This window comes from Lontra canadensis, unplaced genomic scaffold (assembly GCF_010015895.1).
Source record: "Lontra canadensis isolate GAN:19392208 unplaced genomic scaffold, GSC_riverotter_1.0 scaffold39, whole genome shotgun sequence".
NCBI lineage: Eukaryota > Metazoa > Chordata > Mammalia > Carnivora > Mustelidae > Lontra > Lontra canadensis.
The window spans coordinates 14914504-15043054 of NW_022631033.1; the positions used below are offsets into that span (position 1 = coordinate 14914504).

Consider the following 128551-nt stretch of genomic DNA (forward strand, 5'->3'; position numbering starts at 1 on the left):
ACTAACCTTCCTCTGTGGTCCCAGGTGCAGCTGACTTTGAGGGGTACAAAATTACACCGACTCTCCTCACACATCGTGCTTTGAAAAGATTACTGATACTGATCATTTGTACACTAGAAAATTTCCTCAGTTGAACGTCATCCAGAGCATGCTGGTTGACAAGTAGTGATGCAGTTCAATGGAAGCTGATGTGACTGATGAATTTATCGGGATGGCAAAGGCACGAGGACAGTTCAGAGAAAAGCAGCAGTTGACCAGGCTTTTTCCTTGAAGGTGGTTTGGTTACTTTTGGTAGGATATTCTGGTGAAAGATAAACTGAGGCATATTACATTTTTAAGAGTTTATTTGAATAGAAATGGATTTGAATCAGGCAGCAGAAAACCACAAGTGGTTAGGAGGCCCTTGGGGCCTCCGGGCAAGACTTGCATAGAAAAGACAGAGAAGCAAAGCACAGAAATTGCTTGATTGGGTCTAGCTTGAATAGTTGCCTTATTTGGAAAAGTTGGCTCTTTGTGATTGGTTGGACTTAGATTTGGATTTCTTAGCCTAGAGGCATCGTTGGCTTAGGTTTGGGTCTACTTTCTGGGCTGCCCCAGCATCAGGGTCACCTCGGTCCAAATACTTACCTTTCAATTACAACTGAAAAATACCCTCTTGTTTGAGCCTCCTGCCTGGCCAGAGCTGAGCTGGAGAGAGCCAAAGGCATCGAGGTGATCAATTAGGACAAGCCAAAGTGAGAGTAACCATGGAGACTTTAAATGCTTATTGGGTTGGAGGAGCAAGAGGCAAACTGGGGAAGCACTAGCTCTCCCAGTGTTTTATTTTTCACCATGGAACAGGGCCAGCACAAACAGGAAGCCCAGACAAAGGCTCCTGCCAGTTTGTGGAGGGGGTGGAGAGAGCTGGGGAAGAGTAGGAGTGAAAATACTCAATACTGAGTCAGAGTGACTCAGAGCTCAGGGTCCCCCTGCCCCCAAGTCTAGAAGGTGCTCTCTGCAGAGGTGCCTGAAAAATGCCTCAACCATGACCCCCCCCCCCCGCCCCATAAGGAGGCCTCCAAATGACGGTGATAGGGCTAGGAATGCAGGTATTTCTATGCAACACCAGCCAGGAGGGCCCAAGGATCCCTCCAGAGACTCCATGCATTGCACACAGACACAGTGCATTGGCTTTGCATGAAGTGGGCTATGAGGAGGTCAGCTTCCCCCGGCGAGGTCCACTAGGTAAAGCCTCTGTAATTGGTGAACGTGGGGCCTGAGAGATCACACAAAGGGTTGTGACCTGGAGTCACACTCCTCACTCCTCAGCTTGACTTTCTTATCCACAACCCAAGTCCTAACTGGATGTCAGTGGGAAGAGATTTGTGACCCCCACAAGGAGATTTCAAATGTGCCTATTTGAGTAGGCCTTTCTGAGCACCCATCTGTATTCTAAACCCTTATTTGTTCATTTGCTGTTTTTCCATATACTTCCTGAGAATAGACATATGATAAATGTTGCCTGTATTATCTTGACCTTGATGGCTATTTTCCTTTAAAATGGCAACATGAAGTCAGTAATATACTCCTTTTCTGTACATCTGAATACTGGTTTGTTAGCAATGAGGACAAATGGCTGGTTTCTTTTCTTCTTTTCTTACGTGTTTCGATGTTGTGATGTTCATTCTCCTCCATACCCACTCACCATGTAAAACCCAGTGAGGAAATCAACATTCTTTCTAGAACTAGTGTACCATATGTACCTCACATGAGTGGTAAAAGCAGTCCCTCAAAAGCTGACCTATTCTGACTTAGCTTGGCCTTGGTTCTCTGCAGTCTGGGGGAAGGAGGCTATACCAAGATCAGTCAGTTGACCTGCCCTAGGATCAGCCGGAAGCAACCCCAGTTTTTAAACTATTGAGTCATCCAGGTTTGCTTTGCTTTCTTTTTTTGACAGATAAATAGGTAGAGATTGGGAGGCTAATCAAAGGCTACTTAGGATAGGTGGAGGTTAGAATTCACATGCTCTGGAATTTTCTTTGACTCAGCTTACTCTTGTTGACTTGAAAGGAAGGGAAATAGCCTCTTATCAGGTGTTCCCTGTTTTTTTCAACAACCACTAACTCCACAAGGGCATGAAATGTGTCTTTTATCTTTATAGTCCTAGTACCTAGCACGGTGCCTGGCAAAGAAATTATAAATACTCAATAAATATTTGTTGAATAAAAATGTTAAATTCCCTAGGGACTGTCTGCAAATTCAGGACTGAACCTGCTAATGTGGCTGCCATTGGCAGGCAGGCAGGCAGGATCTCTCTCAAGGTAGCACAGCATCATGGTTGAGTGGGTAGACCCTACAACTAGACTCCTGGGTTCAAATCCTGGCTATGCTACTTACTTCTTTGTGCCTTTGGTCAAGTTACTTTAGTTTCCTGCTCTGTAAATTGGGGCTGTCTTGTAAGGTTGATAAGAGCACTACCTGAGTTAATATTTAAAACCACTTAGAAGAGTGAGGGCATAAAGTTGAAAGCTATATGTGTTGATAAGTAAATAAAGTAGTTTTCCCAGTTCTATTGACATTTTCAATGACAGCAAATTGATGGATATCTAAATAACCTATCATGGTTCTACTGTGCTTTAATTTATCAGACAACTTCTCTGTCATTATCTTTTTTGTTATTTTGTTTTGTTTTGTTTTGTTTTGTTTTGTTTTGTTTTTATAGAGAAAGAGAGAGCATGTATACACATGCTTGGAAGTTGGGGGTTGGGGGGAGAGGGAGAGAGAGAATCCCAAGCAGGCTCCATGCCCAGCACAGAGCTCAATGTGGGGCTACATTCCATGACCCTGAGATCATGACCCGAGTAGAAATCAAGAGTCACACTTAGCCAGCTGAGCCACCAAGGCACTCCTCTGTCATTATCTTTTAACAAATTCTCCTATCACTCCTATTGGTAGGGAGATATTATGGCCCCCATGTTAGAGAAGGAGAAACTATAGTTCAGACTGGGGAAGAAGTAGCTTGTTAGCTCAATAGAACCAGTGCTTAAATACATGAAACCCAACAGAGAAGGTGTGGATGTGGGTGGTGGAGTGGGGATGGGGAATTCTGAACTGAAATGAACTGTGACTATGTTCTGTGAAAAATATTTCTTAGTCATAGTTCTGATATAAGTTTCATATGCTGAAAAAAGTATTGGTTGCCCACCAACCATAATACCTCCAGAGATAGTGCACATGTCAACTTAACATTTCCTGGAATTTGCTTGACACAATTTGAAATTATGCCACTCTCCAACTAAGGTAGCTCTTTCAGTGCACTGACTTGAATGGACGTGTATATCAATCAGTTCTTCAGCACAATGTAGATGGCCTTAAGGCTCTCACAGATGAATTTTCACAATAAGCTTCCATCAGCGACTTGAGTTTTAAGGAGAAATTTGTAAAGAGACTCTCTAACAAATAATTTAGAAGTTTTAGTGGTTAACTTTAAGGATATGAATGTATTATAGTGGCCCTGAGTCTAGCTTTTTTTCTTAGGCTCTCATTGGATAAACCAAACCACTGTTTTGGTTCAACCGTCTCAGCCTTCCAATTCTGCTCTATGCTTGAGGGTGTATGAGGAGATGCAGGATGGGAGAGGGAGAGAGCAGGGATAAGTCAGATCCTAATTGTGTATGATTATATACTAATATTAGAAATTCAAATGAACTTTAAGTGATATTTGACTGGTTCAAACATCAGAAAGAGATATTTAGAAAGTTCATATTCAGTTTCTCACATTAAAGATTTCTGAAAAAATGTTTTCAGAAGGCTAAGTCGATCAAGAGGGATAAAGAACTGAAAGTAAAATAGAAGGATGGAATATTAATTAATTAAAGTCATTAAATTTTGTATCAGCCTGGGTTGGGTCAAGGAAGTATTGAATCAGACCACAGCTGATATGCACAAGCCAGGCAAATCTGATTTCTTTTTTTTCCTCACTCCAAAGTCTCAAGTTCATAGCAGGAGACAGGGAGCTATGGGGGGAGGGGGGGAAAGAGATGGGGAAGGCAGGGTGAGAATGCACAGGTGCAGAAGAAGCTTTCAGTCCATATACTGCCTCTACCCATCTCCCCAGTGGTAGTCCAACTCATTCTTACAGATTTTTAAATAGTAGAAACTCTCAACAGGCACCACTTACAAATTTTATTTTTCAACCCTTCCATCTGAATTTGCACTGGCAACAATGGCTCTGGAGGCAAAATGTTCAAAAGAGAGACATGGCAGCATTGGCTAAATTGGCTAACTGTAGCCTAAATAGGGAGCTACAATTTCTTGACTATATGACATTCTGATTAAATATTAGAAACAAACAACAACAAAAAATGTGCGCACGTACACACACACACACACACACACTCAGGTTTTGAGCAGAATCAGGTTTTTTTAAACATTAAAAATGGGAAAAGGTCTTGGAAAACTTGAAGGCCTGGAAAGAAATACTATAAATGAACAATAGGATCTGGAAATACTATAAGAAACTTATTTCTTTAGAAGATTGTTAGAGACTATTAGATATGGATAGGTTATAGAATATTAAGTTTTGTTTCCTCCCTGGCTTGCCACCATCTTCTGAGCCTCCAAACCCAGATCACCTCTCCCCTCTCCTACCATGGCTTCTTCTGCCGGCTATTCATCTTCACTAGGCTGCTTCTGCTCTGGCCAGTTATTTTTAGCTAGTGAGAATGATCACCGCCTACACTGCCCACAGGTACTGTGATGAGTTCTTAGAAAACTTGAGAGTAAGAGAGAAAGAGAGATGGGGAGAATGGTGCACCCAGAGAGTACAAAAGCTTTGCACCCCTTCCCCATACCTTGTCCTATGCCTGTCTTCTGTTTCTGAGTTATATCCTCTTATAATAAATTGGTAATCTAGTAAATAAAATGCTTGTCTGGGTTCTGTGAGGCACCCTAGCTAATTAATGGTACCCATTAGAAGGGGGTCCCACCAAAGGCACCCATAAGGGAATCATTGGAACCTCTGATTCATAGACTGTCATCAGAAGCACAGGTGACAATCTGAACTCACAATTGGCATGGGGAGACAGTGGCAGTCTTTCAGGACTGAGCCCTTTACCCTGTGCCGTATGACAATCTCTCCAGGTAGACAGTGTCAGAATCAAGCTGCATTGGAAGACACCTTGAGAGTGTCCAAGAATTGCTTGATGGTGTGGGGGAGAAAGTCCAAACCTGAGTTGAAAGAAGAAATAGCAGAACAGGTATTGGCCAAGATTTTCCTCTCATTCAATTCATGGGTAAGACCAAGGATCATTAAATAGGCCCCCAACAGTGTTTCTCCAACAAAGATCCAGGGATCACCCAAAGTGCCTGTTGAACAGAGATTCCTGGACCCTATTGTCCTTGATCTCAGGAAGCAGGATCTCCAAGCATGGAACCCTGGTATTTTCTTTTTCACATGGTGATTGTGAGGCATGCCAAATTTGAAAGGTTATGAGCTCTCTCTAGGCATGGCCAAAGCACCACTTACTTTTACATACGATGTGAGTACTGCAAGAGTCTTTAGAAACCCTTGACTTTACGCCTGTGGACACTAGGAAACAAGTTGTAATTTGGCCACAATCACTCTACTATTAGTGGCCTACTAAGACTGGGACCCAGATATCTTCCTTCCTAATAGCCATATATGATTGCATTTGATTTACATCTGTGATCTATTATTTCCTCATCATCTAAGAAATGGACTGATTGAGATCCTCCCACAGCAACATTCACTTTTTTCTCTTGCTCAGGATCAACTGATAAGTTAGATAAATTGGAAAAGAAATGAAGACTTAAATTGGAATCTTTTATTTTAACCTATGGAAAGTTCTGGCAAATCTCTAACAATGATGACATAGTAACGGTGTACGTGGAGAATCTTTGGTCACAAGATTTCTGTTAAAAGACAATTCTGGGCCATTTCTAGTCACTGCCACGTCTCACTGCTCAAGTGTCTTCAAGGAAGGACACTTTTAAGAGTACAGATTTATTTCAGGTAGCAAGTAGAACTTTATTGGACTAGAGTAAGAGTAGCCCCTCTCAAATGCTACATCAAAGATTCAGATCTGATACCAGCTTCAACATGTATAGGTTTCTCCCCCACACCATCAAGCAATTCTTGGACACTCTCAAGGTGTCTTCCAATGCAGCTTGATTCTGACACTGTCTACCTGGAGAGAGTGTCATACGGCACAGGGTAAGGGCTCAGTCCTGAAAGACTGCCACTGTCTCCCCATGCCAATTGTGAGTTCCGATTGTCACCTGTGCTTCTGATGACAGTCTATGAATCAGAGGTTCCAATGATTCCCTTATGGGTGCCTTTGGTGGGACCCCCTTCTAATGGGTTCCATTAATTAGCTAGGGTGCCTCACAGAACCCAGACAAGCATTTTATTTACTAGATTACCAATTTATTATAAGAGGATATAACTCAGAAACAGAAGACAGGCATAGGACAAGGTATGGGGAAGGGGTGCAAAGCTTTTGTTTGTACTCTCTGGGTGCACCATTCTCCCCACGTCTCCATGTGTCCACCAACCTGGAAACTGTCTGAACCCATTTCTTGTGAGTTTTTATGGAGGCTTTATTACATAGGCATAATTGATTAAATCATTGGCCACTGGTGACTGAACTCAACCTGCAGCTCCCTTCCCCTCCTCAGGGGTCAGGCCAAGGACAGGGAGGATGAAAATTCCAAGCTTCTCATCACATGGCTCCTCTGGCAACCAGCCCCCATCCTTAGGTTACCTGGCTTTCCAAAAGTTATCTCATTGTCATTATAAAAGTCACCTTTATCTCTCTTATCACTTAGAAAATCCCAAGGTTTTTAGGAGCTCTGTGTCAGAACAGGGATGAAGACCAAACACCTATTTCTTACTATAAATCACAGTATCACATGGACCATTTCAATGTGCAGGAAGTTTGATCCTGGCCAACTGAGAAAAGTGAAGATAGTAGAACATGTGCATATGTGTGTGTATAATGAGCATACCACCTTTTCTTGGGAAAGTATTGGTCCTTTAATCTGAGATTGTGTCCTTCTTTATTTGGAGGTGGAGGGGGAAAATGAGAAGGTGGGGGGAGTTAAAACATCTTTCTTTTTTAAAACGAATAATGGTGATAATAGGTTGTGTTCTAGAGAACATTCTTACTTGGCAAGAACAAAAGTTGGATATCTTTAATTCCATAAAATCAAAGGTTGTAAACACAACTAGATTATTTGACATTACCTTATTACCATATTCTCTCATATTGACTCTCATTTCAGCAAATCAGTGCTCACGTGCATGGGGACACACCTGACATTCTCACCTCTTAGTTCCATGACCTCATTTCCAAAATTCTGGGCTATGCAACTTCATCCTTCTACTCAGTCATATCTTTTTCAGGATCAGATTTGCCCCACCTTCCACTCACTCTCTGACCATAATGTCTCATCATTTCATCCAAGTTTATCAGGACCATCAGGCTCTGGACCACTGTTCTTACTCCCTGCATTTGTCACCCTTCTGTTTTCACTCCCCTCTCCAGCCAGCTTAGATTCCATGGCTCATCCAATCAGTAAATCATTTTTCAGCGTCCTGAAGTCCTCTATATTCTTTTTTTTTTTCATATAAATGTGGGAAAAGGCCCAAAGTTGGATAAAGCCAACAAACACCAATACCCAAACAGCTGAGTGTAACCAAGTAAAATCATACCACAGGGCAGGCTGGTGCGGCTGTGGCCTGATTCATAATCACTGGTACCAAGGGGACCCTCGGCACTGCCCAGCGACCTTACCGAGCTTCTCTGGTCAACTCACTCTCCCGCTCTTGACAATGATTGTTGTAAACTTTCCTTGATGCCTTGATCACCTCCCTAACTTCGAGGAGACCTTGTCTTCTACTTCATAGAACATACAGAGGCTATTATAAAGGAACTTCCTGCCACAAAAACTATACACCTAGCTTCATTAGCACCCAGCCTCATAATTTCCCTGTTTAAAAAAAAAAAAAGTCTTTCCTCTTCCCCACAATTATGCTTCAATTTAACCTCACTCGCTTACTGCTCTGGCTACTCCTTCTCTCTCTCCCTGTCCTTCAAAGCCAATTTCTCAAGTTTCTTATACTTGTTATTTGTTTCTTTGCTTTCCACTAATGAATCAGTCCACTCAAAGCTGGATTCCATCTCTGTATTTGCAGAGTCCCCTTTGTCAGGATCACCTATATAACCTGCCATCACAAAGAAAATGCATATTTAAAATCTTCCTTTTCTCTGAATTCTCAGTGGCTTGTCACATTTCCTCTGGAAAGTTTCTTCCCACAGCTTTCTCAGCCCATACGGTTTTCCCGTCTTTGACTTGAGTGGTCCTTTTTCTCCTTTCCTGGGTGTTCAAATGTTAGAGCTTCCTCTTCCCACATGCATTCTCCCCCAGTGCCATCTCTAGGCAAAGCAACTACAAGGCCACTGTTGACCTCCTCTACCCCCCCCCCCCTCATCCTTCCCCCACCCCCACCTCCCCCCCCCCTTGTTGACTCTCCTCCAGCCACAGTGACCCTCTTAATGCTCTCCTTCAACCTTCCAGGCAGAAATGGGTTTTTGGAAATTCTTCGGTAAAATCAGTGAATTAGCACTCAACACTCAGGACCCAAGCATGGGTCCCTCGAAGGGAGAGCTGTTGGGTCCCCAGGCTTATATTTAAGTCACATAAAACCAAAGCATAAGGAACAGATTAGACAAGGACTCTTCCAGCCCAGACATGCTCCTTAATAGCTTTTGTACCAAATTTAAATTTGGCAAAAACGTTTTCTTGAAAGGGAGATGCTTGCCTTTCCTGAAGATGCCTAAACACCTCAGTTCTTCAGGTCTTTTCATTATTATTTTTTTTTAAAGATTTTATTTATTTATTTGACAGACAGAGATCACAAGTAGGCAGAGAGGCAGGCAGAGAGAGGAGGAAGCAGGCTTCCCGCTGAGCAGAGAGCCTGATGTGGGGCTCCATCCCAGGACCCTGAGATCATGACCTGAGCCAAAGGCAGAGGCTTTAACCCACTGAGCCACCCAGGCGCCCCATCTTTTCATTATTTTTTTTTAAATTTTTAATTCCAGGATCACTAACATAGAGTGTTGCATTAGTTTCAGGCATACAGTATAGTGATTCAGCAAGTGTATACATTACTCAGTGCTCACCATGATGTACTCTAATCCCCTTCACCCATTTCCCTCACACCCCACCCACCTCCCCGCTGTTAACCTCCAGTCTGTTGTGCAGATAAGAGTCTGTTTTTTGGTTTGTCTTCCCCCCCACTTCTGTTCCTTTGTTTTGTTTCTTAAATTTCACATTTAAGTAAAGTCATATGGTACTTGTTAGGTCTTTCATTATCAGGGTAGTAAAAGGTAGAGATTCTGGGCATGAAATTCTCTTGTGAATATTTCTTGGCCTGCTTACCATGTGATAATTAATTATAATCATATTGTAAAGGATAAGGATGGAACAAGTAGAAAAATCAACCAAGAAACTAATACTTCAGTTTGTTCCTTCAACAACAAAATCCTGAGAATTATCTTGGGCTCAAGTTCTAATATTAGTATGTTATGATGATGTCTCAATTAATACCTCGTGGTTGAGACAAAGAAGTTAGTGAGCTAAACAAAATCATATAATGTGGCTTTTGGAAATGTATGGTACCTTCTCCACCCCTGCCCTCTGTACTCATCATGTACAATCCATGTTCTCATCATTGAAAAAGTTTTGTGCCCCTCTCACCTCCCCTTGATTAAATTTCATTTTTGAAGGCTTGAAAGGTACAATAAAAAGGAGTCATTTATATCAGTGGGTTTTAATATGGAGCTGGGAGGCCATTAAGGTGGGCCTTATGCACACTCCTCCCGGGGTGGAAACATGGACTTTTACACTGGGCCAAACAGCCGATATTCCAAGGACTTTCCATGAACACCTGCAGTCTGGTATAGGAATGAACTTTTGCTCAGTGATTGCCTTTGCAAGCAATTATGGTTAGCCAAGATTGGTTTTCTGTTGCCAACATCAACCAAATTCTTTGCAAACATAGACAAGCATTCCCTTTTCTCTTTAATAAACCCCAACTTCTGTTCCCTAGTGGGTCAAAATTTGGGTTGCTACCTGAACGTGTACTCCCAAATTGCAATTCTGAGACCCAAAATAAATGTGTTTGTTTGATTCAGTTTCGCTTCTTCTCTCAGTTGACACAGGTAATACACTGACATGGTTCCAGAAAGTCGAAGTCTTATAGGAAAGTGAACACATGTGAAATCTCACTTCCATCCCCAACCCCATCCACCATTTACATTTTTATTAGTTTCTTCTTCTTCTTCTTTTAAATCCCCCTGGTGTTTCTTTATGCAAATGCATTTTTTTTTGGAAAGATTTTATTTATTTATTTGACAGACAGAGATCACAAGTAGGCAGAGAGGCAGGCGGGGGAGGGGTGGGAAGCAGGCTCCCTGCTGAGCTCAATCCCAGGACCCTGAGATCATGACCTGAGCCGAAGGCAAAGGTTTAACCCACTGAGCCACCCAGGCGCCCCAGCAAATGCATTCTTATCTCCGTCCTCCCTTTTTACACAAAATAGAGCATATTACCTATGTGTTCTGTTTCACCCATTTCTACTTAATCATACATAGGGGAGATCTTCACCTATTGGTTAAGCAGACTCCTCCCCACTTTTTACAGCAAATAATGTTCCATTATATGGACGTATCACAGTGTATTTAACCTGCCTTCTTTATAGATGGGTTGCTGCCTTTTTTTTTTTTTTTAACCATGAAAACAATGTTGTGATGAGTAATTGTACCTAAAATTTTGTGCATGGACAGATGTATGGGTAGCTTGAATTTCAAAAAAAGTAGATTGAAATGAAGAACATAAAATTTGGTAAGTATTGCCAGATTCTCCTCCACAGGAAATTACACCATTTTGCAAACCAACCAATGGGAGGAGGTATTTCCTTGTTGTGTTGCCCACAGAATGGTATCTAACTTCAGGACTTCTGTCGATCTGACAGAGGACAGATGATACCTTACTTTAGTTTGCTTTTTCTCTTATTATGATGGAAATTAAGCTCTTTACCTGAGTGTTAGGGACATTTGGTCTTTCCTTTTCTGTGAACTGTGTCCATGCCTTTGGTCCATTTTTCTACTGAATCGCTGGCTTTTTCCTTTTTAATATCTCAGACTTCTTTAGATAGTAGTGAGATTAGAATGGACTCATTTTCTCAACCCATTATAGAACTATAGCTTTAAAGAGTCTTTAAAAAGTTATTCATGCCACCCTCTATTCCCTGAAAACAGGAATCCCCTCTTCCCAGTTCGGATCATTTAATTTCGTTTTCTGACTTAAAAACTATTCCATGTTCATTCTAGAAACACTGGAAGGAATTTAAAACTGCATGTTTGCACTTTGTTATACTCCTTTTCTAAGTACGTTATTTAAGGGAACACTTTCCCAGAGGTGGCCACCAGGGACATTCATGGTTTGACATACACATCTCCCAAGTTCTTTTTCCCCTTCTCTTAGCCCCACTGAAAATGCGTGTGGTGGAAAATGTTGTCTTCAGCAATATCCTTTATGCTGTTACCATTCCGCAAAGCAAGGAAACAAGCAAAAACATGGTCATATTTAGGGACTGTGGTCTCTGCAGACCTGCGGTCCTTCCTGGCATCCTGGTCATCTTAGTAACAGGGCCCCAGTGACAGGGCCTGGGAAGAAGAGAGCTCTGCTTATCCTATTCAGTAATTTACCACCACCTCAAAATGTCTGATGACAAAATCCTGCTGCACCCTTTCTAAATCAAGCTCCAGATCTTGGTTAAAACTGTTTTTAAACTAGAGTTAGCGGCACCATATCAGAAATGAGAACAACAAAAACTTGAACATGTTGGTGATTTAAGTTAAAATTTATATTTTGAAATAAAAATGCATAACAAAAATTTACAAAATAGTCACACAGGAACACATCTCAAGATACCAGGACATGCCTTATTTACTTAGAAAAAAGTTCCACAGGTAAAACAAAGAGTAGTCATTTATAAATGTCAGTTTCTTTCTTTGAGCAAGAGATAGCTTACCTTAAATGTCACAACTGCAAAACCCCTGAGGCCCCGGGATGCAGCAAGGACTCAGGGCCTGCCTGAGGGAGGCCGCCTGCGGGGCTGGCCTCCATGGTGGGGGCTGCTTCCCCAGGCACCAGAGGAGAGGGGAGACTGGTGATTTCTAAGGTCCTGCGTGCCAAGGGCCTTTCATTCAATGAACGGGACATCATTATAATTACCATTTTTTTGTACCTTTGACTGTAAACTTCAACAGAAAATAACACGCTTAAAAACTGTACCATAAAATGTGCTATGGTTTCTGCTATGACTCTTAGCACCTTTGGAAAATTTCCATCTCAGAAACCTCTGAGTTGGTTGGCTCTCTTGGGAGATTCCTGCCTTGGGTCGGGGGGTATCTTCCACGCACACTAGTCCATACGGAAAAACTAGCTAGCAGGCCTTTTCCCAAAGCCGGTCCAGGGCTCTGCCCTCATCACACAGGCTATGCCCACAGTGTCTCTGCTCAGGCTCAGACCATCTTCTAATGACGGAGTGCCCAGTTGATCGATTTATTGTTTTTCGTGGCATTTCACTGGTTACTATGTAAGTTGTATTTTAGTGCATTCCTGTAGAGTTTCTTCAATTCACGCTGCTAGCAGCGTGATTGACAGTGTGAGGTTTTTACATAACATCTCTTCACATATTTTGCTGGCATGTGAAGCTCAGCGGATTTGGTTCAGGCACAAAGGACAGGATTTGGGTGTTGGCAGATAGCTGCATCTCTGCACCTTCTAGTTCTAACTCTGCCTACCCCCCCTTGATGTTGCATTTTAGCTAAATTCCTCGCGAGAGTCAACGAGATTTGCTCACAATTCCTCTGGCAAAATATTTAGTTTCCTTTTCAATACTAAACATGACTTTTTGCAACAAAGACATGCTTGGGCCCAACATCACAAAACCATGCTCTCAGAAAAATGACCAAAAAATACAGTTGACTTGTCTCCAAATCCTGATTCTAAAATCAAGGTAGGTCTTTAGGACTTTGACCCTGCCCACAGAGCCCCACATTCTAGGATACATTATTCCCCATTAGCATGTCTGTGGTTTGACAAAAATCGGAGTACATACTCTCATATAGGAGCACGTTAAGATCATTGAAATTCATAATTACACTGTTTAACCTCTTCCATGATTACTTAAAAATTCATAACAGCATCACTGAAACTTGTTAATTTTCAGGGCAGTTGATTTAGAAACATTTCCTCTCACAACAATTGTACTACTATCCATTTTTATTTATTCCTAATTAAATTCAATTTTGACTACCTGATTCTGAGTGTGAGGTAGCCTCATAGTTTTATTGCTATGAAAGTAGCAGGTTCCAAAGTACCATGTGAAGTATTCGATTAGATTAAAATGAGAGGAAAATACAGGATCAGTTAAACCATTTCCTCACTTGGCATATGAACTAAAACAAACAAACAAACAAACAAACAAAAAAACCCAAAAAATAAAAAAACCAAAAACACCATCCATCTTTAGTGATAAAGATACAGTTCTTTTGTGAGCATAGACACAATACATGGAATCTGTTTCTTTCCATGAAAAGCAGAGTCAAGAGAAAAGGACTCAAATTCTGTGGCTACCTTTCGGTTAACTCGGGTAAGAATGTGCATAAACTCAAGCTTGTGAGCATACAGTTTCAGCATCGTGCAGAGTGACTGGATGAACCAGGATCCGTCCTTTGAGTTTCGCCAGGAATAGTAACCTACGAGGCAGAGTAACAACCCAAGTACCATGAGTATCTGATTTTATAGATTACATAATCACAAAGGTAAAAATAAGCACAAAGATCCACACACATTACCAGCCATAAAAAGGAAATAAACACCTCCTCTTGTTTCAGGGGAGATGATGTTGGCGGTGGGGTTGGCGTTGTGCATACACCTCTCCTTCTGGTAAGGAAAAAAGAGTGTGAACTACCTTCCCCGCTGAATCATGGTGAGTTCTCTTGTCTGGGTTTCCCTTCTCATAGAGAGGAAGAGGGAAACATGCAAAAGATGCAGGGACAAACGTGTAAGAGACACCATTTTAAGAAGCCTGATGTTGCCATCAGATTACTGATTCACCCCAGACATCAACTGCTTATGTATGCACACATTTACATGTCCTAAATTTGTCTACAAGGCATCCAGATGAAGTATAATAAAGACATTACAGAATATTCAAAAACTCCAAAAAAAGAGAACACAATGTATCCATCGTACTTTTTCTCAGATTAACTCTCGGATCTATTGCTTCTAATTTGGAAGTACTTTACCTGGAACTGTCTTGAGGTTAAAAAGAAATCATATTGAGCGTATTTAAAAATGTAACATTCTTTAAATATACATTTGTCCTCTATTTCCAAACTTTGTGCCACCCCGAGTTAGCTATATAATAAATAAATTGCACAATCAATACTTATTTATAGGAGGACAGGTAAAACACAACTGCAATAACATGGAATAACCTATTTCTTTTCCCCCATTCCATTCTACCCTCTCACACACTATTCAGGTTTATTTTTATTATTTCCCATCTTCCAAGGAATTCCTGGAAAATGTGACAATATAGCACATACTATACCGTATCATAAGATTACAATTCATCCCCTATATTACAATACACAATATTGTATATTATAATATCTGGCATTAAGTTCATGGAGGACACTGTGGATGTATGCTTTCTTATTTTTTTAATTTTAATTTTTTATTTTTTAAGATTATTTATTTATTTGGTAGACAGAGATCACAAGTAGGCAGAGAGGCAGGCGGGGACGGGGGCGGGGAGCGGCGGCGGGAAGCAAACTCCCCGCTGAGCAAAGAGCCCGAGGTGGGGCTCAATCCCGGGACCCTGGGATCATGACCTGAGCCAAAGGCAGAGAGGCTTCAACCCACTGAGCCACCCAAGCGCCCCTCTTATATTTTTTTTAATATGTTCAGTTAGACAGTATACAGTATGTCATTAGTTTTTGATGTAGTGTTCAACAATTCATTAGTTGTATGTAACACCAGTGCTCATCACAATACGTGTCCTCCGTCATGCCCATCACCCGGTTACCCCATCCTCCCACCTTCGTATAAATGCACACCTTTCAGCCAAACTTTGCTTAAAGATGACTTTCTGACACTCCTCTGTTACCTTAAAATACAGACCCGTTAGCTGTTTATGAATGTGAAAACCTTGGAAACCTTTGGAACACTTGCTCTGTGTTTAGACTCTCCAGGTAACATCTGTTATTGGTAGCTGTCTTACCAGGGGCCGTGGAATAGGCATACAGGAAGTCCGCTTCAACCGGTATTTTCTGACAGGCCATGTCGTCCTCAGCTCCACTGTCCGTCTCAATACCGCAGTCCAGGTCTGTGCCTCGGCAGGCCTAGCAGTTAGAAAATAAGCACTTAAGGGCGCCTGCATGGCTCAGTTGGTTAAGCTTTTGACTCTTGATCTCAGGTCTTGTCCTCAAGGTCGTGAGTTCAAGCCCCATGTTGGGCTCCATGTGTGGAGACTACTTAAAAAAAAATTATTAAAAACCATTATGTGTGTATACACATAATTGTTATTTCTAAGAAATGTAAAGGCTGTGTAAACATGGATTTTAAATGAGGAATCATTTTGATTCAAGTCTAAAAGGAATATTTATTCTCTATCTTGTAAGTGGTAGTTTAAATGAATAAAAAAGTTAAAGTAGTTCAGTAGCTTCAGGGGAAAAAAATAAATCCATTGGCTAATCCACAAATGAGCAAATTAATCCCTGATTAATCCTCAATAACTAAGTTGTTTAGGTATAAATTACCTGAATAATGAAAAGTTTGGGTTTTCCAGTCAGACTTCGACAGTAATCCCCTCTGAAGAAACCTGTTAGTTTTTTCAGGTCAACAGGTCCATTGGTTCCAAAAATTATTCCTTCATCCCCGTGGCTTAGAAGTACACAAACAAAACTGCTCCTTTTGCTATGATCTTCTTTAGAGACTGGAAAAATGTTTACAAGTAAGGAAAATAAACATAAAAAACAACACAACTTCATTCACCCATCAATCTCCTATTTAAACTGTACAGGAGAAAGATGAAGAAACTTGAGGACAGAACTGAGAGATCATCAAAACCCACCTTGGGGCAGTCGACATACCTCAAACCATGTTAGGGAGGTAGCATGAATAACTTTTACTTTATGTATATAAAATGTGGGATTATATAGATATGGTGCCCCAGTTCTCATGCCTTATTATTATAATTACAGCTATACCATAATATAAAACTGGACAATAAAGGGAGGTCATCATTCTTTTTAATTATTTCTTACCACTGTCCATTAATTCCAAAATTTCTTCGCATGTGAGATCATTTTTATTCCTGACTTCATATTTCAAGTTCGTGAATGTTTCCCGGAGGTTTGCTGCATCTACATCTGTACCAGACCGAGGTGCCATTCCTTGAAAACAGAAAGGATTACTTATAACTGCATTAAAAAAAAATAATTCCTCTGAAATAAACTATTCAGCAAGTCACACAATCCACAATAAAATCTTTTCAACTGCTAAGAAAATTCAATGACTTTGATCTAACACAAAGTCTCTTTAGTTTCTTAGCATATAAGACACTTTATAACATAAGCTGTATCAGTGCTATGGTCAGAAGGATATCTTTCACAGCTGCTTAGATAGTGAAAAACACAACTGAAATGCTTAACGAGAGAAGTTCGGTTAAATAAATTATGATTCACTTACATAATGAACTACTGTGTTGCCATTAACATTTCTGTAGACATGACACAACTCAGTCGGTTGAACATCCGACTCTCGATTTTGGCTCATGTCATGATCTCAGGGATGTGGGATCAAGCGCTGCAGTGGGTTCCAAGCTCAGCCCAGGGTCTACCGGAGATTCTCTCTCTCCTTCTGCCCCTCCCCCGATCTCTCCCTCCCTCTCTCTCTCTCTCTCTCTCTGTGTCTCTCAAATAAATAAATCTTTTTAAAAAAAATTTCCGTAGATAAAATTTTGCCATGGGAAATGGTCATTGTATTAAAAAAACCTGTAAAACAACAGGATCCTACTTTTGTGTAAGAAAAAATGCTATATATAACAATACACACATCTCACACATTCAGAGGAACTGTATTTTTTTAGGTTCCCAACAATTTTAAGATCCATTACTACTTTAATATGCTTTCAGAAAAAAAAAAAAAAAACCCACAAACCACTACCACATTAATCTTATTCACCAGGCATCCTGCTATGAGTAATTTCCTTCAACTCTTCCAAACACCAGTGTGACAGTGACTGTGACCAGCTTCACTTGTACAGATGTGGGACAGGGAGCACAGAGAAGTTCAGGAACTTGTTGAAAGTAATGAGGCTAGCGTCAGTCCTGTACCCAGGGGTTCTGGGCTTCAGTTTCTCCTTTACAGTACTCTCCACATTAATGGACAGACTGACTATACAATGTGTTCAGATCTAAAAATGCCAAAGTGTTAGAGAAGACACACCTTAGAACTGAGTAAATTATAACATGTATTAATACAAAAAAATACTCAATGCCTGTGCCCACAAAATATTGTTGATAGAGCATCTCTGAGTAGTGTGACTATGAGTGACTTTAATGCTTTTTCTTTTATTAATCTGTAGTTTCTGAAATTTGTATTATGGCCATAGGTAATTTTTGTAAAATTAAAATAAAGCCCATCAAAGTTTTGACTTTGGAGAGGATGAGGACACCATGCAGCTATGTGACAAAGAGGCTGAATTCTGGTCCTGGGTTGTGAGCCATTTATTTATTTATTTATTTATTTATTTATTTTAAAAGATTTTATTTATTTATTAGACAGAGATCACAAGTAAGCAGAGAGGCAGGCAGAGAGAGAGGAAGGGAAGCAGGCTCCCCGCTGAGCAGAGCACCTGACGTGGGGCTTGATTCCAGAACCCTGGGATCACGACCCAAGTTGAAGGCAGAGGCTTTAACCCACTGTGCCACCCAGGCGCCCCATGAGCCATTTAACAGTAGAACAGAAAACACAAGACCATAAGGAGAGCACTGTGAGGACCTGACCTTTACATTTCAAAGCAGAAGAAGAGCTCATTCGATTGCTAAAGTTAGACTCCTGGGTTAAGTAATTTGTGGTTATGGCTGTTAAAGAATAGGTTCCACAATGTAAAATTCTACAGGAAGTGGGCATCATAACTAGCAACGTGATAAAGAGTATCTGATGGTTGAAGGTGGCATCTCAACTTACAGCCAAAAGCAATATGAAGACTTTCATTCAGATTCAGACACCTATTTTTCCCGCTACTCCTTCCTCATAACTATTCTAACACCAAGTTCTGCTTATCGTTCCAGGGCAACCTGGATTCTTCTGGCCATTTTCACCACCGGCCCAATAGATGGCCTCCTAAATTGGATCTGGGCCTTCTAATTTCTTTAGTTAAAAATTAAGTCTAATGTGATCGATATGCCGATTCAAAGAATTATCACAGCATCAATATAAATATAAAAAATAAGAAATGGAGAAACAGCCCAAATGTCCATTCATAGGATAAATTATGCAAATTAAGCAAATGAAATACTATATAATAATTAAAAGATCTGATAATTATATAGCAATGTGAAAAATGCTTACATTACATTAAGTGGAACAAGCAGAATGCAACACTGCTTACGTATTATGAATGAAATTAAGCTTTGAAAGAAACTCTCAGGAAAAAAGAATCAACACATCAAGATTTTAATGAACTTTCTGGGATTGTAAGGGATTTGATGGTTTATATTCTCTAAATATATATATATATATTCTGAACCATATCAGTAGATTCAAGTCACACCCAGTACAGACACTGAGAAGAGAGATTTAGTGATCAGGCCATGGGGAACCTAAGAAAGCAGTTTCTGCAGAGGTAGAAAACAGAAAAGAGATTCAAGAGGGATGGAGAGAAGTGAAGATGGCAAGCTTACAGCCCATATTTTCAAAAATTTAGAAGAGATAGGCCAAGTCCTAGCTCTGCTACTAAACGATCTGTGTGAACTCTGTATCAGAATTTTAACCTTTCAGCATCTAATTGTGGTTACTTTTCTGAATTGTTGCAAAAATTAAACGAGATAATACCTATGAGGTGCCTCACACAGTTCTGGGAAAGAAAAATATACTGCTTCTTATTTGTTGCAATCTGTTAGAATGAAAGAGGGAGCAGGAGGATAAAGAAGCAAGAGTTCTACAGAATTTGGGGCAGGAGAGCCAACACACAGATGGGAAGCTAGCTGTTGGAAGAGGGAAAAATTCTGATAATGGGTGGAAGATCAAGAGTTAGTGATGGACTATGTGTAGGGTCCTGCTCTATCTTTACTTTGTGGCTATTCTGTGTTATCGTTTACTAACTAATAACATCAGTTCTATTTTTTATATTATACCAAACGTAAATGGTACAATATTTTTTTTTAAAGATTTTATCCATTTATTCGACAGACAGAGATCACAAGTAGGCAGAGAGGCAGGCAGAGACAGAGGAAGGGAAGCAGGCTCCCTGCCGAGCAGAGAGCCCGATGTGGGGCTCGATCCGAGGATCCTGAGATCATGACCTGAGCCGAAGGCAGAGGCTTTAACCCACTGAGCCACCCAGGCGCCGCAAATGGTACAATATTTGAAGAGGACTAAAAATTACGTTAGGGTACATACCAGTACTTCTATGAAAGTTCTTATTATTAATTATTATACATAAACCCATTTCAGGATAATCCATTTTATAACTGTTGTCCAAGGACATTCCAGAGTCCACTGATTTGCTTCCATGTAAGATCTTTCTGTTTGGAAATAAAAAAACAGTTAACAAAGGTAGAAATGACTGATGCTGCTGTTCACAGTAATACAAATTTTATAATACATAAGAACAGTTCACATTTGTTTAATGAATGTCAGGCTTTGTGCTATAGGCCTTTCCTGATTTAAATTTCATGAGAAACCATTTCACAGATGTGGAAATGTGTACCCCGAGGCTCAGTGCTGAGGGTGACACAGACACTGTCAGAGCCAAGGGAGAGCACACCTGTCGGACTTCAGAGTTCAGGCTTTTACTCTCTACATTTTAAGTTTTCCTCTAAATTTTTATAAAATTTTACCAAATATATTTTATAGTTTAAAATTCTTAAATTTCTTATAGCTTGTGAGATATTTATCTCTCAAGGTAAGAATAAGATCTTAAAAATACCCTGAAAATGAGAGGAAACTGAAAAAATGCAAATACATCTCAAAGCATGGTATTTTCACCATTCCTAAATTGCTCCTTAAACACTATGAGCTGAACAGTTAACAGTTAATACACAGATCACTGTTGTAAAGAATTGGAAATAGTTGTCTGCAGGTCACTTATCCAAAAACCTGTTATCTAGACCAGGATCAAAAACCTTTTTTTTTTTTTTTTCAAAAAAGCCAAACATTAAGTATTTGAGATTTGTAGGTCGTACAGTCTCCATTGAAGCAGCTACTCCATTCTACTGGTGAAAGTAGACCAGGATGACATGTAAAGGAATGTGTGTGGCTATGTCCCAATAAAACTTGACCAAAATAGACAGCAGTCCTGACCCCTGATCTAGTCCAAGGATTAGGACACATCAGGTCTAGGGACACCAAACATCAACACCTCAAGTCCACGTCCTCATGCATTTAACCCGAGAGTATTTCAGATTATATACAATTCTACAAACATTGTTGGAAAAAGATTAAAATAGTAAATTAAAGCAGCCGAGGTCAGAAACAACTATATTTAGCTAACAGTGAAGATCCCCACATTGTACGGGTGAGAAAATTTATGCTCAGAAAGCCAAGTGACTTGTTGAAAATCATATAAATTGTGGATCCCAGAACTGTAATTCCCCACCACCCCTGCTGCCTCCTTAGGAGGGAGGGTTCCTCTACCAGCAACAGGATAGCTTCCTGGGGAGGGGGACACGCCTGACACAGAGCAGACTTAAAAGCCGAGGGACACGAGCATAACTTATCGTTGAATTGAAGCAGACCTAAATCTGTTTTGGGCTCCTGTGCAATTTGCTATTAAATTATATTCTGTATGATATGAAAAGGTAGGAAAATGTGTAAGTCACTTAAAAAGGTTTAAAAAATAAATAAAAGACCCCAACCCTTCTAAAATGAGATTGTATCTCAAAAGTTTAGTTTCTGGGGTGCCTGGGTGGCTCAGTGGGTTAAGCCCTCTGCCTTCGGCTCAGGTCATGATCTCAGGGTCCTGGGATTGAGCCCCGCATTGGGCTCTCTGCTCGGCGGGGAGCCTGCTTCCCCCTCTCTCTCTCTGCCTGCCTCTCTGCCTACTTGTGATCTCTGTCTGTCAAATAAATAAAATCTTAAAAAAAAAAAATTAAAAAAAAAAAGTTTAGTTTCCAATAAACCTCTTCAGCTAAGCAGACACTGCTAAATCATTATTGGTAACCTGGTGATCGTTCTGTAATACTTTTGTTTAATATGAAGATCACTAAATAATTACTGTGATTTTTGTCCAAAATAATAATACTGGGTCTCAGAAGAAACTTTCGGAATTCAAAGTTCCACAAGGGATCCCAAGTGGATAATGACATGAATTACATTAATGGTGTTTACATTTGATCTTTTTCCTTCCTCCATCATTTGGTTTTGGGAAGCATTAATAAGCAAACTACTGGAAAGAGGAAGACAGAAAAACAGACGGTGCAAGATGACCTAAAAGCAGGCAGTTCTTCCCCAGACTCAGAACTGGCATTTCATTTTAGTCTTAAAACTCATAAATAGAGATGTCTGGGTGGCTCAGTTGGTTAAATGTCTGCCTTTGGCTCAGGTCATGATCTTGGGGTCCTGGGATCGAGCCCCGTGTCAGGCTCCTTGCTCAGCAGGGAGCCTGCTCCTCCCTCTGCCTGCTGCTCCCCCTGCTTGGGCTCTCTCTGGCAAATAAATAAACAAAATCTTTAAAGAAAAAGAACAACTCATAAATAAACAGAAAGCCAAAAATCTCCTCCAAACACAAAAGCTGTCATCCTACAGACAGATTTTGGGAGGCACAGAATTGCGAGTTCTGCCTCTCCTAAGGCATCCTTCTGCAGGTTGGGGATTCTGACTATGGGGCAGACTCTGTACCTCATCATGCCCTGTGCCCTCCCCACAGTATCATGAAAGTTTGGTTTGAAAGATGAGATTCAGGGAGGATAAGTTAACATGTGCAAAAGCCATGCAGCTGTCAAGGGAGGATGTCAGCTGGTTCTCTCTAGTTTGAAAGCCCTTTCTGCTTCCCCATTCCTTCAAGTCTGCTGTATTACCTACACATCTTTCCTTCATTTAAAGGATAGAAATAGAATATTTTTCTATTAGAAATATATTATAGAATAGAATATATTAGAATAGCTATATATAGAACATATAATATATATAGAATATGTAATATAATAGAATATATAACATAATAGAATATATAGGAATATATTATAGAATAGAATATATCCAATAGAAATACTCACGTTTCTGAATTTTTAATGGATTTTGCATCCACGGAGTGTTCACTGTTCTCCATGGATACTTCTAACTGGAATATAAAGAAGACTGGAGTTAATCTGTCATTAGAAGACCACTGCATTATATTAATTATTCCAATGATTATTTCTCCAAATTAATGCTATATATGGACATTTTACCACTGGCATTACCACTCCTGGCCCAGCTTCTCCTCTCTTGTTAAAGGTTTTTGGGGGTCAAACCTGAGAGCTATAATCCTTTCTAAAAGTATGTGCAATGTAGTCCATTTCTTTCTCTCTCCTTCTCTCTTTTTTAACTGAGCTATGAACTTCATTTAGTGTACAGGTAAGAAGCACACAGCTTGATAAATATTTACATTTACCCACTCCCACCAGATCAAGATACAGATTACAATTTGTTTCTCTCACAACAGATCAGGTCATTCATTGCTAAGAACTTAGTATTCCAAGGCAGCACAGTCCAGACGAAACCCAGAAACTTCCCATCACAATGGTATAGCTCACACGCTACTATGCTACAAAGCTTTAGATTCTCAAAAGACACAGCACCAGGAAGTCCAAACTTCCATGTAATCTTTATTTTGAAACTGGGCTTGAGAATTCCACCTACTCATCTAGGGCGGTAGAATGGCCAGGGAAACCTGGAAGAGAGAACTAAAGTTTCTGCTTTCAATCTTCCATCAGACAATGCCAGTGGACCTGACACGGTGAGCGAGTCCTTATTATCAGAGCAGTTGGCACTTAACGGAGGACTTATTAGACAGCAGGCACTGTGCTAGGCATCTCATCTTTCCTCTTCCCAACATTCCTGAGAGCCAGGAAACCCCATTTCTAGTGATAAATGACTCTGTGCACAGTCACAGAGCTAAGTGACTCAGGCCCTCTCCTTCCCACTCTGCTCTGCTGCCTCTGAAGAAGCCAGTTCCTTACTACTTGTCTTCTGGAGTTCTCCCATGTCTTCTCTGGCCTTCCAGAAGTAAATGTACTTCCCATGGCAATCTGCCTCCCTAAATGAAGAAAAGAGAAAAACAGACCCCCAAATTCTTGACTTTCTCCAGCCTCTAGAAGCCCTGGCAAGCACAAAAATACAAATCAAAATACAACTTTAACCTGACTCATATACTAAGATCAGAAATCGTAAAAGAATATAAAAGCCCGTCAATAGGTCTCAGCCAATCACAAAAGCCTTTACAGAAAGTCCTAGCATTCCTCACCACTTTTAAATTAAAAAAAAATTGTGATACATAAATCTACCATCTTAACTATTTTAAGTATATAACTCAGTAACATTAAGTATAGTTACATTAGTGTATAGCTATCACCACCATCCTTCTCTAGAACTTACTTTTTCATCATCCCAAACTGAAAATCCCTACCAAACCCACCCTTTTCCAAGCCCAAAGCTAAGGAGACCTCTTCTGTTCTCCAAAGCTAAGTTCATTCCTGTCTTCTCCCTAAATACCGTGTGAACCTATGGTGAGAAAAGATGGAGACAAGAATATGGAAGAAAGGAAGTGTGACCATTTCAATTCAACCACAGAGAAGAGCAGTGTTTTACTTCCTCTCAAAGCCAGTCTTTGTTTTGCTTTTCTAACAAAGACTCTTTGCTTTTCTACCATCTTGTTTCCTATAGGCTTTCTAGAAAACCAAGGGAGGATGGTGAATACAACCTTAGTGAGCACATGCTTTGTAAGAGGTATCACTGTAGGCACCAAGACAGAGTGGAAGACAAGACAAAGTTCTTACCTTCAAACTTTCATCGTAGAAAGGAAGAATAATTACAGATTGATAGTAAGATTTCTGACACTAATTGGGACAATGAAGAAAAGAAAATGGGGTAAAGTAATGGAGAGACTGAAAGTATAAGCTACTTTAGCTAAGCTGGTTGGGGAAGCCATCTCTTGGGTAGTGCTTATATCGAGATCTAAATGACACAGAAGTTATCTTTGCTGGGAAGGACCAAGAAGTACAAAGTCCCTGAAAAAGTTTGGGGTATTCATGGTACAGAACGAATACCATTTTGACCAGTGCATGGTAAAAGAAGGGAAGCCATAAAAAGAGATGAAGTAGGGAAGGTGAGATCACATAGGGCCCTCAGGAGCCGAGAGCAGCTTTGGTTTTATTCTGGTTGCAAGGAAAAACCATTGGTGTGTTTTAAGCAAAGGTGGGACAGCATGCTTTAAAAAGATCACTCTGGCTGCTGAGTGGAGAATCAACTGTAGAAGATTGGTGTAGAGGCACACAAGCCAATGGAAAGCCTTACAGAATAGTTCTAGAAAGAGATGATGGTGGCTTAGATTCGATCTGATCACTGGATATATGTAGTTAAGAGTCTGGAACTCAGGGAGAGATCAGCACTGGAGATACACAGGGCACTCTGCTATTTACAAGGCCAGCCTGAGACTAAGAAAGATGACTGAAATGAGGAGGGGAGTTGAGTGGGGAGGAGTCAGATGAATGCTGTATACCAAAGCATGCAGAAGTCTTTCAAGGAATGTTCCATGCTTTAAATTTTGCTAAGAGGTCAAGTCAGTTGAGGACAGACCGTTGGCTTTGGCAAGAAGGTCATGGGTATAGTGGGGATTATGAGGAAAAAATTGTCTAACACCTGGAAATGGGCAAAAGTAGTTATTGTATAGCATTTCAGTGTGGTGCTGGGCATGGTCTAGAAGAATCTTGAGGATTAGCTGACTTTATAGCGTGTCTTTTTTTTTTTTAAGTTCTTATTTAAATTCTAGTTAGTTAACATAGAAAGTAATATTGGTACCAGCAGTAGAATGTGGCGATCAATCACTTACATACATACAACACCCTGTGCTCATCACAAGTGCCCTCATTAATACCCATATGCATTTAGCCATTCCCTAACCACCTCCCCACCAGCAACCTTTCTGTTCTCTATAGTTAAGACTCTCTTATGGTTTGCCTCCCTCTCTTTTTCCACCCTTCCTCCATGTCTTGTTTCTTAAATTTCACGTTTGAGTGGAATCATATGATATTTGTCTTTCTGACTTATTTTGCTTAGCATAATACACTGTAACTCATCCATGTCATTGCAAAAGGCAAGATTTCATTCTATTCCATTGTGAGTATATATGTGTGTTTGTGTATGTACACACATAGCATATCTTCTTTGTCCATTCATCAGTCGATGGACATTTGTGCTCTTTCCATAATTTGGTTATTGTTGATAATGCAGGTGCCCCTTCTAATCAGTATGTTTGTATCCTTTGGGTAAATATCTAGTAGTACAATTGCTGGGTCATAGGGTAGTTCTATTTTTAACTTTCTGAGGAACCTCCATACTGTTTTCCAGAGTGGCTGCACCAGTTTGCATTCCTACCAACAATGTTAAGATGGTTCCCCTTTCTCTGAATCCTTGCCAACACCTGTTGTTTCCTGTGTTGTAATTTTAGTCATTCTGCAGGTGTGAGGTAGTACTTCATCTTGGTTTTGATTTGTATTTCTCTGATGGCTGTGGTTCAGCATCTTTTCATGTATCTGTTAGCCATCTGAATGTCTTCTTTGGAAAAACGTCTATTCATGTCTTCTGTCCATTTCTTAAGTGGATATTTGTTTTTTTGGCTGTTGAGTTTGATAAGCTCCTTACAGATTTTAGATACTAACTCTTTATCTGACCTTGTAATGACTAGGTTATTTTACAACTCTGTAGGAAATTAAGTCACAGAAAATGGATAGCCATGCTAATGGTTCTTGTCTATAGCAACAAAAATGAATTTTGTCTTTCAATGATACTGATTTTTGACCTATAGAAAAATGACCCTTCCAAATTATGTTTCACTGCCATGTAGGATATTAACCAGTTCTGCCTCTATTAGCAAATTCATCTCAGTATACCTAACCATCTGTTAGCTCTTCGAATTCTCCTTTGAACTGGTCTTAGTCTCTTACTGGTTCTATTATTAATTAAATAAAGTACCTGAAACATATTTATTCTACATTTACACAACAGCCAAGTGTCACAATTTTCAAACATTATAGTTTAAAAGGATCAATGTTGTGGCAGTGGGTTGGGGAGAAAATGGGAGAACAAAAATGAGTAAAGAGAACACAAGTGAGCAAGCAGTTTTGCAGGGAAGGGGAAAAGAGAAATGGCATAGGAGCTGGAGGGGGAGGAGGGGTAGAGATTTCTTGTTTTGTTTGGTTTTGAAGATGGGCCATGGAAGGCTTGCTTTCATGCTAATGAGAATGATCTATGGAAAGTGAGAAATTAATAAGGCAAGAGGAGAGAAAGTTCCTGAAGAGATGGATTTGCAAATCTCTCACATATCGGGAGGACTTAGTCTCAGCTAAGGACAAGTAAGGGTTCATCCCCCTAAGGAGAAGGAGGGCAAACTATTGGGGCACATGTGGCAGGAGGGTGAATGTGAGGCAAGGAGGATGAGGTACTTCTTATAAGATTGCTTCTATTTTCTCTATATTATATTTCTCTATATTATCTCTATATTTAGAAGATGAACTATGAGAAAAGAATCCCAAAATGTCCAAGGTGTACTTTCGTGTATATTTACCCATGTATTATAATCAAGTAATACCAAAAACCAATCACATACAATGCTAGCAGGGGTGTGGGAGATCGGCATTCTCATACACTACTACAAGGGGCATACATTGGTATTATCTCTTGAGAACATCTTGCTATGTCCTCCTATCCCTCAATAAAAACTTAGAAGTTTTGATCTGGTAAAATTACACTTCTAAGAACATAGCCTAGAAAAAATAACCCCAGGGAGTGGGAAGAGGAGGAAAAGAGAAGGAGGGGAGAGGAGAACATTGAGAATTGAGAATAGTTATGTTGTGGTATATCCATACATTAGTTAAAACAGCTACAAAACTTTTTTAAAGAACTAAATTATGCAGGAAATGCTTATAAGGCTAAGTAAAAATAGGTTATAAGGTTTTATAAAATAATATAATCTCAATTTTCTATACAAGAAAAAGACCCAAAGTAATTATCCAGCATCTTTAGGCATTAACCTATCATCCAACTGTGGCTATCTCTGGGTGATGGGATTACTGGCTACTTATTTACTCCTTGATATTTTCCTGTATTTTCTACGACATCTATTTTTTTTTTTAACCTAGAAAATAGTTTTTCTAACAAAGTTTACCTTATAAAATAATATCTATAGGCAGGGAGAGATTGTATCAACCAGGATTGTGTGGTCAATTTCAACCTTCAGCCCTGTTTCAAGAATGACAAAAACAGGGGACTGCTACTACTATGAAAGTAGCAATCTTTTCTTGGCTGCTCTGTACCATGTTCTAGTCTCCCTCTTTTTCTTTCTTTTTCTGTTTCACACATACCACAAACATAGATTAAGTACAAGAAACCTCAAACATTCTTAAACCATAAATATAGAGCCAAATTGCCCCATGCATGCCAATTCTAACTGGGCAGACTATAATGCAAAACAATTATCCATCCGTGATTGAAAAAAACAAAGTTGTGGTTAAGTTGATGAAATGAGAGAACAGTTACAGAGTGGCTAACAATTTCAAACCAGAGGCAAATACATAGTAAGTGATTTATTGTTATTATATTACAATCCTTAAGAAAATAGTATTATCTATGTTTCAAGACTTTATGGCCAGCCTGTAGTAAATCTGGAATGAAAACAGAATGGAGCGGCGCCTGGGTGGCTCAGTGGGTTAAGCCTCTGCCTTTGGCTCAGGTCATGATCTCAGAGTCCTGGGATCAAGCCCCACGTCGGGCTCTCTGCTCAGCGGGGAGCCTGCTTCCCCCCTCTCTCTGCCTGCCTCTCTATTCTGATCTCTCTGTCAAATAAATAAAAATAAAATCTTAAAAAAAAAAAAAGAAAAAAAGAAAAGAAAAGAGAACGGGAAAGAAGCCTTAATAAAAATCGAAATTTCTAAAGCTGAACCTGGAGCTCCCGCCATGTCCTATCTGGCCCCAGTTTGCTTCAAATTGGCCCTGTAGATGGGTTTTCCAAATGTAGGGTACACAGTATGTGTTCAGGACCCCCTAAATGCTGATGGGTTCCCACATATGATTGAGGCCTTTAAGATCTCATGTCAAACACTCCTGCAAACAGTGCCACAATTCTTAGATGGAAATACTAACTTCTACCAACCTTTTATCTCTTGCCAACAATAAAGCTATGGGATGAAACTATGTTACCCTTCTAGAAAGTTTAAATTTAAATAGTGATCTGCCTTCCAGAGTTTTAAAATATTTGGCTTCTTGGCTCATATCAATATTAAGATTTCACCTAAATAGTAGATGATTTTTAAGTACTCACTTCCTTTTCATACATTTATTGAACTTTAACCAAGTCACTTTTAATAGTTAAAGTTTCCTATAGATCAAGCTTAATACAAGTAATTGTAATTTAATGATATTTGATATTAGGCATGAGATGGACGATTTTGTTTCAGTAAGGCAGTTGGTGGCTGGAAGGAAAAAATATGAATTCTTTAGAATGGGATTTAAAACTGTCTTATACTATTTGATAAGGATTTCTCAGGAACACACACTATGATGACTTTCATTGCTTTCTTTATCACTACCTGAACCATATATATTGCAACAGGATCAGCTGACCTTCGTATATTATCACAAATTTACATGGTGGTAAATAAAATCCCCATTGCATCAGACATGTGCACATTTACTCTCTTCTTGTCACCATCTGCTTTTTCCACATGGCAACACCACACCCACACTCGGGAGAAAGAGCTTTGGTTCTTGCAGAACTTGTCACACTTAGCATTATGTCACCTCCATTAGCTAATGCCAGGCTGAATACAAATTATACTGGGGATGGTGATCTCATCTTAGAAGGATAAAAAAATGATCCCTCAAGGGAAATATTTAACACTCTCAGTGATCACAGGACTTTAAGTTCTTAGAACACTTTCATTTGACAAAACATAAGTGGGAAAACATACCAAAAGAGTTAAAAAAATATATCTTGGCACAGCAATGAAATTATCACTGATTCTCCTGTACTGATGTATGTAATTCTTTCCATCAACTCAGGATGCTGCTGATAATAAAATACATTTCTAAACATATATTAGATCCTGGAGAAATTGCAATAGACCAACTGGCATTAGATGGCAATTAGAACTTGGGTCTTAGACTCACTTTTCTAGTTCCTAGACCCCTTTAATGCTTGCCACTGAAGCTGCTACAAACAGTCAGATCTTCAAAAACAAAAACAAAAAAAAAGGTTGTTGGTATAAATGTATGGTCACTTTAAAATAGGTATTTAAACATTTCATGCTGTTTTCCTAAACAAGTGAAAAGTCATAATGTTTTCCTATTTATATGCTAGTTAGCCGACTAAAGAGACCATTGTATATTGCAATAATGCAGTAAAGCAGGATAAATGATCTACAGTGAAGGCAGCAGATTGAAAATAAATTTCTAAAACTGAAATTTCGGTATCAAGTTATAAAGTGTTAAAAATTTAAAAGCCCACAAAACTCTATTATTATAAACGAATAGCTTGAAAGTGTGCCCATGATAGAGATTTCAAAATAAGACATTAAATTAGTAGTAACAGTTTGCCAGATTCTACTCTGCTAACTTGTCACACAGCAGTAGCCTATTCCTAGGGCCTGTCCTAAAAGGAAGCTGAGGCAAAGGATAACGCCTGGTTTCAAAGGGGTTTGAAATCTCCAAACGTGACATCAGAATGAATACTGCTCACTTATGAATCATCTATCATGGATCATGGGTCTATCTAAAAAAAAAAAAAAATTATGAGTAAAGATTTACCAAAACACATAGCCAAAGAAACGGCCAAAGAATCACAATGCCATATGTGATTTGAGGGTTGTGTACAAGTGTCATGTAACAAACAGTTCCTCTTGATGCTGGCTCGTCTGGGCTAGCCTCTGAGCCAAAAGGTACTTTTACTTATTTAGGTACACATTTATTATTTACTCAGGTCTTTCTGGCTAGTCCTCAAACCAGGATCTGTCTGCCTTGAGAGGGCAGACTCCCACTCCTCCACATGACTAGGGTAATACTCTCCAGAGTTTCAAGGAAGGAAACTAAAATCCATAACCTAAAAGCTCTCATTAAGATGAGACAGAGAACAAAAAGAACATGACAGAAACTGACAGCAGAGATACTGAAATAGTATAACTATTAATTGTTCTAATTAATGAACAAAATAGGAATGACAGTTATGGTGTTTTTGATACCACTGGGTAATCTCTTTCAAAAAGTCAAATATCTGGTTTCATGTTATTAAGATATTTTCTATATGCCTATAAAGTCAAAGTGAAGCCTTTCCATTATGACTTCTGGGAAGGCTATACTTTTGCCAAGAGTTTGAGAAACATCAGGATTGTATTTATGACCTATTAGAAAGGATCTATTAGAGGGGCACCTGGGTGGCTCAGTGGGTTAAAGCCTCTGCCTTCGGCTCGGGTCATGATCCCAGGGTCCTGGGATTGGGCCCTGCATCCGGCTCTCTGCTCAGCAGGGAGCCTGCTTCCTCCTCTTCCTCTGCCTGCCTCTTTGCCTCCTTGTGATCTCTGTCAAATAAATAAAATCTTTTTTTTTTTTAAAGGACCTATTAGAGAGGACAAAGTCTCAAAAGCAGTCAACATACCCAGATTTAGTAACTTAAACAGAAAGAACAGACCTCTCACAATAGTTTGGATAAGAACAGATTTCAGCTGTAATGTACTAGAGGTTTTATTGAAAATTCCCATCTGGTCTTTGAATTTCTCTGGGGAATTTTAAGAATCACCAAATTGGACATTGCCATTAGACCTGGTAGTCAATCTCTTAATATTTACTTTGTAATTAAGGTGAAAACACACTGAGCAGCAAGTAAAATAAAACAGAGTAAACTAAACTAAGTTCAGTTGTGCCGTACAAACAGATCAAACCATTCTTTCCTTTTCTCTGGAAGGGCACCAGGACCAGGAAGACAGGCTGGAATTGTTTCCCCACTGTTTAAAGTCATATATTGTATAAAATAAATATGGAATGAAGGATCTTGGATGCCTTTTATAAAAATTACAATCTACAAAGTCTCCTCCCTTCTGCTCAGAACAACTCCTCTATAGAAGCACATTCTGGTTTACAACCACTGGATTAAAGAAACTCTGCCTGCCAGGGCAGGTTTGAAACTGGGAAAAGTCAGAGTCGGTAGTCAGTAGTATTTATTCATTTGTCACTGGCACTGTCATAATTTACTGAACTGTGTACAGAGCGCTGCAGTAAAACTGTGTATGGAGTTGTGGTTAGAGCCAAGGAGCCTGTCCCTGTGTGGGACTCACACCTGGACTCCCTTATTCAGCTCCACAGGGCAATTGCCAGACAGTGCTCAGTAGGGATCAGAGAAGTTTATCTTACTCTACACTAATTCAGAAGCTCTATAAGCAATTTGCAGGCAAGAACAAAATGGGCAGAGAAGTAACATTATCTAGTTACAAAGCATAGTCAACAGACATCTCATTTTATCCCAATAACCCTGTGAGGTGTGTATATATGATTTATGCCTAACTTATGAATGAGCTAGTAAGTGGCAACCTTGGGACTTGGCCTGGAGTGGTCTGACAACAAAGTACCTACCTGTTCCCCTCCACTACATTTGTTACATGTGTACAAAACATTATTTAACAGTCTAAGAATTCCCACCTCTTTGTTGGGGCCCAAACACCAGTGCTTCCCCTATTTGAGGCAGAGTTTAAAGATCTAATAATAGGCACCAAAATTGTTTTAAAGCCATACATGAAAATAAAGTCTGCCTTTTAGCTCTGGAGGGGGATGAAGCAGTAGATTGTGTGAAATTGCATTTGAAAGCAGAACAGTAAAGAAATACTGTAACTGCCTATATCAGATAACATGTCAGTTTCTTAAACGGGCAGGAAGCAAGGCCCTTTTTAAAGAGCAAAAGCAAATCTGATTTAATTAGGTACAATGGTTCTTTTCTTTTTACTGTGAACAGGTTTTATTGCCACACTCCAGTAATTGTTCATTAAAACATATTTTAACTTTTAAAGCCTTTTTTTGCAAAAGAGCAAAGCAAAACCAAAGCTCAAACATTAGGTAGTGATAAGGAAGACTTAAGCTTTACAGTCATTCTTGGAGATCATGTAACTCCACCACAAAGTGGCTGAGCACCACCTTCCTTAGCATGTGTTACTATCTTGCAAATTCACATTGTCACAGCGACTCCATATTTCACTTCTACCATTTCTTTCTAATTCTCATCTTTAAATTATAGTTTGCTAAGTAAACCCCAAATAGGTTTATTTTTTCTAGATAGGGCATAATTATTAAAAAGCATAATATTGTAGTGTGGGTATTACTTGTGCCAGACCCTATATATATGGAGAAAAACAATAAGGAACAACAAAATAACAAGATAAATATAGTTCCTCATGGAATTTGCTTACAAACTATTAGGGAAGATTGTAGACAAGCAACTGCAAAGGATATGCCATTTGCTTTTTATGAAATGTAGGATGCAAAAGGAACTCATAATAGAAGACTTAACCTTGAAGTACTTAAGGAGAACAGAAACCTAAGTGGGAGTTCCTCAAGTGAAAGTGATGCAGTGAAGGGAAAGAGGGAATGCAGAGTGTTCCAGGCAGAGAATAGGTCTGAAGATCAGCCTGGCTGTTCAGTAAATGAAATGGTGATATAAAGAAAGATAAAACAAGGGAGGGGACCAAGGCGCCAACCTATGCTTGGCTTTGTTAGCCTTGTTAAAGGGATGGAGTTTGTCCTATGCCCAACGGAGCAGCCTTCTAGAATTCTATTTTATAAAGATCATTCAGCTTGCGCTGTGAAGAATGGAATGGAGGGCAGGGGGAAGGGTCTGGAAGTATGGAGGCCAATAAGGAGGCCGCTGTAGCTAGGTAAGAGCCTAGGGTGGTTCTCAAAAATGGAGAGGAGTGGACAGAGCTCACCAATATTTAGGAGGTCCTGGTGGCTTGATGGCTAATTGGGGAAGGAACAGGGAGGGAGAGGTAGCTGAGAACGCTCATTTTTGGCTTGGATGCCACTTACTGAGTACAGGGACAGGGGCAACTACTGCATGGCTTTAGAACAGACCCACTGAAATCAAGAGGGAGGAGGGTTGGGAAAGGCACCCTTTTCAACATGGCCTGAGGGGACTTTAAAGCAGCTCCCAGGAGACTTTGGCAACAGATACATAATCACAGGGAAGAGCTGCAAGGAATTATGGAAGCCTGCGGGTCTGACAAGGAAATGGAATTCAGTGCTTGGAATTTACTTCTCTGGAAAACTGAGTCACACAATCAGCCCGAAAAAATCTAGGCCCGAGACAGAGAAAGCAGCAGAGACCCAGCCCTCTTCCAGTAATAGGAGGATCAGTCCGCGACTCTGAGCAGCACCAGGCTCGCCTCCCGCCCTCTCGAGGCTCCGTTTTTTTGGCGCGGGTCATCCGCTCCTCTTTTCCCGACCCAACTTCAGCCCAAGGTCCCAGCCACCCTCACTTCTCAAGCATCCCGCTGCCTTCGGCTCCCGCTCCAATCTCCTACCACCCGGCCCCGGCGCCCCCCACCCTCACCCCGGGGCCCCGGGGCCAGACTCTTCTGCAACCCAGCCTCGACGCTCCTGGCCCTGCCTCTCAATCCTCCAGTTTTCCGGGCTTCGTATCACCAGCCAGATCTCCGTTTCTCGGCCTCCACATCCCCTGGTCTCGCCCACCCCCTCGGGTGTCTCGCTAAGCAGGCTTCAGTGCACGTTCTCGCACCCGTCGTGGTGCCATAACAAAGGATCCGCTGCACGGACCGTGCCCACGTCCTCCTCCCGGGAGCAGCTGCAGGCCCGGGAAGGTCGCCGGGGCGGGCGCAGAGCTTGGGAGGATGGAGGGAGCGGGCCCAGGGCTCCCTCGGCGGGAAGGGCCGCGGCGGGAAGGGCCAATGGCAGCACTCACCGCACAGCCTCCAAACAACAGCCACGTACGGATTCCTCTCGCACTCGTTAGGCTTCCTAAACAGCGGCCTCTGCCCGCAGCCCAAAAAGGTGTACTCCTGGGAGGCCCCGCCCCTAGGGCCCGCCCCCTAGGCCCCGCCCCGGGCCCGCTCCCTTCTTCTTGCTCGGGAGACCTGTTCCTCCAGCCCAGGCGCTCTCCCACTCCCACCCACCCATGCCTCTCCCTCATAGGCCCGGCGCACTCTCCTCCCCGCCCCCTGCCTGCCATATGCCTCTACCTCATAGGCCCCGGCGCACTCCTCTTCCGCCCCCGTCGCCCCTATGCCGCTCCTTCATAGGCCTGAGCGTCCCTTCCTGTCGGCACGCCCCCCCGCCCCCGCGCTGTGGCCTTGGCCTCGCCCTCGCGCGTGGTTTGAAGACTGGTCCCGCCTGCTACCCCTGAGGACCCGCGGGTTTCCGCTCGTGGCGCGGGGTTCTGAAAGTAGGAGGGACACCTGAGCCCTTCGCGAGACCCGAGGAGCAGAGAGGAGGGAGTCAGAGGCGGGCCTCACGCCCACTCAGACCTCCCGGAGGTAGGGGAGCAGGCCGCGACCCGCGCTGGTAATCTGTACTTCCCCTGTGGTGCCGAGGCCTTTCCTTCGCTCATCCCCCAGTTCCCTGCCCCTTAATCCTCCTTCCCTGCGCTCAGTATTTCCCCGCCTGTTCTGGTTCACGAACTGTGTTCGGACCCTGATGCAAACAAGGAGTCGTTTTCGCAGAGTGTTATCAACACAATCTAGCACCAAATTCTGCATCAGACTTCAAGAGGACATCCTCCGAAGTCGGGGACCCCACGTTAGCAGCTAGCCTGCCCCCAGCATTTCTGCCTATTCGGGTGTACGTCAGGGGCGCAGTCTGTCCATAAATAGACGTCGTCAGATATGTGTGTGTGTGTATATATGTGTATATAGATGCCTTCTATAAGTACGACAGCCCTTTGTGAAGTGCTTAGTACATTTTTCTCAGCACATTTTCTTATTTTATCCTTCCAACAGCCCCTGGAGGTACGAATCCCAATCCCACACGGGTTTAAGAGAGTTAACTCATTTGCTCTTAACGAAAGCAGAATTACCTGAGTTAGATTTGCATCTCGAGAACACCTGGGCCTTTCTTTCTCCCTCCCAAATTGAGAGAGGACCCGTGTTTGGCAGGCCCTTTTTCTGCTGCAGTAAAACTGGAGACCACGACCCTCTCCAAACCCTACCAGTGGTTTAGCGCGCCGTTCTTCATGGGGAGTGTGGTCCCACAAGTCCTGTCACCCCGCTGGGATGCCCACACGCCTTCCTGTGCTAAGCTCTCTTACCAAAATGATACTTCAGTTAAGGCAGCAGCAGCGGTTTTCTGTTTTCCTGTAGATGATACTAGTCTAGTTGAGACTTCTTTATAGTAAAAGGGTTGGCTAGAGGCCATGTCTTCTGACTGAATTCAGTTAATTTCTTTTCACAGAATTGTCGCAGAGGTGGCAGACTTTGATCTGGGCCTCGAAGAGGAAGAATTTGGGAAAGGCCGGAGAGGCCTTCCAGGTAAGAGAAATAGGTGGTAGTACTGGGTCAGGGACAGGATGTGAACTTGGCTGAACAATAAGAAATAAAATGATTAAGTGGTTTTGATTCTGGGGAGACTGTAAAGTGGCTTAGAATCTGGTCCAGATTCTTTTTTTTTTTTTAAATATTTTATTTATTTATTTGACACAGAGAGAGAGAGAGATCACAAGCAGGCAGAGAGTGAGGCGGAAGCAGGCTCCCTGCGGAGCAGAGAGCCCGATGTGGGGCTCGATCCCAGGACCCCGAGACCATGACCTGAGCCGAAGGCAGCGGCTTAACCCACTGAGCCACCCAGGCGCCCCAGAATCTGGTCCAGATTCTTGAGGGGGTTTGGACTTCTTGGGGGTAAACTGAAGTGTGAATTGAGTGATTTTCTGAATCATTAATTAGTGTCGCTATGGAAAGTTACAAGTCGGGTTTTAAGGGTGACTAGTGTGGCAGAGAGGCTGTTTGGATGGGGATCCTGTGGAGATGGTAGAAAGGGGGAACTGGAAAAGAACAGTATATCATTGTATGTTTTCTTATCCCTTACAGGAGATTTTTTTTTTTTTTAAAGATTTTATTTATCTATTTGACAGAGAGAGATCACAACTTACAGGAGATTTTTGGGAAATTATGAGTCACTTCTGTTCAAGCACTGAGAGGCAAAGTGACCAAAGTGGAAAAGGTGAATGTACTAATTTGGAATGTACTCTTAAGTAGCAATATTATTATAAGTGAGGTTTTTTTTTTTTTTTTTTTTTTTAAGATTTTATTTATTTATTTGCCAGAGAGAGAGAGAGAGAGAGCACAAGCAGACAGAATGGCAGGCAGAGGCAGAGGGAGAAGCAGGCTCCCTGATGAGCAAGGAGCCCGATGTGGGACTCGATCCCAGGACTCTGGGATCATGACCTGAGCCGAAGGCAGCTGCTTAACCAACTGAGCCACCCAGGCGTCCCTATAAGTGAGTTTTAATCACATACTTTATTATGAATATTCTCGCAGTGGGAGAAATAGTATAAATGTATTCCAAGAGGCCATAAGGGATTATGTTAAGAAAATATTGCCAGGGGCACCGGGGTGGCTCAGTCGGTAGAGTGTTTGCCATCGGCTCAGTTGTGATCCTGGGGTCCTGGGTGGCTCAGTCGGTAGAGTGTTTGCCATCGGCTCAGTTGTGATCCTGGGGTCCTGGGATCAAGCCCCACATCTGGCTCTCCGCTCAGCTTGGAGTCTGCCTTTCCCTCTTCCTCCGTGATCTCTCTCACTTTCACTTTCTCTCAAATAATATCTTAAAAAAAAAAACAAAAAAAAACTATTGTCAAATACCAGAACACGACTAAATATTGAAACTGGAACATATCTGCCAGAAAGCACAAAATACTGATAAATCTGTTCTCAGGACAGAGGGAACAGGGGTTGACTTGTGATAGACAAAAGAGGAAGGAAGCTTTCCCTAGAGGCCAGGAATCATGAGACATGTGCCTTCTGTTGCAGCTGTTCCTGGGGTTCAGGCCATCAGGTGTCTGAGCTGGGCTTATCTAGGCATAAACCTCGGGAAACCAGGGCTACTGAGGTTGGCTGTCTGTGTCATCGCTCTACCTCCTCCTCTCTGCCTCTTCTCCCACTACAGTTCCTGTAAAAGGACTAAGGCGGCCTTTTTTCTAGGCTGACCACCTTTAGTTGTAAAATCAGTATTGACCATGATTGAATGCAGTGTTAAGAAATAACACCGTGGGCAGGTGGGGAAGGGGGGCACCTGGCTGGCTGAGTGGGTAGAGCATGTGATTCTTGACCCTTTGGTGTGAGTTCAAGCCCCACATTGGGCATGGAGTTTAATTTAGGAAAGGAAGGAAGGAAGAAAGAGAAAAGAAAAAGAAAAAGAAAAGGAAGGAAGGAAAGAAATTAACTAACATTGTGGTACATTGTGAAGAAACAAATGATAGAGTTCTTAAACCTACTATTTAAAAAAAAAAACAAATATTTTTCTTTCTTTCTTTCTTTCTTTCTTTCTTTCTTTCTTTTTTTTAAACAACAAATACTTTTCTTTGGAACTTGGAAATTTACCAAAAGTAGTTAACAGCCCCTGTGTGCAAAGGGGTTTTTGATGTACAGTTATATAAAAGAAGGACGACAGTCCTTCCACACCAGGAATTAAAAGCATTTCCAAAATGGTGACATATTTCTTATCCCAAGGGATAGGGATGAGGAATATGATAGTCCAAAACCAGAATGCCAGATGCCTTTCTCGTCTCCATTTCCTTTTCCTTTTCCTTTCGTCATTCAGCACTCCTGCTTCAGTAGTCCAGCCCCCAGCTGTCTTCTGACCCCCAACCCAGCTGTTAACATTTTTGAACTGTTCAGACAACATGAGAGCATAACATATATTGAGTTCTTCTTTTTCCTTTGTTGACATTGTGGTTTCTTTGGTCCAGGAAGCATCAGACTGGTTTTCCATTGTGTCTCCACGACTTCCATGCATGGCTTCCTTCCCCTGGTTGTATCAGTATTTTTACCAAATCAAAAGTTTTCTGGATGTCCATGTCACTAAGTGTGAACATCCACATGGTTATTCTGTCAGTTACTGATAAGATACTAGAGCTATAAATCCTATCTAATTGCATTGTGTTAATTTTTTTTTTTTTAAGATTTTATTTATTTGACACAGAGAGAGACAGCAAGAGAGGGAACACAAGCAGGGGGAGTGGGAGAGGGAGAAGCAGGCTTCCTGCTGAGCAGGGAGCCCAATGCGGGGCTCCATCCCAGGGCTCTGGGGTCATGATCTGAGCCGAGGGCAGTTGGTAAACCACCCAAGTGCCCCCGTATTTATTTCTTCATTAAGTAATCATTGCGCTTTATTAAAAGTTAATACATTTCAGAGAAGAAAGTCAGTTTCTCACCTAGGTTGTCAGAATGTGGAGGATTTTTATCGGTATGCGAAGCAGATTAAAATAAACCAAATATTCAGGATCTAGCAGTCTGGAGTCCTATGTCATTTGGCATTGGAAAAAGCCGTTTCATTAAAAATTATTCCAGCTCTTCCATCCAGTGAAATTATATTCTGTTCCTAGGCATGTCTGGTATGAAGTTTATATTATACCGTTAGAATTATGTTTGTTTCTTGGTTTATAATTTATAATTTTCATGTGGATCACGTGTAATTGAGAAAGTAATCTTTCTTAGGTCTGACATGTTTGAAGTCCAATGTGAAATCTAACAGTGTCATGATACTGTATCCTCTCAATCTTTTAGGATGAACCTCTTTTTCCTTTCCGGGCATATATCATTTGCTATTGAGTTTGTGTTGCAAAATTTTCTGCAAGAATTCAAGAGAATATTTATTGATTCGGTAAGCACAAGTACTGAAAAGGCATTGCCAGAGGTAAATAGGAATTTTTCCCTCGAATGCCTTAGTATATGTTGTAATTTCACCTTAAAAAATGAATATATGTGTTTTCTACATAGATAAATTATTTTATTAGTGAAGACGATATTAATGAAAAGGGAGATTACCTCAGTTATCGATTTCTTTTTTTTTAAAAGATTTTATTTATTTATTTGACAGAGAGAGATCACAAGTAGGCAGAGAGGCAGGCAGAGAGAGAGGGGGAAGCAGGCTCCCCGCTCAGCAAAGAGCCCGATGCGGGGCTCAATCCCAGGACCCTGAGATCATGACCCGAGCCGAAGGCAGAGGCTTAACCCAGGTGCCTCACAGTTACCGACTTCTGTATGAAAAGCCAGACCAAAGCTTCTTGGCTTAAAGATAGTTCATTTTTTCTTACAGTTCTGTGGGTTGACTGGGGAGGTCTCTGGCAGATCTCACCTGAACTCACTCAGGCTTGCTTAGGCGTTGAATTCAGATGCCTGGATGGTCCAGAATATCTGAACTCCATGTATCTGGTAGTTGGTGTTGGCTGTTAGCTGAGGTAACTTGGTGCTTGTCCACATGTCCTTTTATCTTCTGTGAGACTGGAGTTCTAGCATGACAGTCTGAGGACAGTCTTGGTCTCAGGGCAAATCCAGTGCACAAGCACTTACTACACCTCGGTTTGCTACACATTTGTTGATGTGACATTGACCAAAGCAAGTCATGTGGCCAAGTAGAGAGTACGTGAGTGGACTTAGATAGCATCTCTTCGAGGGAGGAATGGCAGGTTTTGTGGCCATTACTTACCTACGATGCAAGCTCTTCTCCCCTTCTAAAAGCCTATCCTTTTTTGGTAAGTAAAGCGTAATCCCAAATCATAAAAGTATTTTCTGGCCCCCTTACCTTGGCATGGCTAACATGGAAACATTGTGTGCAAATAAAAAACACACGTCATTAATAAACAGGGATTAAAAGACTGCTACTTGGATACAGTCATTAAATTAACAGACATAGGTTAAAAATGTGTGTATTCCTATCTCTAAACATGCTTATGATTAACATGGACATTCGAAACCAAGACTAACCAATATTGTAGTTCCATTTATACACTGAATTGTTCTCCCAACTAACCACTGTGTTGGGAGAAAAGAAGAACAATGGATAGAAACAGAAGAAAAGGGAACTGCACAGTAGTGTCTAGAAATGAACTCTGTACTAAGAAATAGCACAAAAGTGATGGCCAACGTAGTAGCTCCACTTGGGCAAGATAGATAGTGCTTGATGCAATAAACTGGTTATAATAAAAACCATAATGATACAAAAGCCGCTTATGTTTACATGAGGCTTTGTAATTTACAAAACGTTTTCTTACATCCTATCACATTTATCCTCATGATAATTACATAAAGTGTTCAGGATGACATTGATCCCCATTTTGTAGTTAAGGCTTAGGGTGCTTCTAAAATCATAGCACTATTAGATCGAAGAGCCAAGATCTAAAGCTATCTGGTAACTAGCCCCATTCCTATTTCACATTAAAACTTAATGCAAAACTATATATATACATAGTACATTTATATACATAGTATATATATTATATTATGTATTATATATTCTATATAATACAGAATATATGTAATATAAATTATGTATTATATATAACTATATAACTATGTGTATGTATATATATATATCTATCTATATATAGAATATATGTAATATAAATTAGGTATTATATATATAATTGTGTGTGTATGTATATATATATATATGTATATATATATATGGCAGATAAGGAAATAACTGTAAGGAAATGGTTTTTGATGTTTTACCAAAAAAATATATTCTAAAGAAAGAAATTAAGTCTTTGTTTTAGTGCTAATTGACAGAACTCTTACATGGGTTAGGATTTAGTTTCCCTGTAACTTCTAAACCAATGGAGAGAAAATGGGAAGCAAAACTGAAGCAAATTGAAGAACAAGCATCTCGTTATAAGAGGAAACCGTTGCCCTCGGTATACAGACCAAGATTGTCCAAGCCAGAAGAACCACCTTCCATTTGGAAACTATTCCATCGGCAAACTCAGGCTTTTAATTTTGTTAAAAGCTGTAAAGAGGTAATTTTCTTATCTCCTACCTTTTTTTTTTTTTTGAAGCTACTCTAACTTAGGATTTTAAAAAGAGATGTCTGTTTGTCTTCAGTCCACATGAGTATCAAAAGAATTTAGCTGTGATCTAAATATCACATTATGGGTTTTTTTTTTTTTTTTTAAGATTTATTTATTTGTCAGAGAGAGAGAGCACAAGCAGGGGGAACAGTAGGCAGAGGCAGAAGCAGGCTCCCCATTGAACAAGGAGCCTGATGTGGGACTTGATCCCAGGACCATGGGATCATGACCTGAGCTGAAGGCAGACACTTAACAACTGAGCCACCCACGTATCTGAAATATCACACTATTTACAGAAATTATGCTTATGAATTTTTGACCATCTACTTAGTATTAATAATGAAAAAGAATGGGCTATGTAGTGACAATTAAAGATTTGAAATGATGTTTTAAAGTTTTAATTGAAATGTAGTTGACATAGTATATTAGTTTCAGGTGAACAACATAGTGATTCAACAATTACACACATTACAAAATGCTTACCATGATAAGTCTAGTCTCCATCTATCACCAAAGTTACTATAATATTACTATATTCCCTATGCCGTACTTTTCATCCCCATGCCTTATGTATTTTATAACTGGAAGATTGTACTCTCATCTCCTTCACTTAGTTCTCCTGTCTCTCCACACCCCTTTGTTCAGGCAACCACCCGTTCGTTCTCTGTATTTTATGAGTCTATTTTAGATTTGTTTTGTTTTTAGATTCCACATAAAAATGAAGTCTTTTGATCTTTGGTTTTCTGTAGCTTATTTCACTTAGCATAATATCCTTTAGGTCCATCCGTGTTGTTGTGAATGGCAAGACAATGAAGTCTTCTTTTTTATGGCTGAGTAACATTCTTTGGTGTATATATACTGCATCTTCTTTATCTTCATTTATCAATGGACACAGCTATCTTTCATACCTTGGCTATTGTAAAGAAACAAAGGACATAGATTCTTTTGCATTAGTGTTTTCATTTTCTTCAGGTAAATACTGAATTACTAGAATTAATGGGTTGTATGGTGTTTCTATTCTTTTTAATTTTTTTTTTTAAGATTTTATTTATTTGTTTGACAGACAGAGATCACAAGTAGGCAGAGAGGCAGGCAGAGAGAGAAGAGGAAGCAGGCTCCCTGCTGAGCAGAGAGCCCAATGCGGGTCTCGATCCTAGGACTCTGGGATCATGACCTGAGCCGAAAGCAGAGGCTTTAAACCACTGAGCCACCCAGGCGTCCAGGTGTTTCTATTTTTAATTTTTTCTGAGGAACCTCTATTCTGGTTGCCATCATGGTTACACCAACTTACATTCCCACCAGTGGTGCATAAGTGTTTCCTTTTCTCCAAATCCTTACCAACAGTGTTATTTCTTGTCTTTTTTTTTTTTTTTTTAAGATTTATTTATTTATTTATTTTAGAGAGAGCGGGGTGGAGGAGGAATAGGGAGAGAGGGAGAGAGAGAATCCTCAAACCGACTCCCCACTGAACACTGAGTCTGATGCAGGGCTCCATCCCAGGACCCCAAGATCATGACCTGAGCTGACAAGAGTCAGACGCTTAACCAACTGAGTTACCCAGGTGCCCCCATGTCTTATCTTTTTGACACTAGCCATTCTGACTGGTGTGATACTAGCCATCAAAATCATTTGATTTGATTTGATTTGCATTTCCCTGCTGATTAGTAATGTTGAGCATTTCCTCATGTGTCTGTTGGTCTGTTGGCCATCTGTATGTTTTACTCCTTCCTTACCAATTTGGGTGGCTTTTTTTCTTCCTTCTTTTACTTGTCTGATTGCTGTGGTTAGGATTTCTACTACTGTATTGAGTAAAAGTGGGAAGAATGGGCATCTTTTCATTTTTGGGTGTGATGTTGGCTGTGGGTTTGTCATTCATGGTCTTTACTATGTTGAGGCGTGTTTCCTCTGTATTCCCTTTGTTGACAGTTTCATGGTAATGTTAAATTGGGTCAAATGCTTTTTCTGCGTCTATTGAGATGATTGTTTGATCTTTATCCTTCATTTTATTAAAGTGCTGTAGATGCTGATTTGTGGATAGAAAACCATTCTTGCGCCCCTGGAATAAACCCCATTTGATCATGGTGAATGATCCCTTTCATGTATTGTGTTAGGTTTGCCTATATTTTGTTGAAGATTTTTTGCATCTGTGCTCATCAGGGAATAACTGTAGTGTCTTTGTCCGTTTGGGTTAGAGGGTAATGCTGGTGGCCTTGTAAAACAAATTCAGAAGCATTCCTAGGGGGAAAAAATCCTTCTTCTTGTGTATTTTGGAATAGCTTGAGCACTCTGTATTAAATGTTTGGTAGAATTCATCTGTCTAGCCCTCTGGTCCTGGACTTTTGTTTTTTGGGAAGTTTTTGATTATGGATTCACTTTCATTACTAGTAATCTATCTGTACAGACATTCTATTTCTTCCTGAGTCAGTCTTTATCCATTTCTTCTAGTTTGTCTAATTTGTTGGCATATATTTTCTTGTAGTAGTCTCTTATAAATCTTTGTATTTTTGTGGATGTCAGTTGTAAATTCTCTTTTATTTCTGGTTTTTTTTTTTTAAAGGTTTTATTTATTTATTTGACAGACAGAGATCACAAGTAGGCAGAGAGGCAGGCAGAGAGAGAGGAAGAAGCAGGCTCCCTACTAGAGAGCCTGATGCGGGGCTTGATCCCAGGACTCTGGGATCATGACCTGAGCCGAAGGCAGAGGCTTAACCCACTGAGCCACTCAGGTGCCCCTCTGATTTTATTTTTGTGTCTTCTATTTTATTCTTTTTTTTTCCCCAAGATTTTATTTATTTATTTGACAGACAAAGATCACAAGTAGACAGAGAGGCAGGCAGAGAGAGAGGGGGAAGCAGGCTCCCTGCCAAGCAGAGAGCCCAATGTGGGGCTCAATCCCAGGATTTTTACCTGGGACCATTACCTGAGCAGAAGGCAGAGGCTTAACCCACTGAGCCACCCAGACGCTCCTTTCTTTTTTATTCTTGATGAGTCTGGCTATATTAATTTTGTTTATCTTTTCAAAGAAGCAGCTTCTAATTCCATTGATCTTTTCAATTACCTTTTTAGTCTTTATTTCATTTATTTCCACTCTGATCTTTATTATTTTCTTTCTTCTAATTTTGGACTTTGTTTGTTCTTATTTTGCTTGTTCCTTTACATATAAGTTTAAATTGCTTTTTTGAGATTTTTCTTGTTTCTTGAAGTAGGACTATATTGCTATAAACTTCCCTCTTAGAACTGCTTTTGCTGTGTCCCAGCCATTGCGTTTCCATTTTCTCTTGTGTCCAGGTATTTTTTTACTTCCTCTTTGATTTCCCCATTGACACCATTGACCCCTCTGACCCATTGTGTAGTAACATGTTTATTCTCCATGTGTTTGTTATTTCCAGTTTTTTTCTTGTAATTGATTTCTTATTTCATATTGTTGGAACAGATGCTTGATAGGATTTTAGTCCTTTTAAATTTATTGAGACTTGTTTGGTAGCTTAACATGTGATCTATCTTGGACAATTTTCCATGTGCCCTTGAAAAAGAATATTTTCTTCTGTTTGGGGATGAGATGTTCTGTATAATCTATTAAATGCATATGGTCTAATGTGTCTTTCAAAGCCAATACACTTTATTGATTTTCTGTCTGGAGGATCTATCCATTGATGTAAGTGGGGTGTTAAATTACCCTACTATTATTGTATTACTGTCACTTTCTCCCTCTTTGTCTATTAATACTTGCTTTATATATTTAGGTGCTCCTATGTTGGCTGCATAGACATTTACAATTGTTTTATCCTCTTGTTAGATTGATCCCTTCATCACTATATCATGCTATTTCTTTCCTTTTTTTTTTTTAATATTTATTTATTTAGTAGAGAGCATGCAAAGTGGGAGAGGGGCAGAGGGAGAGAATCTCAAGCAGACTTCCTGCTGAGTACAGAGTCCAACAAGGGGCTTGATCCCAGGACCCTGAGATCATGACCTGAGCTGAAATCAAGTGTTTGATGCTCAACCGGTTGAGCCACCCAGGAGCTCTTATGTCATGCCTTTCTTTGTCTCTTTTTACAGATTTTAAATATATTTTGTCTGATACAAGTACTGCTACTCCACCTTTTTTTTTCATTTGTATTTGCATGGAATATCTTTTTCTATCCCTTATTTTTCAGTTTATATGTCTCAGTCCGAAGTCTTTTGTGGGCAGCATATAGATGGGGTTGGTTTTTTTATCAATTCAGTCACACTTTGTCATTTGATTGGATCATTTAGTCCATTTACATTTAAAGTGATTATTGATATATATGTACCTATTGACATTTTGTTCATTGTTTTCTGGTCGTTTTTGTAGTCCTCGTTTTTTTCCTTCTTGCTGTCTTTCCTTGTGATTGATGACTTTCTTTTATTTATTTATTTATTTATTTATTTATTTATTATTAACATATAATGTACTATTAGCCCCAGGGGTACAGGTCTGTGAGTTGCCACGTTTACACACTTCATAGCACATACCTTCCCCAATGTCCATAACCCCACCACCCTCTCCCTACCCCTCTCCCCGCAGCAACCCTCAGTTTGTTTTGTGAGATTAAGAGTCTTAACGGTTTGTCTCCCTCCTGATCCCATCTTGTTTCATTTATTCTTTCCCTACCCCCCCCAAGCCCCCCCATATCAACTTCCTCATATCAGGGAGAGATTGATGACTTTCTTCAGTGTTACGCCTGGGTTCCTCTCTATTTTTTGTGTATCTGTTACAGGTTTTTGGTGTATAATTCCCACGAGGTTCATTTATAACATCTTATGTATATGGCAGTCTATAAAGTTGGTGGTTGCTGATGTTCCAACACATTATAAAAGTGCTACATTTTTACTTCCTACCTCCGTGTTTAAGTGTATGATGCTATATTTTACATCTATTTATTTTACATATCTCTTAACTAATTTATGTCAATACTTAACTACTTTTGTCCTTTAACCTTCATGCTGGCTTTATAGTGATTGATCTACTTTTACTGTATGTTTTCTTTGATAAGAGAAATTTTTTCCTGTCATAATTTTCTTCTAGTTATGTTCTTTTCTTTTCCACATAAAGAAGTCCTTTTAACAGTTGTTGGAAAGCCAGTTTAGTGGTGATGAACTTTTTAAAATTTTGTCTGGAAACTCTATCTCTCCTTCATTTCTGAATGGTAATCTTATTGGGTAGAGTATTCTTGGACATAGGTTTATTTCTTTCTGTACTTGAAATAAATCATGTCATCCTCTTCTGACCTGCCTAGTTTTTGCTGAAAAAAAAAAAAAAATGCACCTATAACCTGTGGGTGTTCCCTTATATGTAACTGGTTGCATTTCTCTTACTGATTTGAATAGTCTATCTTTAAATTTTGACATTTAGTTATCATGTGTCTGGGTGTGCACTTCCTTGGATTCATCTTGTTTGGGCTCTCTTTGCTTCTTAGAGCTGTTATTCTTTTTTCCTTCCCCAGGTTAGGGAAGTTTTAGGCTATCATTGCTTCAAATAAGTTTTCTCTCTCTTTTTCTCTTTTCTCCTTCTGGGGCTTCTATAATGTGAATGTTTGTGCCCTTGATGTTGTCCCAGAGGTTCCTTAAACTATGGTTATTTTATTCATTTCCTTTTCTGTTCAGTGTTCAGCTTGGGTGCTTTCCACAATCTGCATCCTCTAATCTGCTCTGATTTATACTAGTGTATTTGTCCTGGTGATTTTCTTAACCAGATGTAATAGGGAATGGGGACTTGTTCTCAGTTCTCCTGTTGTAGGCACCCGTGCAGGAGCCCGATGTGGGGCTTGATCCTTTTTCTCTTCATGGAGGACTTCTGTGCCTGTGCTAACTGTTCTGCTTGTGGTTCTCCATACCAAGGTTTGGTTCCTATTTTTGCTTTAGCTCCTCTTACCCTTCTTGATGTGGCCTTGTTTTTATGTCTTTTGTCTTTAGCTGTGGAGGATCTGTTCTGCTGGTCTTTGACTGCTTTCAGAGCAAGTTGCCTTACTTGTGGCAGTTACTTCAGTGTGTCCATGGGAGGTGAACTCAGCATCCTCCTATTCAGCCTTTTTGTCCTACTCCCACATAATGATATTTAAAAGAAGCTATGCTGAGGGGTCTGGGTGGCTCAGTCGGTTACGCATCTGCCTTTAGCTCAGGTCATGATCCCAGGGTCTTGGAATCCAGCCCAGGGTGGGCTCCCTGCTCAGCGGGGAGTCTGCTTCTCCCTCTACCTCTGCCTGCTGTTCCCCTTGCTTGTACTCTCTCTCTCTGTCAAATAAATTTAAAAACAAAACAAAAGAATGAATAAAAGAAGTTATGCTTAGAGGAAAAATGACCATATCCATGGACTGAAAAATAATAGAATGACTAGATTTTAGTGAACTAAAACAATACCCACAAAAATGTGAGGAAATGAATGAGTGGAGTATGAAAATTTGAAGGATGAAATGAGGAAGAAAAATGGAACTGAAGCAATAGGAAAATAAAATGTCTCAAATAGTATAGTGTAGAGTTCATAAACCCTGGGTCTTAAATCATACCACCAAAGCAAACATGTATTTAACTTTCTGTGCCCTCCTTTTGTGCTTTGGAATAATAGAGTGGATTTATAATAGTAATTTCCTACTTATTAGGTAACTGGGATTAAGGAGTGGTTGCTGGCTGCTACCCTTGCAAATGGTCTGATGCTCAGAAATAAACAGATGTGTATTGTACATCATTTATTTGGCACTGTGGGAAATATAAAGCATGAAAAGGTGCATATGTGAAGTCAAGCATAAATATATTGTGATTCTGATCACTGATACTATATAAAAACTCAGTGTGCTTAAAATTTTTTAGGATGAAGACCCTTTGTTCCCTTGTAAAGGGAAGCTAACTCAGATCTCATCAGAAGAGTTTAGGAAATAGGGACACCTGGGTGGTTCTATCGGTTAAGTGTCTGCCTTCAGCTCAGGTCATGATCCCAGGGTCCTGGGATTGGTTCCCAAGGTCCTGGAATTGAACCCCATGGCAGGCTTCCTGTTCAGCAGGGAGTCTGCTTCTCCCCCTGCCCCTTCCCCTGCTCCTATGCACAAATGCGCTCTTTCTCTCTCTCTTTCCCTCTCTCAGATAAATAAATAAAATCTTAAAAAAAAGTTTAAGAAATAAAATAACAGCCTTTGTGTTCATTTTGTGTAAACCCAATTCAGGTATCGGAAATTAAAATCCTGACAAGTTCATTTGATCTTGAATTAGAATAGGAGTATGATTGCTAAAGTTAACAATTACCAACTATAAAATTTATCTCAGGAAGATTGTTTTAATGTCAGTAATGTAGTCCCTCATTGAAATCTCACTTCTGAAAATGGAAGTTTTATTTCCTCGATAGGCTTAACAGCTACCATTAACTAAGTGGAAAGAAAAGAACTTGTGTATCCCTCTAATAGAAGAAACTCTTTGGGGCAACAAATGCAAATGGTTATATCAAGTGCCACAGCCATTAACCTTAAAAAAAGTGTCTTCTAGAAAAGACTATTTATAGTCTTACACTTGTAAGACTATAGTCTTACACAAATGTTTTAAAAATTTAAAACATTTTAAAAATTTAAAAAATTTTTTGCCCACAGGTTTTTATATGTACTAGAGAATTTATTTAGTCTAAGTCATATTTTTTTAAAAGATTTTATTTATTTATTTGAGAGAGAGAGAGAATGAGAGAGAGGGAACATGAGAGGGGAGAGGTCAGAGGGAGAAGCAGACTTCCCACTGAGGAGGGAGTGCGATGGCGGGACTCGATCCCAAGACTCCAAGACCATGACCTGAGCTGAAGGCAGTTGCTTAACCAACTGAGCCACCCAGGTAACCCTCGCCTTAGTAATTTATAGTAACATTTAGGTTGTTTTAAAAAATAAGTTTTAAATGGGTGGCACAGTCAACTGAGCCTCAGACTCTTGGTTTTGACTCAGGTCATGGTCTTGGTGAGATCAAGCCCCATTGCAGGCACCTCAGTTAGCACAGAGTCTGCTTGAGATTCTCTTTCTCTGTGCCCATTCCCCTAATGCATGTGTGCTTTGTCTCTCTCTTTAAAATGAATAAATAAATGAATAAATAAGTTTTTTTTTAAGATTTTATTTATTTATTTGACAGAGATCACAAGTAGGCAGAGAGGCAGGCAGAGAGAGAGGGAGAAGCAGGCTCCCTGCTGAGCAGAGAGCCCCATGCGGGGCTTGACCCCAAGACTCTGAGATCTTGACCTGAGCCGAAGGCAGAGCCACCCAGGTGCCCCAATAAATAAGTCTTTAAAAGAAATAAGTTTAATTTCATAAACTAGAAAGTGAAGCTATAATAGGAAGTCAAGCTAGAGTGATTGAAAAGTGATTTTTCTCCTTTTTTTTCTCTTTTTGGTCTGGATATTTGAATGGTTTCTGCCTTGAACATGTATTACTTGAGTGAATAAATATAATTAGATTTTGATTGACATAGTCACAATAATTCTTTTTCTTTTTTTAGGAATAAAGATGCTCAAATTCCAATTTTCCAAAATTTGATAAAATTCTTCATGAGCATTGACTAGCTACAGTTGTTTTTGGATTTCTGCTTTTATTAATTTTTCTACTGTTATTTTTGCTCTTATAAAGGATGTTCACGTATTTGCTTTGGAATACAAAGTGGGCGATGGGCAACGTATTTACCTGGTGACAACCTATGCTCAACTTTGGTTTTATTACAAATCCCGGTAAGTCCGTCAAGGACAACACATTAAAGTTACATTTCCTTCATCTAGTAATGTTGGTGAAATTAATGCAGGCTGAATTAACTGTTGTGGATCTCCATCCCACATTTGGTTACTCCTTTATCCGTAAAATTGAATTCTGGAGCTTCCGTGTCATAGCAGCACTAAATGATCTTACGAGGTGCTGGGAGAAAAGTCAGGGGCAATCTTGTGTGTATTGTGAGTTCTTGTGCATGTGATGACACAATTCCCCCATAACTTTTTGTTCAAATTACAAACCTTTTACTTCTATAGGATGCCATCTGGATTTCACTTAGCCCAGGTCATCATTTATTTACCGAGGCAGTATCTATTTTTATTAACCTGTGTTAAAGTCCTGTCTCTTGATCCACATGTGAGCGCTGCAAACTCTTTGAAGTCAGGTGATTCAGAATATGTTTCCAGCCAATTTTTCAAATACTATTTTCCTAATGAAAATACAAAACTTAAAAATTCTTGTAAAAAGCTTATCCAATCCCAAGAATACATGTGATCCTGGGATTCCAGTTCGAGACAGAAAGTTCTTTTCTCAGACAAGATCCATTCTGTCATGACACCAAGAATAAAGAAGGGTCATACGGTGTCAAAATTATCTGTGAATAAATAACAGCATGAGGTTGACCATATTTTCAGGTAAATAATGTGACCACATATGATTGTTACATCTTCTTTGATGGAAGCTCTTAATAATACGATGATCCGTAAACCCACAGGGGAGCAATTGTTCAGTTTGTCATGTCTTCATTATGCCATAGTTATGTCATTAAATCACAGTTAGTCCAGTATCTTGAGATATAAGATCAACTACCATGATTCAAAAGGTATAAGATATAAACCTAACAATCTTGAACTATTTAATTCAGGAAAAATCTCTTACACTGCTATGAAGTCATTCCTGAAAATGCTGTGTGCAAGCTTTATTTTGATTTGGAATTTAACAAACTTGCCAATCCAGAAGCTGATGGAAAAAAGATGGTTGCATTACTCATTGAGGTAAATTACAAGCTCAGGTTTTTCTCCTTATATCTGTAGATCCTTTTATTCACGTATTCATTCATTAAGTGAATGCAGCCTGTGTAATATTTGGGTCCTGTGTTTTACCTCCTTTTCCTTTTCCTCTTGAATTTTCGTTTCTTAATATGACTTCTCTGAATAAATTTCTAAAATGGTCAGAGATTTAATTTAGGTCCATATATATTGTAATATTAGTATATCTATAAAAAATAGACTTGAGAGGGGTGCCTGGGTGGCTCAGTTGGTTAAGCAACTGCCTTCAGCTCAGGTCATGATCCTGGAGTCCCGGGATCAAGTCCCACATCAGGCTCCCTGTTCTGTGGGGAGTCTGCTTCTCCCTCTGATCTCTCCCCTCACATGCTCTCTCTCTCTCTCTCTCTCTAATAAAATCTTTAAGAAAGGGGCACCTGGGTGGCTTAGTGGGTTAAGCCTCTGCTTTCAGCTCAGGTCGTGATCCCAGAGTCCTGGGATTGAACCCCGAGCCGGGCTCTCTGCTCAGCAGGGAGCCTGCTTCCTCCTCTCTCTCTCTGCCTGCCTCTCTGCCTTCTTGTGATCTCTCTCTGTCAAATAAATAAAATCTTTAAAAAAAAACAAAAACAAAACAAAACAAAAGAAAAAGAAAGTCCTAGCAAAGAGGGGGGCCTGGGTGGCTCAGTCAGTTAAGCATCTGCCTTCAGCTTGAGTCATGATCCCAGGGTCCTGGGATCCAGCCCCGCATCAGTCTCCCTCCTCAGAGGAAACCCTGTTCTCCCTCTCCCACTCCCCTGCTTGTGTTTCCTCTCTCACTGTGTTTCTCTCTGTCAAATAAATAAAATATTTTTTAAAAAAATCTTTAAGAAAAAAGACTTGAGAAAGGTGGCAGTTCAGAAACTTTGTTTTTAAATTATATATTAACTCTGTTGCAAGTAGCTGACTGATAAAAGTTAGGGAAAGTAATTTTTACTGTAAAAATTGGTTACTGAGCTGAATTTTCAAGAATTAAAAATTATGTCCTAATTTTTGTGCTGGGAGGAATTTTGGAAATTATTCTGTCTTACACCATCATAAAGGAGTCTAAGGTCTAGAAAAACTTAAAACTCCTATTCTAGGTCCTATAATATTGGTAAAACATGATCTAGAAGTACAGTTATCCTTGTTTTTAACAAAGAGAAAATACTGTCATTCCAGTATGTATTTTTGGTTTAGCAGTGTCAACTGGGAAGTTACTAACAAAAGGAATAATATGGGCTAGTTCAACAAAAGTCTATTAATGTTTTCTTATAAGATCTTTTAAGATTTTATTATATTAAGTAAATATAATAAAATATAAGTTATTATATAAGTTATTAAACTTATATTGGCTATTATTTGGGCTGAAAGTAGTATTAACATTTATTGATTAGTTTGTTTTCTTTCTTTTCAAAAATTTGTTAAAGTTTTTATTTTATTTTATTTTTTATTTTGAGAGAGAGAATGAGCGAGCCAGGGGAGGGGCAGAGGGAGAGAGAGAATCCCAAGTCAACTCCACGCTGAACTCAGAGCCAGATGTGGGCCTCGATCCCATGACTCCGACATCACGACCTGGGCTGAAATCAAAAGTTGGATGCCTAACTGACTGAGCCACCCAGGCACCCCTTAATTTTTGCTTTTCTTTTTCTTTTTAGAAAGAGAGTGTATGCACATGTGAGTTGGGGGAGGGACAGAGGGAGAGGGAGAGAGAGAATCCCTGAGATCATGACCTGAGCCAAAATCAACAGTCGGATGCCCAACTGACTGAGCCACTGAGGCGCTCCTTAATTTTTTTCTCTTAGATGTTAACTATAGATGACACATTTTATAATTTTAAAAATATATCTTAAAATGTTTTTGATAAAGAGTATCTGCTGATTATGTTGAATCACTCTTTTAAAATTTAAATTTTTTGAAAAATGTATGCAAATACATAAAAAAAAGTCATGTAATATTAGCTTTTTCTTGGCTTCCCCCCTCCTTTACTTAGGTTTATTTATTTATTATGAAGTATAGTTGACATCTAATATTTTATTAGTTTCAGGGCTATAACATAGTAATTTAACACGATATACATTATATAAGATTCATCATGTTAAGTCTGGTTTCCATTTGCCACCATATAAGCTTATTATAATATTAATGACTATAATGCTTACATTGTTTTGCATACATCCCTGTAACTTACATATTTTATAACCACAAGTTTGTATCTGCTTCACCTATTTCGCCCATACTCCTACTTCCTCCCCTCTGGCATCTGCATTTTGTTCTCTGGATTTTTGAGTCTGTTTTGGTTTATTTGGTTTATTTTGTTTTTTAGATTACGCAGGTAAGTGAGACCATGTGGCATTTAACTTTCCCTGTTTGACTTATTTCACTTAGCATAATACCGGTGCTGACAAGTGGCAAAATGTTACTCTTTTTCATGGCTGAGTAATTTTAATGTGTGTATATATACCACATCTTCTTTTTCCATTCATTTGTCATGGACACAGGTGTCTTCCATATCTTGGCTATTGGAAATAATGCTGCAATAAACCTAGGAATGCATGTGTCTGTTTGAATTACTGCTGTTTTATTCTTTGGGTAAATCCCCGGGAATAGAATTGTTGGACCATTTGGTAGTTCTATTTTTCACTTTTTGAGAAATCTCCATACTGTTTTCCATAGAGGCTACACAATTCGCGTTCCCACCAACAGTGCACAAGGATTCCCTTTTCTCTACATCCTTGCCAACATTTGTTATTTCTTGTCTTTTTGATATTCGCCATTCTGGCTTGTGTGAGGTAATACCTCGTCGTGATTTTCACTTGCATTTCCCTGATGATCAGTGATGTTAAGCATTTCTTCATGTGTCTGTTGGCCATCTGTATGTCTTTGGGAATAGGTCTATTCAAGTTTTCTGCATATTTTAAAAATCAGATTTTTTTTTTTTTTGGTGTTGAATTTTAGGAGTTCTTTATATATTTTGGATATTAATCCCAATCCCTTATCAGATATATCTTTTGTAAATATCTTCTCCCACTCAGTAGATTGTCTTTTTGTTTTGTTGATGGTTTCCTTCAATGTGCAAAAGCTTTTAGTTTGATACAGTCCCAGTTGTTTATTTTTGCTTTTGTTACACTTTACTGAGGAGACAGATCCAAAAAATAATGCTAAGACAAATGTGCAAGAGATTATTGCCTTTATTTTCTTCAAGGAGTTTCATTGTTTCAGGTCTTCAGTTTAGGTCTTTAATCCATTTTGAGTTTATTTTTGTATGTGATGTAAGAAAGTGAATTGTTTTTCATGTAGCTGTTCAGTTTTCCCAACACTATTCATTGAAGACATTGTCTTTTATCCATGTATATTCTTTCCTTCTTGGTCATAGAATAACTGACCATTTAATTGTGGGTTTATTTCTGGGCTCTCTATTTCCTTGATTAATATGTGTACTTTTGAGTCAGTACTTACTGTTTTGATTACTGTAGCTTTGTAGTATAGTTTGAAATCTGGACGTGTGATACCTCCAGCTCTGTTCTTTTTTCTTGAGATTGCTTTATCGAGTTGTGGTCTTTTGTAGCAATGTCTACACAACTAGGCTTACCTGCTGTATAGCAGTGTGTGTGCCCCTAGGAGCAGGGGAAGGGGCAGAGGGAGAGGGAATCTTAGGCAGAGCTGAGTGCTCTTTCCCATGACCCTGAAATCATGAGCTGAGCTGAACCAAGAGTGGGACACTTAATTAACTGTGTCACCCAGCTGCCCCCAGATTATTTTAGGTAATATAATCTTCATATGTATTTACATGGAGATTAATTTCATTTATTGGTTACTTTGTATAACAAGTGTATAACCCAGTAAGTACTTTTCCTTTTGAGTCCCCCTGTGAAGAGGCATAAATTAGATTAACTCTTATCTTAACAGTTGGTTAAGAAGTAACTGACTAATAATAGCTAGTGATAACATATCATCCTTTGAGGCAATGACAACTGATGAAATTTAATAAGCCCCTTCTGCCAAATGGAATGGACTCTGATGCTAGTGCATTTATAGAACTATACTGACAGGTAACATTGCTCAAATAATCATATTTCTAACTTGTGGATCATATAGTTTTAATATATAAATGTCTTTTTTTTTTTTTTAAGATTTTATTTATCTGTTTGACAGAGAGAGATCACAAGTAGCCAGAGAGGCAGGCAGAGAGAGAGGGAGAGGGGGAAGCAGACTCCCTGCTGAGCAGAGAGCCCGATGTGGGACTCGATCCCAGGACCCTGAGATCATGACCTGAGCCAATGGCAGAGGCTTAACCCACTGAGCCACCCAGGCTCAGTCTTACATTTTTATTTAAAGTTTAACTTGGGAAAGTTGACTTAGATGATTAGGATTACTTTTTGTTTGTTTGTTTAACCTAGGCAGTCAGTACATTTATTCCGTATAGCTCCAAAATATAAAACCGGACTTTATTCATTGATCAGAAATGTTTCAGCCTCTAGTAAGTGTCAGTGTGTTTAGGCACTCGGAAGACCACGGGTTAGCCCACAGAGACCTAGCTTCTGCCTTCATAGAATTCATAGTCTCATGGGGGATAACAAATTAGGATAGCTTTAGTTACCATAATTTAAAAAGGGGCTTAAACAAGATAGAGCTTGATTTCTCCCTCATGTAGTGTCTGGATATGGCTCTGTTACACCAGAGACCAGGCTTGTTGCTTTGCTGTTTCCTGAGATGTTGCCTTTATGTACTCTGTCCAAGTGGCTCACGACCACAATGTCTGCTTTCCAGTCAGTGGAAGACGGTGACTTCTCCCATGTCACCGGGCATGCCTCTCCCCCGTAAAAGCATAACTTGGAAATCACCTGCTTTCCTTCTGTTCATATCCCATTGGCCTGAACTTGGTCATGTGGCCACACCTTACTGCCAGGGAGTCTGGGAAGTGCGGTCTTTATGCTGGGTGGCCTGGTGTCCAGGTGACAGCATTCTGTCTCCACAGAAGCAGTAAAGAATGGATGGTGAGGGGTAGCCTCCGTAAAGTGGACACCCAAGTCAAAATAATCACACAAATTCACGTAAAACTGTGGCCCTGTAAGAACTATAATCGGGGTCAGAGTGTGAAGGGGGAATGGATGTAGAGGAAAATTGAGGAGGCTTCTGAGAAAGTGAGAATTTATTGAAGAATACAGAGAGCATGGGAGGGGTTATTACGATGATGCAAAAATAACATGAATAAATATAAGTTCGGTATCTAAGTGCTTGGCAGTTTATAAGCCTTTTGCTCATGTCAAGATAACCATGTATGGTAGTTCTTAGTAACTTCATTTTGCAAGTGGGAAAACAGGTTTCAGAAGTGACTTGTTTTGTGGCTGCACAGCTACTGCTTTTAAGCAGAGACGTATGCCAAGCAATGTGCTAACTTTTTACTCTCATCTGATCGTTTACTCCTTAAAACAAATCCCAGAAGTTAGGTCAGATTATAATCCCATTTTGCGGTCAAGGAATGTAAGGTTTGGACTTGACCGAAGTCACACAGAGCTGGTAAGTGGCAAAGCCAGTAATCAAACCTAGATCTTTCTGATTCCAAATCGGTGCTCTTACCCCTGGGCTTGCTGCCTTCTTACACTGCATAACTGCCTTCAGTGTCAGTAGCACCTCGCCCCAGAGGGCTGAATTTTTGGAGGTAGATTTTGGCTCAGTATGTCTGAGGAACCTTCCAAAAACTAAAACTATGAAAAATGAAACTAGTGACTTTTTAACTCATAGATGATACTTGAAGAGATGATGCTTAAAAAGAAATATATTTACTCTGCTTAAAAAGGAGTATATTTATTGTGATTTTGGAGGAGATTAATATATAAGATAAATTGTTTGAATTTTAGGACGTCTTTACTCTTGAGAGTCTATGACTCTCAGAACTTGTGGGATAATTTAAATGTGATGTATATTTCTATGTATCAGTAATTTGGTGAAATTGTTACATTGTAAATATTCAGATAATAAAATTTAAAAATGAGGGGCGCCTGGGTGGCTCAGTGGGTTGAAGCCTCTGCCTTCGGCTCAGGTCATGATCTCAGTGTCATGGGATTGAGCCCCACATTGGTCTCTCTGCTCAGCGGGGAGCCTGCTTCCTCCTCTCTCTCTCTGCCTGCCTCTCTGCCTACTTGTGATCTCTGTCTGTCAAATAAATAAATAAAATCTTTTTTTAAAAATAAAAATAAATAAAATAAAAAATGAGTTAGAGTTGTACCAATATATTTGAATTTCCTCATGGAAAAATTTTAAAACAATTTCAAATACTAATTATTTACATTTTACCTGTGTTTTTAGCATGTTTGTAAAGCACTTCAAGAGCTATACAGGGTTAATTGTTCACCTGAAGATGTTTTCAACTTGGATTCCAGCACTGATGAAAAATTTAGCCGTCATCTAATATTTCAGCTTCATGATGTGGCATTTAAAGATAACATTCATGTTGGTAAGTGTACTGTTTTTTAAAAAGTCATGGAATTCTGTTAAAATCCTCATATTTTCCTTTTCCTCTTAAGGTTGTGTAAGTATTTGTCGGGTTTTATGGTTCTTGCCCTATCCTAAGTAATGAAGTGTGATTTTGCACATCTTCAGGATTTGCCTTTAGTTCTAGACCTACCTTCCTCTTCTGGACACATTTCAGACATGTTAACCTCCTCAGGACGCCCTTGGCATTAGTGCCTCCAGCTAGAGATTGTGAGATGGTCATGCATTGCCTGGTATGGGTTTCTGCTCCAACAGGAGACATTTCAGAAGTTTCCTGGGTAATGCACGAGAGGCCCAGTTCAGATCTTATCTGTGGTGCATCAGAGCTGTATTTCTGTCCTTCGCTTCAGCCTTGCATTAGCCTTAGCTTTTAGTCTGTGAGGACTGGGGCTTGGGCTCCAAACCGCACCTGGAGAGGCTTTTTTATTGTTTATTGCTCTAGACTGAACCTCAGGATTGGGAAAATGTCCACATATATAAGCCCGAGAGTGTTTGTCTGGTACCGGACATTGAGAGATGCAGGCCCCCGTATGGAAATGGAGTCAGTCTGAGGGGGAGCAAGTAGGCAGAATGGGAAACACTGAAAATCAAGGTCTGAATAGAAGCCCAAATCCCGATTGTTGATGGGAGCAGCAGTAGAACGAGTATTTCTAGCTCTGAATGGCAGATGATTAACCAAAGTGCATGTGATAGGTCATGCATTTCAGAACTACAGTTGTGTGATAGTTTCTCGGGTACCTAGGGGAAAAGGCATGAACATAGTCACTAAAGGACTAGCATAGAAGTCAGGAACCTAATTGCTAAATTAGACTAATGCTAGGTCACAGTGACCTAGTTTGCTATGTTTGAGGGGCTCCTATTATCTCCCTATTTTGTGTTGCATCATTGGACATTCCTTCTGTCTTTCTTTCATCCCTTAGATATTGATAATTGTAGAATCTCTTTTGTCCCTCTGTTCCCTCTACCCATAACCTTGATTATCATCTGCTCTCAAGTCAACACATAGATGGTAATCAGAGCCATAAGTCTTCACCTTCAGCCAGGATTGTCCTCGATGCCAGACCCATACAGCCAACTGCCTATTAAACATTCCAACATAGACACTTCAAACTCAGCATTCCTTGACCACATGCCTCATTTTCCCCCTAACCTTGCCCTTTCTCCTGTGATATGTAAATCAGCAAGTAGTATCCATCATCTGCCCAACTGCCCAAGTGGAAATGCTGGTGTCCTCTCCGAGCTCTGTTTTCTCTCAGCCTCCTTATTCAGTCAGCTGGCTGGACGGATCTGATTGTGCCGCTGATGTGCCTCAGCCTTCCGGGACTGCTCGTCGCCTTCGGAAGAATGTCCAGATGTCTTAGTGTGCACAGAGGCCCGCTGTGCGCTAGCCTCCTCTCACACCACCTGACCCTTGTAGTGTAAACCCTGCCAGTGTTTTGTTTGGTTGTAATGCGACTGCCTGACTTAAGCTTCGATTGCTGAGGCATCCGTTTCCAAGACTGCTGTCTCAGTAAACGTGGGCCGCCACACCCCACCCACTAAGGCTCTTCAGATTCAGAAATCTTTTTTTTTTATATGTATTTTTAAAGATTTTATTTATTTGTTTGATAGAGATCCCAAGTAGTGAGAGAGGCAGGCAGAGACAGAGGAGGAAGCAGGCTCCCTGCTGAGCAGAGAGCCCAATGCGGGGCTCAATCCCAGGACCCCGAGACCATGACCTGAGCTGAAGGCAGAGGTTTTAACCCACTGAGCCGCCCAGGCGCCCCGGATTCAGAAATCTTGATTGAGTTCAGTAACTCACCTTTTGGGCGTCTTGTTTTCTCTTCCTTGCTTTAAATTCCTGCTTATGTTTTAAATTCACCAAGAAGGCATGAGCCCAGGTCCCCACCTGTGCTTGCGCTCCCTACCTGAGTGCGTGCTGTGTGGCCCCAGGTAGACTGTGTAATTTTCAGGTCTTATAAGTAATAGACCTTTATTTTTTCAGAATTTCCTGATGATTGTTACTGAAGGGCCTCTTGTAGTCATAAATGAGAGTCACAAGGGCCAGTCCTGGTACAAAATAGGTCTTTTTTCACCAGGGCCACATTTTCTCTTGTCCGTGGGCCTTTGGACTTTTGGGTGCTGCTCTCTGAAAAGACATACCACAGTTACCTGGTCTCAGTGTAGATATCATCAGATGAACAGCCATTTCTGTCACATCCCTAAGACTAAGGATGGTGTTTCATCTGGGTTGTAGCGAGCCCAGGACTTCTGGCATCCAAGCATTCAAGCACTTCGGAGGTAGTTTTTCTGTTGTCGTCGTCGTTTGTATTCTTTACTTAAGTTCCACGTAATGTTTCTTTAGGGCAGGGACAGTTTCTTATTCACTTTTTATTTTTCCAGAGCTTAGCGTGTAATAATGTCTTTATCGATAATAGTGCCACAGCAATAAAATACAAGCAGGCATTTGATAAGGATGTGGGGAGTGGAAGACTGCTAAGAAGGTTCTAGCACCGAGATCCCCATGCCACGGTCTTAAGCAAGACGTGTCTTTCATCCTGTTCACTCCTGGAGTCTGCTCTGCGGCTCCCAGCGGAAGGCTGAGCATCGAGACTGGTTGCTAGAGAGGGCGGGGAATAGAGATTTGTCAGGTAATTAGCAGTCTCTGCTGCAGATGTCTTCTGAAAGCAGAAGACATTCAAGCTGGCTTTAAATCCGATTTCCTTAGAGAAACAAAGTAAGAAAGGCTTTACTGGCAGGACAGCTTACACAGAAGTATGGAGATACAAGTTTGAGGCTAACCTGGGGCGGGGAGGGCAGAGGGGGCCGAAATTTCTTTCCTCCAGAATTATGGACTGCCGGGACCGGAGATGCAGAGATGATGAAATTAGGCTAAGATTTCCCCTCCAGTTCCCGTCCCTCCACGTATGTCTTGGTGACATTTGTAGCTCCCCTTGTCAGCCTGCCAGAAAGTAGAATTAGAGTAAGCGTAAGCAATCAGAGAATGTTGGCCAAGTGTGTAAGTTTGCTCTGCCTGAAACACACCTCTGCCAGCCTGCTGTAGGATCTGAAATTCCTGGGATTGATACGTTCTTTTGAGTTATCCCCGGCAGTAAAACACCTGTCCCTGCATTGATGAGGAGGGCAAGGGCAAGGGCGATAAGCCTGGGGAAGGAACTGGAAGCCTGTGCTGGACTTTCATGCTGCTGACACTGTCATTGTTGTGTCCTGGCGACCTTAGCTCCCTGCCAGAGATTAGAGGACCGCCTGGCCTGCCGAGGGCGCCCTTCCCAGGCAGTCCCACCGCCGTGCCTTCACTTCTCCCACTGCTCCCGTCAAATAGATGTAATTTCCGGGAACATTAACGTTACCCATTTATGTTCGTATTGCTTTGTTGCCCTGTGCTACATCATGATTTCTTTTTACTCAGTATTTACCCTCAGTTCCCTCATTCCAGAGATAATCGTGCCTGTATATCAGTGCAAAGATCAAATGCTTCTACTTTCATTTTGATGTATAGTGTTTTATGAGCTACTGGGTTTGTTTCATTGAGCAGAGAGTAATATGGAGAAAGAGAATTTTGAATTTAAAGCATGTGTATCCTGTGATTTAAAAGTTTAAGCTGGTGGCATCTGGGTAGCTCAGTCGGTTAAGCATCTGCCTTCAGCTCAGGTCATGATCTCAGGGTCCTGCGTTCGAGTCCTATGTTGGGCTCCCTGCTCAGTGGGGAGCCTGCTTCTCCCTCTCCCTCTGCTACTCCCTCTGCTTGTGCTCTCTCACTCTCTGTCAAATAAATAAATAAAATCTTTTTTTTTAAATATATATATATATATATATGTTTAGATTTTTATTTGTTTATTTGACTGAGAGATCACAAGTAGGTAGAGAGGCAGGCAGAGAGAGAGAGAGAGAGAGGAGGAAGCAGACTCCCTGCCGAGCAGAGAGCCTAATGCGGGACTCGATCCCAGGACCCTGAGATCATGACCTGAGCCGAAGGCAGAGGCTTAACCCACTGAGCCACCCAGGCGCCCATAAATAAAATCTTTTAAAAAAAGTGTAAACTGTCTGGTAAATAAAGTGACAAACCCCGACAATAGCAGTTTTAGAAATTAAAATGAAGTTTCTCTTACCACACTGCATTTCTCCAGTATTGTTATATATGAAGCAACTTAACCAAATTCTCACTTGAATATATGGTATAAATGGTACATGAGAGTTCCAGAAGTTCTGGATTGTTGTACCATCTTTTCTTGGTAAAGGTAGGCCTGCTAGTCGTTAGAGCTCTTGGAGTAAGTGCTGAAATGCCATACACGTATTTAATTGCTTTCAGTCTGGGCTTCAGTTACGGTGCCACAGCCCGCCCGTCTCATGGCCAATGAGAAGGAAAAGCAGGAGGAACAGTAGTTGTGGAAGTGATGGCTGGGAATGTCGGGGTTTCCAGGGCATATTATGGCAGGAAAAGGAGAGAGAGGCAGCTCTGAGAAATCTGACAGCCTGACTCAAGGAGATGATGGCGGCGTTTATGTGCGTTACCCTGGCAGCACTGCTGATGCACATAAACCTTTCATTCTTTAACCCATTAATTGTCAAGACACATTTTACTCAATTTGTATTAATAAAAGTGTTGCTCTCGGGGCACCCTGGGGGGTGGCTCAGTTGTTAAGCACCTGCCTTCGACTCAGATCATGATCCCAGGGTGCTGGGATCAAGCCCTAAGGCGTTGGGTTCCCTGCTCAGGGAGGAGTCTGCTTCTCCCTCTCCCTTGACCCAACCCCTGCTTGTGCTCTCTCTTGCTCGGCTCTCTCTCTCTCTCCAATAAATAAATAAAATCTTTAAAAATAAAATCAAAGTGATGCTTTCTTGGTGACCGTATGTTAGGCCCAGGTTGATGGTAGTAACAGTGACACCTCTCCTCAAACCAACCTTCCGTTGTAAGATGATCTATTTACTTATTTTTAACTTTTACACTGGAATAAAAAAGTTTATTTTAAAATAATAGTAATTAGAGAATCTTGCAGGTCAGGTCACTGGTTAAGTTTTAGATTTTTATTTAAATTCTAGTTGGTTACCATATAGTGTACCACTGGTTTCAGGGGGTAGATTAGTGATTCATCACTTACACAGAATACCCCGTGTCATCACATCTAGTGCCCTCCTTAACACCCACCACCCATTTAGCCCAGCCCCCACCCACCTCCCTGCATCAACTCTTAGTTTGTTCTCTATCCTTAAGAGTCTCTTATGGTTTGGTTTCCTTCTAGTCTCTCTCTCTCTCTCTTTTTTTTTTTATCCCTTCCCATATGTTCATCTGTTTTGTTTCGTAAATTCCACATGAGTCAAATCATATGGTATTTGTCTTTCTCTGATTGACTTATTTCGCCTAGCACAATATACTCTAGCTCCATCCAAGTCATCGCAAATGGCAAGATTTCATTCTTTATACTGGCTGAGTAGTATTCCAGCGTGTGTGTGTGTGCGCACGTGCGCGCATGTACATGCCACATCTTTATCCATTCATCAGACAGTGGACACTTGGGCTCTTTCCATAGTTTGCCTATTGTTGATAATGCTGCTATAAACACTGGAGTGCACATGCCCCTTTGAATCTGTATTTTTGTACCCAGCTTCCTAGTACAGTTGCTGGGTCAATAGGATAGTTCTATTTTTAACTTGAGAAACCTCCATACTATTTTCCCCAGTGGCCACACCAGTTTGCATTCCCACCATCAGTGTAAGAGGGTTCCCTTCTCTCCACATCCTCACTAGCATCTTTCCTTTCCTGACTTGTTAGTTTTAGCCATTCCGACTGGTGTGAGGTAGTATCTCACTGTAGTTTTGACTTGTATTTTCCTCATGCTGACTCATGTGGAGCATCTTTTCATAGGTCTTTTAGCCCTCTGGATATCTTCTTTGCCAAAATGTCTATTCATGTCTGCTACCCATTTTTTTTTTTAAAGATTTTATTTATTTATTTCACAGACAGAGATCACAAGTAGGCAGAGAGGCAGGCAGAGAGAGAGGGAAGCAGGCTCCCTGCCGAGTAGAGAGCCCGATGTGGGGCTCGATCCCAGAACCCTGGGATCATGACCTGAGCCAAAGGCAGAGGCTTTAACCCACCGAGCCACCCAGGCACCCCTGCTACCCATTTTTTTAAGTGGATTATTTCTTTTTGTTTTTTAAAGACTTATTTATTGTTTTGAGAGAGAGAGATCAGGGGGAGGAGCAGAGGGAAAGAATCCTCAAGCAGACTCCCCACTGAGCCCGGAGCCCAACATGGGACTCAGTCGCAGAACTCTGAGATCATGACCTGAGTCAAAACCAAGAACTAGATACTCAGCCAACTGAGCCATCCAGGTGCCCCTGGATTATTTGTTTTATGGGTATTGAGTTTAATAAGTTCTTTATAGACTTTGGATACTAACCCTTTATCAGATAGGTCTTTTGCAGGTATCTTCTCCCATTCCATAGGTTGCCTTTAGTTTTGCTGATTGCTTCCTTCACTGTGCAGAAACTTTTTATCTTGATGTAGTCCCAATAGTTCATTTTCGTTTTTGTCTCCTTGCCTCCTGCAACATGTCTAGTAAGAATTTGCTACAGCTGAGGTCACAGAGGTTGCTGCATGTGTTCTCCACGAGGATTTTGATGGTTTCCTTCCTCACAATTAGGTCCTTCCTTCATTTTTGAATTTACTTTTGTGTATGGCGTATGGAAGTGGTCCGGTTTCATTCCTTTGCATGTTGCTGTCCAGTTTTCCCAGCACCATTTGTAGAGGAGACCATCTTTTTTCCATTGGATAGTCTTTTCTGCTTTGTAAAAGATGAGTGGACCATATAGTTGTGGGCCCATTTCTGAGTTTTCCGTTCTGTTCCATTAATCTTTATGTCTGTTTTTTGTGCCAGGACCATACTGTCTTGATGATTTCAGCATTGTAATAGAGCTGGAAGTCTGGAATCGTGAAGTCCCCACCTTTGGTTTTCTTTTTCAGGATCACTTTGGCTATTCGGGGTCTTTTATGGTTCCATGCAAATTTTAGGATTATTTGTTCTAGCTCTGTGAAAGATGCTAGTATTATTTTGATAGGGATTGCATCAAATGTGCAGATTGCTTTGGGTAGTACAAACATTTTAATGATGTTTGTCCTTCCAATCCAGGAACATGGAATGTTTTTCAACTTCTTTGTGTCCTCTTTAATTTCTTTCATAAGTATTTCCTAGTTTTCAAAATACAGATTTTCACCTCTTTAGTTAGGTTTATTCCTAGGTATCTTACTGTCTTTGATGGAATTGTAAATGGGATGGATTCCTTAATGTCTATTTCTGCTGCTTATTCATTGGTGTATAGAAATACAACAGATTTTTGTACATTGATTTTATATCCTACGACTTTGCTGAATTCATGTCTTAGTTCTAGCAGTGTTTTGGTGGAATCTTTTTTTTTTTTTTTTTTTAGAAGTAGGCTCCATGCCCAGTGTGGAGCCCAATGTGGGGCTTGAACTCTCAACTCTGAGTTCAAGACCTGAGGTGAGATTAGGAGTTGGACACTTAACCAACTGAGCCACCCAGGGGCCCCTGGTGGCACGTCTTTTATGATATTTATTATAAGTGATGCCAAGTGACCCTGTCAGTGGGAATTGAAAAAGTAAAAGATTGCCCAAGAGGAAGGAAGTAACAGCAGAAGTATGTTACAGTTTGTAATAACAGCTCAGTTTTAAAACCAGAAATCAAAAAAAAGCCTTACTGTATAAAACTGTCATATGTAGATTTGTGCCTAGATCTTGAGTTACAGTTTGTAGAAAAGAATTAGATTAATCATAATATTTTTTTTCTAGGTAATTTTGTGAGAAAAATTTTGCAGCCTGCTTTTCATTTAATTGGCAGGGAAGATGACGATAGTACTTCAGAGACCGCGGGCCATGAATTTTCCCATTTTCCTGAAACGCCAATTAAACAAGGAATTTCCTGTAGCAAAACGTCCTCAGATACAGACAGAGGAGAGAGCTGGGCCTGGAATTCAAAGGAACGGGAGAGCCCGGGCTCAGCTGAGCTAAACAGTCCTGACCTATCATTTTTAGTTGTGAAGAATAATGTAGGAGAAAAGCATCTTTTCGTAGACCTCGGTAAGTGAGATTGCCAGCTCTCTGCTGGACTGTCCTTTTGTACTTCCCCGAGCAACCCATCCGTGCCCATCCGTCACTTGGCTGAGGATTCTTGCTGCCACCACCACTCCATAGCGACCGTGGAATCACTAGCAGAATGTTGCTTGTGAGCGAGGGTGCTGGAACATGACGAGGCTTCTGTTCCGAGGTCCTAGAGGGGTCCCTGCGGGACAGAGGCCCCAGGATACCCTGAGTTCCAAAAGCAAATCGTCGGAGCTGGCACTTCCTCCGAAACGTCCAGAGGATTTGTGTCGGGCAAGTCTGGACAGGGGACAAGTGGACCAGCGCTCTCCAGTACTGGTAACGGGTTTCATTAGAAGATATGGTAGAAAAATGGTCCTTTTATGTGGCAAGACAAGGTCAGCGGTCTCTTCACTGAAGAGATTTGCAGTGAGTGGCAGGGGTCGTCTCGCCGCTCTTTGCCTGTCCTCACACTGGTGTTTCATGCACACTTTCTTCGAAGCTCCTTGCTTCTGGTCTACCAACCTGAGGACGTATGAGCACTGAGCAGAATGCAGCCTGGTTGGGTAACACATGGGCCACTTGGGGCCCCTCGTTCAACCAGCTCTAGTCTGGTCAACTAAACCTCATTCTTTAAGAATTTTTAAGGGCCCAGCACGGGGCTTGAACTCACGACTCTTGAGATCAAGACCTAAGCTGCAATCAAGAGTCGGACGTCCAACTGACGGAGCCATGCAGGCGCCCCTAAACCTCATTTTTATACTGTGGCTCTAGCTTGTGGTTTGAAAGCCGTTAAGAGCACATTTCGCCACTGAAGGTTGGAGGAGTTGAGAGGGTGTCAGTGTCTAGAGGCTGGAGGAAACTAGGTTTAGCCTACAGGCAGGGTAATCCAGCCAGGCCAAGGGTAGGGAAGCGTTCCTGCTGCACTCTACCTTCCTAGCTAGCTACCCTGACAACCAGGTGCCAGAATTTGGAAATACAGTCAGATCTGCGGAGTGCAGTAGTCTGGGTATAAACCAGCACGGGTTACAAATAGAGGAGCATTCTTCCAAATGACCAGTTTTTTCTGTTAGGGGAATAGCCTCTCGAGGTTGTGCGAGTATGCAGTAAACTAGAAGGCCTGATGGGAAGTGATTCAGGGGGAGCAAAATAGCTGATCTCTGTGCTCTGCCTCGACCCCAGTATTGAAGACCCGAAACAGAATACCCCAATTCATGATGGTTAGCCTTAAAAGTTAGTTTACTGGGGCGCCTGGGTGGCTCAGTGGATTAAGCCTCTGCCTTCAGCTCAGGTCATGATCTCAGGCTTCTGGGATCGAGCCCCGCATCGGGCTCTCTGCTCGGCGGGGAGCCTGCTTCCCCTCCCCTCTCTGCCTGCCTCTCTGCCTGCTTGTGATCTCTCTCCCTCTGTCGAATAAATAAATAAAATCTTAAGAAAAAAAAAAGTTTACCGCACCAGCAAGGAAATTTCCATGATATGCTTGAAAGAAAGATTTCAAGAGTATACCCAGAATTATTTATATACCGAAAAGGACATTCCTTAAGGTGTCTTTTGAAAAGGACAGGGATTTAATAGTACACACTGACATTTTTTTTTTAAGACTTTATTTTTTTAAAGTTATCTTGATCCCCAGCATGAGGCACGAACTCACAACCCCGAGATCAAAAGTCACATGTTCTACTGACTGAGCCAGTCAGCCACCCCCAAAATTTTTTGAGGAAACTTTTTATTGAAGTATAACATTCAAACAGAAACGTGGCTAATTTGTGAGTGTGCAGGTCAGTGAATTATCACAAAATGAGCATACCCTTGTCACCACGCCACCCTAGATGAGAAATAGAAGATTACCAGGATCCCAGAACCTCCTCCCTATTTCTTCTAGTGAGTCCTCTTCCTCCTCCCCACAGGTGACTGCTAATCCATTCTCTAACACTGTTTTTGCCTGTTTTGCCTATTTCTGAACTTTATCTTTGGATTCCTATAGTATCTGTGGCTTGCCTTTTCACTCTCTTAATGGTGTCTTTGGTGAATGAAAGTAACTTTAAATAATAGTAGTCTGACCATTTTCCTCTTAGTGTTTCTTGTATCTTGTTAAATCTTTCATTATCCCCAAATTATGAAGATATTTTCCTATCTATAAGACTTATTTTTTTACCTTTTATATTTAGATCTACAATCCACTTGGAGTGGATTTTTGCCTGTTCTTTGAAGAGGAGTTAAGATTCTTTTTTTTTTTTTTTCCATGTATGAATATCCATTTGTCTCAACACTGTTGAAATAAAGTCCTTTTCCTATAAGGACGTCTTTGTCATACGTCAGTTGTCTATATATGTTTTGTCTTTTTCCAGAGTATGTTCTGTTCCATTGTTGTTTTGATCTGTTTTTGTGCCATTACCATTACTGTCTTAATACAGGTTTTTTTTAAGTCTTGATATCCGGTAGAATAACCCACCAACTTTGTTCTTTGAAATTTCTTGGCTGTTCTTGACCGCTTGTACTTCCATTTAAATTTTAGAATCAACTTGTCAGGTTACACACACACATGCACACACGTAGCTAGAATTTTGATTTAGTTTGCATCGAATCTAGAGATCAACTTGGGAAGAATTGACATTTTTATATTATTTAGTGTTCCAGTTCGTGAACATGCTTTGTCATTCCACTAACATAGATGTTCTCTAATTTCTCTCGATGTTTTATAATTTTCTAAACAGAGAACTTACACATCTTTTGTTAGATTTATTCTAGGTTTTTGTTTTTGAGGGGTTTTTTGTTTTGTTTTTGTTTTTTGTTTTTTGTGTTTTTTTTTGGCTTAAACAACAAACATTCCTTTCTCACAGCTGTGGAGGATAGAAGTGCAAGGTTAGGGTGCCAGCATGGGTGGGTTTTGGTGGAATCCCTGTCCTGGTTTACAGATCACGGTCTTCTCATTGGTATGCTCACATAGTGGGGAGAGAACAATATTTGACTTTTTGATGCCTCCCTTTTGGGATTTTTGACACCGAAAATACTCACTGCCTTGGAAGCTCTTTAATAGTCTCAAACTTTTTTTCCTAAATGATTTGCCCAGCTTTCCTATTTATTTACAACAGGAGGGTTACCCCCAAATAATCTTGTCTCGTTTTCTGTTTCTGCTTGTGGCATCTTCCATACCAACTCAACTTTATCTTAAGTTATGTATTGCTTTTCTTTTGTTTACAGCTAATAGAAAATAATTATTTTTTTCATTTTTATTTTTGTTTATGTGAACATGAGTTTTTTTCCCACCTTCATTATTTTATTGAGGTGTAATTGACATGCCACATTACATTAATTTCAGGTGGTCAGCATAGTGATCTGAATTTGTATATATTGCAAAATGATCAGCACAATAACTCTATACTTAGTTACAGAATATTTTTCTTCTGATGACAATTTCTAAGATAATACTCTTTTCGCAACTTTCAAATATGCAATACAGTGTTATTAACTATATGTGCCGTGCTGTACATTACATCCCCATGACTTATTTATGTTATAACTAAAGTTTGTGTTTTTTGACTCCCTTTACCCATTGGCCCACCCCCACCTCCCCACCTCAAGCAACCACCAGTCTGTTCCCTGTATTTATTGGCTTGGGTTGTTTTTTTCTTTAATTTTTAGATTCTTTGTAAAAGTGATATGGTATTTGTCTTTCCCTGTCTTATTTCACTTAGCATAATGCCCTTAAGGTCCACCTGTGTTGTCACAAATGGTGGGATTTCTCTCGTTCTTTTTTTTAATGGTTAAATAATATTCCATTTTGTGGAGATACATACATATTTTTTCTTGTTTGATTTTCTTTATTCATTCATCTGTCCACAAGACAAGTTTGTTTCCATATCTTGGCTATTGTAAGTAATGCCTCAGTGAATATGGTGATGCATCTGTCTTTTTGAGTTAGTATTTTTATTTTATTCAGATAAATACCCAGAAATAGAATTGCTAAGTCATGCAGCAGTTCTATTTTTAATTTTTTGAGGAACCTCCATACTGTTTACCCCAGTGGCTGCACCAATTTGCATTCCTACCAACAGTGCACGAGGGTTCCCTTTTCTCCACATCCTCATCAGCAATGTTATTTCTTGTCTTTTTGATATATCCACTCTGACAGGTGTGAGGTGAGATGTCATTGTGGTTTTGAACTGTATTTCCCTGATGATTAGGGATGTTGAACATCTCTTGGCCATCTGCATGTCTTCTATAGAGAAATGTCTATTCAGATCCTCTGCCAAATTTTTATTTTTATTTTATTTTATTATTTTTTTTTAAGATTTTATTTATTTATTTGACAGACAGAGATCACAAGTAGGCAGAGAGGCAGGCAGAGAGAGAGAGGAGGAGACGGCTCCCTGCTGAGCAGAGAGCCCGATGCGGGGCTCGATCCCAGGACCCTGGGATCATGACCTGAACCAAAGGCAGAGGCTTTAACCCACTGAGCCATCCAGGCGCCCCCCCATCTGCCAAATTTTTAAATCAGATTTTTTTTTCTTTTGAGTTGTATGAGTTCTTTATATATCTTGGCTATTAACATCTTACCAGATATATGATTTGGGGATGTTTTCTCCCACTCAACGTGCAGCCTTTCCATTTTGTTTATGGTTTCTTTTCTCTGCAGAAGCTTTTTACTTTGATGATGTCCTGCTTGTTTATTTTGTTTTTGTTGCCTCTGCTGTTGATGTATTTAAAACACCCATCTCCAAGTTCCAAGTCAAGGAGCTTATTGCCTGTTTTCTAAGAGTTTTATGGTTTCGGGTCTTTGAATCATTTCGAGTTAATTTTTGTATATGGTGTGAGAAAGTGGTGCGGTTTTATTCTTTGGCATGTGGCCTTCCGGTTTTCCTGACTCACTCTCCCGAAGAGACTATTCTTTCCCTGTTGTATATTCTTGGCTCCTTTGTTGTGGATTAATTGAACATATAGATTTGATTTGTTTCCTTGCCATCGGTTCTATTCTGTTGATCTGAGTCTGTTTTCATCGCCAGTCCCATACTGTTTCGATTACCGTCGCACTGTGATGTAGTTTGAAATCAGGACCCGTGATGCCTCCAGCTTTGTCCTTCTTTGTCGGGATAGCTTCAGCCATTCTGGATGTTTTGTAGTTCGTATAAATTTTAGAATTCTTTGTTCAGCTCTGTAAAAGAAATGCCACTGGAGTTTTGATGGGGATTGCAATGCATCATAGCTTGCCCTGGGTGCTGTGGACATTTTAACAGTATTTTTCCAGCCCACGAGGTTGGCCTGTCTTTCCATTTGTTTGTGTCATCTTCAGTTGCTTTCATCAGTGTTTTGTGCAGTTTCCTGAGTATAGGTCTTTTACCTCCTTGGTTAAGTTTATTCCTAGGTATGTTATCCTTTCCAGTGCATTGTAAATGGGACTTTTTAAAAATGGGATTGTTTCTTAATTTCTTTTTCTGATGGCTTGTTACTGTAGAAAAATGCAACAGATTTCTGTATTGTTGATTTTGTATCCTGCAACTTCACTGAATTCATTTATTCTGACAGTTTTTTGGTGGACTCTTTGGGGTTTTCTACATAGAAATTTCTGTACATAAACATCGGCAGATAGTGACAGTTTCACTTCTTCTTTCCATTTTGGATGCCTTTTCTTTCTTTTCTGCCCTACTTGCTCTGGCTAGGACATCCAGTACCATGTTGGTAAAAGTGACGAGAGCAGTGTTCGTGTCTTGTTCCTGACCTTAGAGGAAAAGCTTTCAGCTTTGACCACCGAGTATTATGTTAGCTATGTGTGTGTCACATTCGGGCTTTGTTATGTTGAGCTGTGTTTCCTCTGCGCTCACTCTGTTGAGAGTTTTGATTGTGCGTGGATGTTGAATTTATATATATGTATATATATATATATATATATACACACACACATACACATACATACATACATATACATACACACACGTTCTGTATATGTCTGTTATTTCCCTCTGGCTCAATGTGTGGTTTAAGGTTGATGTTTCCTCATTATTGATCTTCTGTCTGGATGATCAATCCATTGGTGTAAGTAGGGGTACTGATGTCCCCTACTGTCGTATTTCTATTTCCTGTTAGATCCTTTAATATTTGGTTTATATATTTAGGGGCTCCTATGTTGGTGCCTAAATATTTGTAAGTACTATATCCTCCTTTTGGACTGACCCCTTTGTCATTATGTAATGCCTTTCTTTGTCTCTTACTGCAGTCTTGTTTTTGAAGTATTTTGTCTGTGGAGAAAGTAGAGCTACCCTAGCTTTCTTTTGGTTTTGATTTGCGTGGAACATTTTTTTCCATCCCTTCACTTTCAGTCTGTGTGTGTTCTTATGTCTGAAATGGGTCTCTTATTGGGAGCATATAGATGGGTCTTCTTTTGTTTTTACCCTTTCAGCTTCTGTGTCTTTTGGTTGGTGAATTTAATCCATTTATAGTAATTATTGATCAGTATGTACTTGTAGCCATTTTGTTCATTATTTTCTGGCTGTTTTTCCATTCTTTTTTTTTTCTTTCTACTTCTCTTGCTCTCTTCCTTTGTGGTTGATGAATTCTTTAGTGGCATGCTTCCTTTCTCATTATTGCTCTTTTAGCTACTACGGCTTTTTGCTTTGTGGTTACCATGAGGCTTAAGTATAACGACTTACTTTCATAGTAGCCTATTTTAGGTTTATAACAACTTAAGTGTGAATGCATTCGAAGCTGTACATTTTTACACTCCACCCCCCCCATTTTACATTTTGCTGGTTACATTTTATCTTTTTGTCTTGTGCGTCCCTTAGCTCATTATTATAGTTGTAGTTACCTTACTCCTTTTTTGAGATCTTTACACTAGCTTCACACTTGATTCACATACTCCTTTAATGTATAGTTTCCTTTACCAATGAGATTTATGCTTTTATACGTTTTCTTGTTACTAATTAGCAATCCCCCCCTTTTGTTTTTTTTCCAGCTTAAATATGTCCGTTTAACATTTCTTGTAAGACCCGTTGAGTGGTAATGAACTTTTTTATCTCTTGCTTGTCTGGAAAGCTCTTTATCTGCCCTTCAGTTGTGAATGATAACTTTGCCAAATAGCATATTCTTGGTTGGAAGTCTTTTTCTTTCAGTACTTGGAATATTTCTGCTGAAAACATGTGCTCATAGTCCGATGGGGTCTCCTTGTATGTAATAAGTTATTTTTTTTTCTTGCTGCCTTTAAGATATTCTCTCTCTCTCTTTTTTTTTTAAACTGATGGCATTTTAATTATAATGTGTCTTGGTATGGGCCCCTCTGTTGCATTTATTTCATTTGGAATTCGCTGTCCTTCTGGATCTGTGTGTCTTTCCTTCCCCAGGTTATTAAAGTTTTCAGTTATTTGTTCAAATAAGTTTTCTGGCCCTTTCTCCTTCTGGGATTCATATAATGTAAATGTTAGTCTTATCAGTGTTGTCTCAGAAGGCCCTTAAGCTATCTTCACTTTGTTTCCTTCTTTTCTCTTTCCGCTGCTCTGTTGGGGGGAGTTCCTCTGTCCTGTCTTCGAGTTCATTGGTCCGGCTTTGTCTAGTTTGCCGTTGAACCCCTATATTGTATCAAGATCAGTTTTTGTTTTTTCAGCTCTGTGATTTCTGTTTGCTCCTTCCTTCCATTTTCCAACTTTTTGTTGAAGTTCTCACTGTGTTCATCCATCCCTCTCCCAAGTTTGGTGAGCATCTTTATGAACCATTACTTTGAACTCTTTTTCAGATAAATTACTTCTCTCCACTCCGTTTAGGTCCTTCAAGAGTTTTATCTAATTTGTTTGGAATGCAGTGCTCTGTTCTTCATTTTGCTTGACTCTCTTTGCCTGATGAAAGAGCATTTCCTCCCAGTCTTGAACGGTTGGCCTTGTGTAGGAGATGAAACTTCTCCTTCAACCCTGTCCTAGCTCTTGGTTGTTTCCCAGACTTTTGTAATTATCCAAGCAGCCTGTTTTAGCTTTTATGGTTCCCAGGACTTCGGAATATGCCAGGCCCAGTTAATGTCCCAAAGGGCAGGATCTCATTCAGCACCTGGGTTCAGGCTGATTGGAAGCTAGACCCTCAGGAAGCAGCTTTAAGAGAATGGAAATATGTACAGTCATATGGGTCTGCAGATGTGAGTCCCACTGACCCACACAGCTGGGGAACATGGAGGCATCCTGTGGGTGGTAGTTGCAAAACTTGGGACTTGCTGAGCATACAAGCTCGTTTCTGAGAGGTCCTGGTGAGCTGTGGTGAGGTGGGAGAACACAAAGATAGCATCACCTGGCCTGTGCTCCCTGGGAGCAGCTCTGGAGCTTCTAGATGTGTGCCAGACTTGAAGATTGCCCCCCAGGCCAAAGCTTCAGGACAAGCATTTAGGCCTCTTTCCCAGAATGTTCCAGTCTTCTCTGTGTGCAGTGCGCAGGGGGTGGCAGCCATCTAAGAACTCTCTCTCTGACTGATGCAGTCTCGTGAGCGCCCGGACCCGAAGCCCCCTGGCCACCAGAGCCAGGTGACTAAGGGTTATCCCCTAGGAGGCAGCTCCAAAATGCAGGGTACTCGATGTCAAAACTGGGGCACGAGATGCTTATACAAGTTCCCCTCAAGTTACCAGAGATGCTGGTGCTGTGAAGCACAGCAGAAGAGAGGACGGAAGTACTGCCTGCCCTCCAAGGTCTCAGGAAAGGTTTCCGGGCAGACCCTACTGGCATGTTAATGTCATTAGAAACCTGCCCCATCCGCCGCACCAATTGTGATAGCTAATAGGCTTCTTAGAGAGACTGCGCCCCTGGGCCTGTTGCCTCTTGCTGAGCCCTAGGGATGGTGGCTGTTGAAGAACTCCTTCTCTGTTGGTCTTAGTTCTGCAGGACCTGTGAGCGTCAGTCCAACAGGCCACCAGAGCCAGGTGATGGAGAGGAGTCCCCTGGCAGCAACTGCAAAAATCAGGGCACCAGACAAAGGGCCTAAGCCCTGTTCTGGAAGATCCCAGTGAGCTGAATGGTGCGAAAATTTTGTCCACTGAGCTCCATGCCCTGAGGGCCCTTCTGGAGGCTCCTATAAGTGTGCCAGACCGGAAGCTTGCCCTTTGGGCTGGGGCTGTGGCTCAAGCAAATAGGCCTCTTGCTCAGAAGCGGGGGGTGTTTCCGTGTGTCTCTGTGCGGTGCCCTGGGAGTAGTAGTCTCCCGAGCACGGTCCTTCCCGCTGTTACAGCCCTGGGGACCCAGGAACCAAGCCTCCTTGGACTTCAGAGCCGGGTGATCAAGGGCTCACCTGAAAAATGGGTCCCCACATGTAAAAACTCGGGCACCAGATGGTAATAGACACTTTCCTCCAGGAGCTTCTGGTGCTCTGGAACACAGCAGAGGGGGAGCCAAAGCCAGCCTCGCTCCTCTGGCTGGAGTGAGGCTGAGGGGGCGGGCAAAGATGGCACCCACTAAGAAAAGGGAGGGGGGAAGGAAAAGGGGGAGAAAAAAGGAAAAGAAGAAAGATGGCAGCCACCGGCTTAGAGAGGCAGAGAGGATGATGGCGCCCACCACCTCCATCCCTGGAGGGTATCCCTCAGGCCAGCGCCTTAAAGTTTGGAAATGAGTCCCTTTCACGTAAAGTCTGGGCACTTTCAGAACGGCTGCTTGTGCACTAGGCCTTGGGGCGAGTGAATGTGCAGGTGAGCCCTTAAGAGCCCTTCGTCAGTTAGCCACAGCCCAGTCTTGAAAGCCAGATGTTTCTGGGGCTCATCTCTTAGGGGCAGGCCTTAAAAGTCGGGATACCGGGGCGCCTGGGTGGCTCAGTGGGTTAAAGCCTCTGCCTTCGGTCAGGTCATGATCCCAGAGTCCTGGGATCGAGCCCCGCATCGGGCTCTCTGCTTGGTGGGGAGCCTGCTTCCCCCTCTCTCTCTCTGCCTGCCTCTCTGCCTATTTGTGATCTCTGTCTGATAAATAAATAAAATCTTTGGAAAAAAAAAAAAAAGTCGGGGTACCTAATGTGAGTTATGAGCCTTTGCTTTCAAGGAGAAGCTCCGGGTTTTGAATTCCCAGCCAGTTGTGGGTGTTGCCCTGGGGGTGGGGCTTATGGAGAGATTGTGTCTTGGCCTTTCCCACCTGTTTCCGTGTGGTTTCCCTCTCATTGGGTGAAGGAGTCAATCTGCTGGGTTGTAGGGTTTTTTTTTTTTTTGTTTTTTTTTTTTCAGAGGAAATCGTTTCCAAATACCGCTGTAGCTTTGGTGTGTTCCCGTGTGGAGGGGAGTTCAAGCTCTTCATATATCGCCACCTTGAACCAGAACCGGTTGTTTCTCTAATAATGCTATTCAAAATTAATATTTGCTGACTGTAAAAACAAATCACGGAAAACATGCATTCGTAATTGTTTTATTAATTTTTGATAATAGGAGTTTATACAAGAAATAGAAACTTCCGGCTGTATAAGTCATCGAAGATAGGGAAGCAGGTGGCTTTGGAGATTGCTGAAGACAACAGATTTTTTCCTGAACAGTCTAAGAATATTTCTGAAGAAAATCAGTATTTCCTGTCTTCTTTGGTCAGCAATGTCAGGTATATAGTACCAAAATCACACCGTTGTGCATTCATGAATGTTTATTAAACAGCGAATGACATTGTGTAGTACCAAAATGGGAATTGTGTAAGTTCATTCTAACTTAAGAATTCTTAAATTCTAGATTAGCTTTCTTTTTATAAGAAAGAAAACAAAAACTACTAGAATTCCATTTGGAAATAGAGTTACTGTTAATATCTACTTTCCATGGATATACATTCATATGTAAAATTTACATATCTCCTTCATTCAAAGAATATTTTCTTGAGATCATTATTTATGTGGTTATGTCAGTTGTTTTATCCACTTAACGTCATATCATGACTATCTGCCAAGTTAATGACTCGCAACAGTTATAACTAAAACTTTTATTGCCTATATAATTTTCCATTATACTGATGAACTCTAATTTATTGTCAGTTTTGTTGTCGAACACTGAAGGTGCCACCTTTTGGTCATTTTTAAAAAGTGTGAAAGACCTCTTTCAACAGAAACGTTTGCCTCCATTTCTATACCTGGGTTGGCAAATTTTGTTAGTCCAAACCACATTTAACGATCAAACTAAATTGCCTTCCTCAATTGATTTGCTCTACTTCTTTTTCCTTTGCCTTCTCTAGATATAGTTCTCAGGAGAAATCCCGTAGAAATGGATGTTCATAAAATACTTAAAATACTTCGCTGGAGGGGAAGTTGTGTCCACATGTCCACTTGCCAGCAGTTACTCGGGAGGGTGCGAAGACGGGTGGTTTCTCTTCATATTATTTTTGGACTTTGAGTTCTTTCATAACATTTTTCAGATGGAACATCAAAGTCTTAGTTTCCTTACCTTTAAAATGGACATGATGTGACCCCCTCTCTTAGGGAGTTGTGAAGATGGAGGGAGTTAAAACTGGACACAAAAGGACAGCCATGCCCAGCACATGGTAGCCTCTCAGTAAATGTTAGTTATTAGCAATAGCAGTTCTGCGATTCTGGAAGCACTGTAGATACTGGAAAAATTGTATGACAGCTGCTGCTCACTGCTGTTGGCCCAAGAGTGGCTTCTTACTTTGTCTTGTGTGGGAAAAGCACCACGGCCTGTAAGATTGCCTAAAGTCATCTCCCTGTTACCAAACCCCATTTCCTTTGTAGTTTCAGCATTAAATCCACAGAAGTGGAGTTATACTGAATAAGGGTTTCCTTAATTTTCTTTTGTGGTTCCAAGAAAATAATGGGTACATTTCTTCCTGAAATGAAAACTAAATTCTTTAGGGTTATAAATGCGTCTTTTGGTTAATTTTAGTTATTTTTTCCTTTTCTCTCATCCCTCCTTCCTTCTTCCCTTCTCCTCCCCACATTATTCACACTTTTTCAAATCATTGTAACAAAAATTTTAAAGGTGCTGTACTTTCAAAGAGTATAATTATATACTTCATTCCATGGCTTCAGCAGTCCCAGAGTCCTCTGATTCACACTGTAGTTGAAAAAAGTATTTTAAATGATCACCAGACTAGTCTTGGGATTGGTGTTTTTGTAGGCAAGTGTGACTTCATTGTCCTAGAAGAATTAGCTGTTGAATAAAGGATTTTAACGTGGAACTATGTGAAATTCAATTTTCCTTCTGTAGCCATCTCTCTTTGATTCTGAGATCACCTTACTTTATTTCTTCCAATATTTTCTTCAGATTCTCAGATACTTTACGAATTCTGACCTGTGACACATCTCAGAATGAACAGAAACGAGTTGAATATTTTAACAGTACCAGCACTAAAGGTAATTTTAAGAAAACAATTTCCTATGAAAATTTAAGGATACAAAGTCTGTTTTGCCTTAAAAATCTTAACTTCAAGATTCTTATCTACTGATCCTTTAAAACAACTTAGTTTGTATTCAAATTGGAAAACGTATAAAGAAAAGATACTTTTTTTTTTTTAAGATTTTATTTATTTATTTGACAGACAGAGATCACAAGTAGGCAGAGAGGCAGGCAGGAGGGGTGGGGAAGCAGGTTCTCTGCTGAGCAGAGAGCCTGATTCGGGGCTCTATCCCAGGACCCTGAGATCATGACCTGAGCCAAAGGCAGAGGCTTAACCCACTGAGCCACCCAGGCACCCCAAGAAAAGATACTTTTTAAAGCGTATTCACTAATTTTCATTTTATGGTGATTTTGAAGGGGGGGGAGAAAAAGCCCAGAAGAAAATAAAGTAGTTTTGTTTGTAGAAACCCCTATTAAAAGAAAAACTAACAGTACTCTTCCCCTCTGTCCACAATCAGATGGACAGCCGCTGTTTGTTTACACTGAACCCAGAGGATCTCTCCCTGTATTCTCTCATTCTTTTAATGGCTGCAGAGTTTTTTCATGAAATGCACATGTTCTTCATTCTTATATTGAAAAATGGGCTTTTTCTATCAATACATTAACTCTCTAGTAAACATTTTTACACATATTTTGGGCCATCATTATTTACAAGAGCAAAAAAATGGAAACAATCTAAATGTACAAAATGGGGTTGGTGACACTACTATAACATACTCTGTAGCCATTTAATTTAAATTTGTAAAGCCAATATAAAATGGAAAATTTCCATTTATGATATTAAGAGAAAAAAGTAGACTCCAACATTATTTGAGAGGTGTGATCCCAGGTTCATTAAAAATGCGGGTAACATTTTCTTAGGTTTATTTTCTTCTGGTTGTTTAACAGTCATTTCTAGACATTGCCTTGGACTTTCTCTCATTTCTGCTTCCGTATATTTTCCATAGTTTCTCCAACTATGTATATTACCTCTGTAAGTGAAATATAGGTTTTATTTTAAGAAAAGTAGATACTTCTGTGTTTAAAAGTTAAATGACATTTTAAATAAGTTATCATAAATTATTCCAGTAGATTCTTAGATATAAAATATAACTGATCCTACAGCTGAGGATCATGGGAGAACACACTTATCGCTAACCGCTAACAAGTGGAGTTTGGTCCTGGCTTCAGTGTGGAGAGCTCGTACCATGAGGACCTGTGGGGCATCTCAGGAAAAGGGCATTAGAAAAGATTTATTACAGGATGCAGGCTTGAGTTAGGTGCTTTTGAGAAGTGTCTAGGAGGCATGGATTTGTTTCAAAGAGACGATCGGATGACTGACTATCTTCATAAATTTTATCTAGAAGGAAGACAGGTTACAGTGGGTGTAAAGCTATAATTGGTTAAGAAGGAGCAATTACTTGTATCAGGTAAGGTGGGAGGTGTTGGTCATTTTTGCAGTTTGGAAAATGTTCGTGCTTTGTCTGTGTTCAGACACAGTTATGGAGTGAGTGGTCTTGTTTTTTTCATGAATCCTCTTGGCCACAGAGCGGCCTTATCTGATGTTGAAATTCTGTGAGATAATTCCTTATTAGCAGGAAAGCACCGTTGCTGAGCTGTCGGGGACCAGCCTAGTGTGTCGCAACATCAAGGCTGAGCTGATAGCAGTAGGCTGGCTCTGGAGTACAAGGGGTTGCTTTTCTCTTTATCAAAATGAAGAAAGCAGTTGAAACGATTACAGGTGCTTCTTAGGAATCGTAGTTAACATTGGACTTAACTTCGAGGTTTGACTTTTCCCTGCTTGCTTGTAGGGCAAGCAAGAACCCATGACTGCCTGAAACCATGGAAACAAAAAAGTTGCGGGGCCTCCGTAACCTGTAATTGTCCTAAAGAACAACTTTTAACATTTAACTCTTTGACTCTTAGCTGCTCTAACTGTAATTAGTTTTTCTCTCTGTTGCAGCAGGAAACATTGAAGGTTTTCATTGTTCTCCCTACCCTGAAATTGACCAGTTTGTTCTTTCTTTGGTGAATAAAAATGGCATTAAAGGAGGTAAAGATAATCTTATTCTTTATTCACTGTAATATGACAGAGTTTTAAATACCTTTAGAAACATTATTTGTATTTTAGGAATTCGACACTGGAGCTACTTTTTCCCAGAGGAATTACTGGTTTATGATATTTGTAAATATCGCTGGTGCAGAAACATCGGGAGGGCCCACAAGAGCAATAATATCATGTAAGTAATGTTGTTTACTAACGAGTTCTGTGTATTTAACCAATATTATTTTAAATGTTTATAATTTGTACGGTTGAACATAAAAAATGACTTTGGTTTCTACAATAAATTTAGTTGTATCAAATATTGTATTTGGGTTCTGTTTTATAGTATTGAATTTGGCTATGTTAATTATCACCTTGCTTCATAGCACATGTCATCTTTATTTGTACTTTATTTGGTAATATAATCCCTTAGGTAGTATAATCTTGAGAAGACAAAGACAGGCCTGAGCAGGGCTAGGAAGAAATTAGAGGCAATAGACAGGTGAGCGAACAGGGACGAGGAAGTGTCTCTCTCTTGTCCTTGACATTTTATGGTGTGTAAGTTGAAATTGAACAAATTCGGGTGAAAAGGAAATTACTCAGTGTTACGAGTTGGAGTTAACATTAACATGGTCAAGACAAAGAATGGTACTGGATGGCCCAGTTAGTTAAGCATCTGCCTTCGGCTCAGGTCATGATCCCAGGGTCCCGGAATGCAGCTCCTTAAGTCAGGCTCTCTGCTCAGCGGGGAGTCTCCTGCTCTCTCTGTGCTCTCCGTGCCTCTCTCTCTCCCTCCCTCTCCCAAATAAATAAATAAAATCTTATGAAAAAGAAATCATATTGAAGGGAACCAATATTTATTGAATGCTTGCTGTATACACCAGGCCCTATGTTAGGAGTTTTCTTTAAAATCCCCCTGGCAAAAGGAGAGGAAGTAAAGGATGAAATAGAATTTTAGATAATTCAAGGATATGGTGAGAATAGGAATAAGACAGAAACCCAGTAGTTATCAGTTATGATATAGGAAATTTTGCTGTTTTGTATTTAATATCAAAGCTGAGACTTCTGTATATCAAGTGTATATAGCACGTGTGCCAGACGTGAGGAAAGATCATGAAGCTTTTGCTAGAAAGCTGGGAACATTGTGGGAGGCATCTTTCAGTGCTACACGTCTGTATGCAGATTAGCTTAGTTTAAAAAAAAAAAACACACTATATGCTCAATACACAAAAGCTATCACTTAGAATAACACAAAGGAAAAGCTTCCCCACAGGCCCAGAATCAATGATAACCATGGTTATGGTTTTGGTATATCTTTCTCATCTTTTACTCTATGTATTTTACCAGGAATTCATTATCATAAGATGATCATCCTTTAACTTTTTGAGATTCTCAGGTTGCTACGTATTTCTTTCTGGAAAATTACCTGCTTCTATTATGTATCCATAATCTCTTCTTTTTCTTAACTGTGAAATCCCCATACATATAAAAGCATGTATTCTCATGTGCGGGTACGCCTCAAAGGCACGCTGAAATGATCACGTGTGCTGTCTGCCACCCACCGTGAGAAGTGGAACTTGACCAAACCTCAGAAGCGCTCTGTGGGACCAACCCGTTTCCAACTTTGCTCTGACCATCTGAGATAATAATAACTCTTGTCCTGGGTTTTGTGTTCATCTTGCCCTTGCTTTCTTTAAATGTTTTTTTTCCCCCATACATACTTATATTTCCAAGCAAAAGATTGTTTTGTTTTCCGTGTTTCTGAATCTTGTGTAAACTGCGTCCTCAGAATTGCTTTTTGGTCAACATTGAATTCGTGGGGTTCATCCATACTGCAACATGCGGCCGTTGCTTATTTTTTCCACTGTGGTGTGGTGTGCCATTATGTAAATATGAACGTGCGTGTCTGTTTCCCTCCTCTGGACATCTGGCTCGCTGAACTGAGCGACGCCGCTGCAGGTGCTCGGGTACATCCTGCCTGTGGCCCGTGTGCCAGAGTTTCTCAAAGTCCGTTCCTGAAGGTAGCATTGATGTGCGATGGAGTATTCCCAGGTTTCACATGGCTACGTAAGTAATTTTCCCACATGGCCAGCTAGTTCTCCCACCAGCAGTGTTTTCAGGTATTTTCTGCTGTTCCATAATCTCACCAAGGTATATTTTAAAAATCTCTTGTTTGGCTGATCCGGTTGTATAAGAGGACACTGTGGTTTTCATCTGAATTTACCGGATCCCTAATGAATATGACACTGGATGATCAAAGCACACTCACACGAAACAGCAGTCTGACCCGAGGTTGGGCTGACGAGCACGTTTTAAGATTCAAGGAATCCAGAGGCGGTCCCGTGCTATGAGCTATGGGTCATTACCATCACATCCCCATGACTTACTCTGAACGGAAGGTTTGTAAGTAAGGTTTGCGTCCTTGAACTCATTCTTACATAAAAATACTTATTAGTGGGGTGTGTGTCTTTCTGAGCATTGCATAATCTCTCAAACCTTGGAATTAGCGGACGCTGCCACCCCAGTTCTCTCTTATTCCACATTGACGGTTATGGCCCTTGGTTTTTTGTTTTCTTAAAGCCCTATGAGTTTTTTTTTCTTTTTCTTTTTTTTTAAGATTTTATTTATTTGAGAGCAAGAGAGGGAGAGAATAAGCAGGGGGGAGGGATAGAGGGAGAAGCAGACTCTCTGCCAAGCAGGGAGCCTAATGCGGAGCTCGATCCCAGGACTCTGGGATCATGACCCAAGGTAAAGGCAGTTGCTTAACAGACTGAGCCACCCAGGCGCCCCGATTATGGTCCTTGTTATCACAGTCACCACCAAAAACCTCAGCTCAACAAAGACAGGCCATCACTGAAAGGAATGAAAGCTGTTACAATATGGAAGCTGGGAACGCTAAGCAAGTAGAATGTGGGGTGCCTGACAGATGTCCAGTATCGCAGTGTTTCCCTGGAAAGATGCAAATACTCTTCATGGCCTGGGGACAGTCTGGGGTACAGCGGGGGGACTGCAGCCCTGCGGTCTATGAGGATGGTCCAGGTTTTCTGAAACTTTTTAGGTTTGCTCAGTTTGGTATCTTTTTATCTAGTACTTTGTCTGTTTTATCAAAATTTCTAATGTTACTGGCAGAAATTGTTCTTAATGTTCTTAAATTTTTAATATTTTATGATTTGTAGTTACATCTGCGCTTAATTTCTGATAACATTTGTGTCTAGCTAATTTAATTTTGATCAAGCTTGGCAAGAATTCTATTAGTTTTCACATTTTGGCCTTGTTGATTCTTTTAAAATCTTGCTTCTTATTACTTCCTGCTTTTTATTTTATTAGAGTTTTATTTTTCATTTCCCAAGTTAGTTATTTATTGGCCTTTAGCCACTCTTTTTTGTGATTTAATGCTTTTAGGATTCCAAATTTCTCTCCAAATCTCATTTTAGCTCTGTTTCCCATATTTTACTATGTATTTTCAATTCCATTCATTTTCTAATTTCCATCATGATTTTTGAGTAATTGATTATTTAGAAATGTTTCAATTTCCAAGTTGTGGGTTTCTGTTAGCTATTTTTGTTACTTTTTTAAAAAGATTTTATTTATTTGAGAGAAAGAGAAGGCGGGTGCACGAGAGGGTGGGGAAGTAGCAGAGGAGAGGGACGAGCAAACTATGGGGAGAGGAGCCCTATGCGGGGCTTGATCCCAGGACGCTGAGATCATGATCCAGGCCAATACCAAGAGCCTGATACTTAGCTGATTGAGCCAGCCAGGTGCCCCACTGTTACTTATTTCTAAATAATTTGCTTTGTGGTCAGAGATGTGTTATGTGAATACTTTTAAATTTAATGAGATGGACCTGGTACCCTAGCACACTCAGTTTTTATAATTTTTTTATATGTGATTGTAAAGAACTTCTAATGATCTGAGGCAGTGTTCCTATAAGCCTATTATAGCAAACGTGTTAATTGCTTTTAATTTTATTAAAAAATGCTTTTTAGGTCATTCACATTTTCTGCACCCTCACTGAATTTTTTGTGATTATTTGTATCAGTTACTAAAAGAATGTTTTTTAAAATCTTGATTTATGGTACACGGTTTGTTTATCCTCGGAGTCCTGTCAGTTTTGCTCATTCATTTTGAAGCTGTCATATTTGGCGGGAACAGGTTGGGAACTAGGTCTTCTTGGGAAGAACTTTTGCCTATGTGTGTTATTTTGCCCTAAAGTCCACTTGGGGTGTTATTTTTGACATCCAGAGTTTTCTTTGGGTTGGTGTATGTTTATTTCCATCCTTTTACTTCTTACCTGGTCTCCATCTTGAAGTCTTAGGCATGTCTCTGGTAAGCAGCATGTAGATGAATTTTGTTATCCAACCAGTCTGGGGTTTAAGTAATAACTTTTTCCCTTTTTTTTTCCCCAATGTAAAGGATTTTGGTTGATCTGAAAAATGAAGTTTGGTATCAGAAATGTCATGACCCTGTATGTAAAGCAGAAAACTTCAGATCGGACTGTGAGTTACTAATTTTTTACATATGTACCAAGTGAAAAGTGGAAAGCTACATAGAAGAGTGAAACTGTTTTCTTGTCCAGGTTTTCCATTACCTGCTGAAGTGAGTCTCCTGTATCTTCTCAAAGAGGTGAGCGCAGGTTTGAGTTTCTCTCTTTCCTAATCTTTTCTCAGTACGGCAGTATAACTGAGCTGTGCACCATGTCCTCAGGACGTGTTGTCACATAGGAGTGTGCCCCAGTGATTGGGCCGGCGTCTGCGCGCACCCACTTGTGCGTGCCCGTGGGCTTCTTCTGCTGTGCTCGGTGTGCAGACCCACCAGTTGGACCGCACCCAGCCAGGGACAGTCTCTCCTTCTTGGCTTTAGGAAGATCGAAATACTAATCTTTGTGTTTATTTCAACAACTCTGTCTGTAGGTAGAATTGCTAGAAGTAGAATTATGTCAAAGGGTGTGTGCATTTTAAATTTTGGTAGAAATTACCAGATGGCCAAATTGACTTTGTCCTCTTAAAAACTTTTATTTCCCCAAATCATTCACACTTATTGTGAGAAAAAGTTAGAAGATACATGAAAAGCCAACAGGGATAAACTCCTCCTTGCCTAGAATTTGACCAGTCAGGGATAACTGATGTGCTTTGGCAGATATCTTCCAGAATTTCTGTTGGTGTATGCTCACATATATATTTTTAAAGTCACAGTAGGCATCTTACTTTATAGATCTTTTTTCCTAATTTGTTTTCATGAGTACATATTACCAGTTGGTATCCATAAAAATGGTAGGACATAAGGCTTCACAAATTTTTTTTTATAGATTTTATTTATTTATTTGACAGAGATCACAAGTAGGCAGAAAGGCAGGCAGATAGAGAGGGAGAAGAAGGCTCTCTGCTCAGCAGAGAGCCCAATGTGGGGCTTGACCCCAGGACCCTGAGATCATGACCTGAGCCAAAGGCAGAGGCTTAACCCACTGAGCCACCCAGGCGCCCCTAATGAGAACTTTTTATTAACTCTTTGATCATGTTATTTTCCAGATTGAACATTTTAGTGTTCCTTTTACCCACATCTATCACCCTTTTCCTTTCTGGTGTTCTGGTTAGAATAAAAGTTACCTGCTACACGCAGATTAAGTGAGCTCAGTTCACATTCTGGGTAATGGTCTGTTGCCTATTCAATTTGACTAAAAAATGTCTCCAGCACAAATTCATACATCTAACATAGACATGGTAGGAGCAGGACCAACATAGCTGATAGCCAGATTCCCTGGTAAACTGTTAGGTTAAAAAGTGTTCTTGAAATAACCAAGAGAAAATTAATTTGTAAAAATAAACTTTGCCTCTAAGAGGAGGAGGTGTATGTCATCCTTAATGTTTGGAGACTTATTTTGAGGCACGTTTGTGGTTTCAGTGGATTTTTAAAAATAACTTTTCTGCTTATCCAGTAATACCTCAAAAATACCAAGTTGAAAGTAGCTTTGGTACATCATATTACCACTGCTTGGACAGAATTTTTTTATTATTATTTGAAATAGAAAATTAATAAAAGAACAGCTTAATGAATACCCGTGTACCTACCACATCATTTTAACAGTTTATATTCTGTCCTTTCTGCTTCCCCTGGCTTTTTTGCTTTTAGTATTTTAAAATGAATTGCCGATCAGTGTTAGTTACCTAGTTTTCTGTTGCATTCATCCTCTTAGTTTTTTAAACATTTCTTTTTTTTTAATTCCCCCTGTAGAAATGTTGCCCAACGACAGGGAGCTCTCCCTTCACCTAGATTTGCCATCGCTAACACTTGGCCACATTTGTGTTCTCCCTCTGCTGTTCGGGCGGCACGTTGTTATTTTGGAGAACTCTTTGTCTTAGTCCATTCAGGCTGCTGTAACACAGCACCGCAGGCAGGATGGCTCGTAAACCAAGAAGGTGCTTTCTCAGAGTTCTGGAGGCTGGAAGTCTGAGCTGAGGGTACTGGCCGATTTGGCGTCTGGTCGGCTCTCCGGGTCGTAGCCATTTCTTGCCAGGCCCTCCCTGTCACAAGGATGAAGGAGCGCTCTGGGGTCCCTTTTATAAGGTTACTAATCCCAGTCATGACGGCCACATCCTCAAGACCTAATCACCTCCCAAAGGCCTCCCTCCTAATACCATGACGTTGGGGGTTAGCATTTCAACTTGGGAATTTAGGGTAACACATTCGGTCCATACCAAATCTCTTGAGAGGAATTTGCAGCCATCAACCCTACATCTCTTCATGTTTAAGCTTGTAACTAGAGATATTTAGGTTAAGGATATTCTTAAATGAGTATGGTAAAATTCCTAAATTCAGGAAATTTAAGGTTGATACACTACTGTTATCTAATATACACATCCATACTCCTGTCTTGACACTTGTCTCAACTGTTATTAACAGTCTTTTAAATTCATGTTAATTCTTTAAATACTTTATAAATAGGAAAATCGGTCTTTTAAGATAGCAGATTTTCCAGTTCACCTTCAGCTGGACTGTCTGCTTTTTAAAAAAATTCAGTCTACCATCTCTCTAGCCCCATCTGTGTATATTGCAAAGAATGTACCAGAGGAACCAGGCCGGGGGGTGGGGGGGAGCAGTTCCAAATTTAGAGTTTCGAGTGTCTCAGCTACAGTGGCAGCTACATTTGAATTCACTCCTTCCCATGGTGACTGTATTGGAGACACTGTCATCCAGCATATTTATTTTAGTGTCTGTTCAAGAACTGGTCTTCTCCCTAATACCTTAGCTTAACCTAGACTGACCGTAGAGTGAGAGCATCGCATAGTCTCCATGACTGACCTGTATCCTCCCTTTCCCACTCTCCACTACCTTCCCCTTTCAAACTAAAGGAAGAAGAGTTCACAGCAGCTGAAACAATGAACAGCGACACCAGAAGTGCTCAGAAGCCGCCATCGGGCCTGTTGTCAGAAGGTGCCATTTCTGACGCCGACTGGGATGATGGCCTTGACGAGACTGACTTCGTGGAAGCTACTGAAGATGCCGAACTCGCCGAAGCCGCAGAGAGCGGGCTCCTCGGTTACTGCGGTGGAGAGGAGGACATTCCCGATGAACTCATCGTGCAGGTATTACCAGAGTAGCTCCTTATCCGTGGGCTCTTAGGTAACCGGCTGTGATTGGGCCTGACGACGATTTAGTGACCTAAGCCTTATTAAACCTGTTAATGAAAACCAAGTTTTATCACTTTGCTTCTCAATTCCTGTTTTTTACTGAAGTAAGCCAGTTTTCTTCAAAATTAGAGATCTTACTAATTGGCCAGAGTTGGTCTATGTTCATATCCGCTTCATTTTGCAGGTCTGTTGATGGGTTAAAACTCTTAATCTTCTTTAAAAATTTTTAACTGAAGTGTAATTGACATAGAGTGTCCTATTCAGGTGTATATCCTGATTCGGCATCTTTATACATTACAAAATGATGCCCGTAACTCTAGTCACCATCTGTCCTCACACGACGTTATTACATATTACTGACTGCATATTCCCTATACTGTATATTACATCCTCATAATTTATAACTGGAACTTTGTACCTCTTACTCATCTTTACCTGTTTTACCCCCCTGAACCGCTCCTCCCTCTGGTAACCAATAATTTCTTATATTTTGGAGTCTGTCTCTGTTTGGTTTTCTAGATTCCACATATAATCATATGGAATTTGTCTGACTTGTTTCACTCAGCATAATACACTCTAGTTCCATCCATGTGGTTACAAATGCCAGGTTTTTATTCTTTTTTACAGTTGAGAAATATTCCTGTGTGTTTGTATAATACTCCTCATTTTCTTTATTCATTATCAGAGGACACTTAGATTGCTTCTGTATCTTGGCTGCTTCAAGGAATAATAATGTTTCAATAAACATAGGTATGATACATTCCTTTGAATTACTGTGTTCATTTTCTTCAGATAAATACCCAGAGAAAGTGAAGTTACTGGATCGTACGGTATTTCTAAGTTTTTGAGGAAGCACTATACTGTTTTCCATGGTGGCTGCAGCAACTTACAGTGCAATCTAATAGCAATTTGATGGGTGTGAGGTGTGACACTTTTTCTTTTTTTAAGATTTTATTTATTTGAGAGAGAGAAAAGAGGGAGAGCATGCACATGAGTAGGGCGGAGGGCCCGAGGGAGAGGGAAAAACAGACTCCCTGCTGAGCAGGGCTCGATCCCAGGACTCTGGGATCATGACCTGAGCTGAAGGCAGACACATAACCCACTGAACCACCCAGGTGCCCCTTCATTATGGTTTTGATTGGCATTTCTCTGGTGACTAGTAGTCCTGAGCCATCTTTTCATACATCTTTTGTCTGTGTTTATCTACTTTGGAAAAATGTCTATTCAAGTTTTTTCTGCCCATTTAAAAAAATGTTTTATATTGTATAAATTTTTATATATTGTTGATATTAACCTCTTATTGAATGTATGATTTACAGATATCTTTTCCCTTTCCATAGGTTTTTTCATTTCGTTGTTTACTGTGCTGAAGCATTTTAAGTTTGATATAATCCCATTTGTTTACTTTTAAGTTTGATATAATTGCCCTTGCTAAAGAGATTGGTCCTCTAAAAAAAAAAGAAAAATGCATATATATGGGCAGGGAAAAGGGCTGAGGGAGAGGGAGAGAGAATCTTAAGCAGGCTCCATGCCCAGCATGGAGCTCAACATGGGGCTTACGCTCACAGCACTGTGATTTTGTGATGTCTTTGTCTGGTGTTGGTTATCAGTTATGCTGGCCTTGTAAAATGAATTTGGAAGTATTCTTTCCTCTTCAGTATTTTGGAATAATTTGAGAATAGATACTACCTCTTCTTTAAATGTTTGGTACAATTTACCTGTCAAACCACCTACTCTTGGACTTTTGTTTTTTAGTTGTTAAATGACTGATTCCATTTCATTACTCATAATTAGTCTTCAGATTTTCTATTAGTGATTCAGTCTTGGGCCATATATTTGTATTTATCCATTATCCATATCTATGTATTTCTTCTAGGTTGACCAGTTTGTTAATGTATAATTGTTCACAGTAATCTCATGGTTGTTTGAATTTCTGTGGTGTCAGCCATTTCTGACTTTATTGGTGCCCTTCTTTTTCTTAATGAATCTGGCTAGAGATTTACCAATTTTATCTTTTCAAAGAACCAGCTTTTAGTTTCATGATATTTTCTATTTTTTTTTTATTCTCCACTTAATTAATTCCTTCCTTCTGCTAACTTTGGGCTTTGTTCAATCTTCTTTTCCTAGCTCCTTTAGGCATAAAGATTTTTTTATTTGGGAATTTTCTTGCTTCTTGAGGTAAGCCTATGTCACTATGAACTTCCCTCTGAGAACTGTTGTTGCGGTGTCCCCTAGAGTCTGGAAAATTGTTTCCATTTTCTCTCTCAGTATTTTTCAGTTTCGTCTTTGGTTTCTTCATTGACCCATTTGTTGTTCAATAGCGTGCTGCTGCTTTTCCACGTTTGTATTTTTTCCAGTTTGCCTGAATTTGAGACATGTGCTCTTTCTTGGAAAATACTCCATGTGCCCTTGAAATGAATGTATATTCTATAGTTTGGGGATGGAATGGTCTGTATATGTTAAGTCCCTCTGGTTTAATGTGTTGTTTAAGGTCAAGTTTCCCTTATTGATTTTCTGTCTGGATGACACTGATTTAGTGGGGGTATTAAAGTCCCATATTATTATTGTATTGAAGTCCCATATTATTATTGTATTGTTAATTTCTCCCCTTATGTCTGTTAGTATCTGCTTTGTGTGTAGGTGTTCCTGTGTTGGGTACATAGATGCTTACTAATGTTCTATCCTCTTCTTGTATTGACCCCTGACCATAATGTAATGTTCTTCTCTGTCCTTTGTTAGTCTTTGTTTTAAAGTCTAAGCATAGCTACTCCAGCTTTTTTTTCCATCCCATTTGCATGGAGTATCTTTCCCCTTTCTTCACTGTGTCTAGTCTGAAGTCTGCTATGTTGTAGGCAGCATATAGAAGCGTCAATTTTTAAATCCATTTAGCTACTCTGTCATATGATTGGAGCATATCAAAATGCCATTTTGTTAATCATTTTCTGGTTGCTTTTGTTGTTCCCTGTACCTTTCTTCTCTTGGTCTCTTCCCTTGTGGTTTGACGGTTTTCTTTAGTGTTTGGGTTCCTTTACTTTGTCTATTTTAGGGTTTTGGTTATCACGAGGTTCGTATGTACTGACCTATTTAACAGTCTATTTTAAAATGATAGTCCCTTCTAGTCCTTGGTGGGCTAGCCTGGGCCCCAGCAGTCCCAGAGTCCTCTCTGCTGGAGATGGGGTGCCGGGGCGAGACGGCTGCAGTGGGCCCAGGCCAGAGGGTCCTGGTGTGCACACGGGTTGGGGAGTGGTCAGTGCTGGGGGGACAGCTGGGCCTCTCTCGCCCTGCAGCTGCCATGGCCTAAAGGCCCAGGGCTCAAGGGGCCAGGCCTAGAGGAGTGGTTAGGGGGCCCAGACCCTGCTCCAGCCAGGCTCTCAGGCGGAGGGGTAAATGAACAACAGTGCTCCTCAGCCTCTTGAGCCCCAGAGGGTTCCAGCAGTTCCTACAGCCTGGTGGATGTTCTAAGGTTAGTTCACGGGTTTCCTTCATTTACAAGTCTCTCTGTCCTTCAAACTGATGTTTTGTTTCGGGGGGGCGGGGCGGCTGGCGACTCATGGGCCAGCGCTTCAGGGCTGGGGTTCCCACTGTCACCCCGTGTCCGCCTCTTACCTTTCTCTCTCCATGGGACCGGGTCAGGCTCCTGGCATCAGTGAGCAGCGGTCCGTCAGGCCTCGGTGTTGTTCAGGAGGAACTGCTCCATGGGTGTCTGGACATGCGGTGAGTTCGGGGTCCTTCCGTCCAGTCTTGGAACTCCTCCCTCTGCCACTTCCGGTTAGAGCTCTTCTAGGTCAGAGTCTAATTGGCTGGGGTCTGGAATCTGGCCTCTAAAACCACTTATACACTCAAACTTGCCACTTAACATGTTCATTCAAACCAAATGACTATGAACAAAGTAATCCTAAATTTTGGTGACAAGTCAGCCTGAAAAGTAGACAAATTTCACTTCTCAAAGAATTTTTATTTACAAAAGTATAGTATCAGAAGGGAACAGGCAAGCGCAGGGGACTAGTCTTTACAGAGTCACATTTCAGTAGATTGGTCACCTTTCTGGTCAAGGAGCTTCTCTAATTGATGGTTGATATTTTGTAGGTGGTTTTCAGCTCCCAGAAGGGTTCTCGCTTTGACTAACAGAGCTGGAAGGCTGGATGAATCATACTGTTGAAGGAAAATTATATTTTGATTAACATGCCTAAAAAATTTCTTTAACCCTATCTTTTATACAGCTCAATACTAAATGGAGCTTTTCATAAACTTTCATTTTTTAAATTAGGATCATTTTTAAAAATTGGTTTAATCCTTTTCCTTAGGGCACAATTAAAAAGGTGACAAGGAAACTGCTCTAGAAAGCTTAGGCTGATCTCCTCCCAGACGACCAGTTGGTTCCAAGAACTGTGGCATTTAAATTATTTAAAACAAAATCATTCCTCATACAGATCGAGACTTGGTTTGGGCAAGTCTGCTGACCTCATGCCTATTTTAAACCCAGAAAACTGTAAGGCAGATTAACTTTTACTGGAAGAACTAATGGAAGGCGAAAACCAGGCCCATCTAAGTTCACGAGGAAAAATGTATGGGGAGGACTAAAGACAGAATACAAACTCAACATAAAATAGAAATCAAAACCCAACTCATGATTTTGAAATAACAAAGCCAAGCTTCATGTCGTAAACTAGATCCAGGAATGACGTAAACTATCTTCCCCCTACAGAATTTGCTCATACTTAGGATAACTGTTTAATTTCATTTTTTCAAGGTGTTTTCTTTAGTAATGAAAAGAACAGCTTTGCGTGGAAAAGGTGTGCAACTGTGACTTCCATCCACATAATTAATTCTTTCTAGACTATACCCTACCCTAGTACTATCAACTTCAAACAGATATTTGAGAGCCTACTGTATTCAAGCTGCCATGGGACATGCGCGCTCAGGGAGGCGTGAGGGGTAGCACTAACATTTGGGGTTAGAGTTCTGGTTTAGGAAAGAAGAGTCCCAAATGCCTACTTTCCACAAAGGAAGAGAGACATTACAAGAGAGCACAGAAGGTCTGCGGGCTTGCGAAGGACACGTTAGAAAGACTAGTGTATTCTGAGCAAAGTCAAGTCCTCAAGTCTCTGTTTCCACCAAAGTTATGTTCAAATTCAAGCAGCACTATGATCATCTCCAAGTGAGTAACCAAATCCCCAACTCAAGCAAACTGTAGACTAGTGGGTACAGAAAACATTAAAAGCATTCTTCTTTCAGATCTAATATACAAACTGAAGGCTTTTAAATCAGTGTAAAAACTTAAAATTGAACTTAGACGTGAAGAATACAAGTATGATCATAAGATATAATTTTACATAAAATGTAAATACATATTTGATTTTTTTCCCCTGTAATTTAAATTTCTATTGATCTGAGCTGGTTCTTGTAACAGCAGCAAAAATCCAGAAGCAACAAGTTTTATAAAAATAACATATGACTTTCCCTACTCTAGGTCCCTTTCATGTTTCCCGACTTCTAAAATTAGACTGACCATGCATGGGGGATGATGGCTTATGTTCAGCCATTTCTCTTTAATAAAATCAGCATTTCTAGATTGTTCTCTATTCCTCTAGCCTGAAGTAGCCAAAGAGTTGATGATCACAGTGATGCTGTTTGGGTGACTGTAATGCACCCCCATTTCCCTCTCCCCCAAGCTCCTGTAGAAGTACTCCACTGTGCAGGTGCCCTGATCTTCTGAATCACAGTGAAAAATAAAAACTGAAGTTACCGTTTCTTTTACATGAGGTTCTTTTTCTCGAATATCTGAGTAATCTTGATGAAGCTGTCTTAGGTTAGATAAGAAACACGCTGCATTCCTTAGGGAAGATTTTCTCTCCTTAAGTTCGTCATATTTGACTTGTAGTTGTTTCAGCTGTGGTTCTAACCTGCAACGACAACGAAACCGTTTCCCCCAAATGAATGCCTACGGTCAAGTGGAATAGCCAAGGGGGTAGGAGGCTGAGTGCCAGGTCACTGAGGCAGGACCACGCAGGGGAGGGGGACTAGGGCTTTAAAGAACCTTCAGTTCTGAAATTATGTGTGGCAGGGTCTAGGTTTCAATTTAAAATATAGACAAAACCCTGAAATACGATACACAGTGAGTAACTGGAAATGAAAACCACAGAAGAAGATGCCTTGTACATCCCACAACCCATCCGGTCACTTTGAGGGAGCTGTGGTTTACTCCTCCTGGCCTCAGCTGGGGCTCGCGTGCTACAGGGCAACAGCAAAAGCGCAGACCAAAGGCCTTCCCTCTGCCCATCTGCCAAGGTCCAGTACAACCCGTGGAAAAATTATCCGAGTGCCTGGATGAAAAATGCACGGGTGAACTACTTTTAACTACTTTCTTTCTGTGTCTTAGTTTCTTACCTGTAAAATAAAAAGGGATGGCTTGAATTTAATGACAAAAAAAGGTATAGGCTACCAATTTTTTATTCTCTTAAAGACAAAAAGCAGCTGTCCTCCAATACAATTTTTAGAAGAGTCCTTTTAACAGTTGTGTCTGTTGAACAAATGCAGCATTATGGAAAGACAAGGGCTGTGGTCACAGGCGCAGGGCTGGCATTCAGTCTGCGACATGAGATCCTGGCCCCCCCACTTCCTCGAGTGGGACTGTGGGTAGGTACCTCTCCCCCAGGCCAGAGCCTTTCCACCTGTCAAGTCAGAATAACCAGACACTGCGTTTTTCTTTCTAGGCCTTTTCAAGATATACTTTTCAATGTCTAGAATTATATCTAAAAAAGGAACCAAGAGGCTGGTCTTTAACTAAAATGTCTTTTTCTTATTAAACAGACATCATAACCCATCTCCCAGGATTATGGGGATAACAAGCAAATATCTGAAGCCTTCAGGCCAGTGCCCAGCGCACCCAGGAAGCTTGTTCAAATGTGGTTTTCTTTAGGCCTGAGCCCCTGGAAACTTTGCCCCAGTCCGGCACCAGGCCCAGGCGGGACAGGGAAGCCAACGCGCTGGACCCTCTCCCAAACCTCTCTGGCGTTCCCGTCTCAGACTCGGCACCGGGATGACAGGTGTTCTTTTCTGGTCATGCCACTCTCTCACCGTTTTGCAACACTCTTCGGAGCACAGAGCGGACCTGACTGCTGCTCCTGCTGCTGCTCTAGGACCCCTTCAGCCAGTCGTCCTGGCCGCACGGAAGGCCTCCTGAGCCCCGCGTGCAGGCGACCCCACCGCGGGGTCCCAGGGTCCTAGACCCCGCACACGGGGGCCCGTTCACATCACACGAGCACCACGCAACGATCCCATTAACGAGAACCGGTAACACATGGCACCGGCTGAATGGCAGTCCCCGCGAAGCACTCTGCATGTTTAGTCATTTAACCGTCCCAGCGCCCCGGGAGGCGTGGGTCTCATGCTCCTTTACTGAAAAGGAACGGAGGCCCTGGGACGGCCAGCAGCCTGACCTAAGGGGGCACAGCCGGTAAGTAGCCGAGCCTGGGTTTGAACCGGGTATCCAGTCTCAGAGTCTGCACACTAAATCTCTACTTGGGCTGCCTCGTGGGCCAGGGTCCGATCTGACCGCGGAGAGATCCGTGCCGAACTCTCTTTTGCCAAAAGCTCCAGCTCCGCAGCACGACCACCTTCACTGAGCTTCCAGACACCAAGAACACCTGGGATCGCAGGCCAATACAGACCTCAGCAGTGGGGCCCCCCCACCCCCACTGTACTGTAATCACATCCCTTCAGGTAAGTTCTTCAAGGACCTTAGATAAGACATTATCTTACCGAAGCAGTTCATCCTGGAGCTCAAGCAAACGCTGCCTTTTCTTTTCAATATCTGAAATAATCTAAAGCAAGACAATAATTTGTTAAAATAACTCCCTAAATGTTCCAGCACTGCTAGCGACCCCGTACCAGGTGTTGCAGATGGAGTGGGAAAGAGACCGCAGGGGCATTTACTCCAGGACAACTCTAAAGGGGAAGCAGGGGCCAGACCTTTCAGACCCCACGAGCCATCCAGTAAGGAGTTGGGATTTTACGTAGATACACCAGGAGAATGCTGATGCAGGAGACTGCCCTCATCCAATCTGGTTTAAAGAGATTACTTCTACATTACAGATTATTATTTCAGCCGCCCCTTTTAGGGACTGTTCCACGGCTGGACACTCCGACTGTCCCCTTGCAAGCAATGCAGAGCTGAGCAGCAGGACAGTGAAACTGAAGGAGAAAAACCCAGCAAAGGTCTGTAAATCGTGGAAACAAAAATATATGCGTTTCAACTCCATTTTTATTATAAATGTGAGGGGGGAGCCACTCTTCCAGTCCTGGATTCATGTAAGCGTGGAGCTCAGAGGTCACCTGGTTCACACATACACCGATGGGCAAGTAAGGCCCGGGGTTCCCTGACTTGTTTCTCCTCACATATCCTCGTGGTACAGAGTTTCTAAGAAGGTGGGACAACACTGAAGTAGAAAAACCAGGACAAGAAAGGAGGTCGCTGAACCCTTAACACAGTATTCTTCCCAGGCTGTCCCTTGACTTGAGACTGGAACAGTTCTTTATGCTAAAAGGTTTTATTCTTTGACAGCCACAAAAGCAATAAATATATATTACTTAATAATTAATTACAGTTAATACCGTGGAAGTCATTATTTGGGCCTTGATAGCTGCCTTAGGCTGGTTGGGATCCCATCCCTTTGCGTGCATTAATAGTACACAACCACAAGACCAACCAGATAAAAGCCTGACTTAAAAAAAAAAAAAAACTTCGACAAAGCAAAGGTCCGGAAAGCCAGAGTCAAGGGCATTACTTAGCTCTGCATGGCTCAATGGCCCACGTGACTTCTGCATCTAATCAGACACACGTGACTTACCTTCGTGTTCTTCCTTTTCAGAGTTTTTGACATCTGGACTTCTTTAAGCTGCACAAAAGAAAAAAATATTTGTGTGCATTTTCCAAAATTAAAATGTTTATTAACTTACGATCTATTACATTTAGTTTAAAAACAACCTGTGAAACAGGAACCGTTCTAATGAGCTCTTTACCACGTCACCAGCACATGAGATCTTTTCTAGGATAACCGTCCGCTGCCACGGGAGGAGCGTACAAACTGAGACTGACAAATTTATGTCAACAAACTTACCGTTTTGATGAGTTCTTCTTTCATATTAGAATGAAATTTTTTGATGGCTTCCTTAAAAATTTTAGATTCTACTTTTTGTCTATAGCAGGGGAAAAAAAAGATCAGACTAGGTATTATATAAAGGACTTTGAAAGGTGTGTTTCATTTTCTTAGCACATCAACAAACCACAATTAGACATACACCATTTTGAAGATCTAAAACGGGGTGGCTAGAGATATTTCTCAGGCTTAAAAAAAAAAAAAAAACTAAAGGTGTGCCTGGGTGGCTAAGTCGATTAAGTGTCTGCCTTAGGCTCAGGTCATGATCCTGAGGTCTTTGGATCGAGCCCAGTGGTGGGTTCCCTGCTCAGCATAGAGTAATACCACTCCCTCTCCCTCTGCCCCTTCTACACCCCCACCGTCCCAGCTCGTGCCGTCTCTCTCAAACAAATAAAATCTTTAAAAAAAAAACAAAAAAACAAAAAAAAAAACAAAAAACACTACAAACAGCCTCAACAAAAGAGAAGGAACAGGAAATATTTTTCCCTAAGCCTTCGAGTATGTGGTTAGCTTCACTCCCTGATACTGGCTATGTCCACAGGTGAAGGCAAGTGACGTAGAAAGGTGTACAGCCAGTCCCCGTCCTTTCCTGGCACTGGATCTAACGAGCGGCAGACTTCAGCCCCTCCCTGCCTGCCAACAACTGGAGGGATAATTATGTGACACATCTGGACTACCCAAAAAGTAAGTAGGGAGAAGCCAGCGGGACTGACACAGCTGAATGTCCAGCTCTTCAAAACCGTGCAGAGCTAACCCTAACAAACTGGTTCTGGTCCCTGTCCTCAGAGGAGGGCCCAAGGCTCCCAGTCTGGCATGCTCACGGCTGCATGACAGATCCCCACTGTGCAGCAGTGGCAGCCATCTTCCAGGACAGCCGCGAACCCCCTACTCTGCCTCAGCCCCGTAGGGTAAAAGAAAGGGTCCTTTGAATCGAAAGTAATAAATATTCTGTGTAAATGACAGGTAATTAGAAAATGGTTTCTCTCTCGGGGGAGATCCACGAGAAAGAAAAGATACTCAGGAGAAGGGGGCTAAGCGAAGCGTGACACGAGAGAAGGCCTGTACTTACGAATACAGATCTTTGTAAAAGGTCTCATTAAAAAAGAGTGTTAGAAGTGTGTGTCTAGTGACATCAGCAAGATAGTGGAATAGAAAGCCCCAGGCCAGATTCCCCACATAGGGATACCAATTTAACAACTATACACAGCCCCAAAGGCCTTGTGAGAATCCCAGAAACCAATCAAGTTGCAGGCAAGTTCAAAGTCAGGAACAATCCTACTGAAACAGCTAAGAAAAGTGGCTTCATATCAACTTGGACAGCCCACCTCCCAAGCCAGCACAGCTTGGTTCGATCAAGAAGCTCCGTGTGTGGTAAAGAAAAGAATGTAGTCCAAGGTTCTGGCTTTTCAGGGGGCTGCCCAAGGGCCTCCCTTCCGTCATTCCCAATCCAGAATGCTAACGGAAGCAGCATACTTGGGAATGCCTGGCTGCCATGGAGAAGAGAGCTCAGTGGCTGCTGTAGTAAGAGAAGCAGCAATGCCACTCACAGGATAGCAGGACAAATGGCCCAGCTCACACCTTCTCCCTTGGCAGGGAAAGAGAAGAGAAGAGAAGATTATCCAACATTTGGAATGGTTTCTGTGTCACCTGAAGTAGAGCAGTGGTGGGAACTGAAATAGTTTGGATGCCTCTGGTCAGAGAAACCACAAAGGAGCTCAGCTCCTTGTTGCAGCACGACAGAACCTACAGTACCACAGAGAGACACCAGAGGGAGCTCTAGTCTTCAGAGATTACAAATCCCTAAAAAAGAAGCAAACCTCTCTAGTTGGAAAATTGCATGCACAAGCCCAAAGAAGATACATCCCCAGAAAGGATTAAGGGACCACCCAGGCTGACTGGCAAAGGCCTTCCCCTGTACAAATCTAGTATGTAAAGACTGGGAGGGGTGGCTGCTTTTTATATGTACAAAACACAAAATATGTACAAAAATAACAAGGCACTAGAAGAAACAAAACATAACCAATCAAGTGGGGGGAAAATCCTGAGAAATAGACTTTAAATAAAGAAATGGAAACCTATGAATTAGCAAATTCATAACAAATACATAACATTCATAAGCAAATTCATAACTCAAAAATAGTAATCTTAATAAAGCTCATTGTGCTATAAGAAAACACATGAATAAAATATATCAGGAAAATGATGCATAAACAAAATGAGAATATCAACAAAGAAAACTTATAAAAAGAATCAAATTCTGGAGCTGAATAATACAATGACAATTGAAAAAGTCACTAGATGGGTTCACAGTAGATTTGATCAAGCAGAGGAAAGAAATGGCATTTGAAAACTATCAAGTCATTTGAAACTATCAAGGTAGAAGAACAAAAAGAAGGATGAAGTGGAGAATTTTTGAGATTTACGGGAATCATTCAATAAACCATTATGTGTGTTACAAGTAACCCTGAAAAGGAGGAACAGAAAAGAGCAGAGAACATGTCTGAAGAAATGCTCCAAAATTCCCAAATCTGAGGATGGAAATGTACACCCAAATTCAGAAAGCTCAAAAGACCTCAGCTAAGAGGAACCCAAAGAGGCCCACACTGACACACATGATACTCAAACTGTCAAAATTCAAAGGCAAAAACAGAATCCTGAAGGTAGCAAGAGAAAAGCAAATTGTCATGTACAAAGGAACTCCCATAACATTGTCAGTGGATTTCTCAGCAGAGACATTATAATAGGACAGGATGGGATGATGTGTACAAAGCACTGAAAGAAAAAAGTGCCATCCAAGAATACTATACCTGGCAGAATTATCCTACAGAAATCAAGGAGAAATAAAGACTTTCCCAGATAAGCAAAGGCTGGGTTCATCATCACTAGACCTGCCTTATAAGAATTACTAAAAGGAGTCCTTCAAGTTGAAAAAAAAAAGGACAAGAGACAGTAACACAAAAGTATATGAAAATATAAAGGTCTCTGGTAAAGGTAAATATACAGATGGATATAGACCCCATAAAACTGATAGTGATGCACAGATCACTTTTAATACTGATAGAGAATTTAAAAGATAAAAGCATAAAAAAACTATGAAACTGTCTAATGGTAAAACAACAAAAAGGTGAAATCTGTGCTATCAATAACAAAGTGTTATTTATCCCCATATAGCGAGGGAGGGGGACATAAAGAGCTTTTGTAGGTGACTGAGATTAAGTTATCATTTTGAAGCAGACTGTTATTAAAATCATTTATGTCACCCCCAATGTAAGCACACACATTTATACACAAAATCTACAGAAGCACAAAAGAACAGTGAATCAAGACATGTCACTACCAAAAAAAAAACAAAAAACAACACGAAGGTGAGGAGAGAGGAAAAGAAGAACCAAACAACTATAAGACTTAGAGAAAACAATAGAATTCAGTAGTAAGTCTGTCATTATCAGGAATTCCCCAAAAGAAATCACTAGATTTAAAAAAGAAAAAAAAAAAAAGATCCAACTGCATGCTGTCTACAAGAGACTCACTTTTTAGTTAGGTAAGAAATACACAGGCTAAAGGCAAAAAAGATACTCCATCAAATGGTAACCAAAAGACAGCAGTGGTGACCATACTTATATTGGACAAAATAGACAAAGTCAAAAATAGTCACAAAAGAAGAATATTATGTAATGAAAAAAGGGTCAGTTCACCAGGAAAATGTAAAAGTTATATGTGCACCCAACACTGGAGCAATTCAACAATTCTGAATTAACAAAACTGAAGGGGGAAGTAGGCAGTAACACAGGAATAGTACGTGATTTCAATACTTCACTCTCAACAATACATCAAGCAGACGGAAGATCAATAAAGAAACAGGAGATTTGAACAAAACTATAAACCAATCGGATCTAAATCACCTACATAGAACATTCCATCCCATAACGGAATCCACATTCTTCTGACATGCACACAGAACGTTCTCCAAGACAGATCACATGTTAGGTGACAAAATAAGTCTTAACCAATGTAATTCAACTGAAATCATACTGAGTGTCTTATGGGACCACAGTGGAACAAAACTAGAAATCAACAGCAAAAGGAAACCCGGAAAACTCACAAATATGTGGAAATTAAACAATACATTCTTGAACTACCAACTGTTCAAACAATAACAAGGGAAATTAGAAAATATCTTGGAACAAATGAGAACAAAAACAATGCACCAACACTTACGGGATGCAGCAAAAGCAGTATGAAGAAGCGGATACCAATAAACACCTACATTAAAAAGAAATACTTCAACAACCTAACTTTACACCTCAAGGAACTAGAAGATCAAAGTTAGCACTAGCATAATGAAGAACAGTAAAAATTAGAGCAGAAATAAAATGAAAAACAGGAAAAAGAATTAACCTAATAGTTTTTCAAAGAGATCAACAGAACAGACCAATCCTTAGATAGACTAAGAAAAAAAAGACTCAGAAAATGAAAGAGCAGGCATTACACCTGATGCCACAGAAGTAAAAAGCCTCATAAGAGACTGCTGTGAACCATTACAAGCCCACAAACTGGGTAACCTCGAAATGCAGAAATTCTAAGAACATAAAACCTGCTAAGATTGAATCAGGAATAAATAAAAAATACGTTCAAACATGGCTGGTAAAGGAGACTGGATCACTAATCAAAAACCTCCTATCTACGACCCCCAAACCAGGTGGCTTCACTAGAGAATTAATTCTACCAAATATCTGAAGAAGAATTAACAATCCCCCTCAAACTCTTACAAGAAATTTAAGTGGGGGAAGGAAACACTTCCAAACTTATTTTATGAGTCTGGCATTACCCTGATACCAAAATCAGACAAAGATCCTAAAAGAAAAAATGAAAGACCAATATCCTTATTAATGCAAAACTCCCCAACAAAATACTTGTAAAGGGAATTCAACAACACATTTAAATGATTATACATCATGAAGTGGATTTCTGGAATGCAAGGATAGTTCAACATAAGAAATACAATCAATGCAACATACAATAACAGAAGGACAAAAGCCATATGAGCATCTCAATTGATAGAGAAAAAACACCTGACAAAATCCAACACCCTTTCATAATAAAAACTCTCAACAAACTATGAATAGAAGGAAATTACATCAATATGAAGGCCATAAATGAAAAGGCTATAGCTAACATCATACTCAGTGGTGAAAGTTAAAAGCTATTGCCCTCAGACCAGGAACAAAGCGGGGACGCCTCACTTGCCATTACTATTCAACACAGTACTGGGAATATTAGCGAAAGCAATTAGGTAAGAAAAAGAACTAAATGGTATCCAACTGGAAAAGAGGTAAAATTACCTCGGTCACAGAGGACATGATTTTATGTGTAGAAAATCCTGAAGATCACATACACACACAAAAACTGTTAGAATAAACAAATTCAGGAAGATTGCAGGATACAAAAATGAACATACAGAAAACAGTTGCATTTCTATATACTAACAATGAACAATCCAAAAAGGTAATTAGGAAAACAATCCCATTTACAATAGCATCAAAAAGAACAAAATATTTAGAAATAAATTTAACCAAGGAGTAAAACATTTATACACTGAAAACTATAAAAACATTGTTGAAAGAAATTGGGGATACAAATAAAAGGAAAAACATCCCATGTTCATGGACTGGAAGCCTTAATACTATTAAAATGTTCATACTACCCAAAGCAATCTATAGATTCAATACAGTAACTACTAAATTTCCAATGGCTTTTTTGCAGAAACAGAAAATAAAAATGCTAAACTTCATATGGAATCTGAAAGGACACCAAATAGTCAAAACAATCTTGAGAAAGCAAACGAAGTACTTAACACTACTGAATTGTATACTTAAAAACGGTTAATTAAGATGGTAAATTTTATGGTACATAAATGCACATTTAAATAAATTTTAAAAGTAAAAATTCACAATTAAAAAGTTCATCAGCTCTACCTTTAAAAGGTATTTCTAATATAAATATGAAATCATGACTTTAAGATGGTAAAAACATATAAAAAATTAGGAAAACTGGTTAGATCTTTCTGCATATGGCTTACAATGATGATAAATTTAGTAGACTATACCAACTGAAATGGTGGTGGTGGTGGTCTACATACGATAGCCAGACACAGCTTTTTCAAATTCTAGTACCTTAAAAATCTGGTCACTTCCCTACAAATAACTAATTGAATCAGTTATAAAATAGCCTATGTTTGTACTGTCTGCATTTCATGGCCTATTTCCCTAATTATATATACATTGGTAAATTGCTTACAATCTGTAAACTTAGCAAATTATTCAGGTGTGAGTTCCAGATAAGAGGGTATTAAAAACAGTACACCCTCAAATATTTAACTTGATTTTGAATAAAACTTTTCATGTGGTTGAGAATACTTTAGGTTAAGAAAATAAAACAAGACCGGTGATTCTACCAGAATCATGCAGTATGACAAAAACACAAGGGTATGTGTATAAGACTGATGAATCACGGACCTGTACCCCTGAAACAAATAATACATTATATGTTACTCAAGGAAAAAAAAAAAGTCCACATGAAGTGCCTGGCTGGCTCAGTCGCTAGTGTATGCAACTCTTGATCTCAGGGTCATGAGTTCAAGTCCCACACTGGCCATGGAGCCTATTTAAAAAAAAAAAGGCTAACAAAAATACTACAGCTCTTCTAAATCATTTCTTACATCAAGAACACTATGCTAAAGGGCAAGATATTGCCATTTTGCTAAAATATCAGAAATCTATAAGTCTTTTCTTCCTTTGAAGAGATTTATGAGTGGGAAAAGAGTGACACAGTCAAGAGATGGTCTTTAGTAAGAGACCTGTACCAATTTTAACCGGACACTGGCTTTAGAGCATACAGTACCGAAGAGCACATACACTACGGAAGAATAAAAGAGACAATTCCCATAAAGATGCTAAGTTAGCGTGACAGGCTAGCTCCTTTCCCCAAGATCAACCGCAGAAGAACCAAAGAGGGAAAACTCCCTCAAAATGGGGAAAGCTGTGAAAAACCCTGAGGTGAGAGGAAGAGGTATTTAGAATGGGTGAACCAGTGAGAGGGACAGGGGCTGTGGCCCAGGACCAGAAGGGAGATGTCGAGGTTGGCCTCTGCTTCTTCCCCAGCATGATTCTCACAAGCTGTGCCGAAGAGCTGCAGCCAATGTCTGTCCCTGTCCCTGTGCCTGTGCCTTCGAGAGTAAAACCCGGGCTGCACCTACAGGGCCTGGAAAGCAACGTGGAGACTACCTGTGTGCGGTTGTCTCCTCCCCCTTCCCCTGCCAAACCCTCAGGGCTGGAGAATGATAATCTAAGGATTATAGCAGCTTCTAACACTACTTATAGCTGGAGGGCCAAGCTTAAGCCTGGACCTGACAGGTTACCAGGTGGGGTAAGTAAGGCTTTCCTCCCTAGGCCTTAGCCAGCCCCCTCCCTGGCACTCTTGGGAATGGACAGGAATCACGGCTTGATTTTCCCTTATATACACTGTCTGTGTACAGAAAAGCTGACAGACGGAGGTACATAAGCTCACCGGCTAGAGTAACAACAGAGGAACACAATTATATTAAAGAGAAAACAAATTGTTAGATCAGAAATTCTAAGAGCAGCAGGTATTTCAAAGTAGATGACCCAGTATTTTGAAATTAGCCTAATATTCTACAGATGATAGCAACATATAACATGACGTAAAGGGAACCAAATAGAAATGTTAGACAGAAAGTCATATGGCTACATTATAGGACTGGGTAGATGGGATAAATGGCATTTTGGAAATACCAGAGAAATAGCAAGTTAGCAAAGTTCTTGTTTCTAGACTGAGGAAATCTAGAAAAACAAAGCAGAGGACAAGGATATAGCATTAGAGAGAACAAAAACGATTTTTAATTTTGGAGTAAAAAAGAACCACCTTAGACTGGAAAAGTGAGACCCAACAGAGTGAAATTAAAGAATATCACACACAAAATATTCTAAAAGCTTAGAGAGAAATAGCAGATCACATATAAACCAGACTGACAAACACCAAATTTTCCAAATCAGCACTAGATGCAAAAGAAGACAAAGGAATAGTGACTTGAAAGTATTTAAGGAAATGATTTGGAACCTAGAATACTATATTCAGCTAAACTGTCCTTCAAATTCAATGTCATGACCAAAATAATCCAAAGGGTTTAGAAATTTTACAGCACAAAGAGCCATACTCAAAAGTGTTGGGATAAATACTTAAATAAGAAAAGAGACATTACCAAAGGTTGTCATAAGAAATGTATGAAATAAAGGTGAGCAAATAAATACCTTAATAAGGTTTGCTGCTGTCTTAAAAAGAGAGAAGAGAAAACAATGTATCTTACCCCAGAATTTAAAATCTCTGGGGTAGGGGAATGGGAGAGGTGACCAAGAGCTTGCCAGAGTTCTAATCTTACTAGTGGAGAGTTACAAATTCTGTTTTTTTTAAAAAGTTATAACTAAAAACATCAAAGGAGAACCAAAAAAACTAAAGTAAAAACAATATATCAACACATTCTTCCAAATATATTGATAATTATATGTAAATGGATTGAAGTCAAGAAAGATGGGACACACTGGATTTAAACTTTACTAATTTTTTAAAAGATTCATTTGCGAGAGAGTGCACGCAAGTGCACGGGTGAAAGAGAGAAGGAGCAGTGGGGAAGGGGCAGAGGGAGAGAAGCAGCAGGTTCCCCACTGAGCAGGGAGCCCAAGGACCCTGAGATCATGACCTGAGCCAAAAGCAGACACTTAACTGACTGAGCCACCCAGATACCCCTAAACTTTACTATTTCTTATTTTAAAAAGTTTTAAGGTCAGAAAAAGGCTGGAAATAAAAGGAAGTAAAAAGAATGTAAGTTCTAGAAATCTTAGCAAAAGAAATCTAGTGACACAATACTGGTATCAGATAAAACAGATTTTAAGACCAAAAAAAGCATTTTTAGGAATGGAGAGGGTACTACCAAAGGATAAAATGTTCAGACTACAAGACAGAGCAATTTTAAATGTGATGTCCTAACAGAATAGTCTCTAAATATATTCAGCATAAACTGATAAAAGAATCAGGAAAAACAATACCAATTCGACATAGATCTAATAATTAGATTCCCCACGGATTATGTGCTAGGCCATAAAGAAAGCCTCAAATTTACAAAAAAATATCACCAGTCTCTCAAATTTGATCACGACATGTTTTACGACACAAGGTTAATATAAAAATATAAATTAAGAAGTCACATATTTGGATATACCAAAACATACTACTAAATAATTCACAGGAGTAAAGAAAAAATTATAATGGAAATGTAAAAATTCATCAACTAGGTGATGAAAACACATCAGAAGCCATGGGATGAGCTAAGTGATGCTTCAAGGAACGTTCACTGGGCACGTATATCACATCGGAAGACTTACTCATACTCCAGGATGGTCTTCTCAAAGGCAGACAAAACAACATCTAACTCCGAGATGTCACTGGCTTTCTTTCCTTTCAGACACCAAATAGGTTCAGAGTCAGAACGATCTGGAATATTAAGAGAAGTCCATTTAACATACTGAACATATTGTGGCTCTAGGCCCAGGGTTCTGAAAGCCTACAAGAATTGTCCCACCAAATTGCCAAAAAGAGCTATGGTTGGAGAGGCACGTGGGAGGAGCCGACTCACTTCCTAAGCCAGTGCAAGCTCAAATATGGCCTCTCCGAGGTCACTAACTGCCCTCTCCTTGGTTCTCCCATTTCTACCAAAAGAGCCTAACGCACTGCTGACTCAGAACTCCCAGCTCTACCTTTACTTGGTCCGCTGCCACCCAACACCACTGGTCACAGAGCTCTTCTTTGTTAATTACAGTTTCGTAATTTTAATCTACCTAATCACTTCTGGAACACACAGATTCCTCAGTGTGCTGATCTGGTTTTAGTAATGTGGGCGAGAGGTCAAGCACCCAGTAAAACTGGGTTGTACAATACTTAATGATAAGATATGATCCCATCTGGGATAAGAATAAGATCCCATCTGGGGTGGGTAAAAGGATTGAAGGATTGAAGAGTATACACCAAAAAGCAGGGGGGCTCTTTTTGGATGATGGGATTGTAGGTGATTTTATCTTCCTTTCTACACTTTCCAAATTTTCTAAACATATATGACTTATCTTTTAAAAGAAACAAAGGAGAGAAAATGCTTTATTTTCCTCCCATTTTTCAATAAATGTTTACTTGTATCAATAAAAATGCAGAACAATGCAGATGAATCTCAAAGAAGTTACGCCAAGTGAAAAAAGGAAAAAGAACCTTATTCAGAAGGGTGAAACCACGTTATGTGTTCAGCATGGTTTCAACACTGTGATGAAAAATTAAGGTGATAAAGCAGGTGTAACAGTAAAATCTAAACACTCTAAATACATATTGTAAGAGTCCTTCAACTTTGTTGTTGGTTGAAAATTTTCATGACAGATGTTGGAAAAAAATCAGTTACTACAAATACATATATTTTTAGCTTTTTAAAGTGCAATTTTATATACTTACAATTTACTACTTTAACAAAAACAAAGTTTTTAAAATTCTTGCATGCTTGATAAGGTATAAAACACTATTCTGTACCTGAGTCTCTGGCTTCACTTCTTGATTTCTTCCTTCTGCCACAAAACACCTTTTTCTGAGTTTTCTACAAAAAAAAAAAAAAAATTGCAAAGATGTTTATTTAAGAAAAATTTTCCTTCTCTTAAAGCACAGTATTATCAAACACTTAATTCTAGCTGTTACTCTCATTTAGTTCTAAATTATTTTTTTATTAACATATAATGTATTACTTGCCCCGGGGTACAGGTCTGTGAATCATCAGACGTACACATTTCACAGCACTCACCATAGCACATACCCTCCCCAGTGTCCATCACCCAGCCACCCCATCCCTCCCATGCAACCCCCCAGCAACCCTCCTCATTTAGTTCTAAATTATTATGTATACAATCTGATACAGAGAGACACTGAAAAATTAAATGGTCTCAAAAAGTAAATAAAGCTTCCAGTTGGCTTTTAACTATGGTTGCCTTGCAGACACCTGGGTGGCTCAGTTGGTTAGGCATCTGCCTTGGGCTCAGGTCATGATCCTGGGGTCCTGGGATCCAGTCCTGCATCAGGCTCCCTGCTCAGCGAGGAGTCTGCTTCTCCCTCTGCTTCCCCCCATCCTCTGGCTTGTACTCTCTCAAATAAATAAAAATTAAAAAAAAAAAAAAATAAACTAAAAAGGCTTTTTAGGCAGCACTGTAATTCAACAGGATTGAGAAACACTACCCTGAGGGGTGCCTGGGTGGCTCAGTGGGTTAAAGCCTCTTCCTTCGGCTCAGGTCATGATCTCAGGGTCCTGGGATCGAGCCCCGCATTGGGCTCTCTGTTCAGCAGGGAGCCTGCTTCCTCCCCCCTCTCTCTGCCTGCCTCTCTGCCTACTTGTGATCTCTGTCAAATAAATAAATAAAATCTTTAAAAAAAAATTTTTTTTCAACAGGAGGATGAATTATTCAAAACATTAAAGCAAATGAATAAAAGGACATATTGAGAACTTGACCAAAAGATACTAAATGTCAAGAATTTAAAACAGAGTGATAATGACCCAGACATCTTATCTTAGCCACTTTTTTCCTAAGGAAATGATGGAGGGCGTATACTAAGATTTAGCTAGAAAGAAATTCATGAAAGCGCTTAAAATGTTTTTTGAATTGCAACCATTCATTAGTAAGAGATTAACTACGGCACACTCATGAACGAAATGGCGAGCGCTAAGACCACAGCCTAGAACACAGGTGCCCGGGCTGGTCACCCGGGGGTGAGGAAAGTGCAGGAAAGGTGCTAAGGAGCCTGGACCAAGGAGCAGGGTGGCTCCTTTCAGGAGACAGGATTGTAGGTGATTTTATCTTCCTTTCCATACCTTCTGAATGTTCTCAAATATTTTTTATAACAAAAACATAAAACTTATCTTTTTAAAGAAACAAAGGAAAAGAGAGGAAATGCTGTTTTCCTCCTAAACATTTTTCTGTCAACCCTCCTCTTCCCTCTAGGGCGATGGCAGACACGCTCTTACCAAATTATGTGGTTCTGTCTCGGGCTCTTTTTCAACAGTGGACTTGGCGCTAAGGGGTCTGATGTTTTTAGGAGTGACCGACTCAGCCGGTTTCTCTGGAAGCTCCGAGGATATATGGGGTGTATCTGGTTGTGTCCTTATTTTCTCTGCTGGTTGAACTTTCCTTCTTATATCCTCTTCTTCAGTGCTTTCAGAGTCATCGCTAATGGGCCTGACTCTCCTTCCTGGCTATGGCGAGAAAGCAGCATTACTGGCTTAGAAAATACAAATGCTTTATCCTCCTTACTGCAATAGTGGACAGCCCTGGTCAAGTCCACATTGCTCATTCGCCACCTTCCAGCTCGAATAGGAAGGTGGCAACAGGATTACCGGGTAGTTTGCTAGGGGCAGGGAACGGTGCGGATGACCCAGACCCAAGAGTCCAAATAAACACTCCCCACAATTCACATGGCCTTTGTGGATCGTGACCTAAACAGATGACATGAACACTATGAAAATCAACTAGGGACAGAGACATTCGAGCCCTCTATAAATAAAAGTACCTAAGATATGAAAATATATTCCCTTTTTACAGTAAAAGTATCTTCTGAAATGTAACATTCTGTATGTAAAATATGGTTATAGCACATTTTCTCTGTTTGCATCCTATCGAAATAGGAAATCTGCTGCAAGATAAGAGAACACTCCTACATACCTTTTTTTCCCTCATCTCTGTAGACATGTTTTCACCTGCTTCAATTTCGTAAGTGTCTGACCTGTACCAAAGAACAAAACATCAGTAGTATCTTATACTTTTTTTTTTCACATGTCTTGTAGAAGGTGCTCGTCCAATATTAAAACAAGCTCAGTTCCACGAGGAGATTTCCGCTTGTCCTGGGCGGGTCTGCCACCTTCGGGATTTATGGGTCATCTCCCACACCATCCCACGCCCAGGCCCCCTAAGTTTATTCTTGGTGGGCAAGACAGTGCCATTACTGCACCACCTTGTGGTCATGCCCCAGAACTGCACTTTCCCTGTGTTCCCACTCCCGGGTAACTGTATGGGCCATCATCTGATGAACTGAAAGCTAAGTCCACAGACACCAGGACCATCATAGGGGATATAAAAGGGAAGACCTTCTTTTTCCCTTTGAGAAGGAAAACAAAACAAAACAAAACAAAACCCTAAATTTCCAAAGAAAGATGAGAGTTCAACATTCATTTAATGCCAACTTCCACGCCAGGCAGACAGAACATGGGGGGGCCCCTGGAGCCAGCAGGCATACCAGGGAGAGAAGACTGGCAGTTCAGAAAGATGGCACTGGAAGCTGTGGGGCGGGTGGCCTGGAGGGGAGAGAGCAGTTCTGGAGACAAGGGAGAGCAGGCAAGGGACGCTGGTGAGAGGAGCCAAGTGCCTAGGCCATGGCTGGGGTATGGAGAGAACAAATAAGACTGGTCAGAGAACAGAGGCTGCTGGGAATGACTCTAAGGTGACAGCAGGACCATTAATCTAGAGAATGTCAAAGGAGCTTGCTGACACTGGATGAGAGAGGAAAGGACTGAGCTTGGCTTTGCTGTTGCTGAATCCGAGGTGCCCGTGGGCATCTAGGGACATATGACCAATCTGCAGGACATGGCAGGCCCCAGAGAAAGGCTGGGCAAGACAGACAAGGAGCGCAGTGGCATCTGGGTAGCTAAAACCAGGAGAGTAACACTGCGGGCGGGTGGAGAGGAGAGAGCAGAGAGCAGCCTCACCGGTGTACACAAAGAGGTGAGGGAAAAGGAGATCAAGGAGCAAAGACCCAAACGTCCTTGGTGAGGATCTGGGGCCTAGAGGTTGATGCCTCCAAGAGTCCTGCTAACCACCACCCTCTCCCCAGCGCGTCCCTGATGCCCTGACTCCCCTTCGTGTCCATATAAATGAATGAAAGACCTAACTGTGAGACCTAAAACCATAGAAAGCCTAGAGGAGAACACAGGCGGTAACCTCTTCGACATCGGCAGTAGCAACTTCTTATTAGCTACTTCTCCTGAGGCGAGGGAAACAAAAGCAAAAATAAACTACTGGGACTTCACCAAGACAAAAAGCTCCCGCACAGCGAAGGAAATAATCAAACTAAAAGACAACCTACTGAACGGGAGAAGATATTTGCAAATGATAAAGGGTTAGTATCCTAAGTACGCAAGGGGCGCCTGGGTGGCTCAGTGGGTTAAGCGTCTGCCTTCGGCTCAGGTCATGATCCCGGGATCCTGGGATGGAGCCCCGCATCGGACTCTCTGCTCTGTGGGGAACCTGCTTCCTCCCCTCTCTCTGCCTGCTGCTCTGCCTGCTTGTGATCTCTGTCTGTCAAATAAATAAATAAAATCACTCACCATCAGAGACATGCAAATCAAAACTCAGTGAGCTATCACCTTACACCTAGGGTCAGAACAGCTAAAATCAAGGCTGTAAGAAACAACAGGTGTTGGCAAGGCTGTGGAGAAAGGGCCTCGTGCCCCGTTGGTGGGAATACAGATGCAGCCACTGTGCAGAACAGTATGGAGGTTCCCCCCAAAATTAAACAGCAAACTGCACTACTGGGTATTGACCCCCAAAATACAAAAACACTGATTCAAAGGGATACATGCATCCTGATGCTTATAGCAGCGTTATTTACAATAGCTAAACTGTGGAAACAGCCCAAGGGCCGTCGACTGGTGAATGCATCAAGGGGGATACACATACAGTGTATGTTACTCAGCCATCAGAAAACCAAAATCTTGCCATTTGCAATGACGTGGATGGAGCTGGAGAGTATCGTTGGAGAGTATCGTACTGAGTGAAGCCAGTCACAGAAAGACAAACGCCATCTGATTTCACCCACGTGCGGAATTTAAGAAACAAAGGAGCGAAGGGGAAAAAAGGAGTGGGAGGCAAACCAAGAAACAGACTCTTAACTACAGAGCACAAACTGACGGTGACCAGAGGGGAGCAGGGTGCCGGAATGGGTGAAATGGGTGATGGGATTAGCAGTGCCCCACCTGTGAGGAGAACTTGGCGACTGGAACTAAAATAAAAACTTAAAAAGTAAAAAGTAAAAAAGGCTTCCCCCTCCCTCCTTGTTTTACCTCAAAGCTAAAACCCCCTTCACAAGCATGTTCTGTAGGATAGTCCAGTGTCCATTATAATTACTCTGGGGCTCTTTAGAATAAGTCCGACTTTTAGGAGTGCCTGGGTGGCTCGTGGGTTAAAGCCTCTGCCTTCGGCTCGGGTCATGATCCCAGGGTCCTGGGACTGACCCCCGTATTGGGCTCTCTGCTCAGCAGGGAGCCTGCTTCCCTCTCTCTCTCTGCCTGCCTGTGATCTCTGTCTGTCAAATAAATAAATAAAATCTTAAAAAAAAAAAAATTGAGGTATCGTTGACATATTAGCTTCAGGTGTACAACACGATGCTTTGCTACTTGTATACACAGCAAAATGTTCTCCTCAGTAACTCTAGTTAACATCTGTCACCACAGAGAGCTACAAAATTTGTTTTTCTTGTGACGAGAACTGCTAAGATCTACTCTCCTGGCAACTTTCCAATGTACAAGGTATTAGCTGTAGTCCCCCTGCTGTAACTACATCCCTAGGCCTGTTTCCTGTGACCGGAAATACGTGCCTACAGTTAGTTACTACAAGTCACGTTAATTTCTGAGAACAAGTTTTTGGGCACCGGTTCTCTGGAGGAAAAACCCAAGTTGGCTCCAGAGATCTTCGAAAAGCTGTAGTCATTGTAAGCGCCTGTCTCAGAGCTTCTCAGGGAGATCCCACTGACCACGGCTCCACGAGCACTTGAAACAGAATCGTACCTTTTCTCTGCCTCTTTTCCTTGCGGAGTCGAGGGCACGGAGGACCCGCAGTGCTTGGAGAATTCGTCTTCATCAGCATATATCGCGGTGCTGTGTAGAGGAGGGTCTACAAGAGATTTTTTTTTTTTTTAAAGCACAACTTTAAAAGTCTGGCAACTTGAGCAGCGTTTCTCATTGTTCCAAACCTCAGTGTGAACGGTTCCCACCGCACAGGCGACTAACTCCCCAAAGGTCTTTGAGCTCGCACCTCAACGCTAAGCAATTTAAACGGTTTCCCTAGTAAACACGTGGACGTTTATCAGTGTTCACCTGTGTTACTGTATTGACACGCTCTGTGGGAGTTTCTCAGTGAGCTGAAAGAAATGTGAGTGGGAAGCCTGGTGTCCTCTGTCCTCACTGGGAGAAGCGTGAGGGCTCTACGTGAGACACCACGCTGGAAAGGCACAGAAAATGGCTCAGAGTAAAGGAGGACATTCTTCCCTCCTCAGGCAGGTGGAGCTTGGGGGAGGGAGGGAGGTGGCCAGGGGTAGCTGCAGGGTGCCTGGTAAGAGCCAAGCGACCACTGCTTCATGCTCAAATCTTAGCTCACGGTGTAGACTTTAGACAGGTGTCTCACCAAACAGCTGCTTAAGCGAGGAACACTATCAATGCATGATTTTAAAGGTAGGGATAGGCTCTGCGCTGCCCTCAGCCAGACAAAGGGATTTGCTGATGCTGCAAATAACAAAGAATAAAAAAGAAATAAACCAATCCTAAATCTCCATATGCAGCCAGTCATCCATGCTGGACTCTCATATACAGAGAAAGAGAACCCAATTTTAATAAGATAAATAATCCAGCTTAAAAATGGATAAATGGGGGTGCCTGGGTAGCTAGGTGGGTTAAGCCTCTGCCTTCGGCTCAGGTCCTGATCCTAGCGTCCTGGGATCAAGCCCCACATCAGGCTCCCTGCTCAGCGGGGAGCCTGCTTCCCTCCCCCCCACCACCTACTTGTGATCTCTCTGTCAAATAAATAAATAAAATCTTTAAAAACAAAAATAAAACAAAAATAAAAATGGATAAGTGATCTGAAGAGACAGCTCTTAAAAGAGACACACCAATGGCCAACAAGCACGAAAAAGGGTGTTCCAGATCATTAGCCAATGGGGAGACACAATTCAAAACCACCGCGAGGGGACCCTTTCACGCCCACCGTCAAAACGAAACCCAAGTGAGGCCGTGGGGAAACCGGGACCCTGGTGGACCGCTGCGTTAGTGTAATGTGGATGCTGCAGCCTCCATGAAGATGGCAGAGCGAGGCCTCAAAAAAGTGACCACAGTATCTGGCAACCCTACTTCTGCATCTACACTCCAAAGAAGTGAAAGCAGGGACTCTAACAGAGGTTTGATTCACAGTCATCACAACATAAAAGCAACCCTAGTGTCCACAGACAGCCGAATGGCGGTACACAGAGGATGGAACAGGATTCGGTTTTCAAAAGGAAATTCAAGGGACGCCTGGGTGGCTCAATGGGTTAAGCCTCTGCCTTCGGCCCAGGTCATGATCCCAGCGTCCTGGGATCGAGCCCCACATTGGGCTCTCTGCTCAGCAGGAAGCCTGCTTCCTCCTCTCTCTCTGCCTGACTCTCTGCCTGCTTGTGATCTCTGTCAAAAAAATAAGTAAAATCTTTAAAAAATATATTTAAAAAAAAAAGATTCAGACTCAAGCTACAACACAGGTGGGCCTTGAAGACATACTGTTAAATGGAGGGGGGAAAAAAAAGGAATGAAAGGGAAAATACTGTAGAAATCCTCTCATAGGAAGTATCTAGAGTAGTCAAATTTCTAGAAACGACAAACTGGGCTGGGAGGCGTCGACAGTCAGGAGCTGCTGGTCCAGCGGGCACGGACCCTCAGGGGGAAGTGGGAAGGTTCTGGAGGTGGACGGTGAGGACAGCGCTGATGCCACAGAACCATACTCTTAAAAATGGTGAAAACCGTCAGTTTTATGGTCTGTATAGGTTACCACAAAAACACAGTGAGACAGCACTGGACAGTCATGGCCAGAATCGGAAAGTCGGAAGAAAGGGAAACACAGGCCCGTGCACAAGCTTGCGCATGAATGTTCATGGCAGGATAACTCGTGGCCCCACAGGGGAAACAAGCCAGGTGTACAGTGACGAATGGAGAACAAAGTGAGGAGTATCGAAGCAATGGATTATTGAACGAAAATGTTTTTAAAAAGGAACAAAGTATTGATTCTTACTACAGGACATATGGACCCTGAAAATACTAGGCAGAATGAAGGAAGCCAGTCACAAATGAACAGGGTATGACCCTGTTTACAGGAGGAGGCACACCCACAGCCAGGAAGGAGGTGGAGGGTTGCCAGGGGCTGGGGGAAGGAGGGGTGGGGAGGGACTGCAAATGGGTACAGTTTCCTGCTGGGGTGATTAAAGGTTCTGGAATACATAGGGGCGCTGGTTGTACAATTCTGTAACTACACCAAGAATCCCACTGAATTGTACTTGAAAATGGGGAATTTGGGTAAGTGAATTACATCTCAATTTTAAAAAATTCTGTGAGGGTGCCCCAGGGGGCTTAGTCAGTTAAGCATCTGGCTTGTGATTTTTGCTCAGGTCAAGATCTCAGAGTGGTGAGATCAAGCTCTGTGCTGGGCTGGAGCCTGCTTAAGATTCTCTCTCTCCTTCTCCCTCTGCCCTTTCCCCACGCCCCCCTCTCTAAAAAATAATAAAAATGAAAAATAAAAAAATTGTGTGGTTTCTTTTGGATTCAGATATTTTACATTTCAATTTCCTTAATTAAAACACTTCAAGCCATAACAAAAGATGTATTCTGACAATGCTTATAAAACGTACACTATTCTTTTATTAACAAAAGAACAGACTAGAAGATATGAGAGACCAAATGAAAAATATGTCAGAGTACAGGTTTTCAAAATGCCCTTAAGATTTTTTCCAGCAACAATGTCTGATCACTGCTGATCTCAGTGTGGGGGCACCTGGCACTTTCTGCCATGTTTTGGCCTGTGGAGCGGCCACAGAGCGTACAGCCAGAAGCAGTCCCAGCTGGACAACTCACGTACTCCTGGTCAACCCAGTACAGTCCTGTTCTCCTCACACTCCAGGGAACACAGGCAAAGCTCTCCCCTCGCTCTCCTGAAGGAAACTTCTGCCTCAGTGTATCAAGGAAAAGGGAAAATTACCCCTCTTCTCCTCCCTAAATTCAGGCCCCTTACTGAATGACTCTGTTGGTGGTATGGAGTAAGAAACACAGTTCACATTCTCCTTGTTACAGAATGCTATGATGGGTGTCCCAACAGAACTGGCTTGACGAATGCTACCAGAAGAGTTCCATCCTGATAAATGTTTAACAGAGTTCGTAGTCCCAACATACCTAGAAGTGAGGAAAACTAACTCAAATTATCAAGTACTCCCCCCAACACTACAGTCACAGGCAGACAGCTGATTTTTATATCTGAAGATATTCCCATGTTTTTACCAGTAACTGGCCTAAAGGTTTGAGGATAAACTACTTCATAAAACTTTAGGATAAAGACTTAAAATACTGACCAAAGATTTCGTAAGGTTCTTCATCTTTCTCATTTTCACCCAGCCTGTCAATGCTGGAAATAACAGAATTATCGGGGAAATCAAACACATCAGTGGGCTTCTGCGTTGGGCCAGCTTTCTAAAAGTAGACAAAGCAAAGTCATTGAATGGGCTCTAACCGGACCATTTCAAGCTGATTTATCTAGCGAGGATAATTCTGAATTATCTGAATGAAGTGACCCTTAACACCTGTTGCGGGGAGACACACAGACCCCTTTGACAAACCAGGGCAAGGGTGGGCAAACTTTTCTGTAAGGGACCAGACAGTAAATATATTAGGCTCTGCACCTGTTGCAACTACCCAGCCCTGCCGCTGCGGTCTGAAAGCAGACGGCGACGATGCAGAGATAATAAGCAGGGCTGTGTCGCAGTAACTTTATTTATGAATACAGAAATTTGAAATTCACGTCATTTTCCCCTATCACGAGATGTTCTTCTTCTGATTTTATTTCAACCATTTAAAAATAAAAAGATCATTCTCAGCTCACAGAGCTGTCCAAAAAACAGGGAGCAGGCAAGATTTGGCCCATGGGCCACAGTTTGCCGACTCTGGATCTCGGCAGAGCTCTGGGCCCCCGCTCCAGAAATATGCCCATATACCTGAGAGTTCACAAGGACCCACAGGGCTGGAAACTGCCAACCAAAGGAGAGAGACAAGGGTTTATGGTTCAATATACTAACAAGCCCCACAAAATTTGCTATCCCAAATCCTCATGAATGGGTCAAAACATACAGAAAACGAGAAAAACTTCCATCTCAACTCTGGAAAATGTGGAAGGTGCCATTAACAGATGAGAAAGCATAAGAAAATTCTGGAAGACAGAAAGATGGAATAAACTGACCAAACAACAACAACTACAAACACAACGTTCCCACTTACAGACCTTCCCTCCTCCCTGCAGCAAACTGGCCTCCGGCACACAGCTGTCTTCGAAGGAAGACAGAGGTCAGATGAGAGCCACCCCCTAGAGGCTGGGGCTAGGGCAGCAGGTGGAGAGAGAGCTCAAACAGGGGCACCTGGATGGCTCAGTGGGTTAAAGCCTCTGCCTTCGGCTCAGGTCAGGGTCCTGGGATCGAGCCCCACATGGGGCTCTCTGCTTAGCGGGGAGCCTGCTTCCCCCTCTCTCTCTGCCTGCTTCTCTGACTACTTGTGATCTCTCTCTGTGTGTGTCAAATAAATAAATAAAATCTTAAAAAAAAAAAAAAGACAGGAGAGCAGGCCAGAGAGCAGACAAGCCCCCAGCTCCCTGGACCCTGAAAGCAGCCACTCTCAATGTCGTTGATGTGGGTTTCCACTGCCAAGTAGATGAGCCATTGGAAAATAATATGAAATGAGCTTTGCAGAGTGCTGAAGAAACATACCCGCTTTTAACATACATTTATTTTAAGACCCTAAAGAGAAACTATAATATGAACTAAATCAACAGCATGAAATCACAAACAATTGTGGGAAACAAATGCAGAAGTGATTGAGTGAAAAAAGCAAAATACAGACAGTTGAACACATTTTTGTAGGGTATTAATTATCCAAATTGGAAAAAAACAAAAACAAAAACAAAAAAAACAAGGCTCAGAAAAAAAGATTCAAAATGTTAACAGTGGTTATTTCTTCCAGTATACTGGTAAAGGTGGGAGGAAAAGGAATATGCTTTTTATCACAATAAAACTGAGTTTACCCAGTGAAATCTAGAAGATTCAAAGCTTCCCACGAAACATGTTATTTCATATCATCGATTATAAGAGAATCACATTAAAATACGAAAATAACTTACATCTTTTGCAGAACGCGTTCTTCCTACAGTGTTCTTTGAAGATCTCACACTATTAAACAGCAAAAACACAAATAGGAAATATTTAAAATAACTGGGAAGCACCCTAACTTGCAACCCTTTCTAAGCATTTCTTCTCCCCAAATTACATTTCTCGCTAGTTGCACAAATAGTGCATACCCAGTGAAAGTCAGGTTATGGCCAAATCCTTCCAGAAAACAGAACCCGTATCTCACAGGTACTTTTTTACAGGTCAAATCCTATCACTGGTATAGAAAGTCGCACACCTGTCTGCCTCAGGGACGCAGACATTCTCCATCCTGCAGCTATCCTTGCCCCTGAGGAAGTCAATAGCAGGGACCGACCATTTCTGAAGAACTAAAAAGGGAGGCCCAGCAGCATTTACGAAGCACCTGACACCCGTTCCACCCCTCGTCTGGCTCTTGGGTGTCTATTTTCTCATTTGGCTCTAACAGTCCTATAAAGCAGAAGTGAATCCTATATTGCAGATGTAGATTTGCCCAAAGCAGCACAGGGCCAAGGAGGAGAAGCCGGCATTAAAACGTGCATCGGTTCAAATTCAGCTTCCCTCTTCCCACTGCCTCAGGCCCCTCCACTGGGCCTTAGCATAAAAGGATAAAGCTGTAGATCTTCAAGCTTAAAGTAAACAAGATGGAAAAACAGGGACTAAAATACGAACTGGAAATAAGAGTCATGGGAAATACCGCCGCCAGTGAATGGGTATCGAGTATCCTGTGCACACCAGGCACTGTAGTAGGGCAACGGGGATGCTCTGGAAAATTCCATACCCAGTCTCTTACTTTACAACATGCCACGCAGACACCCGTCTGTGGGTCACAAAATCAGCTTAGTGTGTCTGAATCCGTATTTGAGTACTGTTGTATGTGATATAATTTCGAACTTATAGAAAAATCACAAGTATAAGAACATTCCTAGGGGCGCCTGGGTGGCTCAGTGGGTTAGGCCGCTGCCTTCGGCTCAGGTCATGATCTCAGGGTCCTGGGATCGAGCCCCGCATCGGGCTCTCTGCTCGGCAGGGAGCCTGCTTCCTCCTCTCTCTCTGCCTGCCTCTCTGCCTGCTTGTGATCTCTCTCTGTCAAATAAATGAATAAAATCTTTAAAAAAAACAAAAAAAAGAACATTCCTGTCCTTCACCCAGGTTCACCAATGGTTTACATTCTGTCTCCTATGCTTTCTGTGTGTGTATATGTAAACTCGAGACACCATGCACCTTTACCCCCAAATAATTCAGTGTGTCTCTAAGAGAGTGTTCTATTGCATCCTCACAGTACAATTTCCAAATTAAGAAAAGAAACACTGATATGATTATACAATCTACAGTCTCTCTCCAAATGTCATCCATTGCCCCATCATGTCCTTCAAAATTTTTTTCTGCATTTTCAAAAAGGAAATAAAAAAATATAAAATATAAGATTACATTGGGGATTGTATTTTCATAAACTGTTGTTCTGCATGTGTGGAGAGCACATTTATGTACAGTGATGTAAAAGATCATGACTGTGAATCACAAACAAAAGGGCTGAACTCCTTAAAGCCGCGGTTCTCAAACTTCCCAGCAACAGAATCACCTAGAGGGCTTCGAACAGACTGCTTGGCCCCAACCCCAGAGTTTTTGATTCCGCAAGCCCGGGATGGGATCTGAGAGTCTGCACTTCTAACAAATGCAAGAAACCACACTTTAAGAACCTCTACTTTACTGGATTTTCAGCTCCAGAAGAAGGTAGAACAGGTATTTATTTTATGGCATCTATGATTCTAGGATTCAGAAAAGTGACTTATCAATGCTCATACAACCAAGTAACAGAAATAGGACTAAAACCCAGATCGCCTAACTTCTTATCTCCTCTCCACTGGCTCCTGCCTCCTCCATGCTTCAGAAAAAGTCAGGTTTCCTCCTTACCTTAGGGTAGGAGCAAGGTGAGGTTTCCCAAAGACGGAAATGTCTGTGATACCATATGTAAGATTTTTGGTGGATTTCAGGAGTCTCTCTCACACACACACACACACACACACACACACACACACACACAGAGAGGAAGGGAAGGGGGGGGGGGACAAAAACTACCTGGCCTATCAGAATGAGTTTAACTTTCCTCAGGTGATGTTAAGGCCCAAATTCTTTCCCGATCCTCCCCTCTACTGGGAGAGTCTTCTGTTCTTCCCCAGCTGCAGGAGTTTAATCCCAGTTTATGCCACCTGCCTGCTGTCCTGCTCACCTTCCACAGTCAGCTGGTGTCTACAAATGCCACCTTCTCCAGGCAGTCCTCCCACCACCCAGGACCTCCTGCCCGTATGTAGGACCTTGTGTACCCACTGCAGCAAGCCGAGACCCCTTTAGCCAGGGACACTCCGGGCCTTTGGATGCTCTCAAGACACAGCCAGCCAGATAGTTGTCAAAGCACCCACTAAAAAATAATATTTTGGAGTGGTTTGGCAGCCTGTATTTAAATGCACGCCCTTTTTGAGAAACAAACAAAAACCAACTGCTTGACCCATTTTGCAGTGCCCTTTTAAAAATAACAAGCAGCAGCTTGGTCCCCCAGCTGGAGATGATGTTCAGCTTTTAAGGTCTCTTATAAAACCACCAGGGTCTTGAAAAGAAGATACTGACTTACTGACCAGCCACAGTGCAAACGTTTCTAGAATGTAAAGTCTGGCAAGCAGTTGGCACTCGGCGAGCTATTGTTGGGTATTTTGTTTCAAAATATTTTGAGTCTACTTTAGACTACACCCACCCACGCAAAGCTAACATTAGCAAACGTCCTTCTGCACCCTCCAGGCACAGTGTTCAGCGGTTAACTCCTCTGTCTTGCGGCAACCCCGCGTAGTCGGTATTATCATTCCCATTTTACAGGTGGAAACCGAGGCCTGAGCGAGTACCGCGGCGGCAGAGCCAGGGGGCCTCGCGAAGCAGCACGAACAGCTCAGACAGGCACAAACGCCGCCGCAGAGGAAAGAGATAAAGCCTGTCCCGGGTCCGGGTCTTCACCGGCCGTACAACTCACCCGCCCCGCCCCGGGTACCGCATCCGCCGAGACGGGGCCATCCTAGTCTACCGAGCTCCCGGCAGACGCGGCCCATAAAGCTCCCGCCAAACCCCGCGCCGCTCCGAGCAGCCAATCGCAGCCGAGCACACTCGCCCGCCCCCACGCCCCTCCCCGAACCCCGTCGGGAGCGGGCCCCGGGGCTCCTCCCCGTCCTGGAGCGCGAGAGAAAACCCGGTCTGGAATTCTGGGAAAGCTGGAGTCTGCGCCTTACAATGCACTGCTGATGGTCTCTGAGACGACACCGACTTGCCGGGCTTTTCCTTCCACCCGTGCGCCGCGCCAGTTTTCCAAAGCCCCGCAGTTCCTGAGCCTCGTGGGTCCGCCCCTGGGGCGGGGAAGGGGAGGAGCCGGAGCGGAAAAGAGGTGGTGAGCGCGCCCTGGGTACCGGACCCAAAATCCGGAAGGAGCTCCTGGTTCAGGCTCCTGGGCATTTAGAGCGCTGCATTGCCTGAAAGGCAGGATTTGACCCCGTTGCTGCCCTCAACCAGCTGTATGAATCCGCGTATTATTTTACTTCTTTTTCAGTTTCCTCAGTGCAAATGCGAAGGGCCCTTCTGGAGCTAATATTTTCTATTCTTTTCTTCGTTTAAAAATGTATTATCCTGCAAACGAACGTTGGGCCCTTACCACACAGTAAATAAAAATGAACCTAAAATGGATCAAAGACCTAAACTTGAAAACTATACACCTCTTAGAAGAAAGCACAGCAAAAACTTCATGACATAGAATTGGGCACTGATTTCTCGGATACGTGCCAGAAACACAGTGGGTTGATGAACAAATTCTGCAGACGGAGAGTGGTCGTTGGTTGCCTAACCTGAATGTACTTAACTAGCGCTAAAGTGTGGAGTTAAAAATGATTAAAATGCTGAGTTTCATGTTATGTATATTTTATCACAATAAAAAGTTATATTTCATGCACACAAAAGAATAAATATACATAATGTAAGTCTAAAAAAGAACACTCATAGGGCGCCTGGGTGGCTCAGTTTGGTTCAACATCCCACTGCTGATTTCAGGCTCTGGTCATGATCTCAGGGTCATGAGATCCTGTCCTCTCCACCCCCCGCACTAACATGGGCTCTGTGCTGGGCGTGGAGTCCTCTTAAGGTTCTCTCTCTCCCGGATGCCTGGGTGGCTCAGTTGGTTGGGTGTCTGCCTTGGACTGGGGTCGTGATCCCAGAGTCTCAGGATAGAGTCCCACGTGGAGCTCCCTACTTGGTGTGGGGCTTAGCGGGGAGTCTGCTTCTCTCTCTGCCCTTCCCCCTGCTCATGACATCTTACTCTTTCTCTCAAATAAATAAATAAATAATCTTAAAAAAAAAAAAAAAAAAAAAGATTCTTTCTGTCCCTCCCTCCTCGCTCTCTCTCAAAAACAAAAACAAAAACAAAAAAAACCACTCATGTACTCAACACTGGATTAGAAAATAAACCATTATCTCTCCCACCCCAACAATAACCACTCATCTGACTTGTGTCAGCCCCACAAGCACAAGACTTATAATGTTTTTCCCAGAAAATGGAGCTATCTTGATAAATGCCTATATAATGTATGAATTACTGTCTGATTCTAAACTTTCTGTAAATGATATTTGGTATGTATTCTGCAAGTGCTCTTAACCAAAGCTGTGATTTTTAGATTTAACCACATCAATGCATGCAGCTGTAATTCATTCTTTTTAATTGTCTTTGTAATGCTTTAAGTAAATATTCCACACCTTATTTCTCCATTCCCCAGGTGTATGGATACATCAGTTGTTTTCAGTCTTTTTGCTCTTACCAACAATTCAGTGCTAAATATTCTTGTGTCTCACGTGACATCTGTCTGAGAGTCTAATGATAGACTCAGTAGTAATATTCTCATCTCACAGGACAAGGACGTTTTCAGCTTTACATGATAATGTCCATTTTTATACCTTGTTTGGTAGACTACAATTTAAAACCCCATATCAGCAGTATGTAAAAGTCCCCTTGGCTCCATATATTTTTCAGCGCTTAGAGCTTTTGAGACTTTTACATTTTTGCCTAACTAGTGAGCTGAAATGCTATCTTATTATGTTTTTTATTTGCATTTTCCTTAAGTCCTTTATCTTTCCATCGTTGATAGGCCCTTCCTGACTCCTCCTTAGTGAAATCACCCACCCAGGAATTATTTGTGCAATTGCTATTGGAGAGTAAATCACCTCTGAGGAATTGAAGGTACCTCCCTGCTGATGGGTAGAAACAGGGTTCCTGGAGCCACAGAAATCTCAGGATTTCCTATCACCCTAACGAGAGTAGATAGGTAGCTCCATTTTCTGGGAAAAGGGTTGTGGGTCTCGTGCTTATGGGTCTGAAACAAAACAAAACAAAATTGCCCAACTGGCAGGACAGGAAATTGTTGAGCACTCTGGATGAAATAAAAACTCAACCCAAGTAGGTTTAAAAAATACAAGGAATTGGGGCGCCTGGGTGGCTCAGTGGGTTAAAGCCTCTGCCTTCGGCTCAGGTCATGATCCCAGGGTCCTGGGATCGAGCCCCGCATCGGGCTCTCTGCTCAGCAGGAAGCCTGCTTCCCTTCCTCTCTCTCTGCCTGCCTCTCTGCCTACTGTGATCTCTCTCTGTCAAATAAATAAATAAAATCTTTAAAAAAAAAAAAAAAAAAATACAAGGAATTTATGAGCTTGTGTCCAGAGGTAGGCTGGCTGTCAAGCTCAGTTTGACCTGGAGATCTGACAAGCCATCAGGGCTCTGAATCCATTTTCTTGCTCTCTTGATATATCAGTTTTTTCCTTGGGCTGGGTATATCATCATCACCATCACCACCATCACCATCGCTTGGATTTATTGAACATTTACTATGACCCAGGCATTGTTCTAAGTGTTTAGTACTTATTAAAACCTCACAATAACCCTATGTGGTAAATACTATAATCCCACCTTACATATAAGGAAATGAAGGAGCAGCACCACAGGTGGTAACTGGTGGTGCCTGCATTAGGTCTTGGGATTTGGGTCCAGAGCCAGCACATGGCAGCTGTTCCAAGTCCACCATTCAAAGAAAGAGAGTGGTTATACCCAGCATTCCCAGAAAAAGGCCTCAGTTTTACTCTAATTGGTCCAGCTTTGACATACCTACCTGGGTGAGTCAGAGTTCTCCAGGGAAACAGAACCAATAGGAAGTACACACACACACACATCTCCTATAAGTGTATGTATGTATATTTATACAGATAAAATAAATCTCTCTTTCATGTGTATGTATATAAAAAAGAAAATACCCAAATGTTAAGACAGAAAGAAGTTCAGCACTCTGGGTGGTATATTTATACACATCTACACAACAGAGAGATTTTTTTTAAGGAATTATCTCACATATTCAATTGTGGAGGCTGGCGAGTCGGCAATGAGAATGTAGGCCAACGGCCTAGAAATTCAGGTTAAGAGTTGAGGTTGCAGCCTTAAGTCTGAATTCTGCAGGGCAGCAGGCCGGAAACTCAGGCAGAATTTCTAGGCCACAATCTTGCAGCAGAATATTTTTTTATCATGGGCAAAATCCCAGTCTTTGCTCTTAAGGACTTCAACTGATTGGGCAAGGCCCACCCCCCACTCTGCTCTACTCAAAGCAGAACGGCGAATAATTTGCCCTACTCAAAGTCTACTAATTTAAAGATTAATTACATCTAAAAGACGCCTTCACAGCAACATCTAGACTGCTGTTTGGCCAAACACATGACCCCTGAGCCAATTCCTGCAGCCAAAGAACTGGAATACACTCACTAGCGTCCGGGAAGCTCATGGATTCCTGCTAGAACAGCAGTGGTCGACAGGGGTTGGAAATTGAGAACGTGGGAAATGGATGCTGTGGACACAGACAACTGAAATCCTCTGCAGAAACCTGCCCAGGCTGGCAGAGCTAGTCATAGGGAAGGCAGGATTCCAACCTGGTTGTTCTGAAGCCAAACGCACATGCTGCCTTCCCAGTTACTGTTAGCTTAGAGCAGTGATTCTCAAAGTGCGTGAGGGAAGGAGAGAGGAAAGGCGGCAGTTCCCGGATCTCCCAGGCGTGCGTAGCATGATAAAGCAGTAACACCATAACATGAAGAAGACTCTCAGCTGTTCTGGTAAAGGGTGGGTGGGAGGGACGCCAGGGTGGCTCAGCCGGCGAAGCGTCTGCCTTGTGCTCAGGTCACGATCTCAGGGTCCTGGAATCGAATCTTATTCGAGCTCCCTGCTCAGTGGGGAGCCTGCTTCTCCCTCTGCCTGCCAGTCCCCCTGCTTGTGTGCATACTCTGACAAATAAATAAATTTAAAAAAAAAAAAGGTGGGTGGCAGCTGTGCCTAAGACTTTAGTGTCCAATGACAATTTCAAAGGCTCCATGGTTATTTGTACTGCTGGGGAAAAGATCAGAACTTGCATGAGTGTCTGAACAGAGAAAGCCAAGTGCAGAGCCCAGTCTGGGGGGAGGAGGCAAACACTGAGGCTCATAAGAAAGTAAGTGAAACATGCGGGCGGGGGACTGGAAGCTGGCAGCTGGAGTAGGGAGAAGGGTCAGTCAAGGGAAGAGGAGAAGCCCAGCAGATCAGAGAAGCTGCAGCCAAGGACAGATCGGGTTCCTGGGAAACTCTATGTGAAGACAATGGCAGATTACTTTTCAAGGAAGCCACAGCCTATATTTTCTGTTTTCAGATGGTCCCTGACGCATGCTCTCCCCCAACACTGTTAACCTTTTGTGCATGTTTGTTAAACGCAATAACCTTGTCTCCGTGTACCTATGGAGGTTGTGAAGGATTAGGGCCAGGGGCCAAGATGGGGTGAGCTGGAAGGGGGCCGAACAAGCAGGAGTGGAGGGAGCAGGGCCCTCACCCCTACAGGTAGCCTGGGGCAGTGTGAGCGACCAGAGGAGGAAAAGTGATGGTGGAGAAGCCGGAGGACATCCTCATGGGTGGGTGGGCAGGTGGGTGGGGGCCCTTGGTTATAAAACATAGTTGCATGTTGGGAAAAAAAAAAAAAACACACAAAACCCTGCAAGTATTGCTTTTATAATATACATGCAGAACATGAAGACGTATAAAACATCTTGGACCCTGGGATGAATGGAGTGGCTGGGCATGAACACTCCCCTGTGGAAATCAATATATCTTCCCTGTGGATGTGGTGATACATATTAGCTTTATGTTTTAGGATATATTAGTTTAATGTTTTAGGATTAGTTTGATTCCTAAATAAGAATACAAATGGGAATATTATTATTTATCTTACAGGTTTGTCATAAAGATAACAAGTAAAGAATACAGTAAAGAATAAAGTCTGTATATATACATACATATACATATATATGTGTATATATATACACACACACATATATATATAAAATAGCCATTTGTAATGGATTTTGTAATTTGTTTTGTAAGAATACAAATTTTCGCCAGGAGTTTAAGGAATTGTTCCAACATTGCTTTGGTTCTTTGTTTTTCTTTTTTAATTTAAATTCAAGTTAGTTAATATAAAGCGATTGCATTACTAGGTATTTACCCAAAGGATACAAAGATACTGATTTGAAGGGGTCCATGCACCCCAATGTTCATAGCAGCAATATCCACGATATGAAAAGAGCCCGGATGTCCATCAACAGATGAATGGATAAAGATGATGTAGTATATAGAACAATGGAATATTACTTATCCATCTAAAGGAATGAAATCTTGCCATTTGCAATGATGTGGGTGGAACTAGAGTGTATTATACTAAGTGAAATAAGTCAGAGAAAGATAGATACCATATGATTTCACTCACATGTGGAATTTAAGAAACAAAACAAATGAACATAGGGGAAGGGAAGAAAAAATAAAACAAGACAAATTCAGAGAGGGAGACAAACCATAAGAGACTCTTAATCTCAGGAAACAAACTGAGGGCTGCTGGAGGGGAGGGGGGTCGGGGATGGGGGATGGAGTAACTGGGTGATCGGTACTAAGGAGGGCACTTGATGGAATGAGCACTGGGTGTTTTATGCAACTGACAAATCATCAAAATCTACCAGGAACCTAATAATGTTCCAGGTAGATTTCCAGGAATGTTTCCAGGTATGGTAACTAAGCTGAATTTAAATTAAAAAAACAAAAACCAAAGCAATGTTGGAGCAATTCCTAAAACTTCTGGCAAAAATCTGGATTCTTACAAAACAAATTACAAATGGATATTCCACTTCTGGAATAAAAAACAAAAACAAAAAAACCCCAACTTACCCTTTCTTATAGGGCCTCTGCTCTTTTTTCAAGTTAGCTTTTCTGTCGAAGAACTTCGCATACAGAGATGTGGCCACAGGAGGGCAGACAAAAACTGGGCCGGGAGGTTTGAAAATGTGATTAGAGACGGGAGCTCGCGCATATTCAGATGTTGTAAGAAACAAAATAGATAAACACAGGGGATGGGAGGAAAAATAGAATAAGATAAAAACAGAGGGGGAGAAAAACTATAAGAGACTCTTCTTCTTCTTCTTCTTTTTTTTTTTTTTTTAAGATTTTATTTATTTATCTGACACAGAGAGAGACAGCGACAGCAAGAGAGGGAACACAAGCAGGGGGAGTGGGAGAGGCATAAGCAGGCTTCGGGCAGAGCAAGGAGCCTGATACTGGGCTGGATCCCAGGACCCCAGGATCATGCAGGATCATGTAGGATCATATAGGATCATGACCTAAGCCAAAGGCAGACGCTTAACAACTGAGCCACCCAGGCGCCCCACTGAAAGAGACTCTTAAGTTTAGGGAACAAACTGAGGGTTGCTAGAGGGGAGGTGGGGGATGGGGTAACTGGGGGATGGGCATTAAGGAGGGCACGTGATGGAATGAGCATATAACACCCAATTGGGTGTTAGATACCCGATGCTCATTCCAACACATGCTTATATGCAACTGATGAATCACTAAATTCTACCCCTGAAACTAATAATACACTGTATTTTAACTAGATTGAATTTAAATTTTAAAAATTTTAAAAATTAAAAATAAGTCTGTTCAAGATTAGTGAGAAGACTACATACCTTTTTCCTTTTTCTCTTTCTTCTTTCTTTCTTTCTTTCTTTCTTTCTTTCTTTCTTTCTTTCTTTC

The 128551-nt window shown here is 41.1% G+C and overlaps 3 protein-coding genes and 1 long non-coding RNA gene across 10 annotated transcripts; 2 read left to right on the top strand and 2 right to left on the bottom strand.

The window, feature by feature from the left end:
* Nucleotides 1-13595: 13595 nt before the first annotated feature.
* Nucleotides 13596-34626, bottom strand: CASP3 (caspase 3). Of its 2 annotated transcripts, XM_032869895.1 has the most exons (7): nucleotides 34520-34626; nucleotides 22587-22651; nucleotides 19771-19895; nucleotides 16410-16538; nucleotides 15903-16078; nucleotides 15365-15485; nucleotides 13596-13832 (listed from the first exon to the last, which is right to left on the bottom strand). In XM_032869895.1, exons 2-7 carry the CDS (start codon nucleotides 22637-22639, stop codon nucleotides 13603-13605), a joined length of 834 nt encoding a protein of 277 aa, XP_032725786.1. In that variant the 5' UTR covers nucleotides 22640-22651; nucleotides 34520-34626; the 3' UTR covers nucleotides 13596-13602. The 2 variants fall into 2 exon arrangements, with proteins under 2 accessions (XP_032725786.1, XP_032725787.1); XM_032869896.1 differs by lacking the exon at nucleotides 34520-34626 and having other exon boundaries at nucleotides 19771-19891.
* Nucleotides 34627-35045: 419 nt separating this feature from the next.
* On the top strand, nucleotides 35046-36734 carry LOC116874877. The gene is made up of 3 exons (XR_004384081.1): nucleotides 35046-35090; nucleotides 36004-36080; nucleotides 36700-36734. It is a non-coding gene; the product is annotated as an uncharacterized LOC116874877 (long non-coding RNA).
* On the top strand, nucleotides 36724-94914 carry PRIMPOL (primase and DNA directed polymerase). 6 transcript variants are annotated; one of them, XM_032869889.1, is made up of 15 exons: nucleotides 36724-36768; nucleotides 39330-39459; nucleotides 41321-41560; nucleotides 50218-50315; nucleotides 51215-51344; nucleotides 57660-57807; nucleotides 65653-65940; nucleotides 76304-76466; nucleotides 78131-78219; nucleotides 80205-80294; nucleotides 80373-80481; nucleotides 84699-84781; nucleotides 84862-84908; nucleotides 87632-87865; nucleotides 94148-94914. In XM_032869889.1, the coding sequence occupies exons 3-15, from the start codon at nucleotides 41381-41383 to the stop codon at nucleotides 94265-94267; spliced, it is 1779 nt and encodes a 592-aa protein (XP_032725780.1). In that variant the 5' UTR covers nucleotides 36724-36768; nucleotides 39330-39459; nucleotides 41321-41380; the 3' UTR covers nucleotides 94268-94914. The 6 variants fall into 6 exon arrangements, with proteins under 6 accessions (XP_032725780.1, XP_032725779.1, XP_032725778.1 ...); XM_032869888.1 differs by lacking the exon at nucleotides 94148-94914 and adding an exon at nucleotides 91198-91364 and having other exon boundaries at nucleotides 80208-80294; XM_032869887.1 differs by lacking the exon at nucleotides 94148-94914 and adding an exon at nucleotides 91198-91363.
* Nucleotides 91851-121478, bottom strand: CENPU (centromere protein U). The gene is made up of 13 exons (XM_032869894.1): nucleotides 121421-121478; nucleotides 118377-118425; nucleotides 116566-116683; nucleotides 112994-113099; nucleotides 109878-109938; nucleotides 109184-109411; nucleotides 107707-107770; nucleotides 106524-106632; nucleotides 97030-97108; nucleotides 96760-96807; nucleotides 95672-95733; nucleotides 93657-93813; nucleotides 91851-92062 (listed from the first exon to the last, which is right to left on the bottom strand). The coding sequence occupies exons 1-13, from the start codon at nucleotides 121459-121461 to the stop codon at nucleotides 91928-91930; spliced, it is 1257 nt and encodes a 418-aa protein (XP_032725785.1). The 5' UTR covers nucleotides 121462-121478; the 3' UTR covers nucleotides 91851-91927.
* Nucleotides 121479-128551: the final 7073 nt, after the last annotated feature.

What these genes read in the sequence shown, in the direction of transcription:
- CENPU (XM_032869894.1), bottom strand. Translation starts at nt 121,461, where the DNA reads ATGGCCCCGTCTCGGCGGATGCGGTACCCGGGGCGGGGCGG. An exon ending in AAGTGAAGCCAGAGACTCAG is followed by an intron (nt 106,633 to 107,706) that starts GTACAGAATAGT and finishes TTAATATTCCAG; the next exon opens with ATCGTTCTGACTCTGAACCT. An exon ending in AACCTCATGTAAAAGAAACG is followed by an intron (nt 92,063 to 93,656) that starts GTAACTTCAGTT and finishes TTCCTTCAACAG; the next exon opens with TATGATTCATCCAGCCTTCC.
- CASP3 (XM_032869895.1), bottom strand. Translation starts at nt 22,639, where the DNA reads ATGGAGAACAGTGAACACTCCGTGGATGCAAAATCCATTAAAAATTCA. An exon ending in GAACTTTCATAGAAGTACTG is followed by an intron (nt 16,539 to 19,770) that starts GTATGTACCCTA and finishes TCTGTTTTCAAG; the next exon opens with GAATGGCACCTCGGTCTGGT. An exon ending in CCAAACTTTTCATTATTCAG is followed by an intron (nt 15,486 to 15,902) that starts GTAATTTATACC and finishes TCTAACTGCTAG; the next exon opens with GCCTGCCGAGGCACAGACCT.
- PRIMPOL (XM_032869887.1), top strand. Translation starts at nt 41,381, where the DNA reads ATGGAGAGAAAATGGGAAGCAAAACTGAAGCAAATTGAAGAACAAGCA. An exon ending in TGGTTTTATTACAAATCCCG is followed by an intron (nt 50,316 to 51,214) that starts GTAAGTCCGTCA and finishes TATTTAATTCAG; the next exon opens with GAAAAATCTCTTACACTGCT. An exon ending in TAAAGATAACATTCATGTTG is followed by an intron (nt 57,808 to 65,652) that starts GTAAGTGTACTG and finishes TTTTTTTTCTAG; the next exon opens with GTAATTTTGTGAGAAAAATT.